Below are 136,819 nucleotides of genomic sequence, written 5' to 3' on the forward strand. Positions count from 1 at the left end.
GTATTTCTTACACCTGCAGCACGCGGTGTGTGTCTTGGCGTCCTTCTTGGGTGGGCAGAGCTGACACCTCTTCCTCTTACTCGCCTCCAGCCGGGCAGCCGGGGCTGGGTCGGAGGCGGCGGCCGGGCCGACGGCTCGCTCAAGGGCTTGCGGACGAGCCTCGGCGGATACACGCTCGCCCCGTATGACTTTGACAAGTGCTGAGGCGGCTTCGGTGCGGGGGAGACGCTGCCTTCTTTGGATCAAGGGCTTCACGAGCGCCTTTCCGAGCTGCTCCAGGAACACCCTCCTCTTGTTCCGCTTCCCGGGCATCCAGTCGGGGTTGATCTCTCGCCATATGACAAAGGCGTTGTAGGAGGACACGTCGAGGATGTTGTGGAAGATGACCAGGGGCCAGCGGGCGGTCATCCGTCTGCAGCTGTAGGTGCCGACCACCTTGTCTAGGTTGTCCACGCCGCCCTTGTTGCAGTTGTAGTCTAGGATGAGGGCCGGCTTCCGGTCTCGGCGATCGCTAACGTCGGGCTCCGCGTGCCGCGTGCTCAGAAGCAGCACGTTCTTATTTCTCTTTGCCAGGTAGGACACTAGAGTGGCGGTGGGCGTGAAGGCGAACCTGGAGGACGAGACCTGTCTGTCCTTGGACTGGAGCAGCGCGGGAGGGAGCTCGGGCTTGTTCTTTCGCACCGTGCCCACCATGGTGAGGTTCCTCTCGAGGAGCCGCTGCCCGAGTTCGTAGGAGGTGAAGAAATTGTCACACGTGACGTTGTGACCGCCCGGCAGTCCCTCGGTCAGATCGAGGACGACGCGCGCGCCCTGGTTCTTCTCGGGGCCTCCGCCGGCCGCCTTGCCGGTGTACACTTGCATCTTCCAAGCGTAGCTGGACTTGGCGTCGCAGGCCACCCACGACTTGATGCCGTATTTGGCCGGCTTGCTGGGAATGTACTGTCGGAAAGGACAGCGTCCTTGAGGCGAGGGAGAGGGGAGGGAGAGGAGAGGGAGAGGAGATTAGCAGCGTCATACACAGATACATAGACTGCCCGTGCTCTCTACGCTACACGTACAAACACAGATACCAGCGTCATCGTTACCGGCTCACCATCGGGGCGCACTGCGTTTACGTTACACGCAGCCGCCTCCGCCGCCCGTGCTACTGCCGATTGCTACTACTGCCGATTGCTACTACTGCCCGTGCTACTACTGCCCGTGCTCCACGTTGCTACTCTTGCCGATTGCTACTACTGCCCGTGCTACTACTGCCCGTGCTCTCTATGCTACACGTACATAGACAGATACATTGACTGCCCGTGCTCTACGCTACACGTACAAACACAGATACATAGACTGCCCGTGCTCTCTACGCTACACGTACAAACACAGATACATAGACTGCCCGTGCTCTCTACGCTACGCGTACGTACACAGATGCATAGACGGTACCTCTGAACGGGACCAGTTGTTCGTCCACCGTCACTTCGGGCCCCGGGTTGTAGAGGGCCTGCAGCCGCTCCTCCCACAGGTCCCACACCTCTCTCACGGCCGCCAGTCTGTCGGTGGCGAGTCTCGCGGGTCTCGACTGGCGGTCGTCGAATCGCAGCAGCCTCGAGTACTTGTGAAACGCCTTGAGCGGCATGGTGGCGCGGAACACGGTCCTGCCGCTCTCGGCGTCCCACAGGCTGGCCGCGGCCTCGCCTCGGGACCTGTAGACGCCGGCTAGGATCAGCAGCCCTACGTAGGCGCGCAGGTCGGTGGAGTCCATGGGTCGCCAGCCGTCGCCGTATTTTCTCACCCCCTGCAGATTCGTCATGTCCACGATGATCCTTTCTATCGCCGGTGTGACAAACAGACGGAAGGCGGACGCGATGTCGAGCGCTCGCGACGCGGCGTAGGCCGTGGGGCCCGGCGTCACGGCGGGGCAGGGCCGGCGGATGGCGCGGGGCCGGTCCGGGCCGCGATAGGCCACGGAGGACCATTTGATTTTGCCGTTTTTTGACAGCAACGTCTCCCTTTCTGGCTCTGGCTCTCTGGCTCTGTCTCGCTCTCGCTCTCTGTCTCTGGCTCGCTCTCTGTCTGGCTCTCTGTCTCGCTCTCGGCCAGCGGCCGCGTCTCCCTCTCGCTCTCCCTCCGGCTCTTCCTCCGAAGAGGAGCACGACCGCGAGGCCGAGTCGTCTTCGTAGTCGTCTGCGTCGCGCTCGGGGTTGTATTCCTCACCGTCTTCATCTTCCGAAACGTCCTCCTCTTCGGAATCGCAGTAGTCTTCTTCGTCTTCTTGGTCGACGCTGGAGGATATCTGTTCCAGGACCTGAGCCGCGCTGAAACCGGGACTGTGAGGCGTCGTAGGCGGAGGCAACACGCTCGGCGGGGTCGTATTCCTCGTCGTCGTCCTCGTCGTCGTCCTCATCATCGTCCTCATCTTCTTCTTCTTCTTCTTGTTCTTCTTGTTCTTCTTGTTCTTGTTCTTCTTCTTCTTCTTCTTCTTCTTGACAATATTAGTAGGCTCTCTACGCCCTGCTTACTGTCGTAGGCGGAGGGCTCACGCTCGGCGGGGTCTTATTCCTCCTCGTCGTCGTCCTCGTCCTCATCTTCTTCTTCTTCTTCTTCTTCTTCTTCTTCTTCTTCTTCTTCTTCTTCTTCTTCTTCCTGACAATATTAGTAGCCTCTCTACGCCCTGCTTACGGTGGCCACGTGAATGGGACGAGGCACGCGAATGGACGAGGCGCGTGGTCGGCCCTGCCTGCTCCTTCGGGCCCTTCGGCCCCTTCGGTCCCATCCGGGACGCTCGGCTGGCCTCCCCGTGTTATAGCACCGAGGTCGTGCACTGAGTTGTTGGGGACAACTGGTCCCTGCCGGGGTCACTCAGACCCGGCCCAGACAGAGGGGAACAACTCCTAACACAGGCCCCGGGTCACTCCGACCCAGCTCAAGACAGGGGTAGGAGGGTTACAACATACACCTTGCTAACGCTGCCGGGGTCACTCTGACCCAAGCCCCCGGGACAGAGGGGAACAACTCATAACGCAGGGCCTACAACAGGGCCCGGGTCACTGTGACCCGGCCCAGACAGGGGTAGGAGGGTTACAACATACACCTTGCTAACGCTGCCAGAGTCTCTCTAACCCACACAGACACTGGGAATCGACTCGTAACGCTGGCCGGGGGTAACTCTGACCCGCCGAGGCAAGGGGAAGGTTGTGTAACAACAGCCATACCCGAAAGGCACAATTTCCACAACCAAGGGAAAGTAGTTTGTAGGGGGGCGTTTTTAGATTCGATATCCAAACTCACACGGGGCCCAAGGGCCCGATGGTGGGGACAGAGGGCCGTATTCGACACAGGCCCTTGCCCGGAATGTTGAGCGTGTCAATTTTGGGGCAGGACCTTTTACTAGTATCCAGCAGGTGGTGGTGTTGGGTCACTGTGACCCCGGCCTGCCAGGGTCTCTCTGACCCACACAGACACGGGGGAAGCGACTGGTAACGCTGCCGAGGGTCACTCTGACCCCTCTGACGTCACTATGACCCCGCCCACACAGGGGCAGGGGCAGGAGGGTTACAACATACACCTTGCTAACGCCGCCGGGGTCACTCTGACCCCTCTGACGTCACTATGACCCCGCCCACACAGGGGCAGGAGGGTTACAACATACACCTTGCTAACGCTGCCGGGGTCACTCCGACCCACACACAGACACGGGCAATCAACTCGGAACTGCCCGGGGTCGCTCTGACCCGCCGAGACAACGGGAGGGTTATAAAAAAAAAAAAAAAAAAAAAAAAAAAAAAAAACGTTGGTCAGGATAGTGAGTGAGTGAGTGAGTGAGTGAGTGAGTGAGTGAGTGAGTGAGTGAGTCTGTCTGTCTGTCTGTCTGTCTGTCTGTCTGTCTGTCTGTCTGTCTGTGACTTTTTACCCACACACAGCCCTGGAAAAGTTGTCAGAGTGGGTTGGGTGACCACCCACCCGCGAGATCCCAGCCTAGTAGTGCACAGAGTGTGTCTCGGGCCCCGACCTCTGACTTCCATACGACTCTGGTTTCTCTTCATTACGCACAAGCCTTTCGCCTTTTACTAAAGACTTCCGTGGAGAGGAACACTTATGAGTTCAAAGTATTTTTGGAAGGGCTTTGCTTCTGGCAGAGCTCGGTATAGCTTGTTTCAAGAGAAATTGACAGAGATGATGATGCCCACCCACCCACCGCCGAGACACTTTTTGCTCATGCGTTTGACTTCAATCGGACTGACCGGTGTATTTCTCCACTCCAAGTTGTCGCTAAGGGCAATTGAGTTCAAAGAGCTAGTGACTTAAAGACGCATTGGCGACTTCAAAAAAAAAAAAACACCCGCATGTCTGTCTGTCTGTCTGTCTGTCTGTCTGTCTGTCTGTCTGTCTGTCTGTCTGTCTGTCGCCAGGGAAAGGTTGGGTGGGGGGGGGGTGGGGGGGAGAGGAGGAGGAGCCACCTTTTGCCGAACCGCCAAAGTCTGCCGAGACCCCCGGGTGCCCGGCGGGTGCAGGGTTCCATTTGTGGGTTATCGCTTCTCGGCCTTTTGGCTAAGATCAAGTGTAGTATCTGTTCTTATCAGTTTAATATCTGATACGTCCCCCATCGGGGGACTACATATTAAATGGATTTTTCGAACAGGGAGTCGGAAATGGGGCTTGCTCCGTCCGCTCCACGCATCGACCCGGTATTGCAGTACCTCCGGGAACGGTGCAACACATTCCTCCCGTTGTCAAGGAAAGAAAAAAGAAAGAAAAAACATCCAAAGTGAAAGTAGGGCGAAGCGCTCTTCGTGGGTTCCCCCGTTTCCCGCCATTTTACTTAAAAAAAAAAAAAAAAAAAAAAAAAAAAAAAAAAACGTTGGTCAGGATAGTGAGTGAGTGAGTGAGTGAGTGAGTGAGTGAGTGAGTGAGTGAGTGAGTGAGTCTGTCTGTCTGTCTGTCTGTCTGTCTGTCTGTCTGTCTGTCTGTCTGTGACTTTTTACCCACACACAGCCCTGGAAAAGTTGTCAGAGTGGGTTGGGTGACCACCCACCCGCGAGATCCCAGCCTAGTAGTGCACAGAGTGTGTCTCGGGCCCCGACCTCTGACTTCCATACGACTCTGGTTTCTCTTCATTACGCACAAGCCTTTCGCCTTTTACTAAAGACTTCCGTGGAGAGGAACACTTATGAGTTCAAAGTATTTTTGGAAGGGCTTTGCTTCTGGCAGAGCTCGGTATAGCTTGTTTCAAGAGAAATTGACAGAGATGATGATGCCCACCCACCCACCGCCGAGACACTTTTTGCTCATGCGTTTGACTTCAATCGGACTGACCGGTGTATTTCTCCACTCCAAGTTGTCGCTAAGGGCAATTGAGTTCAAAGAGCTAGTGACTTAAAGACGCATTGGCGACTTCAAAAAAAAAAAAACACCCGCATGTCTGTCTGTCTGTCTGTCTGTCTGTCTGTCTGTCTGTCTGTCTGTCTGTCTGTCGCCAGGGAAAGGTTGGGTGGGTGGGTGGGTGGGTGGGTGGGTGGGGGGTGGGGGGGAGAGAGGAGGAGGAGCCACCTTTTGCCGAACCGCCAAAGTCTGCCGAGACCCCCGGGTGCCCGGCGGGTGCAGGGTTCCATTTGTGGGTTATCGCTTCTCGGCCTTTTGGCTAAGATCAAGTGTAGTATCTGTTCTTATCAGTTTAATATCTGATACGTCCCCCATCGGGGGACTACATATTAAATGGATTTTTCGAACAGGGAGTCGGAAATGGGGCTTGCTCCGTCCGCTCCACGCATCGACCCGGTATTGCAGTACCTCCGGGAACGGTGCAACACATTCCTCCCGTTGTCAAGGAAAGAAAAAAGAAAGAAAAAACATCCAAAGTGAAAGTAGGGCGAAGCGCTCTTCGTGGGTTCCCCCGTTTCCCGCCATTTTACTTAAAAAAAAAAAAAAAAAAAAAAAAAAAAAAAACGTTGGTCAGGATAGTGAGTGAGTGAGTGAGTGAGTGAGTGAGTGAGTGAGTGAGTGAGTGAGTCTGTCTGTCTGTCTGTCTGTCTGTCTGTCTGTCTGTCTGTCTGTCTGTCTGTCTGTCTGTGACTTTTTACCCACACACAGCCCTGGAAAAGTTGTCAGAGTGGGTTGGGTGACCACCCACCCGCGAGATCCCAGCCTAGTAGTGCACAGAGTGTGTCTCGGGCCCCGACCTCTGACTTCCATACGACTCTGGTTTCTCTTCATTACGCACAAGCCTTTCGCCTTTTACTAAAGACTTCCGTGGAGAGGAACACTTATGAGTTCAAAGTATTTTTGGAAGGGCTTTGCTTCTGGCAGAGCTCGGTATAGCTTGTTTCAAGAGAAATTGACAGAGATGATGATGCCCACCCACCCACCGCCGAGACACTTTTTGCTCATGCGTTTGACTTCAATCGGACTGACCGGTGTATTTCTCCACTCCAAGTTGTCGCTAAGGGCAATTGAGTTCAAAGAGCTAGTGACTTAAAGACGCATTGGCGACTTCAAAAAAAAAAAAACACCCGCATGTCTGTCTGTCTGTCTGTCTGTCTGTCTGTCTGTCTGTCCAGGGAAAGGTCTGGTCTGTCGCCAGGGAAGGTTGGGTGGGTGGGTGGGTGGGTGGGTGGGGGGTGGGGGGGAGAGGAGGAGGAGCCACCTTTTGCCGAACCGCCAAAGTCTGCCGAGACCCCCGGGTGCCCGGCGGGTGCAGGGTTCCATTTGTGGGTTATCGCTTCTCGGCCTTTTGGCTAAGATCAAGTGTAGTATCTGTTCTTATCAGTTTAATATCTGATACGTCCCCCATCGGGGGACTACATATTAAATGGATTTTTCGAACAGGGAGTCGGAAATGGGGCTTGCTCCGTCCGCTCCACGCATCGACCCGGTATTGCAGTACCTCCGGGAACGGTGCAACACATTCCTCCCGTTGTCAAGGAAAGAAAAAAGAAAGAAAAAACATCCAAAGTGAAAGTAGGGCGAAGCGCTCTTCGTGGGTTCCCCCGTTTCCCGCCATTTTACTTAAAAAAAAAAAAAAAAAAAAAAAAAAAAAAAAAAACGTTGGTCAGGATAGTGAGTGAGTGAGTGAGTGAGTGAGTGAGTGAGTGAGTGAGTGAGTGAGTGAGTCAGTCTGTCTGTCTGTCTGTCTGTCTGTCTGTCTGTCTGTCTGTCTGTCTGTGACTTTTTACCCACACACAGCCCTGGAAAAGTTGTCAGAGTGGGTTGGGTGACCACCCACCCGCGAGATCCCAGCCTAGTAGTGCACAGAGTGTGTCTCGGGCCCCGACCTCTGACTTCCATACGACTCTGGTTTCTCTTCATTACGCACAAGCCTTTCGCCTTTTACTAAAGACTTCCGTGGAGAGGAACACTTATGAGTTCAAAGTATTTTTGGAAGGGCTTTGCTTCTGGCAGAGCTCGGTATAGCTTGTTTCAAGAGAAATTGACAGAGATGATGATGCCCACCCACCCACCGCCGAGACACTTTTTGCTCATGCGTTTGACTTCAATCGGACTGACCGGTGTATTTCTCCACTCCAAGTTGTCGCTAAGGGCAATTGAGTTCAAAGAGCTAGTGACTTAAAGACGCATTGGCGACTTCAAAAAAAAAAAAACACCCGCATGTCTGTCTGTCTGTCTGTCTGTCTGTCTGTCTGTCTGTCTGTCTGTCTGTCTGTCTGTCGCCAGGGAAAGGTTGGGTGGGTGGGTGGGTGGGTGGGTGGGTGGGGGGTGGGGGGGGGGAGAGGAGGAGGAGCCACCTTTTGCCGAACCGCCAAAGTCTGCCGAGACCCCCGGGTGCCCGGCGGGTGCAGGGTTCCATTTGTGGGTTATCGCTTCTCGGCCTTTTGGCTAAGATCAAGTGTAGTATCTGTTCTTATCAGTTTAATATCTGATACGTCCCCCATCGGGGGACTACATATTAAATGGATTTTTCGAACAGGGAGTCGGAAATGGGGCTTGCTCCGTCCGCTCCACGCATCGACCCGGTATTGCAGTACCTCCGGGAACGGTGCAACACATTCCTCCCGTTGTCAAGGAAAGAAAAAAGAAAGAAAAAACATCCAAAGTGAAAGTAGGGCGAAGCGCTCTTCGTGGGTTCCCCCGTTTCCCGCCATTTTACTTAAAAAAAAAAAAAAAAAAAAAAAAAAAAAAAACGTTGGTCAGGATAGTGAGTGAGTGAGTGAGTGAGTGAGTGAGTGAGTGAGTGAGTGAGTCAGTCTGTCTGTCTGTCTGTCTGTCTGTCTGTCTGTCTGTCTGTCTGTCTGTCTGTCTGTCTGTCTGTCTGTCTGTGACTTTTTACCCACACACAGCCCTGGAAAAGTTGTCAGAGTGGGTTGGGTGACCACCCACCCGCGAGATCCCAGCCTAGTAGTGCACAGAGTGTGTCTCGGGCCCCGACCTCTGACTTCCATACGACTCTGGTTTCTCTTCATTACGCACAAGCCTTTCGCCTTTTACTAAAGACTTCCGTGGAGAGGAACACTTATGAGTTCAAAGTATTTTTGGAAGGGCTTTGCTTCTGGCAGAGCTCGGTATAGCTTGTTTCAAGAGAAATTGACAGAGATGATGATGCCCACCCACCCACCGCCGAGACACTTTTTGCTCATGCGTTTGACTTCAATCGGACTGACCGGTGTATTTCTCCACTCCAAGTTGTCGCTAAGGGCAATTGAGTTCAAAGAGCTAGTGACTTAAAGACGCATTGGCGACTTCAAAAAAAAAAAAACACCCGCATGTCTGTCTGTCTGTCTGTCTGTCTGTCTGTCTGTCTGTCTGTCTGTCTGTCTGTCGCCAGGGAAAGGTTGGGTGGGTGGGTGGGTGGGTGGGTGGGGGGGGGGGGGGGAGAGGAGGAGGAGCCACCTTTTGCCGAACCGCCAAAGTCTGCCGAGACCCCCGGGTGCCCGGCGGGTGCAGGGTTCCATTTGTGGGTTATCGCTTCTCGGCCTTTTGGCTCAGATCAAGCTTGGTACCGAGGTGCCCCAGAGCTCGCTGAGTCAAAAGGTCGAAGTAGGAAGGCGATAGGGTTTTTTTCCCTTGAGCGGGATAATTTCTGGTGCGTGGTGACGTGGTATTTTGGTTTACTGGTGAAGAGAGAGATTTTATACGGGAAAAGGTGTTTTACTGGATAAGGCAAGCATGGCGATTCCGGGAATTGGTCTCGCAAACACGGTGCGGTTTGGTTGGAGGGATAAGGAAAGAGAGCCTTTTGGAAGAGAGGAGTTTGGGAGGACCCTGCTTATGGGAGTGCTCAAGCTGGGAGTGGAAGATGTGTTTTGTCTCCAGGAGAATCAAGCGGAGAGAGCATATGAAGTTACGCTACATACAGAAAAGAAGCATGAGGAAGTAATGCGGATGGTGAGAGCTTTAGAAAAGGAAAGACCCATGAGTCACTACGAAGTGAAAAATCTGGCAAAGAACAATTACAGAATAGTGACAGTAAGGATGTATAATCCCTTTGTGAAGGAAGAGGATATTAGGGCATACCTGGGGAGATATATGGATAATATCTCCTCAGCAAGGCTCATGAAGGACACCCTTGGATTTTGGGATGGGAGGAGAAGTTTTCAGGTTCTCCTAAGAGAAGACACAGGAGGTATGGGAGGTTACCTTCATCCCCCAGCGATGTTCTCCCTGGGGGCTGATAGGGGGACGTTGTACTATGCCCGTCAGCCTCCATTTTGCAGGCGTTGTATGGCCTACGGCCATACTCTCGCCTCGTGTAGTACTAGAAAGTGTAGGTTTTGTGGGTCTGGTGGGCACGAGGCGAGGGATTGTGCCGAGCCTAGGGCATGTCACGGGTGTGGCTTGGTAGCGCACCTGTGGCGGGACTGCCCGGCTCGGCGGAGGTCATACGCGTCTGCAGCCGGGGGGGGAGCGAGAGCGGGGGATGGGGGTAGAAGAGGAGAGGAGCAGGAAGAAGGTGGTGGCAAAGGAGGAGGAACTGCACCGAAGGAGAGAGAAGAGGAGAAAAGGGCCGGGACAGAAGGAGAGGAGGCCGGGACAGAAGGAGTGGTGGCCGGGACAGAAGGAGGAGTGGAGGCGGGGACAGAAGGAGGGGAGGCGGGGACAGAGGGAGTGGTGGCCGTGTCAGAAGAAGTGTTGGACGGGACAGATGGAGTGGGGTTTGGGAGGGAAGGAGTGGTGTTTGAGATAGAAGGAGAGGTGGTTGGGATGGAAGGAGAGGAGGCCGGGACAGAAGGAGAGGTGGTGGAAATGGAAGGAGAGGTGGGCGGGACAGAGGGGGAGGAGGGGAAGAGGGAAGAGGAAAAAGAAGAGGAGGAGGAGTTGGACATGGGACAGAAAAATGAAATTCTTGAAATGGTGAGGGAGAGGGTAGAGAAGAAAGGGCCGGTGAGGGGCTGGAAGGCAGGGGTTTATGAGAGATTGTTGAAGGATTTTGAGAAGGAGGTTAGAGAGAAGGGTTTGTCTGGGAAGCAGAAGGGTAGGGTTGGGAAAGAAGGAGAGGTGGAGGGGGAAGAAGGAGAGGTGGAGGGGGAAGAGGAGGCAGGTATGGAAGGCGTGGTAGTTGGGACAGAGGGGGAGGAGGGAAAAGGAGAGAAAAGGAAAGAGAAGGGGATAGAGGAAGATAGGGCAGCAGAGAGGAGGGATGAGGAGGAAAAAAGGTTAATATTTGGGAGAATGATGGAGATGAGAAGGGATAGCTGGGGGGAGGAGGATGTTAGTCGGAACTTGAAAATGTGTAAGATGGAGGTTAAGTTGATGGGGAATAGGGAATTTAGGAAGGAGATTGGTAGATATGATAGGGAGTTTGAGAGGGAGATGAGGAAGGAGGGGTTGTATGAGGAGAGGGATAGGGCAAGGGAAAAAAGTGGTTTTTTGGTGCCTACTCAAAAGAAAAAGAAGAAGAAGAAGGTGGAGACTGTGGACAGTGGGAGGGGGAGAGGGGGTAGGGAGGGGAGGGGGGGAGGGAGAGGTGGCAGGACCTTCGGGGATTTCCGCTTTTCGTTCTTCCTTTTCCTCTTTAGAATCCCTGGAGGATTTAGAACGCAAGGGATGGTTTTGAATTGAAGAGGGAGAGGAAGGGAGATGGGGTTTGGTAATTGTTTAGTGGGTTTAGAGAGTGATTTTGTGGGTTAATTAGAGAAATATAATTTGTAATTATGTAAGTTTGGAAGATTTTTGTTGGGTTTTGGAAGATAATAAATATATTTTATAAAAAAAAAATCTGTTCTTATCAGTTTAATATCTGATACGTCCCCCATCGGGGGACTACATATTAAATGGATTTTTCGAACAGGGAGTCGGAAATGGGGCTTGCTCCGTCCGCTCCACGCATCGACCCGGTATTGCAGTACCTCCGGGAACGGTGCAACACATTCCTCCCGTTGTCAAGGAAAGAAAAAAGAAAGAAAAAACATCCAAAGTGAAAGTAGGGCGAAGCGCTCTTCGTGGGTTCCCCCGTTTCCCGCCATTTTACTTAAAAAAAAAAAAAAAAAAAAAAAAAAAAAAAAACGTTGGTCAGGATAGTGAGTGAGTGAGTGAGTGAGTGAGTGAGTGAGTGAGTGAGTGAGTGAGTGAGTCAGTCTGTCTGTCTGTCTGTCTGTCTGTCTGTCTGTCTGTCTGTCTGTCTGTGACTTTTTACCCACACACAGCCCTGGAAAAGTTGTCAGAGTGGGTTGGGTGACCACCCACCCGCGAGATCCCAGCCTAGTAGTGCACAGAGTGTGTCTCGGGCCCCGACCTCTGACTTCCATACGACTCTGGTTTCTCTTCATTACGCACAAGCCTTTCGCCTTTTACTAAAGACTTCCGTGGAGAGGAACACTTATGAGTTCAAAGTATTTTTGGAAGGGCTTTGCTTCTGGCAGAGCTCGGTATAGCTTGTTTCAAGAGAAATTGACAGAGATGATGATGCCCACCCACCCACCGCCGAGACACTTTTTGCTCATGCGTTTGACTTCAATCGGACTGACCGGTGTATTTCTCCACTCCAAGTTGTCGCTAAGGGCAATTGAGTTCAAAGAGCTAGTGACTTAAAGACGCATTGGCGACTTCAAAAAAAAAAAAACACCCGCATGTCTGTCTGTCTGTCTGTCTGTCTGTCTGTCTGTCTGTCTGTCTGTCTGTCTGTCTGTCGCCAGGGAAAGGTTGGGTGGGTGGGTGGGTGGGTGGGTGGGGGGTGGGGGGGAGAGGAGGAGGAGCCACCTTTTGCCGAACCGCCAAAGTCTGCCGAGACCCCCGGGTGCCCGGCGGGTGCAGGGTTCCATTTGTGGGTTATCGCTTCTCGGCCTTTTGGCTAAGATCAAGTGTAGTATCTGTTCTTATCAGTTTAATATCTGATACGTCCCCCATCGGGGGACTACATATTAAATGGATTTTTCGAACAGGGAGTCGGAAATGGGGCTTGCTCCGTCCGCTCCACGCATCGACCCGGTATTGCAGTACCTCCGGGAACGGTGCAACACATTCCTCCCGTTGTCAAGGAAAGAAAAAAGAAAGAAAAAACATCCAAAGTGAAAGTAGGGCGAAGCGCTCTTCGTGGGTTCCCCCGTTTCCCGCCATTTTACTTAAAAAAAAAAAAAAAAAAAAAAAAAAAAAAAAAACGTTGGTCAGGATAGTGAGTGAGTGAGTGAGTGAGTGAGTGAGTGAGTGAGTGAGTGAGTGAGTGAGTCTGTCTGTCTGTCTGTCTGTCTGTCTGTCTGTCTGTCTGTCTGTCTGTGACTTTTTACCCACACACAGCCCTGGAAAAGTTGTCAGAGTGGGTTGGGTGACCACCCACCCGCGAGATCCCAGCCTAGTAGTGCACAGAGTGTGTCTCGGGCCCCGACCTCTGACTTCCATACGACTCTGGTTTCTCTTCATTACGCACAAGCCTTTCGCCTTTTACTAAAGACTTCCGTGGAGAGGAACACTTATGAGTTCAAAGTATTTTTGGAAGGGCTTTGCTTCTGGCAGAGCTCGGTATAGCTTGTTTCAAGAGAAATTGACAGAGATGATGATGCCCACCCACCCACCGCCGAGACACTTTTTGCTCATGCGTTTGACTTCAATCGGACTGACCGGTGTATTTCTCCACTCCAAGTTGTCGCTAAGGGCAATTGAGTTCAAAGAGCTAGTGACTTAAAGACGCATTGGCGACTTCAAAAAAAAAAAAACACCCGCATGTCTGTCTGTCTGTCTGTCTGTCTGTCTGTCTGTCTGTCTGTCTGTCTGTCTGTCGCCAGGGAAAGGTTGGGTGGGTGGGTGGGTGGGTGGGTGGGGGGTGGGGGGGAGAGAGGAGGAGGAGCCACCTTTTGCCGAACCGCCAAAGTCTGCCGAGACCCCCGGGTGCCCGGCGGGTGCAGGGTTCCATTTGTGGGTTATCGCTTCTCGGCCTTTTGGCTCAGGTCAAGCTCGGTACTGAGGTGCCCCAGAGCCCGCTGAGTTAAAAGCCGATGGCCGGAGGGCAGGATCAACAGTCAGCCAGAGGGGCTGGACTGCGCAATACTTTGCAGTTCGCTTGGAAGAACAAGGGCCAGCAAATTGGGAATAGAGAATGGTTCATCAGGACGATGATCATTAAAGGGTTAAAGGTGGACCCAGGGCACGTTTACTGCTTGCAGCGGAATATGGCGGCGGAGGGCTACGACCTGTCTCTAAACAGCGAGGCTTTGTACAGGCGGTGTTTGGATACTTGCAAAGAGAAGGCAGCCAGTGAGCCTTTCTCAAACTTTCAGGTTCTCCCCTTGTGCCGGCTGGATTTAAAGATCATCACCGTGCACATTTACAACCCCTACGTGGGGGATGACAGCATTGGGGCTTTTCTAGGCCGGTTTGGTAAAGTGAGTCCCGGGGTGCGGTACTTACGGGACGAGTATGGAATCTGGTCAGGGAGGAGACAGTTCCGTGTCGCACTGAACAGAGATCCGGAAGGAGCCGATAAGTTGGTTCACCCACCAGCCTATTTCTCCATTGGAGCGGACCGGGGGTACCTGTTTTATTCAGGCCAACCAAGTTTTTGTAGACACTGCCGTAGCTTCGGTCATTTGGCCACGGGATGCAATCTACTGAAGTGCAGAAACTGTGGGAAACCAGGTCATGGGGCAGCCAACTGCAGGGAGGCTCGAGTGTGCAATGGCTGTGGGAAGGAGGGCCATTTGTACAAAGACTGTCCAAATAGACAACGGACCTATGCGGAGGCAGCCGGCCATGGCAACGAGGAAGGTGCTGCGGGCCATCCCCTCAGGCCAATAGAAGAGGTTCTTGAGGAAATTCGAGAGGCGGCAGCGAGGGTGGCGAAAGCCCCAGGGGAAAGTGCAGAAAAGGAGATCCGTCTGAAGGGGACTGAGGAGGAGATGGAGCTGCTGACGGGAGCTTGGGAGGAGAGTCTGCTGAGTGAGATGTCAGAGGATTCGGCTTCCCGAACCCCTACGCGGAAGATGAGGTCGTCTTCGGCAGGCGGGTCAACTGGATCGGCATCTTCAGATAATGGAGAGTCCGGGAAGGTATACAAAGGGAAAAGAAAGAAAAGGAGGAGGGTAACTGAAAGGGTGGTGGTGGAAATGCGTAGGAGGCCAGAGGTGCCCACCTCCAACCGGTTTACAGTGCTGAACCCTGATACTGGGGATGAAGGGTCAGATGTGGGGGCTAAGACCCAGGATCCAGTTGTTTTGAAGGTTCCTGAGTCGGCGGCCTCTGAAGCCTCGGTGGGGGGGTCTGGGGAGCAGGTCCACGGACCCTGTTTGGTTCCTGCGCTTCCTGGGACAGGCACCTCGGAGATGGACACCAATCCTGAGGAGGCTTCATTGGACTGTGCACAGGTACTGTCCGGGGGAGACCAGTCTTCCAGTCCTGGGGAAGCATCGCAGGTCAGTGGACAGGTATCAACCTGTGTGGACTTTTCCAGCCCTGAACGCTCTTTCTTGGCGCCAGGCACGCCGAACAGTGAAAAATACCTGGAAGGGGTGAGTGACTTCGGGATGGGGGAGGTTCCTATCTGACAGACTGTATGTATGGGTGATCTCGTTTAGTTATTTCTTCTTTTTATGACTTCTTTTACAGTAGTGACAGTAAATGTAAGGGGATTAAGGGATATGGGGAAGAGAGGAGGGGTGTTTCAGTACCTTTCCTGTATCTCCTTCCAGGTTTGTTTTTTACAAGAGGTTCATTTAAGGGACATTGGGGATATTTCTGTGTTTTCAAGGGGGTGGGCGAAGGGAGAGTCCAGATGGGGGATAGGGGGGGTTCACTCCTCTGGGGTGGGGATTTTGTTTGGGGATAGGGATTTTTGTGTGGTGGGTTCTTTTTCTGTAATAGAGGGGAGGGTTTTAGTTGTTGATGCAGACTGGAGGGGAGCGAAGTTTCGTTTTATTAACATTTATGCACCTGCTGAACCTCGAGGTAGAAAAGATCTTTTTCTGGCTCTGCCAGATGTTTGCGTTACTAACCGAACTGTGGTTTTGGGTGGGGATTTCAATGTCTCTTTCGAAGGCACTGGGGATTTTAGCCTACCCTATTTGGTTTCTGTGGTTAAAGATTTTTCTTTCAGGGACTCTTTCAGAGTCTGCGACCCCAATGGGGAGGGTATGACATGGGCAAACTCAAGGGGTTCCCGTAGTCGTATAGATTTTATTTTTTTACCTGTATCTGTGCCAATATCACAAGTCACTGTGTCTCCGGTCTGGTTTTCTGACCATTGCCAAGTCAAGGTAGTGTTCTCGGTAGACGTGCCAATATTTGGCAGAGGTTTTTGGAAACTAAACTCCAAAATTTTGGAGGATCTTTCTTTTAGGGAGGCTTTTATTTCCCATTATGAGATTTGGGGGGACCTCAAGCCTTTTTTTGGTTCCCTAGTTGAATGGTGGGAGTGCGTAAAGCGCAATGTGCGCACCCTGGCCATTTCGCACTGTGTTGCTAAGGCCCGAGCAGATAGGGAGGTTTTTCAGCGGCTTCAGAGGGAGCTGACTGTCTTGGTGTCAGCTGAGAATAAGGGTGAGGGCAGGGATGTGGAGAGGATGGAGGTTTTAAAAAGTAAGTTGGGGCTGTATTTTCAGGGGAAGGCCAGGGACTTTCTCTTTAGGTGTCAAAGAGACAAGTTTGAGTTTGGTGAGGCTAGCAGCTCATATTTTTTTAAACAGATTAAAGCCGCCCGTGCCAAAGCAGTGATTGCTCAGTTGAGAACAGAAGGGGGGGGGATGGTTTCTGACCCAAAGGGGATGGTGGAAGCAGCGTCCTCTTTCTACCAAGAATCTTTCAGGGAGAAGGACATAGATGGTTCGAAAGAGCGTGTTTTTTTGGGTTTTTTGAGGAAAAAGGTTCCCCCGGAGGCAGCCTCTGATCTCGACCGCCCTTTCGAGCTTGCGGAGGTTGAGGCTGCTCTGCGGGGTCTACCAAGCAACAAGGTGCCAGGTTACGATGGGCTTCCTCGGGAGTTTTATGTTACCTTTTGGGAGATTTTGGGTAGAGATTTTCTTTCGGTAATTAAAGCGGTGTATGATTCAGGGCTCCTGGGGTCTTCAATGAGGGAGGGAGTTTTGACGCTGCTTTTCAAGAAAGGGGAAAGGGATAACCTGGGGAATTACAGGCCCATTACGCTATTGTGTGTAGATTATAAGGTGGTAGCCCGTGTCCTAGCGGGCCGCCTAAGGAAGGTTCTGCCCCATGTCATACATGAGGACCAGACCTGTGGGGTGGAGGGGAGGTCCATACATTGGAACCTGAGTCTGGTGAGAGATTGTATTGCTTGGGCCCAGGACAGAGGGGTGCACCTCATGTTGGTGGGTTTAGATATGGAAAAAGCTTTCGATAAGGTGCACCATGGGTTTCTTTTTTCAGTCTTGGAAAGGATGGGTTTTGGGGCTGGGTTCTTGAGGTGGGTGGGGATTCTATATACTGCAGTGGGAAGTAGGGTTTTAGTAAATGGGCATGTAGGAGAGGTGGTTCCTCAGCAGACTGGGGTACGTCAAGGCTGCCCTTTGTCTCCACTTCTCTTTGTGTTGTACATGGAGCCTCTAGCAGCAGCTTTCCGGGCAGACGCACGTATTATGGGCCTTCGGCCCCCTGGCAGGGGCTCTTCAGAGGTCAAGATCTCCCAGTATGCGGACGACATGACTCTGTTTCTGACATCCGAGGGGAGTGTCGCCAGGGCGGTGGAGGTCCTGGGGGATTTCGAACAGGCATCTGGGGCTAGGGTCAACCTGGGGAAATCCTCAGTTAAGTTTTTTGGACCGTGGGCTGGGAGAGAGGAAGGCCTCAGTGGCCTCCCGCTATGCTCGGGGCCTATGAGGGTCCTGGGAGTGGATTTTGAAGTGACAGGTAGTGAGGGCATCAACTGGGGAAAGAGGATCGCGAAAGTGCGCACCAGGGTGGGCCTGTGGAAAGCTCGTAGACTCTCTATGAGTGGACGGGTTCTGGTCATTAAAGCAGACATTCTTCCGTCTTTGGTTTATTTGGCCTATGTTTTTCCTTTGCCTCCTCGTTACAGGAAGGATTTAGTGCGAACCGTTTTTTCTTTTGTTTGGGGAGGCTATGAGTATGTAAAAAGGGACTGGATGGTGCAATCAGTGGAGGAGGGGGGAAGGGGAGTTCCTGACCTCCCTCTGAAGTTGGACACTATTTTCTTTTCTTCGATATGTAATAATCTGGTTAACCCTTGCAACCATGGCTTCAAGGCTTTTGGTTTGTTTTGGCTATCTTTCCCTCTGCGAAGGTTGGTAGCCTGGGACAACTCCCGACCTAAGGCGGAAACCCTCCCGGCTCATTTCCAACATGCAGTGAAGTGGAGCAGAAGGCACACTGAGTGCCAGGAGGGTCTGCTCTGCATGGACCACAGGGCTTTATATAGGACCTTGGTGGCTAAGCGGGGTCCTGTCGGTGTCTATGGGGTGGGGCCGGTAGTGTGGCGGGCGATTCAGCAGAAGGGTCTCTCTAACAGGTTAAAGGATCTAAATTGGTTATGTGTACATAGGCGTCTGCCAGTTAGGGAGGTCCTTTACAGGCACGGCCTGTCAAAGGTCAAGGTATGCCCAAGGGAGGGGTGTGAAGGCGAGGAGACGCTTCATCACACTTTTTGGGAGTGTTCCTTTGCCAGGAGGGTTTGGGGAGATTTGGGCTCTTTCTTCCAGGTACTGGGGATTCTATCTTTTGATGCAGTTATGCTGGGGCGGGGTTTGGGGATCAGGAGCGGGAGGGGATCCTTTTTAATTTGGCTACTGATTTCCTTGGGGAAGACGGCTCTGTGGGATTCAAGGGTGGTTTTGATTAAATCCAATGTGGACTGGGGAGTGGGTGGAGTGGTTAGTAGGGTTAGAGCTGATCTGAGGAAAAGGTATGATTTCGATGTGGACAGATACGGCTTCCATGCTTCTAAGGAACGCTGGAAGTACCTTTATGAGTAAAAGGCCTGTTGCAGTGGTTGGGACAAAGTGTATTTACTGTTGTTATTTCCATGTCTCGGTTTATTGTTAGCCGTGTCTTGAAATGTACAGTATGTTGGAAAATGTGGAATGTTTAAAATGAATGGTTTGGTTTAATAAAATAAAAAATAAAAAAAAATCTGTTCTTATCAGTTTAATATCTGATACGTCCCCCATCGGGGGACTACATATTAAATGGATTTTTCGAACAGGGAGTCGGAAATGGGGCTTGCTCCGTCCGCTCCACGCATCGACCCGGTATTGCAGTACCTCCGGGAACGGTGCAACACATTCCTCCCGTTGTCAAGGAAAGAAAAAAGAAAGAAAAAACATCCAAAGTGAAAGTAGGGCGAAGCGCTCTTCGTGGGTTCCCCCGTTTCCCGCCATTTTACTTAAAAAAAAAAAACGTTGGTCAGGATAGTGAGTGAGTGAGTTAGTCTGTCTGTCTGTCTGTCTGTCTGTCTGTCTGTCTGTCTGTCTCTGTGTCTGTCTGTCTGTCTGTCTGTCTGTCTGTCTGTGACTTTTTACCCACACACAGCCCTGGAAAAGTTGTCAGAGTGGGTTGGGTGACCACCCACCCGCGAGATCCCAGCCTAGTAGTGCACAGAGTGTGTCTCGGGCCCCGACCTCTGACTTCCATACGACTCTGGTTTCTCTTCATTACGCACAAGCCTTTCGCCTTTTACTAAAGACTTCCGTGGAGAGGAACACTTATGAGTTCAAAGTATTTTTGGAAGGGCTTTGCTTCTGGCAGAGCTCGGTATAGCTTGTTTCAAGAGAAATTGACAGAGATGATGACGCCCACCACCCACCGCCGAGACACTTTTTGCTCATGCGTTTGACTTCAATCGGACTGACCGACCGGTGTATTTTTCCACTCCAAGTTGTCGCTAAGGGCAATTGAGTTCAAAGAGCTAGTGACTTAAAGACGCATTGGCGACTTCAAAAAAAAAAAAACACCCGCATGTCTGTCTGTCTGTCTGTCTGTCTGTCAGGGAAAGGTCTGTCTGTCTGTCTGTCGCCAGGGAAAGGTTGGTTGGTTGGTTGGTTGGGTGGTTGGGTGGGGGGGTGGGTGGGTGGGGGGTGGGGGGGTGGGGGGGAGAGGAGGAGGAGCCACCTTTTGCCGAACCGCCAAAGTCTGCCGAGACCCCCGGGTGCCCGGCGGGTGCAGGGTTCCATTTGTGGGTTATCGCTTCTCGGCCTTTTGGCTCAGGTCAAGCTCGGTACTGAGGTGCCCCAGAGCCCGCTGAGTTAAAAGCCGATGGCCGGAGGGCAGGATCAACAGTCAGCCAGAGGGGCTGGACTGCGCAATACTTTGCAGTTCGCTTGGAAGAACAAGGGCCAGCAAATTGGGAATAGAGAATGGTTCATCAGGACGATGATCATTAAAGGGTTAAAGGTGGACCCAGGGCACGTTTACTGCTTGCAGCGGAATATGGCGGCGGAGGGCTACGACCTGTCTCTAAACAGCGAGGCTTTGTACAGGCGGTGTTTGGATACTTGCAAAGAGAAGGCAGCCAGTGAGCCTTTCTCAAACTTTCAGGTTCTCCCCTTGTGCCGGCTGGATTTAAAGATCATCACCGTGCACATTTACAACCCCTACGTGGGGGATGACAGCATTGGGGCTTTTCTAGGCCGGTTTGGTAAAGTGAGTCCCGGGGTGCGGTACTTACGGGACGAGTATGGAATCTGGTCAGGGAGGAGACAGTTCCGTGTCGCACTGAACAGAGATCCGGAAGGAGCCGATAAGTTGGTTCACCCACCAGCCTATTTCTCCATTGGAGCGGACCGGGGGTACCTGTTTTATTCAGGCCAACCAAGTTTTTGTAGACACTGCCGTAGCTTCGGTCATTTGGCCACGGGATGCAATCTACTGAAGTGCAGAAACTGTGGGAAACCAGGTCATGGGGCAGCCAACTGCAGGGAGGCTCGAGTGTGCAATGGCTGTGGGAAGGAGGGCCATTTGTACAAAGACTGTCCAAATAGACAACGGACCTATGCGGAGGCAGCCGGCCATGGCAACGAGGAAGGTGCTGCGGGCCATCCCCTCAGGCCAATAGAAGAGGTTCTTGAGGAAATTCGAGAGGCGGCAGCGAGGGTGGCGAAAGCCCCAGGGGAAAGTGCAGAAAAGGAGATCCGTCTGAAGGGGACTGAGGAGGAGATGGAGCTGCTGACGGGAGCTTGGGAGGAGAGTCTGCTGAGTGAGATGTCAGAGGATTCGGCTTCCCGAACCCCTACGCGGAAGATGAGGTCGTCTTCGGCAGGCGGGTCAACTGGATCGGCATCTTCAGATAATGGAGAGTCCGGGAAGGTATACAAAGGGAAAAGAAAGAAAAGGAGGAGGGTAACTGAAAGGGTGGTGGTGGAAATGCATAGGAGGCCAGAGGTGCCCACCTCCAACCGGTTTACAGTGCTGAACCCTGATACTGGGGATGAAGGGTCAGATGTGGGGGCTAAGACCCAGGATCCAGTTGTTTTGAAGGTTCCTGAGTCGGCGGCCTCTGAAGCCTCGGTGGGGGGGTCTGGGGAGCAGGTCCACGGACCCTGTTTGGTTCCTGCGCTTCCTGGGACAGGCACCTCGGAGATGGACACCAATCCTGAGGAGGCTTCATTGGACTGTGCACAGGTACTGTCCGGGGGAGACCAGTCTTCCAGTCCTGGGGAAGCATCGCAGGTCAGTGGACAGGTATCAACCTGTGTGGACTTTTCCAGCCCTGAACGCTCTTTCTTGGCGCCAGGCACGCCGAACAGTGAAAAATACCTGGAAGGGGTGAGTGACTTCGGGATGGGGGAGGTTCCTATCTGACAGACTGTATGTATGGGTGATCTCGTTTAGTTATTTCTTCTTTTTATGACTTCTTTTACAGTAGTGACAGTAAATGTAAGGGGATTAAGGGATATGGGGAAGAGAGGAGGGGTGTTTCAGTACCTTTCCTGTATCTCCTTCCAGGTTTGTTTTTTACAAGAGGTTCATTTAAGGGACATGGGGGATATTTCTGTGTTTTCAAGGGGGTGGGCGAAGGGAGAGTCCAGATGGGGGATAGGGGGGGTTCACTCCTCTGGGGTGGGGATTTTGTTTGGGGATAGGGATTTTTGTGTGGTGGGTTCTTTTTCTGTAATAGAGGGGAGGGTTTTAGTTGTTGATGCAGACTGGAGGGGAGCGAAGTTTCGTTTTATTAACATTTATGCACCTGCTGAACCTCGAGGTAGAAAAGATCTTTTTCTGGCTCTGCCAGATGTTTGCGTTACTAACCGAACTGTGGTTTTGGGTGGGGATTTCAATGTCTCTTTCGAAGGCACTGGGGATTTTAGCCTACCCTATTTGGTTTCTGTGGTTAAAGATTTTTCTTTCAGGGACTCTTTCAGAGTCTGCGACCCCAATGGGGAGGGTATGACATGGGCAAACTCAAGGGGTTCCCGTAGTCGTATAGATTTTATTTTTTTACCTGTATCTGTGCCAATATCACAAGTCACTGTGTCTCCGGTCTGGTTTTCTGACCATTGCCAAGTCAAGGTAGTGTTCTCGGTAGACGTGCCAATATTTGGCAGAGGTTTTTGGAAACTAAACTCCAAAATTTTGGAGGATCTTTCTTTTAGGGAGGCTTTTATTTCCCATTATGAGATTTGGGGGGACCTCAAGCCTTTTTTTGGTTCCCTAGTTGAATGGTGGGAGTGCGTAAAGCGCAATGTGCGCACCCTGGCCATTTCGCACTGTGTTGCTAAGGCCCGAGCAGATAGGGAGGTTTTTCAGCGGCTTCAGAGGGAGCTGACTGTCTTGGTGTCAGCTGAGAATAAGGGTGAGGGCAGGGATGTGGAGAGGATGGAGGTTTTAAAAAGTAAGTTGGGGCTGTATTTTCAGGGGAAGGCCAGGGACTTTCTCTTTAGGTGTCAAAGAGACAAGTTTGAGTTTGGTGAGGCTAGCAGCTCATATTTTTTTAAACAGATTAAAGCCGCCCGTGCCAAAGCAGTGATTGCTCAGTTGAGAACAGAAGGGGGGGGGATGGTTTCTGACCCAAAGGGGATGGTGGAAGCAGCGTCCTCTTTCTACCAAGAATCTTTCAGGGAGAAGGACATAGATGGTTCGAAAGAGCGTGTTTTTTTGGGTTTTTTGAGGAAAAAGGTTCCCCCGGAGGCAGCCTCTGATCTCGACCGCCCTTTCGAGCTTGCGGAGGTTGAGGCTGCTCTGCGGGGTCTACCAAGCAACAAGGTGCCAGGTTACGATGGGCTTCCTCGGGAGTTTTATGTTACCTTTTGGGAGATTTTGGGTAGAGATTTTCTTTCGGTAATTAAAGCGGTGTATGATTCAGGGCTCCTGGGGTCTTCAATGAGGGAGGGAGTTTTGACGCTGCTTTTCAAGAAAGGGGAAAGGGATAACCTGGGGAATTACAGGCCCATTACGCTATTGTGTGTAGATTATAAGGTGGTAGCCCGTGTCCTAGCGGGCCGCCTAAGGAAGGTTCTGCCCCATGTCATACATGAGGACCAGACCTGTGGGGTGGAGGGGAGGTCCATACATTGGAACCTGAGTCTGGTGAGAGATTGTATTGCTTGGGCCCAGGACAGAGGGGTGCACCTCATGTTGGTGGGTTTAGATATGGAAAAAGCTTTCGATAAGGTGCACCATGGGTTTCTTTTTTCAGTCTTGGAAAGGATGGGTTTTGGGGCTGGGTTCTTGAGGTGGGTGGGGATTCTATATACTGCAGTGGGAAGTAGGGTTTTAGTAAATGGGCATGTAGGAGAGGTGGTTCCTCAGCAGACTGGGGTACGTCAAGGCTGCCCTTTGTCTCCACTTCTCTTTGTGTTGTACATGGAGCCTCTAGCAGCAGCTTTCCGGGCAGACGCACGTATTATGGGCCTTCGGCCCCCTGGCAGGGGCTCTTCAGAGGTCAAGATCTCCCAGTATGCGGACGACATGACTCTGTTTCTGACATCCGAGGGGAGTGTCGCCAGGGCGGTGGAGGTCCTGGGGGATTTCGAACAGGCATCTGGGGCTAGGGTCAACCTGGGGAAATCCTCAGTTAAGTTTTTTGGACCGTGGGCTGGGAGAGAGGAAGGCCTCAGTGGCCTCCCGCTATGCTCGGGGCCTATGAGGGTCCTGGGAGTGGATTTTGAAGTGACAGGTAGTGAGGGCATCAACTGGGGAAAGAGGATCGCGAAAGTGCGCACCAGGGTGGGCCTGTGGAAAGCTCGTAGACTCTCTATGAGTGGACGGGTTCTGGTCATTAAAGCAGACATTCTTCCGTCTTTGGTTTATTTGGCCTATGTTTTTCCTTTGCCTCCTCGTTACAGGAAGGATTTAGTGCGAACCGTTTTTTCTTTTGTTTGGGGAGGCTATGAGTATGTAAAAAGGGACTGGATGGTGCAATCAGTGGAGGAGGGGGGAAGGGGAGTTCCTGACCTCCCTCTGAAGTTGGACACTATTTTCTTTTCTTCGATATGTAATAATCTGGTTAACCCTTGCAACCATGGCTTCAAGGCTTTTGGTTTGTTTTGGCTATCTTTCCCTCTGCGAAGGTTGGTAGCCTGGGACAACTCCCGACCTAAGGCGGAAACCCTCCCGGCTCATTTCCAACATGCAGTGAAGTGGAGCAGAAGGCACACTGAGTGCCAGGAGGGTCTGCTCTGCATGGACCACAGGGCTTTATATAGGACCTTGGTGGCTAAGCGGGGTCCTGTCGGTGTCTATGGGGTGGGGCCGGTAGTGTGGCGGGCGATTCAGCAGAAGGGTCTCTCTAACAGGTTAAAGGATCTAAATTGGTTATGTGTACATAGGCGTCTGCCAGTTAGGGAGGTCCTTTACAGGCACGGCCTGTCAAAGGTCAAGGTATGCCCAAGGGAGGGGTGTGAAGGCGAGGAGACGCTTCATCACACTTTTTGGGAGTGTTCCTTTGCCAGGAGGGTTTGGGGAGATTTGGGCTCTTTCTTCCAGGTACTGGGGATTCTATCTTTTGATGCAGTTATGCTGGGGCGGGGTTTGGGGATCAGGAGCGGGAGGGGATCCTTTTTAATTTGGCTACTGATTTCCTTGGGGAAGACGGCTCTGTGGGATTCAAGGGTGGTTTTGATTAAATCCAATGTGGACTGGGGAGTGGGTGGAGTGGTTAGTAGGGTTAGAGCTGATCTGAGGAAAAGGTATGATTTCGATGTGGACAGATACGGCTTCCATGCTTCTAAGGAACGCTGGAAGTACCTTTATGAGTAAAAGGCCTGTTGCAGTGGTTGGGACAAAGTGTATTTACTGTTGTTATTTCCATGTCTCGGTTTATTGTTAGCCGTGTCTTGAAATGTACAGTATGTTGGAAAATGTGGAATGTTTAAAATGAATGGTTTGGTTTAATAAAATAAAAAATAAAAAAAAATCTGTTCTTATCAGTTTAATATCTGATACGTCCCCCATCGGGGGACTACATATTAAATGGATTTTTCGAACAGGGAGTCGGAAATGGGGCTTGCTCCGTCCGCTCCACGCATCGACCCGGTATTGCAGTACCTCCGGGAACGGTGCAACACATTCCTCCCGTTGTCAAGGAAAGAAAAAAGAAAGAAAAAACATCCAAAGTGAAAGTAGGGCGAAGCGCTCTTCGTGGGTTCCCCCGTTTCCCGCCATTTTACTTAAAAAAAAAAAACGTTGGTCAGGATAGTGAGTGAGTGAGTTAGTCTGTCTGTCTGTCTGTCTGTCTGTCTGTCTGTCTCTGTGTCTGTCTGTTCTGTCTGTCTGTCTGTCTGTCTGTCTGTCTGTCTGTCTGTCTGTGACTTTTTACCCACACACAGCCCTGGAAAAGTTGTCAGAGTGGGTTGGGTGACCACCCACCCGCGAGATCCCAGCCTAGTAGTGCACAGAGTGTGTCTCGGGCCCCGACCTCTGACTTCCATACGACTCTGGTTTCTCTTCATTACGCACAAGCCTTTCGCCTTTTACTAAAGACTTCCGTGGAGAGGAACACTTATGAGTTCAAAGTATTTTTGGAAGGGCTTTGCTTCTGGCAGAGCTCGGTATAGCTTGTTTCAAGAGAAATTGACAGAGATGATGACGCCCACCCACCGCCGAGACACTTTTTGCTCATGCGTTTGACTTCAATCGGACTGACCGACCGGTGTATTTTTCCACTCCAAGTTGTCGCTAAGGGCAATTGAGTTCAAAGAGCTAGTGACTTAAAGACGCATTGGCGACTTCAAAAAAAAAAAAACACCCGCATGTCTGTCTGTCTGTCTGTCTGTCTGTCTGTCTGTCTGTCTGTCTGTCTGTCGCCAGGGAAAGGTTGGTTGGTTGGTTGGTTGGGTGGGTGGGTGGGGGGTGGGTGGGTGGGTGGGGGGGTGGGGGGGTGGGGGGGAGAGGAGGAGGAGCCACCTTTTGCCGAACCGCCAAAGTCTGCCGAGACCCCCGGGTGCCCGGCGGGTGCAGGGTTCCATTTGTGGGTTATCGCTTCTCGGCCTTTTGGCTCAGGTCAAGCTCGGTACTGAGGTGCCCCAGAGCCCGCTGAGTTAAAAGCCGATGGCCGGAGGGCAGGATCAACAGTCAGCCAGAGGGGCTGGACTGCGCAATACTTTGCAGTTCGCTTGGAAGAACAAGGGCCAGCAAATTGGGAATAGAGAATGGTTCATCAGGACGATGATCATTAAAGGGTTAAAGGTGGACCCAGGGCACGTTTACTGCTTGCAGCGGAATATGGCGGCGGAGGGCTACGACCTGTCTCTAAACAGCGAGGCTTTGTACAGGCGGTGTTTGGATACTTGCAAAGAGAAGGCAGCCAGTGAGCCTTTCTCAAACTTTCAGGTTCTCCCCTTGTGCCGGCTGGATTTAAAGATCATCACCGTGCACATTTACAACCCCTACGTGGGGGATGACAGCATTGGGGCTTTTCTAGGCCGGTTTGGTAAAGTGAGTCCCGGGGTGCGGTACTTACGGGACGAGTATGGAATCTGGTCAGGGAGGAGACAGTTCCGTGTCGCACTGAACAGAGATCCGGAAGGAGCCGATAAGTTGGTTCACCCACCAGCCTATTTCTCCATTGGAGCGGACCGGGGGTACCTGTTTTATTCAGGCCAACCAAGTTTTTGTAGACACTGCCGTAGCTTCGGTCATTTGGCCACGGGATGCAATCTACTGAAGTGCAGAAACTGTGGGAAACCAGGTCATGGGGCAGCCAACTGCAGGGAGGCTCGAGTGTGCAATGGCTGTGGGAAGGAGGGCCATTTGTACAAAGACTGTCCAAATAGACAACGGACCTATGCGGAGGCAGCCGGCCATGGCAACGAGGAAGGTGCTGCGGGCCATCCCCTCAGGCCAATAGAAGAGGTTCTTGAGGAAATTCGAGAGGCGGCAGCGAGGGTGGCGAAAGCCCCAGGGGAAAGTGCAGAAAAGGAGATCCGTCTGAAGGGGACTGAGGAGGAGATGGAGCTGCTGACGGGAGCTTGGGAGGAGAGTCTGCTGAGTGAGATGTCAGAGGATTCGGCTTCCCGAACCCCTACGCGGAAGATGAGGTCGTCTTCGGCAGGCGGGTCAACTGGATCGGCATCTTCAGATAATGGAGAGTCCGGGAAGGTATACAAAGGGAAAAGAAAGAAAAGGAGGAGGGTAACTGAAAGGGTGGTGGTGGAAATGCATAGGAGGCCAGAGGTGCCCACCTCCAACCGGTTTACAGTGCTGAACCCTGATACTGGGGATGAAGGGTCAGATGTGGGGGCTAAGACCCAGGATCCAGTTGTTTTGAAGGTTCCTGAGTCGGCGGCCTCTGAAGCCTCGGTGGGGGGGTCTGGGGAGCAGGTCCACGGACCCTGTTTGGTTCCTGCGCTTCCTGGGACAGGCACCTCGGAGATGGACACCAATCCTGAGGAGGCTTCATTGGACTGTGCACAGGTACTGTCCGGGGGAGACCAGTCTTCCAGTCCTGGGGAAGCATCGCAGGTCAGTGGACAGGTATCAACCTGTGTGGACTTTTCCAGCCCTGAACGCTCTTTCTTGGCGCCAGGCACGCCGAACAGTGAAAAATACCTGGAAGGGGTGAGTGACTTCGGGATGGGGGAGGTTCCTATCTGACAGACTGTATGTATGGGTGATCTCGTTTAGTTATTTCTTCTTTTTATGACTTCTTTTACAGTAGTGACAGTAAATGTAAGGGGATTAAGGGATATGGGGAAGAGAGGAGGGGTGTTTCAGTACCTTTCCTGTATCTCCTTCCAGGTTTGTTTTTTACAAGAGGTTCATTTAAGGGACATGGGGGATATTTCTGTGTTTTCAAGGGGGTGGGCGAAGGGAGAGTCCAGATGGGGGATAGGGGGGGTTCACTCCTCTGGGGTGGGGATTTTGTTTGGGGATAGGGATTTTTGTGTGGTGGGTTCTTTTTCTGTAATAGAGGGGAGGGTTTTAGTTGTTGATGCAGACTGGAGGGGAGCGAAGTTTCGTTTTATTAACATTTATGCACCTGCTGAACCTCGAGGTAGAAAAGATCTTTTTCTGGCTCTGCCAGATGTTTGCGTTACTAACCGAACTGTGGTTTTGGGTGGGGATTTCAATGTCTCTTTCGAAGGCACTGGGGATTTTAGCCTACCCTATTTGGTTTCTGTGGTTAAAGATTTTTCTTTCAGGGACTCTTTCAGAGTCTGCGACCCCAATGGGGAGGGTATGACATGGGCAAACTCAAGGGGTTCCCGTAGTCGTATAGATTTTATTTTTTTACCTGTATCTGTGCCAATATCACAAGTCACTGTGTCTCCGGTCTGGTTTTCTGACCATTGCCAAGTCAAGGTAGTGTTCTCGGTAGACGTGCCAATATTTGGCAGAGGTTTTTGGAAACTAAACTCCAAAATTTTGGAGGATCTTTCTTTTAGGGAGGCTTTTATTTCCCATTATGAGATTTGGGGGGACCTCAAGCCTTTTTTTGGTTCCCTAGTTGAATGGTGGGAGTGCGTAAAGCGCAATGTGCGCACCCTGGCCATTTCGCACTGTGTTGCTAAGGCCCGAGCAGATAGGGAGGTTTTTCAGCGGCTTCAGAGGGAGCTGACTGTCTTGGTGTCAGCTGAGAATAAGGGTGAGGGCAGGGATGTGGAGAGGATGGAGGTTTTAAAAAGTAAGTTGGGGCTGTATTTTCAGGGGAAGGCCAGGGACTTTCTCTTTAGGTGTCAAAGAGACAAGTTTGAGTTTGGTGAGGCTAGCAGCTCATATTTTTTTAAACAGATTAAAGCCGCCCGTGCCAAAGCAGTGATTGCTCAGTTGAGAACAGAAGGGGGGGGGATGGTTTCTGACCCAAAGGGGATGGTGGAAGCAGCGTCCTCTTTCTACCAAGAATCTTTCAGGGAGAAGGACATAGATGGTTCGAAAGAGCGTGTTTTTTTGGGTTTTTTGAGGAAAAAGGTTCCCCCGGAGGCAGCCTCTGATCTCGACCGCCCTTTCGAGCTTGCGGAGGTTGAGGCTGCTCTGCGGGGTCTACCAAGCAACAAGGTGCCAGGTTACGATGGGCTTCCTCGGGAGTTTTATGTTACCTTTTGGGAGATTTTGGGTAGAGATTTTCTTTCGGTAATTAAAGCGGTGTATGATTCAGGGCTCCTGGGGTCTTCAATGAGGGAGGGAGTTTTGACGCTGCTTTTCAAGAAAGGGGAAAGGGATAACCTGGGGAATTACAGGCCCATTACGCTATTGTGTGTAGATTATAAGGTGGTAGCCCGTGTCCTAGCGGGCCGCCTAAGGAAGGTTCTGCCCCATGTCATACATGAGGACCAGACCTGTGGGGTGGAGGGGAGGTCCATACATTGGAACCTGAGTCTGGTGAGAGATTGTATTGCTTGGGCCCAGGACAGAGGGGTGCACCTCATGTTGGTGGGTTTAGATATGGAAAAAGCTTTCGATAAGGTGCACCATGGGTTTCTTTTTTCAGTCTTGGAAAGGATGGGTTTTGGGGCTGGGTTCTTGAGGTGGGTGGGGATTCTATATACTGCAGTGGGAAGTAGGGTTTTAGTAAATGGGCATGTAGGAGAGGTGGTTCCTCAGCAGACTGGGGTACGTCAAGGCTGCCCTTTGTCTCCACTTCTCTTTGTGTTGTACATGGAGCCTCTAGCAGCAGCTTTCCGGGCAGACGCACGTATTATGGGCCTTCGGCCCCCTGGCAGGGGCTCTTCAGAGGTCAAGATCTCCCAGTATGCGGACGACATGACTCTGTTTCTGACATCCGAGGGGAGTGTCGCCAGGGCGGTGGAGGTCCTGGGGGATTTCGAACAGGCATCTGGGGCTAGGGTCAACCTGGGGAAATCCTCAGTTAAGTTTTTTGGACCGTGGGCTGGGAGAGAGGAAGGCCTCAGTGGCCTCCCGCTATGCTCGGGGCCTATGAGGGTCCTGGGAGTGGATTTTGAAGTGACAGGTAGTGAGGGCATCAACTGGGGAAAGAGGATCGCGAAAGTGCGCACCAGGGTGGGCCTGTGGAAAGCTCGTAGACTCTCTATGAGTGGACGGGTTCTGGTCATTAAAGCAGACATTCTTCCGTCTTTGGTTTATTTGGCCTATGTTTTTCCTTTGCCTCCTCGTTACAGGAAGGATTTAGTGCGAACCGTTTTTTCTTTTGTTTGGGGAGGCTATGAGTATGTAAAAAGGGACTGGATGGTGCAATCAGTGGAGGAGGGGGGAAGGGGAGTTCCTGACCTCCCTCTGAAGTTGGACACTATTTTCTTTTCTTCGATATGTAATAATCTGGTTAACCCTTGCAACCATGGCTTCAAGGCTTTTGGTTTGTTTTGGCTATCTTTCCCTCTGCGAAGGTTGGTAGCCTGGGACAACTCCCGACCTAAGGCGGAAACCCTCCCGGCTCATTTCCAACATGCAGTGAAGTGGAGCAGAAGGCACACTGAGTGCCAGGAGGGTCTGCTCTGCATGGACCACAGGGCTTTATATAGGACCTTGGTGGCTAAGCGGGGTCCTGTCGGTGTCTATGGGGTGGGGCCGGTAGTGTGGCGGGCGATTCAGCAGAAGGGTCTCTCTAACAGGTTAAAGGATCTAAATTGGTTATGTGTACATAGGCGTCTGCCAGTTAGGGAGGTCCTTTACAGGCACGGCCTGTCAAAGGTCAAGGTATGCCCAAGGGAGGGGTGTGAAGGCGAGGAGACGCTTCATCACACTTTTTGGGAGTGTTCCTTTGCCAGGAGGGTTTGGGGAGATTTGGGCTCTTTCTTCCAGGTACTGGGGATTCTATCTTTTGATGCAGTTATGCTGGGGCGGGGTTTGGGGATCAGGAGCGGGAGGGGATCCTTTTTAATTTGGCTACTGATTTCCTTGGGGAAGACGGCTCTGTGGGATTCAAGGGTGGTTTTGATTAAATCCAATGTGGACTGGGGAGTGGGTGGAGTGGTTAGTAGGGTTAGAGCTGATCTGAGGAAAAGGTATGATTTCGATGTGGACAGATACGGCTTCCATGCTTCTAAGGAACGCTGGAAGTACCTTTATGAGTAAAAGGCCTGTTGCAGTGGTTGGGACAAAGTGTATTTACTGTTGTTATTTCCATGTCTCGGTTTATTGTTAGCCGTGTCTTGAAATGTACAGTATGTTGGAAAATGTGGAATGTTTAAAATGAATGGTTTGGTTTAATAAAATAAAAAATAAAAAAAAATCTGTTCTTATCAGTTTAATATCTGATACGTCCCCCATCGGGGGACTACATATTAAATGGATTTTTCGAACAGGGAGTCGGAAATGGGGCTTGCTCCGTCCGCTCCACGCATCGACCCGGTATTGCAGTACCTCCGGGAACGGTGCAACACATTCCTCCCGTTGTCAAGGAAAGAAAAAAGAAAGAAAAAACATCCAAAGTGAAAGTAGGGCGAAGCGCTCTTCGTGGGTTCCCCCGTTTCCCGCCATTTTACTTAAAAAAAAAAAACGTTGGTCAGGATAGTGAGTGAGTGAGTTAGTCTGTCTGTCTGTCTGTCTGTCTCTGTGTCTGTCTGTCTGTCTGTCTGTCTGTCTGTCTGTCTGTCTGTCTGTCTGTCTGTGACTTTTTACCCACACACAGCCCTGGAAAAGTTGTCAGAGTGGGTTGGGTGACCACCCACCCGCGAGATCCCAGCCTAGTAGTGCACAGAGTGTGTCTCGGGCCCCGACCTCTGACTTCCATACGACTCTGGTTTCTCTTCATTACGCACAAGCCTTTCGCCTTTTACTAAAGACTTCCGTGGAGAGGAACACTTATGAGTTCAAAGTATTTTTGGAAGGGCTTTGCTTCTGGCAGAGCTCGGTATAGCTTGTTTCAAGAGAAATTGACAGAGATGATGACGCCCACCCACCCACCGCCGAGACACTTTTTGCTCATGCGTTTGACTTCAATCGGACTGACCGGTGTATTTTTCCACTCCAAGTTGTCGCTAAGGGCAATTGAGTTCAAAGAGCTAGTGACTTAAAGACGCATTGGCGACTTCAAAAAAAAAAAAACACCCGCATGTCTGTCTGTCTGTCTGTCTGTCGCCAGGGAAAGGTTGGTTGGTTGGTTGGTTGGTTGGTTGGTTGGTTGGTTGGTTGGTTGGGTGGGGGGGTGGGGGGGTGGGGGGGAGAGGAGGAGGAGCCACCTTTTGCCGAACCGCCAAAGTCTGCCGAGACCCCCGGGTGCCCGGCGGGTGCAGGGTTCCATTTGTGGGTTATCGCTTCTCGGCCTTTTGGCTAAATCAAGTGTGTGGCATGACCGCAGTTTGATCGGCGAAAGGAAGGAGAAGGTGATGGCGACGGGAGAATTTACGTCGGCCCCTGCGGCGCGACTATTGAATACAATCCGGTTTATCGGGAAAGAAATGGATGGAATACAGTTCGTTATTGGAAGAAGGAGTTTCGCAAAGGAAGTCATCTTTGAATTTCTGGGAGTAACGACGGAACGAATTTACTGCTACAGGGATTTTCCGGCTCGGAATGCTTTCGAGGTCACCTTCACGGGGGATTACCTGTGTCAAGAAGCTTGGAGCAAGTGCCTGGAACACAAGGACGAAACACCGATCTCCAACTTCAATGTGGAGCCTCTGTTTGCAAGTCGGGTAAGGACCATAACAGTCTGCATGCAGAACCCGTATGTAAAAGAGCAGGATATACGATCCTTCCTAGGTAAATACTGTGACGTATTGGGGGTTGGTACAAAAGAAATGGATTATGATGGTATGTGGAATGGGAAGAGAAAATATGCTGTCCGGTTTAGAACACGGGCGGGAGGAATCGAACATCCCCCAGCGTCTTTCTACATTGGCGGTGTAAAGGGGTACCTCTACTTCTATGGACAGCCCAAAACATGTAGAAGATGCGGAGAAGAGGGCCACATTGCAGCGATGTGCCCGAACACTTTTTGTAGAAACTGTTCGGAGACGGATCATCAGGCAAGGGATTGTAAAAAACCCAAATCGTGCAATCTGTGTGATTCATTGGAGCACATGTTCAAGGACTGCCCTGCCAGAGAAAAAACTTACGCGGGTGCACTGCAAAACTTTGAGGGGGTAATGGACGATATTCAGAGAGACCATGCACCCGTACCTGAGAACCTCCCGAAGCCTCTTCCGGAGGCTTCTCCGGGAACGGCCCCAAGAGAGGTGGCGGGGCCCTACGTTTTAGAGAATCCGGTGGCAGGAACTTCGGCCCAACCAGAACAGGTGGTAACAGAGGAGTCGTCACAGGGGATAATAACATCAGATACCCCGGTGGAGAGGAGAGTACAGTGGGGTGAAACAGAAGAGGATAAAGAGATGGATTGGACCGAGGGGAAGAAAACAGCAAAAAGGAAAGTATCAGGGAAGAGGCCGGACAAAGAGGCAAAAAAACAATTAATAGTGACACCCAACAGGTTCTACGTTCTGGAGCCGGGAGAGCAAGGAGCTCCAGGTTCTGAGTCGCCCTCAGCGGGAGAGCCTCCACTTTTGTCGTTGGGTATACCATCAGAGGAGGATAGCGAGGGCAGCGGGGCTCCCCAGCTGGAATTCCTGAGTGGCTATATGGGGGAAAACTTGGAGTCAACAACACTGGTTCGGACCAAGGGGCAAAGAGACGGAACATAAAAGAAAATGATGTTTAATGTCCTGTCAGTTAATGCCAGGGGATTGAGAGACACTGTCAAGAGGACATCTTTGTTTTTTTCTTTAAAGGCACTGGACTTCCAGGTGTGCTTCCTTCAGGAGTGTCACCTAAAGAACGCAGAGGACATCAAAAGGTTCAGCAAGGAATGGAAGGCAGGTGCGTCAGTATGGAGCATAGGCAACGTGCACTCAGATGGGGTAGGGATAATATTTAAGGATACTGGGTTTGTAATCGAGGAGGAAATCATTATTATTCCAGGGAGGCTCGTATACGTAGACGGCAGGCTGAACAACAACAAGCTGCGCCTAGTAAACGTGTACGCTCCTGCAGTAAAAGGGGAAAGGTTAGATTTTTTTAAGCACTTACCGAATGTTCTGTGCACAAACCGCATGGTGATAATGGGGGGGGACTTCAACACAGACTTAGAGGGGGAATATGATTTTACTGCACAATATTTAAAAAATGTTTTGTGTGATTATAACTTGGCAGACACATACAGGAGACATAATAAGAAAGGTATAGGGCATACATGGAGAAACTCAAGAGGAGCAAGCAAAAGATTAGATTACCTGTTTGTAACCAAGACCACCCAAAGCTGGAGTTTCTCCATATATCCAAATTGGTTCTCAGATCACGACACAATTGGGGTGTCTTGTGAAATTAAAGGGGAGGAGATAGGAAGAGGATTTTGGAAATTAAACACAAAGGTGCTAGAAGGTGCGGAATTTAGAGATGAGTTTACGTCCTTTTATAATTCATGGAGGGATATGAAATGGGCATTTAAAAACACAGCTGAATGGTGGGAGGCGGTAAAAACCAAAATAAAGTTGTTTTGTCAAATTTATAGTAAAAGGAAAAAACAGGAAGAAAGGCATCTTGAGAAAGAACTGCAAGACAAATTACAGGCCATACATTCTGAAATAAATGAGGGTAAGCAGGTGTGTGGGGAAGAATTCAGAAACATTCAAAAGAAAATAGAACACAACATTGAAACAAAGGTCAAGAACTTTACGTTCTTGGCCAAAATAACAGAAAAAGAACAAGATGAAAAATGTTCAACGTTCTTTTTCCAGTGTATTAAAGAAAAACAAAGAAAATCTGTAATTACCGAATTAGAAACAGGTAGGGGGAAAGTCACCAAAAAAGAAGATTTAATGACGCACGCTCAGGAGTTTTACCAAGCTTTGTTTAAGAAGAGAGAAGTGGATAAAGCAAGAATGGAGGAATTATTAAATAGTATAAGCAAAAAACTAAACAATGAAGAAAGGACACATTTAGAAAGGGAGGTATCCAAAAAGGAAATAGAGGAGGCAATGAAATCTCTGAAGGCCGATAAAACACCTGGGAGTGACGGATTACCAAAAGAATTTTATTGTTGTTTCTGGGGTATCCTGGGTGAGGATTTACTGGAGGTGTATAAAGAGATCTTGGTTTTGGGGATGATGCCAGAATCTATGAGGTCCGGGGTAATAAGTTTAATTTACAAGAAGGGAGAAAAAGAGATGTTAAAAAATTGGAGGCCCATTACCTTGCTAAATGTGGACAGTAAAATTTTTGGGAAGGTAATAACAAATAGGCTGAAAGAGGTGATGCCTAGCCTGGTTAATGAGGACCAGACATGTGGGGTTAAGAATAGGTCTGCAACAAACAACCTACAGTTAACCAGAGACGTGATCGTTTGGGCCAAGGACAGGAACCTACCGTTGTGTGTGTTGAACGTCGATCAGGAGAAGGCGTTCGATAGGGTTAGTCACGACTTCCTGTTCTCAACTCTAGAAAGAATGAATTGTGGTAAGACTCTGGTTAATTGGGTTAAGACAATGTACAATAAGGCATACAGTAGAGTACAAATCAACGGGTTTCTCAGCAAACCGGTTCTACAAGAAGGTGGGGTGAGACAGGGGTGCCCATTGTCACCACTACTGTACGTATTATTTGCTGAACCGCTAGCGAATTTGATGAGGAACGATACAGGTATAGACGGGGTGCATATCCCAGGGAGTAACGGAGAAAGGGTTAAAATTGCCCAGTACGCAGATGACACCACTCTGTTTCTAGGTTCTGACCGAGCGATAGATAGGGCGATAGTACTGTTGAAAACTTATGGAGAAGCAGTGGGGTCAAAAGTTAATTTGGGGAAGTCCTCTATGATGTACTGCGGTGCCTGGGAAGGGAGAACAGAGGGCAAGGGAGGCATAACTGTCTGTAAAGATGGGCTGAAAATATTAGGGGTGTACTTCTTTCAAGAGGACGGGATAAAGGAAAATTGGGAAGGAAAGATTGAAAAAGTAAAGGTGAAACTCAATATGTGGAAAAGCAGAAGGCTAACGATCAGTGGAAAGATTATGGTAATAAAAACAGTTATATTACCAACCTTAATCTACCTGGCGCTGGTGTTCCCAATCAATGCCAGGAGCAAAATTGTCGTGACAAGGTTGATATTTTCATTTATATGGGGCGGCTCATATGAAAGTGTAAAGAGAGAGATGATGTATGGGAAGGTGTCAAAGGGAGGGAGGGACATCCCGTGTCTGTCGGTGAAACTGGATTGTCTTTTCCTCAGTCAGATGTGTAAAACCTTGTTGAAAGGAATACAACACAAATCCTTTTTTTTTGTCAGGTTGTGGTTCGGGTCCACTTTAAGAGGGATGTTACCTTGGGACAACAGGGTTCCGAATGCAGAGGTTAAACCTAAGTATTACGTACAGGCCATATCATTTTTGAAAATACACATAAAGGAAATCGAAAGAGAGGTCTTATTGGACCACAGGAAAATGTACGAAATTATAAGGGAAAATTGGGAGCAGAGATATGAGGCTGACCTGAAAGTAGTTAATTGGGAGGGGATACAACCAAAATGGATGGATAACGAGTGTAAGGATTTGGGATGGCTGTGTGCTTTAAATAGGTTGGCTGTAAAGGAAAGGATGTATAGGCACAACTGCGCGGTGAACGCAGAGTGCCCCAGGTGCAAAAAAAGTGAAACAGTAACGCATGTATTCTGGGAGTGTGTTTTTGCAAGAGATTTCTGGGGAAAGTGTGCACCCGTTATTAACATGGTCTGTAATAAAATAATTTTGAATGGTAAGAATATAGTGTATGGAGAGGAGATCCTAACACTGCCAAAGGAAAAGTTCAGAGCCGTGTGGGGTATTATAAGTTTGGGGAAGCTGGTACTGTGGGAAAAAAGGAATGTTTGTATTAAAAAGGAGAAAGACAAAACGGTACCAGCAGATGCCTTCTATTTGTTTTTATGGAAGTTAAGAAAGGTGATTGAAATGGACAAATACGTGCACGGAGAGGACTTCTGTAAGAGAGTTTGGGGATGTGTAAAACTTGTATAGGAATGCAAAAGTGTTGATGGAAAAAAAAATGTCACTGTAAATTGTAAATTTTTGTAATAAAAAAAAAAAAAAAAAAAATCTGTTCTTATCAGTTTAATATCTGATACGTCCCCCATCGGGGGACTACATATTAAATGGATTTTTCGAACAGGGAGTCGGAAATGGGGCTTGCTCCGTCCGCTCCACGCATCGACCCGGTATTGCAGTACCTCCGGGAACGGTGCAACACATTCCTCCCGTTGTCAAGGAAAGAAAAAAGAAAGAAAAAACATCCAAAGTGAAAGTAGGGCGAAGCGCTCTTCGTGGGTTCCCCCGTTTCCCGCCATTTTACTTAAAAAAAAAAAAAAAAAAAAAAAACGTTGGTCAGGATAGTGAGTGAGTGAGTTAGTCTGTCTGTCTGTCTGTCTGTCTGTCTGTCTGTCTGTCTGTCTGTCTGTCTGTCTGTCTGTCTGTCTGTCTGTCTGTCTGTCTCTGTGTCTGTCTGTCTGTCTGTCTGTCTGTCTGTCTGTCTGTCTGTCTGTGACTTTTTACCCACACACAGCCCTGGAAAAGTTGTCAGAGTGGGTTGGGTGACCACCCACCCGCGAGATCCCAGCCTAGTAGTGCACAGAGTGTGTCTCGGGCCCCGACCTCTGACTTCCATACGACTCTGGTTTCTCTTCATTACGCACAAGCCTTTCGCCTTTTACTAAAGACTTCCGTGGAGAGGAACACTTATGAGTTCAAAGTATTTTTGGAAGGGCTTTGCTTCTGGCAGAGCTCGGTATAGCTTGTTTCAAGAGAAATTGACAGAGATGATGACGCCCACCCACCGCCGAGACACTTTTTGCTCATGCGTTTGACTTCAATCGGACTGACCGGTGTATTTTTCCACTCCAAGTTGTCGCTAAGGGCAATTGAGTTCAAAGAGCTAGTGACTTAAAGACGCATTGGCGACTTCAAAAAAAAAAAACACCCGCATGTCTGTCTGTCTGTCTGTCTGTCTGTCTGTCTGTCTGTCTGTCTGTCTGTCTGTCTGTCTGTCTGTCTGTCTGTCGCCAGGGAAAGGTTGGTTGGTTGGTTGGGTGGTTGGGTGGGTGGGGGGGAGAGGAGGAGGAGCCACCTTTTGCCGAACCGCCAAAGTCTGCCGAGACCCCCGGGTGCCCGGCGGGTGCAGGGTTCCATTTGTGGGTTATCGCTTCTCGGCCTTTTGGCTCACATCAAGCTTGGTACCGAGGTGCCCCAGAGCTCGCTGAGTCAGAAGGTCGAGGGAAGCCCGGAGGGAGGAAAATTTGTTGTTTTTGGTTTTCTTCTTAATTGAGGATTAGGTATGGAGAAAATGGAAAAAAGGGTGATCCCGGGTATTGGATTAGCTAACACTTTGCGTTTTACATGGAGGCAAAAGGAAGTTGAGCCAGTTGGGAGAGAGGCTTTTGGTAAAACCATTTTGATGGGAATCCTGAAGTTGACAGTGAAGGAGGTCCTCTGCTTTCAGGATAACCCGCTGGAGAGGGGTTTCGATGTAACGTTTTTTACAGAAGAGAAACATGACGAGATCATGAAGAGAGCAAAGGAACTGGAAAGAGAAAGGCCGTTGTGCTTTTATGCCGTTACAAGCCTGGCAAGGAATTGTTTCAGGGTAGTAACGGTTACGATGTACAACCCACATGTCAAGGACGAAGAGGTGAGGGCCTTCCTGGGGAGGTGGATGGATAGGGTATCCTCAGCCAGGCTCCTCAGGGACTCTTTAGGTTTCTGGACGGGGAGGAGAGGTTTTCAGGCTCTCCTCAGGGAGGACCCAAGGGGGGAAGGTGGTTACCTCCATCCTCCGGCGATGTTCTCCCTGGGGGCTGACAGGGGGACGTTGCATTACGCACGTCAGCCCCCGTATTGCAGGCGTTGTATGGCCTATGGTCATACCCTTGCCTCGTGCAGCGTAAGAAAGTGCAGGTACTGTGGGTCGAGTGAACATGAGGCAAGGGATTGCAGTGAGCCTAAGGCATGTCATGGGTGTGGCTCGGTGGAGCACCTGTGGCGAGACTGCCCGGCTAGGCACAGGTCATACGCGTCTGCAGCTGGGGGGGGAGCGAGAGCGGGGGATGGGGGTAGAAGAGGAGAGGAGCGCGCAGAAGGTGGTGGCAGAGAGGAAGGAACTGTACCAAAGGAGTCAGAGAGAGAAGAGGAGAAAGAGAAGAAGAGGAACGAGACAGAAGGAGTGATGGTTGGGACAGAAGGAGTGGAGGATGGGACAGAAGGAGTGGTGGCCGGGACAGAAGGAGTGGTGGCCGGGACAGAAGGAGGGGAGGCCGGGACAGAAGGAGGGGAGGCCGGGACAGAAGGGGTGGTGGACGGAATGGAAGGGGATGTGGTCGGGACAGAAGGAGTGATGGCCTGGGGAGAGGTGGCTGGGGCAGAAGAAGAGGAGGTTGAGATGGAAGGAGAAGTGGTCGGGGAAGAAGGAGTGATGGTCGGGATGGAGGGGGCCAGAGTAGAGGAGAAAGTGGAGGGGGCAGAGGGAGGGGAGGAGGAGGAGGAGGAGATGGAAGAAGAGGAGGATGAGGAGGAGGAAGAAGATAGGATAGAGGAGGAAAAAACTATGAGAAAAAGGATTGAGCAGATTAAAAGAGTAGTGTTTGGGGGACTGTTGGAGCTGGAGGAAGAGAAAGGGCCAGGGGGATGGAGGGAGGGGGAAAAAGCTCAAGAGGCTAAAAATTTACACAAAAAGGCTAGGGATATGGAGGGTATGGAGGCAGGGAAGTTTAAGAGGTGGCGTGAAAATTTAGAGAAGAAACATGAAGATATGATGAGGAAGGGGGGTTTTTTCAAGGAGGAGGATAAGGTAGGGGTGGAAGGGATAGAAGGGGAGGAGGGCGAGATGGAAGGAGAGGGGGATGGGACAAAGGGAGAGGAGAGGAAGGAAGTAGAAGTGGAGGAGTTGGACATGGGAAGGAAAGAGGAACTCCTTCGAATGATGAGGGAGAGGATAGAGAAGAAGGGGCCGGTAAAGGGTTGGAGGGAGGGGGAATTTGAGAGGGTGAAGAGAGAATTTGAGAAGGTGGTTAGGGAAAAGTTTTTGTCTAGGGATCAGGAGGGTAGGGCAGGGACAGAAGGAGAGGTGGAGGGGGAAGAGGAGGGAAAAGGAGGGAAAAGGAAGGGGAAGGGGATAGAGGAAGGTAGGGTAGAAGAGAGGAGGGTGGAGGAGCAAAAAAGGCTAGTATATGGGAAAATGTTGGAGATGGAGAAAGGGAAAAGGTCGATAGATAATTGGGGGAAGGAGGAAACTAGTCGGAATTTGGAGATGTGTAAGATGGAGGTTAGGATGATGGGGAATAGGGATTATAGGATGGAGCTTGTTAGATATGATAGGGTGTTTGGGGAGGAGATGAGGAAGCAGGGTTTGTATGTGGAGAGGGATAGGGCAAGGGAGAAAAGTGGTTTTTTGGCTCCTACTCAAAAGAAAAAGAAGAAGAAAAAGGGGGAGCCTGTGGACAGTGGGAGGGGGAGAGATGGGGGGGAGGGAGAGGTGGCAGGACCTTCGGGGGCTTCCGCTTTTCGTTCTTCCTTTTCCTCGTTAGAATCTCTGGAGGAGTTGGAACGCCAGGAGATGGGAGTGAGGGGGGGAGGGAGTCAGCTCCCCTAGATGTTTTTGGTTTTGGTATTGGTTATTGTTTAAATTGTGGATAGAGTTTTAGTGTTGATGGTTAGAGAAGTATAATTTGAAGTTATGTAAAAATGGAAGATTTTTGTTGGTTTCTGGAAAATAATAAATAAATATTTTATATTTTTTATATAAAATAATAAAAAAAAAAAATAAAAAAAAAATCTGTTCTTATCAGTTTAATATCTGATACGTCCCCCATCGGGGGACTACATATTAAATGGATTTTTCGAACAGGGAGTCGGAAATGGGGCTTGCTCCGTCCGCTCCACGCATCGACCCGGTATTGCAGTACCTCCGGGAACGGTGCAACACATTCCTCCCGTTGTCAAGGAAAGAAAAAAGAAAGAAAAAACATCCAAAGTGAAAGTAGGGCGAAGCGCTCTTCGTGGGTTCCCCCGTTTCCCGCCATTTTACTTAAAAAAAAAAAAAAAAAAAAAAAACGTTGGTCAGGATAGTGAGTGAGTGAGTGAGTGAGTGAGTGAGTGAGTCTGTCTGTCTGTCTGTCTGTCTGTCTCTGTGTCTGTCTCTGTGTCTGTCTCTGTGTCTGTCTCTGTGTCTGTCTCTGTGTCTGTCTCTGTGTCTGTCTGTCTGTCTGTCTGTCTGTCTGTCTGTCTGTCTGTCTGTCTGTCTGTCTGTCTGTCTGTCTGTGACTTTTTACCCACACACAGCCGTGGAAAAGTTGTCAGAGTGGGTTGGGTGACCACCCACCCGAGAGATCCCAGCCTAGTAGTGCACAGAGTGTGTCTCGGGCCCCGACCTCTGACTTCCATACGACTCTGGTTTCTCTTCATTACGCACAAGCCTTTCGCCTTTTACTAAAGACTTCCGTGGAGAGGAACACTTATGAGTTCAAAGTATTTTTGGAAGGGCTTTGCTTCTGGCAGAGCTCGGTATAGCTTGTTTCAAGAGAAATTGACAGAGATGATGACGCCCACCCACCGCCGAGACACTTTTTGCTCATGCGTTTGACTTCAATCGGACTGACCGGTGTATTTTTCCACTCCAAGTTGTCGCTAAGGGCAATTGAGTTCAAAGAGCTAGTGACTTAAAGACGCATTGGCGACTTCAAAAAAAACAAACACCCGCATGTCTGTCTGTCTGTCTGTCTGTCTGTCTGTCTGTCTGTCTGTCTGTCTGTCTGTCTGTCTGTCTGTCGCCAGGGAAAGGTTGGTTGGTTGGTTGGGTGGTTGGGTGGGTGGGTGGGTGGGGGGGTGGGGGGGAGAGGAGGAGGAGCCACCTTTTGCCGAACCGCCAAAGTCTGCCGAGACCCCCGGGTGCCCGGCGGGTGCAGGGTTCCATTTGTGGGTTATCGCTTCTCGGCCTTTTGGCTAAGATCAAGAAAAAGATCGCGAGAAGTACCCGCGGGATCCACAAGGAGGTGCGATGTCGACATCGGCCACATCACAGTCAGCAGCCGCTGGACTGAAGAACACGCTGCGTTTTCAATGGACCGGAAATGATAGTTTGATGGAGAGATTTCGTTTTGGGAAGGAAGTTCTTTTTGGACCGCTACGCCTGACAGCAGACGACGTGCACTGCCTGCAACAGAACACACCGGAGAAGTTTTACGACGTGTCTTTCTACACCATCACCAGGCTGGAGGAGGTGAGAGGGCTTTTCCGCGCGAACGCGACAGCACCCGCCCTCAGTGTTTTTCAAGTGGAGTCCCTGTGCAGGCATAACATGAGGGTGCTAACGGTGCACATGTTCAACCCCTGGGTCACAGAAGAAACATTAGTGTGCTACCTCAGCCGATACGTGACCATCTTGCCAGGAGTGAGAGACATTAAGGACGCCCTTGGCATCTGGACAGGGAAGAGGCAGTTTCGTGTGCTGCTAAAGGAGGACGAGAGCGGCCATGATGGCTACCGCCATCCACCCGCTTCCTTTTCCATCGGAGCAGACAGGGGCTACCTTATGTATGCTGGTCAGCCTCGTTTCTGCAGGAAGTGTAGCACGTACGGGCACCTCGCCGATGCCTGCACCCAGACGAGGTGCAGAAACTGTGGGACTCTGGGCCATATAATGAGGGATTGCACCGTGCCCAAGCGCTGTAGTCTGTGCAACTCAGAGGACCACCTGTTCCGTCACTGCCCGAAGGCAGCCCCCTCTTACGCCAGAGCGGTGAGCGGGAAAAGAGCGGAGAGCGACAAAAGACCAGAGAGCGGGAAAAGACCAGACGAGGGAGAAGGATTGGAACTACGCGCCATTGAGGAGGTGGTGGAGGAGCTGGTGATGGAGAGAGAACTGCGAGGGTCTGAGGAGAGCGGGAGTGAGACGCCATCATCATCCCACGAGGAGAGCGGAGAGACCGACGCGAGTTGGAACAAGCAAGTGGAGGGGGAGAAGAGAGAGCCCACCGCGCCCTCGGCTCAGGAGAGCTGGACAACGGTGAGAGAGAGGAGGAAGTGCTCGGGGAAGAGGAAGCAGATGAGCCCTGTTTCCCCACTCATCAGCATGGAGGCGACGGAGAAGTCCGCTCTGGGGGGAAACCGCTTCAGTTGTTTGGAAAGCGGGAGGTCTGAGGAGAAAGGCGAGGGAAACCCGGGCAGCGCAGAGGAGACTCTGCTTTCCCTGCCAGGCAGCTCCATCGACAGCAGCGGTCTGGCACCCAGCGGTGTTCCAGCACCCACACAGATGGAGGGGGAGCAGGAGGAAAGGGTTTTCCCGACCACGAGCTTTGTGGACAGTCCTCCCGCTGGAGACCACCGTTTCCCGGATAGGCCTCCTAACGAGGAGAGGTATTTAAAGTGAGTATGGAAAAATGTCATATTTTAGATAGTTGTCCGTTTCCCTCCTTATCCCATGTCGTCTTTTTTAAACCTAGCTACCATAAATGTTAGAGGGCTTAGGAACCCAGTTAAAAGGGCGACTGTTTTTTCCCATTTGTCCTCCATTTGCTTCTCTGTGTGTTTTTTACAAGAAGTACATTTAAAAGATCAAAATGACGTGGAGAGGTTTACGCGGGAATGGGTTCAGGGAGAGTCGAGGTGGAGTGTCGGCGGGGTGCATTCTACAGGGGTTGGTGTGCTATGTGGGAACAGGGATTTAAAAATAGTAGGAAGTTTTTCGGCTGTACACGGGAGGGTTTTAATAGTAGATATCGATTGGAGGGGTAAATGTTTTAGATTTATTAACGTGTATGCACCATCGACACCCAAGGAAAGGAGGGAAATGCTTAACGACCTAGACGCTATTTTTATGACAAACAGACAGGTGTTTATGGGGGAGATTTTAATGTATCATACGACCGAGGTAATCTAGGAGGGCATCTTGTAAAAAGTTTAATAGGTAAATATAATTTGGTTGATACTTATAGAGTGGAGCACGCGGATGATACAGGTTTCACTTGGGAAAACAGCAGGGGCGCGAGGAGCCGAATAGATTATCTGTTTGCTCCTCGTGGACTCGGTGTGTCCTCTGCGCGCGTCACTCCGGTATTCTATTCAGACCACAGCTGCCTGTCTGTGACAGTAGAATTAAAAACAATTGAATTTGGAAAAGGGTATTGGAAAATTAATAACGGCATTTTACATGACACAACTTTTGAGACAAGATTTAGGTCTTTTTTCCAGGGCTGTGTAACTATGAAACCGTTTTATTCTACTGTCATAGAGTGGTGGGAGAGCACAAAATTAAGAATCAAGATTTTTATTCAGAATTTCTGCAAAGACAAAGTACGTAATACCCACAAAGATTTTTATGAATTGCAGAATGAACTAAAAGATCTACACATCCAAGGTAATTTGAATGGTGGTGGATTAGATAAAGACAAATTATGTATCCTACAGAAAAAGCAGCATGCTTTTTTTGAAAAGAAAGCTCGAGACTTCATGTTTAAAAGTCAGCAGGATAAATGGGAAAATGATGAGAAGTGCTCTGCATATTTTTTCAAACAAATTAAATCACGGGGAAAGAGGAGGACTATTTCGGCTTTATTGGACCAAGATGGGGAGATGGTTGAGGATGGAGATGGCATGCTTGGTGTCGCTACACATCACTTTTCTCAGCTATTTCAAAAACAAACAATTGATTATGAGAAGGGGACTAAATTTTTAAAATGCGTGGATGTGCAGATACCATTCGATACTAGAGACCAATTAGAAGGGGAATTGAAATTAGATGAAATTTATATGGCACTGAAGAGCATGAAAGATAACAAAGTACCAGGAGTGGATGGGCTCTCTAAAGAGTTTTACATCGTTTTTTGGGATTTAATTGGATGTCATCTGTTGGAAGTGTTTAGAGATATATTTGGTTTGGAGCATATGGGAGGTTCGATGTGCGAGGGGGTAATCTCTCTACTTTACAAAAAGGGAGACCCCAAGACATTAGCAAATTGGAGACCTTTAACAATGTTGTGTGTTGACTATAAATTATTAAGCAAAGCCATAACTAATCGCCTATCATCTGCCATGGCATATGTTGTTGGTTTAGACCAAACATGCGGTGTGGTGGGGAGAAAAATAACCTGGAACTTGCAATTGCACAGAGACGTTCAAGCATATTTAGAGGAAAGGCACTTGCCAGCTATTACTGTGAATTTGGACCAGGAAAAAGCCTTTGACATGGTAAGCCATGAGTTTTTATTTAGAGTTATGGGAAAATTTGGGTTTGGAAATAATTTTATGAAATGGGTAAAAATTCTTTATAGTAATGTGGGTAGCAGGGTAAATATTAATGGGAATATTGGAACTGTTATCAAGCAATTACGAGGTGTCAGACAGGGGGACCCTCTATCTGCTCTATTGTATGTTTTATATATCGAACCTTTCGCATGCGCAATTAGGACAAATTACAACATCAAAGGCATCCGTTTACCCGGAGGGGATATTCTAAAAATTTCGCAATATGCGGACGACACAGTTTTATATTTACAGGACGACCTGAGCTTGAAAGAGTCTATCAAAGTCATTGATGAATTCTCTGTTGCCTCTGGGTCAAAGATAAACAAGAATAAAACAGAAATAAAATATATGGGACAGTGGAAATGGAGAACTGATCAGTTATGTGGTTTGACTGTGTGCACAGGACCAATGGTAGTGCTCGGCATATCATTCGGAAATGAAATTAAAGATGACATGTTTAATTGGAAAGAAAAACTAGTATCACTTAATAAAAGATTGGGACTGTGGAAAGTGAGGCGACTATCCTTTAGTGGGAAGGTGTTAGTGCTGAAGGCGGACATTCTGCCTTCATTACTTCACCTTGCCTATGTGTTTCCCATGCCGGTGTCTCTCAGAAAAACTTTCATACGGGCACTGTTTAATTTCTTTTGGGGGGGATATGAGTACATCCGTAGAGATCGGATGTACCAGCCTATAGAGGCTGGTGGAAGGGATTTCCCTCATATTCCTCTCAAACTAGATGCGTTGTTCTATTCAAACGTTTGTTGTATTTTGCCGTCTTCTGTACACAAATGTCATATTTTAATCAAATTCTGGCTGTCTGTACCGTTAAGGTTCATGGTGGAATGGGATAATAGTAAGCCAAAAGCTGAAAGTATCCCATTACATTTTAAGAAAATAGTGGAATGGGCAAAGAAAACCCCTGTCTGCAAAGTAAAAGAAAACGTAATCAACCACAGATTGCTATACAAGAAATTAATAGAAAATTGTAGTCCTAGAGACCGATTACCAATATCGCCTTCCACCTGGCTACGGACACAATTAAAAGGTTTAGACAACAGACTGAAAGATTTTAATTGGCTTGTTTTACACAGACGTCTTCCGGTCCGATCAACATTATATGATCATAATTTGACCCTGAATAAATTTTGTCCCAGGGACAATTGTTTTGCAATTGAAACAGTTCCCCATGTTTTATGGGAATGTTCTTTTGCCAAATTAGTTTGGAGAAAAATTAAACTATGTTTTGAGATTTTAAAAAACATTGATTATGAAGGGGTAGCAAAACTTGAACTAAAAAATGTGGAAAGGGTGCAATTATTAGCATTAGTGACTCTGGTGTCCCTTATCAAGACCAAACTTTGGGAGGCCAGATGTGGTGCGGTAAATGACACCCTCAAGTGGTCACCGACGGGATTAGTTGAATTTATAAAACAGGACATTTGGAAAAGAATACAATTCGAAATAGATAAGTGGGGCATTGTATCAGTGAAACAGAAATGGAAAGGGATTTACCCTTCACTGTAAATGTTTTTAGAGCCAATTGAAATGTAGGCTAAGCCTTTGTACATATTTGATATACACTGAGGTTTATTCAGAATTCACTTTGGTATATGTATATGTTTGTATTTATAGAATTCTTTGTATTGTTTTTTGGAGATTGTTAGAGGCAAGTTAAACTTGAATGTAATAATACTGGTCAGGTTCTGCAGAACTGCATTTTTTTGAGTAGTTTTGCTATTGTTATATTGTTACACTATTTTTGGATACTGTTTTTATGAATCGATGTTATGTAATGCACTGATTATGTAATTGTATTTCAATGAGAAATGTAAATAAAATTCTTTTTCCAAAAAAAAAAAAAAAAAAAAAAATCTGTTCTTATCAGTTTAATATCTGATACGTCCCCCATCGGGGGACTACATATTAAATGGATTTTTCGAACAGGGAGTCGGAAATGGGGCTTGCTCCGTCCGCTCCACGCATCGACCCGGTATTGCAGTACCTCCGGGAACGGTGCAACACATTCCTCCCGTTGTCAAGGAAAGAAAAAAGAAAGAAAAAACATCCAAAGTGAAAGTAGGGCGAAGCGCTCTTCGTGGGTTCCCCCGTTTCCCGCCATTTTACTTAAAAAAAAAAAAAAAAAAAACGTTGGTCAGGATAGTGAGTGAGTGAGTGAGTGAGTGAGTGAGTGAGTCTGTCTGTCTGTCTGTCTGTCTGTCTGTCTGTCTGTCTGTCTCTGTGTCTGTCTCTGTGTCTGTCTCTGTGTCTGTCTCTGTGTCTGTCTGTCTGTCTGTCTGTCTGTCTGTCTGTCTGTCTGTCTGTCTGTCTGTCTGTCTGTCTGTCTGTCTGTCTGTGACTTTTTACCCACACACAGCCGTGGAAAAGTTGTCAGAGTGGGTTGGGTGACCACCCACCCGAGAGATCCCAGCCTAGTAGTGCACAGAGTGTGTCTCGGGCCCCGACCTCTGACTTCCATACGACTCTGGTTTCTCTTCATTACGCACAAGCCTTTCGCCTTTTACTAAAGACTTCCGTGGAGAGGAACACTTATGAGTTCAAAGTATTTTTGGAAGGGCTTTGCTTCTGGCAGAGCTCGGTATAGCTTGTTTCAAGAGAAATTGACAGAGATGATGACGCCCACCCACCGCCGAGACACTTTTTGCTCATGCGTTTGACTTCAATCGGACTGACCGGTGTATTTTTCCACTCCAAGTTGTCGCTAAGGGCAATTGAGTTCAAAGAGCTAGTGACTTAAAGACGCATTGGCGACTTCAAAAAAAAAAAACACCCGCATGTCTGTCTGTCTGTCTGTCTGTCTGTCTGTCTGTCTGTCTGTCTGTCTGTCTGTCGCCAGGGAAAGGTTGGTTGGTTGGTTGGTTGGTTGGGGGGGGGGGGGGGAGAGGAGGAGGAGCCACCTTTTGCCGAACCGCCAAAGTCTGCCGAGACCCCCGGGTGCCCGGCGGGTGCAGGGTTCCATTTGTGGGTTATCGCTTCTCGGCCTTTTGGCTCAGATACAAGCTCGGTACCGCGGTGCCTCAAAGCTCTCTGGGTCAAGGGTCGAAGGTAGGAGGGCGTAAAGGGCAGGCGTATTTCTTTTTTGGAAAATTTTGAACCTGCTGGTTTTTCTCCGTGGGGAGATGGCAAACGCTAAAGGTGGAGCTGGGTCGGTCCCTAGGACAGGGTTTAAAAATACGATAAGATTTGCTTGGAAGGAGGATGAAGGACGGATGCCGAGGGACACTTTCGCAAGGACAGTGCTGATGGGGGCCCTGAAGCTTCGAGTACAGGAGGTGATGTGTCTCCAGGGAAATGCGATGGAGGAGGCGTACGACGTGACCTTCCACACTGAAGGTATGTGTGATGTGATGATGGATCGAGCTAAGGCTGGAGCTGGGGAGAGGCCATTGGTGTTATTCAACGTAACGTGCCTGGCGAAGACAAATTTCCGGGTAATTAATGTACATATGTACAACCCTCATGTGGCAGACATAGCCATAAGAGAATACCTGAGCCGGTATTGCGATGTAACATCGGGGGCAAGGTACATAAAGGATTCTCTGGGGTTTTGGACAGGCAGACGCCAATTTCAGGTGCTCCTTAGGCCGGATAAGGGAGGGTTTGATGGGTTCCTACATCCCCTGGCAAGTTTTGCGCTGGGTTCGGATAGAGGGGTGCTTTTCTATTCCCGCCAACCTCCGTACTGCAAAAAGTGCAGAGAATACGGGCATGTAACAGCTGCATGTAGTGCACAGAAGTGCCGGTTTTGCCAATCGGTGGACCACGAGGGCAAGGACTGCACAGCACCAAAAGAGTGTCATGGGTGTGGGAGCAAACAACACCTGTACAGGGAGTGCCCGGGGAAGCCAGGCTCATATGCGGCAGCTGTAGCCGGGGAAAGGATGAAAGGAGGGAAAGGCATGGGGGAGAAAGGGGAGCCACCAGAGGCTTTGCAAGCAACAAGAGTCGGGGGTCAGCCTGATGTGGGAGAGGGGACCTCTGTGGGTTTGGGGGTGGTCCCGGAGACACAGATGGAAGAGGGTATGTCACCCAAAAGCAAGTTTCAAGAGGGGGGAGCGACAGGTGAGATGGGCTCGTCCCTGGACACGTTTCCCATAGAGGGAGGGGGCCCTTTGGGGGCGATAAGGGAGATGGTGGAGGAGCTCAAGGTCAAGACAACAAGGAACGGGGAAGGGGGGTCCATACCGCCCTTACAGGCAACCCCAGGACAAAAAAGGGGAGCCTCCACAGCACAGAAGACCAGGGAGGAAGAAAGGGTACTTGCTGACAGAGGGGAAACACGGAGGAGGAAGAAGAAGAAGAGGAACTTGTGTGGGCCGGGAGAGGGTCAGAGCGGGAAGGAAGAAGGGGCCACTGAGGTGGTTCCCCCGAGTTTTGACAGAAGCATCAATCCCACTCACCAAGATGGAGTCCGCCACCGCAACTGGGGTAGCCGGGAGGAGATGAGAGTGGGTGGAGAGACCTCGGAGAGTGAGGAGCAGGAGCAGGAGGCTGGGGACGGGGGTGTACAAGGGTACGGGGGGATGATAGGTAATGTAGGGGGGGACCCCCTGGCAGCAATAGAATCTGCCCTCCCGGGTTACGACAGGGTGGGGATGCAATCAGGGGATGGGGAGTCTCAGGCTGTTTTTGGGATGGCGGGACTCCAGACCCCACCCCCCCTTTACACAGGGAGATTTGGGGAAGAGGGCGGTGGGAGAGGTGGGGGAGACTCCGAAGCTGTAGGAGTGGGCCCCATGGGGGAGGAGGATCTGTACCCATAAAACAGGGTAAGTGGAGGACTGCTGAACAGGGTTTCAGGTTTTTCAGTATTTAGGGGAAATGGCGAATATCCAAATAATGACGATGAATGTTCGAGGTCTGAGGGACCCGATAAAAAGAAGGGCAGTGTTTAGTTGGTTATCCAACATAGATTTTACTGTTTGTTTTTTGCAGGAGGTGCACTTGAGAGATGGGGGGGATGCGGCGAGGTTTAAAAAAGAGTGGGATAAAGGGGAGTCAGTGTGGAGTGTGGGGGGGGTCCACTCAACAGGGGTTGGGATTTTGTTTGGCACAAGAGAGGTGAAGGTAGAGGGAATACAGGTAGGAATGCAGGGGAGGGTATTGGGGGTAGACATTGGAGTAGGGGTCTTTAGGTTAAGGGTTATAGGGGTATACGGGCCACAGACGGTGCCAGAGAGAAGGGAGATGGTGGAGCTGCTGGCTCCGCTGTGTGCAACAAACAGGGTTTTAGTAGTGGGTGGGGATTTTAATGTAGATTTAGGAGGGGTGGTAGAGGGTAGTGTAGGGGCCATCACTGGACTTATGGCAAGTCATGGTCTGGTGGACGGCGGCCTTAACACTACTCCGGCGTTGGCGGGGCCCACGTGGCGTAATTCCCGGGGGGTTGTGCGGAGGCTGGACTACGTCTTTCTGCATAAATCCCTGGGGCTTTTGTCTGGGCGGTTGCTGCCTGTGTTTTTCTCGGACCACGATGGGGTCCTCTTTAGGGTAAAAGCGCCTGTCAGCCTTTTTGGTAGGGGTTTCTGGAAGCTCGACCGGGACATCCTGGAGGAGCGAGTGTTCGTCAACGATTTCTCTGATTTTTTTCGAGGGCTTGAGGGTCTCCGACCTATGTGCGGAGGGGTGTTGGAGTGGTGGGAGATAGCCAAAGTTAGAATTAGGGGTTTTATTTGTGGGTGGTGTAACAGGAAGGTAAGAGAGGAGAAAAGGGAGGTGGGGCAGCTCCAACGGTTTCTTGAGCTAGAGTACGAGGCTGGCAACCTCGGAAGCTCAATGGACATGGAGCGTGCAACCAGCCTCAAGGCTCAAATCAGGGAGGTGCATGAGAGGAAGGCCCGTGCTTTCCTGCAGCGTGCACACTCTGATTTCATAGAGAAGAATGAGACCTGCTCTGCAGTGTTTTTTAAATCAGTCAGGGAAAAGCAGGCAAGACAGGTTTTTTATGGGGTGAGGGATAGACAGGGTAGGATAGTCAGGGAGCCGGAGCAGATGGTCAGGGTGGCAACTGACCATTTCCAGGAGTTTTTCCAGGAGAGGGTAGTAGAGGAAGAGAAGGGCACCATGTTCTTAGAACATTTGTCCCGGCGTGTGCCGGAGGACATTAGAGAGGGGATGGAGGCCCAGATAACACTAGAGGAGGTGGAGAGCGCCCTCAAGAGGATGGGGAAAGGGAAGGTGCCTGGGATGGATGGGCTGCCGGCGGAGTTTTACCTCAAATTTTGGGGTATGCTTGGACCGGTGGTCCTCGAAGTCCTGACGGCGGTTCTTGAGACTGGTGTCCCGGGCAGGTCAATGGCTGTAGGTGTGCTGTCCCTCATCTACAAGAAGGGAGACGCTGCCGACCTTAGCAACTGGCGGCCTTTGACCATGCTGTGCGTAGATTATAAGATACTAGCTAAGGTCATGGCAGACCGTTTACGCAAAGCCCTTCCCTACGTTGTCCATGAGGATCAAACGTGTGGGGTGGAAGGACGTTCCATTAGGTGGAATCTCCAGTTGATCAGGGACTCCATCGCCTGGGTTGAGGATAGAAGACTACCTTTAATGGTAGCGGCGCTTGATCAGGCAAAGGCTTTTGATCGCGTCAGTAGGGTTTTTCTTTTCAGAGTACTAGGTAGGTTAGGGTTTGGCGATCGCTTTATAAAGTGGATCAAGGTGTTGTATGTGGGAGCGGGGTGCCGGGTGAGCATTAACAGCCATCTGGGTGACGTTTTCGGCCTCTCCTCAGGGGTTAGGCAGGGATGCCCGCTCTCGGCACTCCTTTTTGTGCTCTATATGGAGCCCCTAGCGGCTGCCATTAGGGCTGACGTAGGGGTGGAGGGTTTGTTGGTCCCTGGGAGCGGCGGTTTGCGTGTTAAGGTGACACAGTACGCAGATGACACTACTTTGCTTTTGTGCAAGGACTCGTGCCTGCTAAGGTCTCTGGACATAATTGGAGACTTTACCCGCGCGTCGGGAGCGGTCCTTAACCTCGCCAAGTCGTCAGTTAAGTATTTCGGCAGATGGCGGGGCAGGACGGACGTGCCCGGAGGGCTATCTCTCTGTAATGGGGCCCTGAGGATACTTGGGGTCCATTTTGAGACCTTCGGCTCTGCGACACTGAACTGGAACATGAGGGTTGCGGTGGTTCAGAGGAAGCTGGCAATGTGGAAGGCCAGATCGTTGTCCTTTATGGGCAAGGTACTGGTGCTGAAGGTGGATGTACTGCCTTCCCTCCTGTATTTGGCATACGTTTATCCATTGCCAGCGAGCATGAGGAGGGGGCTAGTAAGGCTCGTGTTTCAGTTCATGTGGGGGGGCAGGTATGAGTTTGTCGCCAGGGCCCGCATGCTCTCATCCATCGGGGAGGGTGGGAGGGGGGTTCCACACTTCCCACTCAAGCTGGACTCGATTTTTGTGTCATTCTTGTTGAATGAACTCGCTAAGCCGGTGATTCATCCCTCAGGATACTTTCTGCGGGTGTTTTTCTCGTACCAGGCGAGGAGCATAATGGTGTGGTCCAACACGGGTCCTCGGGCGGAACAGCTGCCGTGGCACTTTAGTCATGCGGCGAAGTGGCTGCGTGTGCATCCCGAGGTTGAAGTAGCCCGAGTAGGTTTGGATCACAGACACCTGTACGAGGAGGTTAGACGGAGCGTTTGTGCGGCCCCAGTGGTGGGGACACCTGCCGTGGTCTGGGAGAGCATACAGGTGCGGGGTCTAGACAATCGACTCAAGGATCTAAACTGGTTGAGCCTCCACAAGTGCTTACCAGTAAGATCAGTAATGTACCGGCATAGATTGGCACAATCCCCTCAGTGTCCGAGACCAACTTGCATTGGGGAGGAGACGATTCGGCACATGTATTGGGACTGTGCCTTCGCTGGAGTAGTGTGGGCAAGGGCACAGGGCATACTAAGTAGAGTTAAGGGGGATTTTGTGATAACATGGGCGAGGGTGGAGAGAGGAATAGGGAGAGTAGGAGGGGAGAGGAGGGAAAGGTTTTTGTTGTGGCTGATCGTCAGCCTGTTTAAACAAGGACTGTGGGAAGCCAGGCAAGTGTTGGTTAAGTCGGGGGCAAATAGTGGGGTGGAGGGAATAGTGAGGAGAGTGGAGGGAGACTTGAGAGGGAGGATAAGGAGGGAGGAGAGGAGGTGGGGGCATCATGCCGCATTAGAGAGATGGAAAGGGGGGCTAGGGCTGACCAGATAGGTGGGCCATAGAGGGTAATTAGTGTTGTTATATTGGCCGTGGTGGGTTTGTGAGGGTTTTTGTGTGGTATAGTGGGGTTTTTGGTTTGGCTGGGGTCCCATGCAAAAGAACGGGATGGGTTAAGCGCATGGTGGACCATAGAATGTCAGCCGGAGGCAAAATGGCTTTGTTTTGACGAGCGGGTTTTCAACTGTTAAAATAGACTTTGGTGGATGAAATGAAGGGGTGGGTACAAAGAATGAGGGAATGTGTCCACTGTATTGAATGTATGGAAAGAAGAATAAAACTTTGAATCATCTGTTCTTATCAGTTTAATATCTGATACGTCCCCCATCGGGGGACTACATATTAAATGGATTTTTCGAACAGGGAGTCGGAAATGGGGCTTGCTCCGTCCGCTCCACGCATCGACCCGGTATTGCAGTACCTCCGGGAACGGTGCAACACATTCCTCCCGTTGTCAAGGAAAGAAAAAAGAAAGAAAAAACATCCAAAGTGAAAGTAGGGCGAAGCGCTCTTCGTGGGTTCCCCCGTTTCCCGCCATTTTTAAAAAAAAACGTTGGTCAGGATAGTGAGTGAGTGAGTCTGTCTCTCTGTCTGTCTCTCTGTCTGTCTCTGTGTCTGTCTGTCTGTCTGTCTGTCTGTCTGTCTGTCTGTGACTTTTTACCCACACACAGCCCTGGAAAAGTTGTCAGAGTGGGTTGGGTGACCACCCACCCGCGAGATCCCAGCCTAGTAGTGCACAGAGTGTGTCTCGGGCCCCGACCTCTGACTTCCATACGACTCTGGTTTCTCTTCATTACGCACAAGCCTTTCGCCTTTTACTAAAGACTTCCGTGGAGAGGAACACTTATGAGTTCAAAGTATTTTTGGAAGGGCTTTGCTTCTGGCAGAGCTCGGTATAGCTTGTTTCAAGAGAAATTGACAGAGATGATGACGCCCACCCACCCACCGCCGAGACACTTTTTGCTCATGCGTTTGACTTCAATCGGACTGACCGGTGTATTTTTCCACTCCAAGTTGTCGCTAAGGGCAATTGAGTTCAAAGAGCTAGTGACTTAAAGACGCATTGGCGACTTCAAAAAAAAAAAAAACACCCGCATGTCTGTCTGTCTGTCGCCAGGGAAAGGTTGGTTGGTTGGTTGGTTGGTTGGTTGGTTGGGTGGTTGGGTGGGGGGGAGAGGAGGAGGAGCCACCTTTTGCCGAACCGCCAAAGTCTGCCGAGACCCCCGGGTGCCCGGCGGGTGCAGGGTTCCATTTGTGGGTTATCGCTTCTCGGCCTTTTGGCTAAATCAAGTGTGTGGCATGACCGCAGTTTGATCGGCGAAAGGAAGGAGAAGGTGATGGCGACGGGAGAATTTACGTCGGCCCCTGCGGCGCGACTATTGAATACAATCCGGTTTATCGGGAAAGAAATGGATGGAATACAGTTCGTTATTGGAAGAAGGAGTTTCGCAAAGGAAGTCATCTTTGAATTTCTGGGAGTAACGACGGAACGAATTTACTGCTACAGGGATTTTCCGGCTCGGAATGCTTTCGAGGTCACCTTCACGGGGGATTACCTGTGTCAAGAAGCTTGGAGCAAGTGCCTGGAACACAAGGACGAAACACCGATCTCCAACTTCAATGTGGAGCCTCTGTTTGCAAGTCGGGTAAGGACCATAACAGTCTGCATGCAGAACCCGTATGTAAAAGAGCAGGATATACGATCCTTCCTAGGTAAATACTGTGACGTATTGGGGGTTGGTACAAAAGAAATGGATTATGATGGTATGTGGAATGGGAAGAGAAAATATGCTGTCCGGTTTAGAACACGGGCGGGAGGAATCGAACATCCCCCAGCGTCTTTCTACATTGGCGGTGTAAAGGGGTACCTCTACTTCTATGGACAGCCCAAAACATGTAGAAGATGCGGAGAAGAGGGCCACATTGCAGCGATGTGCCCGAACACTTTTTGTAGAAACTGTTCGGAGACGGATCATCAGGCAAGGGATTGTAAAAAAACCAAATCGTGCAATCTGTGTGATTCATTGGAGCACATGTTCAAGGACTGCCCTGCCAGAGAAAAAACTTACGTGGGTGCACTGCAAAACTTTGAGGGGGTAATGGACGATATTCAGAGAGACCATGCACCCGTACCTGAGAACCTCCCGAAGCCTCTTCCGGAGGCTTCTCCGGGAACGGCCCCAAGAGAGGTGGCGGGGCCCTACGTTTTAGAGAATCCGGTGGCAGGAACTTCGGCCCAACCAGAACAGGTGGTAACAGAGGAGTCGTCACAGGGGATAATAACATCAGATACCCCGGTGGAGAGGAGAGTACAGTGGGGTGAAACAGAAGAGGATAAAGAGATGGATTGGACCGAGGGGAAGAAAACAGCAAAAAGGAAAGTATCAGGGAAGAGGCCGGACAAAGAGGCAAAAAAACAATTAATAGTGACACCCAACAGGTTCTACGTTCTGGAGCCGGGAGAGCAAGGAGCTCCAGGTTCTGAGTCGCCCTCAGCGGGAGAGCCTCCACTTTTGTCGTTGGGTATACCATCAGAGGAGGATAGCGAGGGCAGCGGGGCTCCCCAGCTGGAATTCCTGAGTGGCTATATGGGGGAAAACTTGGAGTCAACAACACTGGTTCGGACCAAGGGGCAAAGAGACGGAACATAAAAGAAAATGATGTTTAATGTCCTGTCAGTTAATGCCAGGGGATTGAGAGACACTGTCAAGAGGACATCTTTGTTTTTTTCTTTAAAGGCACTGGACTTCCAGGTGTGCTTCCTTCAGGAGTGTCACCTAAAGAACGCAGAGGACATCAAAAGGTTCAGCAAGGAATGGAAGGCAGGTGCGTCAGTATGGAGCATAGGCAACGTGCACTCAGATGGGGTAGGGATAATATTTAAGGATACTGGGTTTGTAATCGAGGAGGAAATCATTATTATTCCAGGGAGGCTCGTATACGTAGACGGCAGGCTGAACAACAACAAGCTGCGCCTAGTAAACGTGTACGCTCCTGCAGTAAAAGGGGAAAGGTTAGATTTTTTTAAGCACTTACCGAATGTTCTGTGCACAAACCGCATGGTGATAATGGGGGGGGACTTCAACACAGACTTAGAGGGGGAATATGATTTTACTGCACAATATTTAAAAAATGTTTTGTGTGATTATAACTTGGCAGACACATACAGGAGACATAATAAGAAAGGTATAGGGCATACATGGAGAAACTCAAGAGGAGCAAGCAAAAGATTAGATTACCTGTTTGTAACCAAGACCACCCAAAGCTGGAGTTTCTCCATATATCCAAATTGGTTCTCAGATCACGACACAATTGGGGTGTCTTGTGAAATTAAAGGGGAGGAGATAGGAAGAGGATTTTGGAAATTAAACACAAAGGTGCTAGAAGGTGCGGAATTTAGAGATGAGTTTACGTCCTTTTATAATTCATGGAGGGATATGAAATGGGCATTTAAAAACACAGCTGAATGGTGGGAGGCGGTAAAAACCAAAATAAAGTTGTTTTGTCAAATTTATAGTAAAAGGAAAAAACAGGAAGAAAGGCATCTTGAGAAAGAACTGCAAGATGAATTACAGGCCATACATGCTGAAATAAATGAGGGTAAGCAGGTGTGTGGGGAAGAATTCAGAAACATTCAAAAGAAAATAGAACACAACATTGAAACAAAGGTCAAGAACTTTACGTTCTTGGCCAAAATAACAGAAAAAGAACAAGATGAAAAATGTTCAAAGTTCTTTTTCCAGTGTATTAAAGAAAAACAAAGAAAATCTGTAATTACCGAATTAGAAACAGGTAGGGGGAAAGTCACCAAAAAAGAAGATTTAATGACGCACGCTCAGGAGTTTTACCAAGCTTTGTTTAAGAAGAGAGAAGTGGATAAAGCAAGAATGGAGGAATTATTAAATAGTATAAGCAAAAAACTAAACAATGAAGAAAGGACACATTTAGAAAGGGAGGTATCCAAAAAGGAAATAGAGGAGGCAATGAAATCTCTGAAGGCCGATAAAACACCTGGGAGTGACGGATTACCAAAAGAATTTTATTGTTGTTTCTGGGGTATCCTGGGTGAGGATTTACTGGAGGTGTATAAAGAGATCCTGGTTTTGGGGATGATGCCAGAATCTATGAGGTCCGGGGTAATAAGTTTAATTTACAAGAAGGGAGAAAAAGAGATGTTAAAAAATTGGAGGCCCATTACCTTGCTAAATGTGGACAGTAAAATTTTTGGGAAGGTAATAACAAATAGGCTGAAAGAGGTGATGCCTAGCCTGGTTAATGAGGACCAGACATGTGGGGTTAAGAATAGGTCTGCAACAAACAACCTACAGTTAACCAGAGACGTGATCGTTTGGGCCAAGGACAGGAACCTACCGTTGTGTGTGTTGAACGTCGATCAGGAGAAGGCGTTCGATAGGGTTAGTCACGACTTCCTGTTCTCAACTCTAGAAAGAATGAATTGTGGTAAGACTCTGGTTAATTGGGTTAAGACAATGTACAATAAGGCATACAGTAGAGTACAAATCAACGGGTTTCTCAGCAAACCGGTTCTACAAGAAGGTGGGGTGAGACAGGGGTGCCCATTGTCACCACTACTGTACGTATTATTTGCTGAACCGCTAGCGAATTTGATGAGGAACGATACAGGTATAGACGGGGTGCATATCCCAGGGAGTAACGGAGAAAGGGTTAAAATTGCCCAGTACGCAGATGACACCACTCTGTTTCTAGGTTCTGACCGAGCGATAGATAGGGCGATAGTACTGTTGAAAACTTATGGAGAAGCAGTGGGGTCAAAAGTTAATTTGGGGAAGTCCTCTATGATGTACTGCGGTGCCTGGGAAGGGAGAACAGAGGGCAAGGGAGGCATAACTGTCTGTAAAGATGGGCTGAAAATATTAGGGGTGTACTTCTTTCAAGAGGACGGGATAAAGGAAAATTGGGAAGGAAAGATTGAAAAAGTAAAGGTGAAACTCAATATGTGGAAAAGCAGAAGGCTAACGATCAGTGGAAAGATTATGGTAATAAAAACAGTTATATTACTAACCTTAATCTACCTGGCGCTGGTGTTCCCAATCAATGCCAGGAGCAAAATTGTCGTGACAAGGTTGATATTTTCATTTATATGGGGCGGCTCATATGAAAGTGTAAAGAGAGAGATGATGTATGGGAAGGTGTCAAAGGGAGGGAGGGACATCCCGTGTCTGTCGGTGAAACTGGATTGTCTTTTCCTCAGTCAGATGTGTAAAACCTTGTTGAAAGGAATACAACACAAATCCTTTTTTTTTGTCAGGTTGTGGTTCGGGTCCACTTTAAGAGGGATGTTACCTTGGGACAACAGGGTTCCGAATGCAGAGGTTAAACCTAAGTATTACGTACAGGCCATATCATTTCTGAAAATACACATAAAGGAAATCGAAAGAGAGGTCTTATTGGACCACAGGAAAATGTACGAAATTATAAGGGAAAATTGGGAGCAGAGATATGAGGCTGACCTGAAAGTAGTTAATTGGGAGGGGATACAACCAAAATGGATGGATAACGAGTGTAAGGATTTGGGATGGCTGTGTGCTTTAAATAGGTTGGCTGTAAAGGAAAGGATGTATAGGCACAACTGCGCGGTGAACGCAGAGTGCCCCAGGTGCAAAAAAAGTGAAACAGTAACGCATGTATTCTGGGAGTGTGTTTTTGCAAGAGATTTCTGGGGAAAGTGTGCACCCGTTATTAACATGGTCTGTAATAAAATAATTTTGAATGGTAAGAATATAGTGTATGGAGAGGAGATCCTAACACTGCCAAAGGAAAAGTTCAGAGCCGTGTGGGGTATTATAAGTTTGGGGAAGCTGGTACTGTGGGAAAAAAGGAATGTTTGTATTAAAAAGGAGAAAGACAAAACGGTACCAGCAGATGCCTTCTATTTGTTTTTATGGAAGTTAAGAAATGTGATTGAAATGGACAAATACGTGCACGGAGAGGACTTCTGTAAGAGAGTTTGGGGATGTGTAAAACTTGTATAGAAATGCAAAAGTGTTGATGGAAAAAAAAAAATGTCACTGTAAATTGTAAATTTTTGTAATAAAAAAAAAAAAAAAAAATCTGTTCTTATCAGTTTAATATCTGATACGTCCCCCATCGGGGGACTACATATTAAATGGATTTTTCGAACAGGGAGTCGGAAATGGGGCTTGCTCCGTCCGCTCCACGCATCGACCCGGTATTGCAGTACCTCCGGGAACGGTGCAACACATTCCTCCCGTTGTCAAGGAAAGAAAAAAGAAAGAAAAAACATCCAAAGTGAAAGTAGGGCGAAGCGCTCTTCGTGGGTTCCCCCGTTTCCCGCCATTTTTAAAAAAAAACGTTGGTCAGGATAGTGAGTGAGTGAGTGAGTGAGTCTGTCTCTCTGTCTGTCTCTCTGTCTGTCTCTGTGTCTGTCTGTCTGTCTGTCTGTCTGTCTGTCTGTCTGTCTGTCTGTCTGTGACTTTTTACCCACACACAGCCCTGGAAAAGTTGTCAGAGTGGGTTGGGTGACCACCCACCCGCGAGATCCCAGCCTAGTAGTGCACAGAGTGTGTCTCGGGCCCCGACCTCTGACTTCCATACGACTCTGGTTTCTCTTCATTACGCACAAGCCTTTCGCCTTTTACTAAAGACTTCCGTGGAGAGGAACACTTATGAGTTCAAAGTATTTTTGGAAGGGCTTTGCTTCTGGCAGAGCTCGGTATAGCTTGTTTCAAGAGAAATTGACAGAGATGATGACGCCCACCCACCGCCGAGACACTTTTTGCTCATGCGTTTGACTTCAATCGGACTGACCGGTGTATTTTTCCACTCCAAGTTGTCGCTAAGGGCAATTGAGTTCAAAGAGCTAGTGACTTAAAGACGCATTGGCGACTTCAAAAAAAACAAAACACCCGCATGTCTGTCTGTCTGTCTGTCTGTCGCCAGGGAAAGGTTGGTTGGTTGGTTGGGTGGGTGGGTGGGGGGGTGGGGGGGAGAGGAGGAGGAGCCACCTTTTGCCGAACCGCCAAAGTCTGCCGAGACCCCCGGGTGCCCGGCGGGTGCAGGGTTCCATTTGTGGGTTATCGCTTCTCGGCCTTTTGGCTCAGTTCAGGCTTGGTACCGAGGTGCCCCAAAGCCCGCTGAGTCAGGAGGTCGAAGGAAGCCCGGAGTGAGGAAAATTATTGTTTTTTGTTTTTTTGGTGGGAATCGGATTTTGCGTTTCTGGTTTTCATTTTTCTTTTGGCTTCTTTGTGAAGAGAGTCTCTTTTATTTATAGTGGTTTTTTGAGAAGCGTGTCATTGTCCAGGGCGGAAATGGCACGCAACTCTTACAGCAAGATGATACCAGGAATTGGGATGGCCAACACAGTGCGGTTTGCTTGGAGGGATAAAGAGATGGAGCAGTTTGGAAGAGAGATTTTCGGGAGAACAATTCTTATGGGGATCCTGAAGCTGGAAGTGAAGGACGTGCTATGCCTCCAAGCGAATCCAATGGAGGGAGCTTTCGATGTGACGCTGCACAAGGAGGAGAAGCACGACGAGATATTGAGGAAGGTGAGAGAGGATGGAAGAAAGAAAGCCCCTGTGCCATTACGAGGTGACCAGCCTGGCAAGGAAGAACTACAGGTTGGTCACCGTAAACATGTATAATCCACATGTTAGAGAGGAAGATGTGAGGGCCTTTTTAGGGAGGTATGCGGACAAAGTATCCTCAGCGAGGTACCTAAGGGACTCCCTGGGATTCTGGAACGGGAGGAGAGGGTTCCAGGTTCTTCTCAGGGAGGACCCGAAAGGATTGGATGGATGCCTTCATCCTCCGGCGATGTTCTCCTTGGGGGCTGACAGGGGGACATTGTTTTATGACCGTCAGCCTCCGTTCTGCAGGCGGTGTATGGCCTATGGCCATGTAATGGCCTCGTGTGACATGAGAAAGTGCAGGTTCTGTGGGTCAGGAGAGCACGAGGCCAAGGATTGTGACGAGCCCAAGGCTTGCCACGGGTGTGGATTGACAACACACCTGTGGCGTGATTGCCCGGCTCGTCAAAGGTCGTACGCGTCTGCAGCTGGAGGGGGAACGGGGGATGGGGGGAGAAGAGAAGGAAAGGGTGCGGATGACATGAATGGCACAGGGGAAAAGACGGCACAGGAAGAGGATGGAAGGAAGAAGGCAAAGAAAGGAGAGAAGAGAAGAGAAGAGAAGGCAAAGGAGGTGGAAGGTGAGGAGGAGGAAGGAGGTGACGGAGCAAAGAAGAAGGAGGCGGGGACAGTGGAGGAGGTGGAGGACGGAACGCTGAAGGAGTGGGGGAGCACCCAGGCGGAAGAGATGATGAAAGAGAGGAGGGAGAGGACGGAGGGGATGGTGGGGATAAGGGAAGAAGTCACCCTTTTGCCGTCATCTCTGAAGAGGGCAGAGAAGAGGAGAGTGAGCCTGAAGGATGATGAGGGGAGGGAGAGGGAGGCTAAGCGAGGGATGGGGGTGGGAAGAAGACATTCGATAGGCACGCTGTTTGCCGAAGCCCCAAATACATGGGGGGAGGGTTTGGGTTGTCGAGCTGGGGGGGGACATGGACTCATGTCTGGGGAGATGGAGTCCCCTAGTCTCAGCCCAGAGGCCTACAGGGAGGGAGGGTTGGAGGATGATGGGGGAGAACTCAGGATGCAGGTCACTCCAGTGCCAAACACCATGCCTGCATCCTGGAATAAAGTGACGGAGGACGGGGGGACGTCAGGGGATGAGAGGACGTCCCTGCCGGATGAAATGGGGCAGGGGAGCATCGGGTGAGTCTCCTGTTTTTTTGTGTGTTGGTTTGGGTTTAATTGTTCAGGGTATGGGTTTTAACTATTAATGAATATTTCTGTAAAATTGTTTAGTTTAAATGTAAGGGGTTTGAGGGATTATGTTAAAAGGAGGGCGGTTTTTTGTTTTTTGGAGGGAGTGGGCTTTGATGTTGGTTTTTTACAGGAGGTTCACCTGAGGGATGGTGGGGATGTGTGTAGATTTAGGAGGGAGTGGGACAAGGGGGAGTCAGTTTGGGGTATAGGTGGGGTTCATTCAACGGGGGTGGGGATTTTGTTTGGGAATAGGGAAGTGAAATTAGAGGGCACTTTTGTTGTGATGCAGGGGAGGGTTTTGGGGGTAGATATCACGTTTAGGGCTAGTAGGTATAGGTTAATGGTGGTGTATGGGCCACAGGTGGCGTCAGAAAGGAGGGAGATGGTGGACTGTCTGGCGCCCCTGTGTGTTACAAATAGGCACTTGGTGATAGGGGGAGATTTTAATATAGATTTAGGGATAGGAGGGGATAGTAGTGCAGGGGCCATCACCGGGCTAATGGCTTGCCATGGTCTGGTTGATGGTGGCCTGCACACGACTCCGACAATGGTCGGTCCTACATGGCGCAACTCCAGGGGGGTTGCGAGGAGGCTCGACTATATTTTTGTATCCAGGTTTTTGGGTCAGTTGTCTGGGCGGCTGGTGCCTGTTTTCTTTTCGGATCACGACGGGGTGCTTTTGCAGGTGGGGTCGCCAGTCTGCCTCTTCGGTAGGGGGTACTGGAAATTAGATCGTGATCTACTGGATGAGCAAGCTTTTGTCGATGCCGTTACAGGGGTGTTTCGGGGGCTTGAAGGCCTCCGGTCCATGTGCGAGGGGGTGTTAGAGTGGTGGGATATAGTAAAGGTAAGGATTAGGGCCTTTATTATAGGATATAATAAGAGGAAAAAAAGGGAGGAAAGGAGGGAGGTGGATCGTATCCAAAGATTAATCGAACTCGAGTATGAGGCAGGCAACCTCGGCGGGTCGATTGACTGGGAGAGATACACAGCCCTGAAGGCGCAGCTCAGGGAGCTGCAGGAGCAGAAGGCTCGAGCTTTCCTGGAGCGTGCACATAGTGGCTTTCTAGAACATAATGAGACTTGTTCCGCTATGTTCTTTAAGTCAGTTAGGGCCAGACAGAGTAGGAAGGTAATGCACGGTGTTAGGGAAGAGAATGGGAGTATAGTTAGAAAACCGGAGGAAATGGTCAGGGTGACAACTGACCATTTTCAAGGTTTATTTAAGGAAAAGGAAATAGATGTAGAGCAGGGAAATGTGTTTTTAGAACACTTGTCCCGGCGATTGCCGGAGGACATTAGAGACGTGATGGAGGATCAGATCTCCCTAGAAGAGGTTGAGAGCGCCCTTAGGAGGATGGGAAAAGGGAAGGTGCCTGGGATGGATGGGCTGCCGGCTGAGTTTTACCTCAAGTTTTGGGGTATTCTGGGACCGGTGGTCCTCGAAGTCTTGAAGGCCATCCTTGAGACGGGGGTCCCGGGGGGATCAATGGCGGTTGGTGTGCTGTCACTTCTTTATAAGAAGGGGGAAGCAACTGACCTCGGCAACTGGCGGCCGTTGACCATGCTGTGTGTGGATTATAAACTGCTAGCAAAGGTCTTAGCGGATCGTTTGCGCACAGCCCTTCCCTACGTTGTCCATGAGGATCAGACGTGCGGGGTAGAGGGACGCTCTATTAGATGGAACCTACAGTTGATTAGGGACTCCATCGCTTGGGTAGAAGATAGAGGTCTGCCTTTAATGGTAGCAGCGCTTGATCAGGCGAAAGCCTTTGATCGCGTGAATAGATCCTTTCTTTTCAGAGTGTTAGGTAGATTAGGTTTTGGGGAGAAGTTTATAGGATGGATCCGTACATTATATATCGGAGCGGGGTGCCGGGTAAGCGTAAACAGTCACATGGGTGATGTTTTTGACCTCTCTACAGGGGTCAGGCAGGGGTGCCCGCTCTCGGCTCTCCTCTTCGTTCTGTACATGGAGCCTCTGGGGGCTGCCATTAGGGCAGACACAGGGGTGGAGGGCTTGTTGATCCCTGGAAGTGGCGGGTTGCGTGTTAAGATGACGCAGTACGCCGACGACACTTCCTTGCTGCTTTGCAAGGACTCGTGCCTGACAAGGTCCCTTGCCATAATTGGGGATTTCACCCGAGCGTCGGGAGCGGTTCTGAATCATGCAAAGTCTTCTGTTAAGTATTTCGGAAGATGGCGCGGTAGGACGGATGTGCCCGGGGGGTTATCTCTCTGTAACGGGGCCCTGAGGATTCTCGGGGTCCATTTTGAGACCTCAGGCTCAGCGACGCTGAACTGGAACATGGGTATCGCAGTGGTACAGAGGAAGCTAGCGATGTGGAGGGCTAGGTCCTTGTCTTTTATAGGCAAGGTCCTGGTTCTCAAGGTGGATGTATTGCCGTCTCTTTTGTATTTGGCGTACATCTACCCATTGCCGGCTTGTCTGAGGAGGCCTCTAGTGAGGCTTGTGTTTCAGTTCATGTGGGGTGGCAGGTACGAGTGGGTCGCCAGGGCACGCATGCTCTGTCCCATCGGGGAGGGAGGTAGGGGGGTACCGCATCTCCCCCTCAAGCTGGACGCAATTTTTGTTTCTTTTTTGTTGACAGAGCTTGCTCATCCAGTGATACACCCGTCCGGTTACCTCCTGCGGGTGTTCTTCTCGTATCAGGCGAGAAGCGTAATGGTGTGGTCTAACACGGGTCCTCGGGCGGAACAGCTGCCGTGGCACTTTGGCCATGCGGCCAAGTGGTTGCGTGCGCACCCCGAGGTTGAAGTCGCCCGAGTAGGTTTAGACCACAGGCACCTGTACGAGGAGGTCAGACGGGCAGGGAGTCCGGCGCCTGTAGTGGGTATCTCGGAAGTGGTCTGGGAGGGAGTGCAGGCGCGGGGCCTGGACAACAGGCTCAAGGACCTGAATTGGTTGAGCCTCCACAAGTGCTTGCCGGTGCGTTCAATTATGTACCGGCATAGTTTGGCGCGATCCCCCACCTGTCCAAGATCTGCTTGTGGCAGGGAGGAGACTGTGCGTCATGTCTTTTGGGACTGTGCCTTTGCCGGAGTAGTATGGGCTAGGGCACGGGTGTTGTTAGGAATGGTAAGAGGGGATTTTGTGTTGACTTGGGCTAGGTTAGAGAGAGGTGTAGGGAGAGCGAGGGGTACAGTTAGGGACGGGTTTCTGCTCTGGCTTCTCATGAGTCTCTTTAAGCGGGGGCTGTGGGAAGCCAGGCAGAACTTGGTCAAGACAGGGAGAGATTGGGGGGTGGAAGGGATAGTAAGGAGGGTGGAAGGAGATTTGAGGGGGAGGATGAAGAGGGAGGAGTTGAAGTGGGGGCAGCATGCTGCTCGGGAGAGGTGGAAAGGGGGTTTAGGGCTGGGATTAATTTAGAGATGTAAGGGTATAGATTAGGGACAGGGAGATAGGGAAAGGTATTGGTTAGGTATGACGGGGAGGGATGATGCTCCCCTGAGGGTTTTTGTTTGTTGATTAATTTTGTAAATAGATTTAAAATAATGAAATATTGATTTTGATTGCTAAAATATGATTTTGTAAAAATGAAGGGTATTGAACGTAATAAATTATTTTTTCTAAAAAAAAAAATCTGTTCTTATCAGTTTAATATCTGATACGTCCCCCATCGGGGGACTACATATTAAATGGATTTTTCGAACAGGGAGTCGGAAATGGGGCTTGCTCCGTCCGCTCCACGCATCGACCCGGTATTGCAGTACCTCCGGGAACGGTGCAACACATTCCTCCCGTTGTCAAGGAAAGAAAAAAGAAAGAAAAAACATCCAAAGTGAAAGTAGGGCGAAGCGCTCTTCGTGGGTTCCCCCGTTTCCCGCCATTTAAAAAAAAAAACGTTGGTCAGGATAGTGAGTGAGTGAGTGAGTGAGTCTGTCTGTGTCTGTCTGTCTGTCTGTCTGTCTGTCTGTCTGTCGCCAGGGAAAGGTTGGTTGGTTGGTTGGGTGGGTGGGGGGGGGGGGGGGGGGGGGGGGGGGGGGGGGGGGAGAGGAGGAGGAGCCACCTTTTGCCGAACCGCCAAAGTCTGCCGAGACCCCCGGGTGCCCGGCGGGTGCAGGGTTCCATTTGTGGGTTATCGCTTCTCGGCCTTTTGGCTCAGTTCAAGCTTGGTACCGAGGTGCCCCAAAGCCCGCTGAGTCAGGAGGTCGAAGGAAGCCCGGAGGGAGGAAAATTATTGTTTTTTGTTTTTTTGGTGGGAATCGGATTTTGCGTTTCTGGTTTTCATTTTTCTTTTGGCTTCTTTGTGAAGAGAGTCTCTTTTATTTATAGTGGTTTTTTGAGAAGCGTGTCATTGTCCAGGGCGGAAATGGCACGCAACTCTTACAGCAAGATGATACCAGGAATTGGGATGGCCAACACAGTGCGGTTTGCTTGGAGGGATAAAGAGATGGAGCAGTTTGGAAGAGAGATTTTCGGGAGAACAATTCTTATGGGGATCCTGAAGCTGGAAGTGAAGGACGTGCTATGCCTCCAAGCGAATCCAATGGAGGGAGCTTTCGATGTGACGCTGCACAAGGAGGAGAAGCACGACGAGATATTGAGGAAGGTGAGAGAGGATGGAAAAGAAAAACCCCTGTGCCATTACGAGGTGACCAGCCTGGCAAAGAACAATTTCAGGGTGGTCACAGTCAATATGTATAATCCGCATGTGAAGGATGAGGAGGTGAGGGCCTTTCTGGGGAGGTATGCGGACAAAGTATCCTCAGCGAGGTACCTAAGGGACTCCCTGGGATTCTGGAACGGGAGGAGAGGGTTCCAGGTTCTTCTCAGGGAGGACCCGAAAGGATTGGATGGATGCCTTCATCCTCCGGCGATGTTCTCCTTGGGGGCTGACAGGGGGACATTGTTTTATGACCGTCAGCCTCCGTTCTGCAGGCGGTGTATGGCCTATGGCCATGTAATGGCCTCGTGTGACATGAGAAAGTGCAGGTTTTGTGGGTCAGGAAAGCACGAGGCTAGTGAGTGTGACGAGCCCAAGGCTTGTCACGGGTGTGGATTGACAACACACCTGTGGCGTGATTGCCCGGCTCGTCAAAGGTCGTACGCGTCTGCAGCTGGAGGGGGAACGGGGGATGGGGGGAGAAGAGAAGGAAAGGGTGCGGATGACATGAATGGCACAGGGGAAAAGACGGCACAGGAAGAGGATGGAAGGAAGAAGGCAAAGAAAGGAGAGAAGAGAAGAGAAGAGAAGGCAAAGGAGGTGGAAGGTGAGGAGGAGGAAGGAGGTGACGGAGCAAAGAAGAAGGAGGCGGGGACAGTGGAGGAGGTGGAGGACGGAACGCTGAAGGAGTGGGGGAGCACCCAGGCGGAAGAGATGATGAAAGAGAGGAGGGAGAGGACGGAGGGGATGGTGGGGATAAGGGAAGAAGTCACCCTTTTGCCGTCATCTCTGAAGAGGGCAGAGAAGAGGAGAGTGAGCCTGAAGGATGATGAGGGGAGGGAGAGGGAGGCTAAGCGAGGGATGGGGGTGGGAAGAAGACATTCGATAGGCACGCTGTTTGCCGAAGCCCCAAATACATGGGGGGAGGGTTTGGGTTGTCGAGCTGGGGGGGGACATGGACTCATGTCTGGGGAGATGGAGTCCCCTAGTCTCAGCCCAGAGGCCTACAGGGAGGGAGGGTTGGAGGATGATGGGGGAGAACTCAGGATGCAGGTCACTCCAGTGCCAAACACCATGCCTGCATCCTGGAATAAAGTGACGGAGGACGGGGGGACGTCAGGGGATGAGAGGACGTCCCTGCCGGATGAAATGGGGCAGGGGAGCATCGGGTGAGTCTCCTGTTTTTTTGTGTGTTGGTTTGGGTTTAATTGTTCAGGGTATGGGTTTTAACTATTAATGAATATTTCTGTAAAATTGTTTAGTTTAAATGTAAGGGGTTTGAGGGATTATGTTAAAAGGAGGGCGGTTTTTTGTTTTTTGGAGGGAGTGGGCTTTGATGTTGGTTTTTTACAGGAGGTTCACCTGAGGGATGGTGGGGATGTGTGTAGATTTAGGAGGGAGTGGGACAAGGGGGAGTCAGTTTGGGGTATAGGTGGGGTTCATTCAACGGGGGTGGGGATTTTGTTTGGGAATAGGGAAGTGAAATTAGAGGGCACTTTTGTTGTGATGCAGGGGAGGGTTTTGGGGGTAGATATCACGTTTAGGGCTAGTAGGTATAGGTTAATGGTGGTGTATGGGCCACAGGTGGCGTCAGAAAGGAGGGAGATGGTGGACTGTCTGGCGCCCCTGTGTGTTACAAATAGGCACTTGGTGATAGGGGGAGATTTTAATATAGATTTAGGGATAGGAGGGGATAGTAGTGCAGGGGCCATCACCGGGCTAATGGCTTGCCATGGTCTGGTTGATGGTGGCCTGCACACGACTCCGACAATGGTCGGTCCTACATGGCGCAACTCCAGGGGGGTTGCGAGGAGGCTCGACTATATTTTTGTATCCAGGTTTTTGGGTCAGTTGTCTGGGCGGCTGGTGCCTGTTTTCTTTTCGGATCACGACGGGGTGCTTTTGCAGGTGGGGTCGCCAGTCTGCCTCTTCGGTAGCGGGTACTGGAAATTAGATCGGGATCTACTGGATGAGCAAGCTTCTGTCAATGCCGTTACAGAGGTGTTGCGGGGGCTTGAAGGCCTCCGGTCCATGTGCGAGGGGGTGTTAGAGTGGTGGGATATAGTAAAGGTAAGGATTAGGGCCTTTATTATAGGATATAATAAGAGGAAAAAAAGGGAGGAAAGGAGGGAGGTGGATCGTATCCAAAGATTAATCGAACTCGAGTATGAGGCAGGCAACCTCGGCGGGTCGATTGACTGGGAGAGATACACAACCCTGAAGGCGCAGCTCAGGGAGCTGCAGGAGCAGAAGGCTCGAGCTTTCCTGGAGCGTGCACATAGTGGCTTTCTAGAACATAATGAGACTTGTTCCGCTATGTTCTTTAAGTCAGTTAGGGCCAGACAGAGTAGGAAGGTAATGCACGGTGTTAGGGAAGAGAATGGGAGTATAGTTAGAAAACCGGAGGAAATGGTCAGGGTGACAACTGACCATTTTCAAGGTTTATTTAAGGAAAAGGAAATAGATGTAGAGCAGGGAAATGTGTTTTTAGAACACTTGTCCCGGCGATTGCCGGAGGACATTAGAGACGTGATGGAGGATCAGATCTCCCTAGAAGAGGTTGAGAGCGCCCTTAGGAGGATGGGAAAAGGGAAGGTGCCTGGGATGGATGGGCTGCCGGCTGAGTTTTACCTCAAGTTTTGGGGTATTCTGGGACCGGTGGTCCTCGAAGTCTTGAAGGCCATCCTTGAGACGGGGGTCCCGGGGGGATCAATGGCGGTTGGTGTGCTGTCACTTCTTTATAAGAAGGGGGAAGCAACTGACCTCGGCAACTGGCGGCCGTTGACCATGCTGTGTGTGGATTATAAACTGCTAGCAAAGGTCTTAGCGGATCGTTTGCGCACAGCCCTTCCCTACGTTGTCCATGAGGATCAGACGTGCGGGGTAGAGGGACGCTCTATTAGATGGAACCTACAGTTGATTAGGGACTCCATCGCTTGGGTAGAAGATAGAGGTCTGCCTTTAATGGTAGCAGCGCTTGATCAGGCGAAAGCCTTTGATCGCGTGAATAGATCCTTTCTTTTCAGAGTGTTAGGTAGATTAGGTTTTGGGGAGAAGTTTATAGGATGGATCCGTACATTATATATCGGAGCGGGGTGCCGGGTAAGCGTAAACAGTCACATGGGTGATGTTTTTGACCTCTCTACAGGGGTCAGGCAGGGGTGCCCGCTCTCGGCTCTCCTCTTCGTTCTGTACATGGAGCCTCTGGGGGCTGCCATTAGGGCAGACACAGGGGTGGAGGGCTTGTTGATCCCTGGAAGTGGCGGGTTGCGTGTTAAGATGACGCAGTACGCCGACGACACTTCCTTGCTGCTTTGCAAGGACTCGTGCCTGACAAGGTCCCTTGCCATAATTGGGGATTTCACCCGAGCGTCGGGAGCGGTTCTGAATCATGCAAAGTCTTCTGTTAAGTATTTCGGAAGATGGCGCGGTAGGACGGATGTGCCCGGGGGGTTATCTCTCTGTAACGGGGCCCTGAGGATTCTCGGGGTCCATTTTGAGACCTCAGGCTCAGCGACGCTGAACTGGAACATGGGTATCGCAGTGGTACAGAGGAAGCTAGCGATGTGGAGGGCTAGGTCCTTGTCTTTTATAGGCAAGGTCCTGGTTCTCAAGGTGGATGTATTGCCGTCTCTTTTGTATTTGGCGTACATCTACCCATTGCCGGCTTGTCTGAGGAGGCCTCTAGTGAGGCTTGTGTTTCAGTTCATGTGGGGTGGCAGGTACGAGTGGGTCGCCAGGGCACGCATGCTCTGTCCCATCGGGGAGGGAGGTAGGGGGGTACCGCATCTCCCCCTCAAGCTGGACGCAATTTTTGTTTCTTTTTTGTTGACAGAGCTTGCTCATCCAGTGATACACCCGTCCGGTTACCTCCTGCGGGTGTTCTTCTCGTATCAGGCGAGAAGCGTAATGGTGTGGTCTAACACGGGTCCTCGGGCGGAACAGCTGCCGTGGCACTTTGGCCATGCGGCCAAGTGGTTGCGTGCGCACCCCGAGGTTGAAGTCGCCCGAGTAGGTTTAGACCACAGGCACCTGTACGAGGAGGTCAGACGGGCAGGGAGTCCGGCGCCTGTAGTGGGTATCTCGGAAGTGGTCTGGGAGGGAGTGCAGGCGCGGGGCCTGGACAACAGGCTCAAGGACCTGAATTGGTTGAGCCTCCACAAGTGCTTGCCGGTGCGTTCAATTATGTACCGGCATAGTTTGGCGCGATCCCCCACCTGTCCAAGATCTGCTTGTGGCAGGGAGGAGACTGTGCGTCATGTCTTTTGGGACTGTGCCTTTGCCGGAGTAGTATGGGCTAGGGCACGGGTGTTGTTAGGAATGGTAAGAGGGGATTTTGTGTTGACTTGGGCTAGGTTAGAGAGAGGTGTAGGGAGAGCGAGGGGTACAGTTAGGGACGGGTTTCTGCTCTGGCTTCTCATGAGTCTCTTTAAGCGGGGGCTGTGGGAAGCCAGGCAGAACTTGGTCAAGACAGGGAGAGATTGGGGGGTGGAAGGGATAGTAAGGAGGGTGGAAGGAGATTTGAGGGGGAGGATGAAGAGGGAGGAGTTGAAGTGGGGGCAGCATGCTGCTCGGGAGAGGTGGAAAGGGGGTTTAGGGCTGGGATTAATTTAGAGATGTAAGGGTATAGATTAGGGACAGGGAGATAGGGAAAGGTATTGGTTAGGTATGACGGGGAGGGATGATGCTCCCCTGAGGGTTTTTGTTTGTTGATTAATTTTGTAAATAGATTTAAAATAATGAAATATTGATTTTGATTGCTAAAATATGATTTTGTAAAAATGAAGGGTATTGAACGTAATAAATTATTTTTTCTAAAAAAAAAAATCTGTTCTTATCAGTTTAATATCTGATACGTCCCCCATCGGGGGACTACATATTAAATGGATTTTTCGAACAGGGAGTCGGAAATGGGGCTTGCTCCGTCCGCTCCACGCATCGACCCGGTATTGCAGTACCTCCGGGAACGGTGCAACACATTCCTCCCGTTGTCAAGGAAAGAAAAAAGAAAGAAAAAACATCCAAAGTGAAAGTAGGGCGAAGCGCTCTTCGTGGGTTCCCCCGTTTCCCGCCATTTAAAAAAAAAAACGTTGGTCAGGATAGTGAGTGAGTGAGTGAGTGAGTGAGTGAGTGAGTGAGTGAGTGAGTGAGTGAGTGAGTGAGTGAGTGAGTGAGTGAGTGAGTGAGTGAGTGAGTGAGTGAGTGAGTGAGTGAGTGAGTGAGTGAGTGAGTGAGTGAGTGAGTGAGTGAGTGAGTGAGTGAGTCTGTCTGTCTGTCTGTCTGTCTGTCTGTCTGTCTGTCTGTCTGTCTGTCTGTCTGTCTGTCTGTCTGTCTGTCTGTCTGTCTGTCTGTCTGTCTGTCTGTCTGTCTGTCTGTCTGTCTGTCTGTGACTTTTCACCCACACACAGCCCTGGAAAAGTTGTCAGAGTGGGTTGGGTGACCACCCACCCGCGAGATCCCAGCCTAGTAGTGCACAGAGTGTGTCTCGGGCCCCGACCTCTGACTTCCATACGACTCTGGTTTCTCTTCATTACGCACAAGCCTTTCGCCTTTTACTAAAGACTTCCGTGGAGAGGAACACTTATGAGTTCAAAGTATTTTTGGAAGGGCTTTGCTTCTGGCAGAGCTCGGTATAGCTTGTTTCAAGAGAAATTGACAGAGATGATGACGCCCACCCACCCACCGCCGAGACACTTTTTGCTCATGCGTTTGACTTCAATCGGACTGACCGGTGTATTTTTCCACTCCAAGTTGTCGCTAAGGGCAATTGAGTTCAAAGAGCTAGTGACTTAAAGACGCATTGGCGACTTCAAAAAAAAAAAAACACCCGCATGTCTGTCTGTCTGTCTGTCTGTCTGTCTGTCTGTCGCCAGGGAAAGGTTGGGTGGGTGGGGGGTGGGGGGGAGAGGAGGAGGAGCCACCTTTTGCCGAACCGCCAAAGTCTGCCGAGACCCCCGGGTGCCCGGCGGGTGCAGGGTTCCATTTGTGGGTTATCGCTTCTCGGCCTTTTGGCTCAGATCAAGCTTGGTACCGAGGTGCCCCAGAGCTCGCTGAGTCAGAAGGTCGAAGTAGGAAAGCGATAGGGGTTTTTCCCTGGAGTGGAATATTGTGGGAAAAGAATGGCGGTCCCAGGGATTGGACTCGCAAACACGGTGCGGTTTACATGGGAGGAAAAGGATTTGCAGCCGTTTGGAAGAGAGGTTTTTGGGAGGACCCTGCTGATGGGGGTGCTAAAGCTGGAGGTAAAAGATGTTTTTTGCCTCCAGGAAAATCCAGCGGAGAGAGCATTAGAGGTCACGGTATATACAGAGGAGAAGCATGAGGAAATAATGCGGACAGTAAGAGTGTTGGAGAAAGAAAGACCAATGTGCCACTATGGAGTGAAAAGTTTGGCAAAAAACAATTATAGAATAGTGACGGTGAGAATGTACAATCCCCACGTGAAAGAAGAAGAGGTGAGGACTTTCTTGGGGAGGTACATGGACAATGTATCCTCGGGAAGGCTCCTCAAGGACTCTCTAGGTTTTTGGACTGGGAGGAGAGGATACCAGGCCTTTCTTAGAGAGGAGCCGGGAGGCCTCGGAGGTTACCTCCATCCTCCAACAATGTTCTCCCTGGGGGCTGACAGGGGGACATTATACTATGCCCGTCAGCCTCAATTTTGCAGGCGGTGTATGGCCTACGGCCATAGTGTCGCCTCATGTGGTGCTAAGAGGTGCAGGGTCTGTGGGTCTGGTGAGCACGAGGCGAGGGACTGTACTGAGCCTAAAACATGTCATGGGTGTGGCTCGAAGGCACACCTGTGGCGAGACTGCCCGGCTAAGAAGAGGTCATACGCGTCTGCAGCTGGGGGGGGAGCGAGAGCGGGGGATGGGGGTAGAAGAGGAGAGGAGAAGGAAGAAGGAGGTGGCAAAGGCAGGAAGACTGCACCGAAGGAAGGAGAGAGAGAAGAGGAGAAAGAAGAGGAGAGAGCCGGGACAGAAGGAGTGGTGTTTGGGACAGAAGGAGAGGCTGGGAAAGAAGGGAAGGTGGCCGGGACAGAAGGAGGGGGGACCGGGGCAGAAGGAGAGGAGGTAGAGATGGAAGGAGAGGGGGCTGGGATAGAGAGGGAGGAGGGAAAGGAGGCAAAAGGAGAGAAAAGGAAGGAGAAGGAGAGAGGAGAGGGGGGGGGGAATGGAGGCAAGGGAGGAAAGAGACCCCGGGGGGCCGGGGTATGAGAAGAAGAAGAAGAGGGAGGTTAAGGTCAGGGGGAGGGAAAGAAAGAGAGGGGGAGGGCTGTTTGGAGCCTAAAGATTGGAGTGCTCATCCCCTTCCTGATGTTTCTCCTTCAGAAACGCAGGGGGAGATGGACAAGGGTAGGGAAATGGAGGGGGAAAGGAAGATATACTTATATAGCAGTGTGGGGTCACCGGTCAGTAGTCTGGGGGAAGGAGACGGGGGGGCGACAGGAGAGGAGGGGACGTCCCTGTCAGATGAGAAGGGGCAGGGGGGCATTCGGGTGAGTCTCCTGTTTTTGGTTTGGTTTGGGTTTGGTTGAGGAGTATTTATTAATGAATAATTCGGTTAAAGTGATTAGTTTAAATGTAAGGGGTTTGAGGGACTTTGTTAAGAGGAGGGCGGTTTTTAGTTTTTTGGAAGGGGTGGGTTTTGACATTGGGTTTTTACAGGAGGTTCACCTGAGGGATGGAGGGGATGTTGATAGGTTTAGGAGAGAGTGGGATAAGGGGGAGTCAGTTTGGGGTATAGGTGGGGTTCATTCAACGGGGGTGGGGATTTTGTTTGGGAATAGGGAAGTGAAATTAGAGGGCACGTTTGTTGTGATGCAGGGGAGGGTTTTGGGGGTAGATATCACGTTTAGGGCTAGTAGGTATAGGTTAGTGGTGGTGTATGGGCCACAGGGGGCGGCAGAAAGGAGGGAGATGGTGGACTGTCTGACGCCCCTGTGTGTTACAAATAGGCACTTGGTGATAGGGGGAGATTTTAATATAGATTTAGGGGTAGGAGGGGATAGTAGTGCAGGGGCCATTACCGGGCTAATGGCTTGCCATGGGCTGGTGGATGGTGGCCTGCACACGACTCCGACAATGGCCGGTCCTACATGGCGCAACTCCAGGGGGGTTGCGCGGAGGCTCGACTATATTTTTGTATCCAGGTCTTTGGGTCAATTGTCTGGGCGGCTGGTGCCTGTTTTCTTTTCGGATCACGACGGGGTGCTCCTGCAGGTGGGGTCGCCAGTCTGCCTCTTCGGTAGGGGGTACTGGAAGTTAGATCGGGATGTGCTGGAGGAGCAAGTTTTCGTTGACGCTGTTATTGGTTTCTTTCGGGGGCTTGAAGGCCTCCGGTCCATGTGCGAGGGGGTGTTAGAGTGGTGGGATTTAGTTAAGGTAAGGATTAGGGCCTTTATAATAAAGTATTGTAGGAGGAAAAAAAGGGAGGAAAGGAGGGAGGTGGATCGTATCCAAAGGTTAATCGAACTCGAGTACGAGGCAGGCAACCTCGGCGGGTCTTTTGACTGGGAGAGATCCGCAGCCCTGAAGGCGCAACTCAGGGAGATGCAGGAGCGGAAGGCTCGAGCTTACCTGGAGCGGGCGCATAATGGCTTTTTAGAACATAATGAGACTTGTTCCGCAATGTTCTTTAAGTCGGTTAGGGCTAGACAGAGTAGGAAGGTAATGCATGGGGTTAGGGAAGAAAATGGAAGTATAGTTAGAAAGCCGGAGGAAATGGTCAGGGTGACAACTGACCATTTCCGAGGGTTTTTTAAGGAGAGGGAAATAGATGTAGAGCAGGGAAATGTGTTTTTAGAACACTTGTCCCGGCGATTGCCGGAGGGCATTAGAGACGTGATGGAGGCTCAGATCTCCCTAGAAGAGGTTGAGAGCGCCCTTAGAAGGATGGGAAAAGGGAAGGTGCCTGGGATGGATGGGCTGCCGGCTGAGTTTTACCTCAAGTTTTGGGGTATTCTTGGACCGGTGGTCCTCGAAGTCTTGAAGGCCATCCTTGAGACGGGGGTCCCGGGGGGATCAATGGCGGTTGGTGTGCTGTCACTTCTTTATAAGAAGGGGGAAGCAACTGACCTCGGCAACTGGCGGCCGTTGACCATGCTGTGTGTGGATTATAAACTGCTAGCAAAGGTCTTAGCGGACCGTTTGCGCACAGCCCTTCCCTACGTCGTCCATGAGGATCAGACGTGCGGGGTAGATGGACGCTCTATTAGATGGAACCTACAGTTGATCAGGGACTCCATCGCTTGGGTAGAAGATAGAGGTCTGCCTTTAATGGTAGCAGCGCTTGATCAGGCGAAAGCCTTTGATCGCGTGAATAGATCTTTTCTTTTCAGAGTGTTAGGTAGATTAGGTTTTGGGGAGAAGTTTATAGGATGGATCCGTACATTATATATCGGAGCGGGGTGCCGGGTAAGCGTAAACAGTCACATGGGTGATGTTTTTGACCTCTCTTCAGGGGTCAGGCAGGGGTGCCCGCTCTCGGCTCTCCTCTTCGTTCTGTACATGGAGCCTCTGGGGGCTGCCATAAGGGCAGACACAGGGGTGGAGGGCTTGTTGATCCCTGGAAGTGGCGGGCTGCGTGTTAAGATGACGCAGTACGCCGACGACACTTCCTTGCTGGTCTGCAAGGATTCGTGCCTGACAAGGTCCCTTGCCATAATTGGGGACTTCACCCGAGCGTCGGGAGCGGTTCTGAATCATGCAAAGTCTTCTGTTAAGTATTTCGGAAGATGGCGCGGTAGGACGGATGTGCCCGGGGGGTTATCTCTCTGTAACGGGGCCCTGAAGATTCTCGGGGTCCATTTTGAGACCTCAGGCTCAGCGACGCTGAACTGGAACATGGGTATCGCAGTGGTACAGAGGAAGCTAGCGATGTGGAGGGCTAGGTCCTTGTCTTTTATAGGCAAGGTCCTGGTTCTCAAGGTGGATGTATTGCCGTCTCTTTTGTATTTGGCGTACGTCTACCCATTGCCGGCTTGTCTGAGGAGGCCTCTAGTGAGGCTAGTGTTTCAGTTCATGTGGGGTGGCAGGTACGAGTGGGTCGCCAGGGCACGCATGCTCTGTCCCATCGGGGAGGGAGGTAGGGGAGTACTGCATCTCCCCCTCAAGCTGGACGCAATTTTTGTTTCTTTTTTGTTGACAGAGCTTGCTCATCCAGTGATACACCCGTCCGGTTACCTCCTGCGGGTGTTCTTCTCGTATCAGGCGAGAAGCGTAATGGTGTGGTCTAACACGGGTCCTCGGGCGGAACAGCTGCCGTGGCACTTTGGCCATGCGGCCAAGTGGTTGCGTGCGCACCCCGAGGTTGAAGTCGCCCGAGTAGGTTTAGACCACAGGCACCTGTACGAGGAGGTCAGACGGGCAGGGAGTCCGGCACCTGTAGTGGGTATCTCGGAAGTGGTCTGGGAGGGAGTGCAGGCGCGGGGCCTGGACAACAGGCTCAAGGACCTGAATTGGTTGAGCCTCCACAAGTGCTTGCCGGTACGTTCTATTATGTACCGGCATAGTTTGGCGCAATCCCCCACCTGTCCAAGATCCTCTTGTGGCAGGGAGGAGACTGTGCGCCATGCCTTTTGGGACTGTGCCTTTGCCGGAGTAGTGTGGGCTAGAGCACGGGTGTTGTTAGGAATGGTAAGAGGGGATTTTGTGTTGACTTGGGCTAGGTTAGAGAGAGGTGTAGGGAGAGCAATGGGGACAGTTAGGGACAGGTTTCTGCTCTGGCTTCTCATGAGTCTCTTTAAGCGGGGGCTGTGGGAAGCCAGGCAGAACATGGTTAAGACAGGGAGAGATTGGGGGGTGGAAGGGATAGTGAGGAGGGTGGAAGGAGATTTGAGGGGGAGGATGAAGAGGGAGGAGATGAAGTGGGGGCAGCATGCTGCTCGGGAGAGGTGGAAAGGGGGTTAGGGCTGGGATTAATTTAGATTTGTAAGGGTATAGATTAGGGACGGGGAGATAGGGAAAGGTACTTTGTAGGATGAAGGGGAGGGAAGATGCTCCCCGGAGTTTTTGATTTGGGGAATATAATTTGTTTAAAAATTAAAATGCCGATATATGATTTTTTGATGGAAAATGATGGTAACTGTATTGAACGGTATTGAAGGTAATAAATAATTTTTTTCAAAAAAAAAAAAAATCTGTTCTTATCAGTTTAATATCTGATACGTCCCCCATCGGGGGACTACATATTAAATGGATTTTTCGAACAGGGAGTCGGAAATGGGGCTTGCTCCGTCCGCTCCACGCATCGACCCGGTATTGCAGTACCTCCGGGAACGGTGCAACACATTTCTCCCGTTGTCAAGGAAAGAAAAAAGAAAGAAAAAACATCCAAAGTGAAAGTAGGGCGAAGCGCTCTTCGTGGGTTCCCCCGTTTCCCGCCATTTTACTTAAAAAAAAAAAAAAAAAAAAACGTTGGTCAGGATAGTGAGTGAGTGAGTGAGTGAGTGAGTGAGTTAGTCTGTCGGTCTGTCTGTGACTTTTTACCCACACACAGCCGTGGAAAAGTTGGCAGAGTGGGTTGGGTGACTACCCACCCGCGAGATCCCAGCCTAGTAGTGCACAGAGTGTGTCTCGGGGCCTCGACCTCTGACTTCCATACGACTCTGGTTTCTCTTCATTACGCACAAGCCTTTCGCCTTTTACTAAAGACTTCCGTGGAGAGGAACACTTATGAGTTCAAAGTATTTTTGGAAGGGCTTTGCTTCTGGCAGAGCTCGGTATAGCTTGTTTCAAGAGAAATTGACAGAGATGATGACGCCCACCCACCGCCGAGACACTTTTTGCTCATGCGTTTGACTTCAATCGGACTGACCGACCGGTGTATTTTTCCACTCCAAGTTGTCGCTAAGGGCAATTGAGTTCAAAGAGCTAGTGACTTAAAGACGCATTGGCGACTTAAAAAAAAAAAAAAACACCCGCATGTCTGTCTGTCTGTCTGTCTGTCTGTCGCCAGGGAAAGGTTGGTTGGGTGGGTGGGTGGGTGGGTGGGAGGAGCCACCTTTTGCCAAACCGCCAAAGTCTGCCGAGACCCCCGGGTGCCCGGCGGGTGCAGGGGTCCATTTGTGGGTTATCGCTTCTCGGCCTTTTGGCTCAGATCAAGCTTGGTACCGAGGTGCCCCAAAGCCCGCTGAGTCAGAAGGTCGAGGGAAGCCCGCAGGGAGGAAATTTTTCAATTTTGGATTTTGCTTTTTATTAATTTGTTTTTGTCTGGAGAGCGGGAGGAGAGGAGAGGAATTTTTTGAGCGCGTCTTTCTCCTTGCGGAGATGGCGCAAAGTTCTACCAATCGGTCGGTCCCGGGGACTGGACTAGCGAACACTCTTAGGTTTTCATGGAGGGAGAAAGAAGTGGATCCTTTAGGACGGGAGCTATTTGGGAGGGCAATCCTCATGGGAATACTAAAACTGACTGTAAAAGACGTGTTTTGCCTACAGGGAAACTCTATGGAGGGAGTTTTTGACGTTGCATTTTATACAGAAAACAAACATGATGAAATATTAAAGTAGGTGAGAGCGGCGGGTGACACGAAGCCAATGTGCTACTATGAAGTAAAGAGTCTGGCAAGAAGCAACTTTAGGGTTGTAACAGTAAATATTTACAACCCCTACGTAAAGGATGAAGAGGTGAGGGCCTTTCTGGGGAGATATATGGACGGAGTCTCCTCAGCAAGGCACCTAAAGGATTCCCTGGGTTTCTGGAATGGGAGGAGAGGGTTTCAGGCCCTCCTCAGAAAGGACCCCAAGGGATTGGGTGGGTACCTTCATCCCCCAGCTATGTTCTCCCTGGGGGCTGACAGGGGGACATTGTACTATGCACGTCAGCCCCCATTTTGCAGGCGCTGTATGGCCTATGGACACATACTGGCCTCGTGCAGTACTAGAAGATGTAGATTTTGTGGATCTGGCGAGCACGAGGCCAAGGACTGTGACGAGCCGAAGGTTTGCCACGGGTGTGGATCTAAAGAGCACCTGTGGCGGGATTGCCCGGCTCGTCAACGGTCATACGCGTCTGCAGTTGGAGGGTGAGCAAGAGCAGGGGGTGGGGGTAGAAGAGGAGAGGAGAAGGAAGAAGGAGGTGGCAAAGGCGGGAAGACTGCACCGAAGGAAGGAGAGAGAGAAGAGGAGAAAGAAGAGGAGAGGGCCGGGACAGAAGGAGTGGTGGTCGGGACAGAAGGAGTGGTGGTCGGGACAGAAGGAGTGGTGGTTGGGACAGAAGGAGAGGTGGCCGGGACAGAAGGAGAGGTGGTCGAAATGGAAGGAGAGGTGGTCGGGACAGAGAGGGAAGAGGTGAAGGAAGCAGAAGAGGAGAAGGAGGGAAAGGAGGCAAAAGGAGAGAAAAGGAAGGAGAAGGGGATAGGGGAGGGGGGGGGGTGGAGGCAGGGGAGGAAAGAGACCCCTTGGGGCCGGGGTATGAGAAGAAGAAGAAGAAGAGGGAGACTAAGGTCAGTGGGAGGGAGAGAAGTGGGGGGGTGGGGGGGAGAGAGAGGGGGCGGGTTTTCCGGTGTCTCAAGATGGTCCCTTTCTTCCCACACTTTTTCTGGACCTTAAGGTTAGGGCACAGGATCAGGCAAGGGAGGGAGGGACGGTAGACTTATATGGGGACGTGGGGTCACCGATCAGTAGTCTGGGGGAAGGAGACGGGGGGGCGACAGGAGAGGAGAGGACGTCCCAGTCAGATGAGAGGGGGAGCATCGGGTGAGTCTCCTGTTTTTGTTTGGTTTGGGTTTGGTTGAGGAGTACTTTATTAATGAATAATTCGGTTATTTTGTTTAGTTTAAATGTAAGGGGTTTGAGGGACTTTGTTAAGAGGAGGGCGGTTTTTAGTTTTTTGGAAGGGGTGGGTTTTGACGTTGGTTTTTTACAGGAGGTTCACCTGAGGGATGGAGGGGATGTTGATAGGTTTAGGAGGGAGTGGGATAAGGGGGAGTCAGTTTGGGGTATAGGTGGGGTTCATTCAACGGGGGTGGGGATTTTGTTTGGGAATAGGGAAGTGGAATTAGAGGGCATTTTTGTTGTGATGCAGGGGAGGGTTTTGGGGGTAGATATCAAGTTTAGGGCTAGTAGGTATAGGTTAGTGGTGGTGTATGGGCCACAGGGGGCGGCAGAAAGGAGGGAGATGGTGGACTGTCTGACGCCCCTGTGTGTTACAAATAGGCACTTGGTGATAGGGGGAGATTTTAATATAGATTTAGGGGTAGGAGGGGATAGTAGTGCAGGGGCCATCACCGGGCTAATGGCTTGCCATGGTCTGGTTGATGGTGGCCTGCACACTACTCCGACAATGGCCGGTCCTACATGGCGCAACTCCAGGGGGGTTGCGCGGAGGCTCGACTATATTTTTGTATCCAGGTCTTTGGGTCAATTGTCTGGGCGGCTGGTGCCTGTTTTCTTTTCAGATCACGAAGGGGTGCTCCTGCAGGTGGGGTCGCCAGTCTGCCTCTTCGGTAGGGGGTACTGGAAGTTAGATCGGGATGTGCTGGAGGAGCAAGCTTTCGTTGACGCCTTTTTTGGTTTCTTTCGGGGGCTTGAGGGCCTCCGGTCCATGTGCAAGGGGGTGTTGGAGTGGTGGGATTTAGTCAAGGTGAGGATTAGGATTTTTATAATAGGATATTGTAGGAGGAAAAAAAGGGAGGAAAGGAGGGAGGTGGATGGTATCCAAAGGTTGCTCGAACTCGAGTACGAGGCAGGCAACCTCGGCGGGTCGATTGACTGGGAGAGATTCACAGCCCTGAAGGCGCAGCTCAGGGAGCTGCAGGAGCGGAAAGCTCGAGTTTTCCTCGAGCGGGCGCATAATGGCTTTCTAGAACATAATGAGACTTGTTCCGCTATGTTCTTTAAGTCAGTTAGGGCCAGACAGAGTAGGAAGTTAATGCACGGTGTTAGGGAAGAGAATGGGAGTATAGTTAGAAAACCGGAGGAAATGGTCAGGGTGACAACTGACCATTTTCGAGGTTTATTTAAGGAAAAGGAAATAGATGTAGAGCAGGGAAATGTGTTTTTAGAACACTTGTCCCGGCGATTGCCGGAGGACATTAGAGACGTGACATTAGAGACGTGAAAATTCCTGTTGAATTTTGCAGACGTGTTGCTGTGCGTTTTGTTGCTGTGCGTTTTGCTGCCAACTTTACGTTTTTTTTTTTTTTTTTCTTTTTAATTACCGTTTATACTTTTAGTTTTTCCATCGCAACTTTTTTCCCTCATTCAACTTTTTCACTCCGGACGCTTTATCTGGACATGGTTCGTCAGCACCTTCAACAGCCGAAGCTAAGTAGTAACATTAACTTTTTATGGCTGCAGGGGCAGTATTGAGTAGCTCTGTTTAAGGTGCCCATTTCAAACGGCCTCGTACTCAATTCTTGCTCGTACAATATGCATATTATTGTTATTATTGGATAGAAAACACTCTAGTTTCTATAGCCGTTTGAATTATGTCTCTGAGTGGAACAGAACTCATTCTACAGCACTTTTCCTGATATGGAGTGAGATTTCAGAAATCTTGGACTCTGGTCCCAGGTCAGTTTTAAAGTCCCTGTAAATGCTATGAGGATACAAACACTGCCCACGCCTTCCTCTAGATGTCAGTAAGAGGTGACAATTTGAATGGAGTCGATTGCGCAATCAGGGCCTGTATAAAAGGCCAAAGACCGGATGTACCGTTCTTTTCCTGCTGCGCCTGACGCACGATGGACGTCGGACCTGCTCTCTTTCCAAGCTTGGGTTTAGCCAGTAATATATCGCCGGTCATGTTTTTACTCGTTATAGGTGTTAAAAACATCATAAGGTAGTTAATTTAAACCGTTTTATAGCAATTTATATCCGTTTAGTGCGATTTTGAGGCATTGCTTTGTGTTGCACTTTGAAGCGCCGGGCACGTTTCGGGGTCCCGGTCGAACGTTAGTGGGCATTTCGACGGACAAGAGGACATCTTTCGACCAAAAGAAGATTAGACCCAAGAAAGGATACATTGCCCAAGATTCTGATGGAAGATCACCTCATAGTAAGAAATATTTAAGATGATAAATCGTTGTTCTGTCGAAAAATTTTAAACGCATATTCCGCCATTTTTTTTGGTATAGCTTCGCTTGGCGAACCCTGTATTGCACAGTAAGGATAATTTTAGAAATGTAATTCAGCGATTGCATTAAGAACTAATTTGTCTTTCGATAGCTGTCCAACTTATATTTTTTTAGTCAAGTTTATGAATAGTTATGCATGAGACAAGATCACTGTCAAATATGGCGCCCGACATTTTCAGGCTAGTTTTGCTAGTATTGTCATTGTATAACCACGGTTTTTTGTGGCTAAATATGCACATTTTCGAACAAACTCTATATGTATGTTGTAATATGATGTTACAGGAGTGTCATCGGAAGAATTCTGAGAAGGTTAGTGAAAAAATTAATATATTTTGGCGATGATTACGTTATCGCTCTCTTTGGCTTGAATCAATGCTCGGGTAACGTTTGCACATGTGGTATGCTAATATAACGATTTATTGTGTTTTCGCTGTAAAACACTTAGAAAATCTGAAATATTGTCTGAATTCACAAGATCTGTGTCTTTCCATTGCTGTGAGCTGTGTATTTTTAAGAAATGTTTTATGATTAGTAATTAGGTAATACACGTTGCTCTGTGTATTTATTCTAGTCGAGTTGTGATGGTGGGTGCAATTGTAAACTATGATTTCTACCTGAAATATGCAAATTTTTCTAACAAAACCTATCCTATACAATAAATATGTTATCAGACTAGACTGTCATCTGATGAGGTTTTTTCTTGGTTAGTGGCTATCAATATCTTTATTTGGCCGAATTGGTGATAGCACCTGATGGAGTAAGAAACTGATGGAGTTAGAAAAGTGGTGTCTTTTGCTAACGTGGTTAGCTAATAGATTTACATATTTTGTCTTCCCTGTAAAACATTTTAAAAATCGGACATGTTGGCTTGATTCACAAGATGTGTACCTTTCATATGCTGTATTGGACTTGTTAATGTGTGAAAGTTAAATATTTAAAAAAAATATTTTTTTGAATTTCGCGCCCTGCACTTTGAGCTGGATGTTGTCATAGGTGTACCGACCTCGGGCTTGCAGCCATAAGAGGTTTTAACATGATGTCTTCTAATTGCAGTCGCTGTACTCATAATATACAGGAGAACGATCGCCTTACGGCGAGGATAGCTGTGCTGCAAGCCCAGCTTCAGACGCAATCGTTAGGCAAGGGTAATTTCAGTGTAGGAAAGGAAGAAACAGCGTCTGTGCCACCAGTAAGTACAGATAGTAACGTTAGTATAAACCCCCCGCACAGTCCCCGCAGCCGGACAACTTTCTCATGGCTTCTGGAGGGAAATGCTGTTGGAATGCTCAACTGGTGTCGCTCATTCAGCCGACAGAAACTTTCAACCGGTTCTCCCCATTATGTAGCGAGTCGGAGTTTGAGGCTGAGTCTTCTCTTGTCTCTACTCCTCCCGCTACGGGGTCTGAGACGCCGAAGGCTCCCACCATTAGCTCTGACAAATTGAAAACCCTAGTCATTGGCGACTCCATTACCCGCAGTATTAGACTTAAAACGAATCACCCAGCGATCATACACTGTTTACCAGGGGGCAGGGCTACCGACGTTAAGGCTAATCTAAAGATGGTGCTGGCAAAAGCTGAATCTGGCGAGTGTAGAGAGTATAGAGATATTGTTATCCACGTCGGCACCAACGATGTTAGGATGAAACAGTCAGAGGTCACCAAGTGCAACATAGCTTCAGCGTGTAAATCAGCTAGAAAGATGTGTCGGCATCGAGTAATTGTCTCTGGCCCCCTCCCAGTTAGGGGGAGTGACGAGCTCTACAGCAGAGTCTCAGCACTCAATCGCTGGTTGAAAACTGTTTTCTGCCCCTCCCAAAAGATAGAATTTGTAGATAATTGGCCCTCTTTCTGGGACTCACCCACAAACAGGACCAAGCCTGACCTGCTGAGGAGTGACGGACTCCATCCTAGCTGGAGGGGTGCTCTCATCTTATCTACCAACATAGATAGGGCTCTAACTCCTCTAGCCCCACAATGAAATAGGGTGCAGGCCAGGCAGCAGGCTGTTAGCCAACCTGCCAGTTTAGTGGAGTCTGCCAATAGCACAGTCAGTGTAGTCAGCTCAGCCATACCCATTGAGACTGTGTCTGTGCCTCGACCTAGGTTGGGCAAAACTAAACATGGCGGTGTTCGCCTTAGCAATCTTATTAGGATAAAGACCTCCTCCATTCCTGCCATTATTGAAAGAGATCGTGATACCTCACATCTCAAAATAGGGTTACTTAATGTTAGATCCCTCACTTCAAAGGCAGTCATAGTCAATGAACTAATCACTGATCATAATCTTGATGTGATTGGCCTGACTGAAACATGGCTTAAGCCTGATGAATTTACTGTGTTAAATGAGGCCTCACCTCCTGGTTACACTAGTGACCATATCCCCCGTGCATCCCGCAAAGGCGGAGGTGTTGCTAACATTTACGATAGCAAATTTCAATTTACAAAAAAAAACTACGTTTTCGTCTTTAGAGCTTCTAGTCATGAAATCTATGCAGCCTACTCAATCACTTTTTATAGCTACTGTTTACAGGCCTCCTGGGCCATATACAGCGTTCCTCTCTGAGTTCCCTGAATTCCTATCAGACCTTGTAGTCATAGCAGATCATATTCTAATTTTTGGTGATTTTAATATTCATATGGAGAAGTCCACAGACCCACTCCAAAAGTCTTTCGGAGCCATCATCGACTCAGTGGGTTTTGTCCAACATGTCTCTGGACCTACTCACTGCCACAGTCATACTCTGGACCTAGTTTTGTCCCATGGAATAAATGTTGTAGATCTCAATGTTTTTCCACATAATCCTGGACTATCGGACCACCATTTTATTACGTTTGCAATCGCAACAAATAATCTGCTCAGACCCCAACCAAGGAGCATCAAAAGTCGTGCTATAAATTCTCAGACAACACAAAAATTCCTTGATGCCCTTCCAGACTCCTTCTGCCTACCCAAGGATGTCAGAGGACAAAAATCAGTTAACCACTTAACTGAGGAACTCAATTTAACCTTGCGCAATACCCTAGATGCAGTTGCACCCCTAAAAACGAAAAACATTTGTCATAAGAAACTAGCTCCCTGGTATACAGAAAATACCCGAGCTTTGAAGCAAGCTTCCAGGAAATTGGAACGGAAATGGCGCCACACCAAACTGGAAGTCTTCCGACTAGCTTGGAAAGACAGTACCGTGCAGTACCGAAGAGCCCTCACTGCTGCTCGATCATCCTACTTTTCCAACTTAATCGAGGAAAATAAGAACAATCCAAAATTTATTTTTGATACTGTTGCAAAGCTAACTAAAAAGCAGCATTCCCCAAGAGAGGATGGCTTTCACTTCAGCAGTAATAAATTCATGAACTTATTTGAGGAAAAGATCATGACCATTAGAAAGCAAATTACGGACTCCTCTTTGAATCTGCGTATTCCTCCAGGGCTTAGCTGTCCTGGATCTGCACAGCTCTGCCAGGGCCTGGGATCGGGAGAGACACTTAAGTGTTTTAGTACTATATCTCTTGACACAATGATGAAAATGATCATGGCCTCTAAACCTTCAAGCTGCATACTGGATCCTATTTCTACTAAACTACTGAAAGAGCTGCTTCCTGTGCTTGGCCCTCCTATGTTGAACATAATAAACAGCTCTCTATCCACCGGATGTGTACCAAACTCACTAAAAGTGGCAGTAATAAAGCCTCTCTTGAAAAAGCCAAACCTTGACCCGGAAAATATAAAAAACTATCGGCCTATATCGAATCTTCCATTCCTCTCAAAAATTTTAGAAAAAGCTGTTGCGCAGCAACTCACTGCCTTCCTGAAGACAAACAATGTATACGAAATGCTTCAGTTTGGTTTTAGACCCCATCATAGCACTGAGACTGCACTTGTGAAGGTGGTAAATGACCTTTTAATGGCGTCAGACCGAGGCTCTGCATCTGTCCTCGTGCTACTAGACCTTAGTGCTGCCTTTGACACCATCGATCACCACATTCTTTTGGAGAGACTGGAAACCCAAATTGGTCTACACGGACAAGTTCTGGCCTGGTTTAGATCTTACCTGTCGGAAAGATATCAGTTTGTCTCTGTGAATGGTTTGTCCTCTGACAAATCAACTGTACATTTCGGTGTTCCTCAAGGTTCCGTTTTAGGACCACTATTGTTTTCACTATATATTTTACCTCTTGGGGATGTTATTCGAAAACATAATGTTAACTTTCACTGCTATGCGGATGACACACAGCTGTACATTTCAATGAAACATGGTGAAGCCACAAAATTGCCCTCGCTAGAAGCCTGTGTTTCAGACATAAGGAAGTGGATGGCTGAAAACTTTCTACTTTTAAACTCGGACAAAACAGAGATGCTTGTTCTAGGTCCCAAGAAACAAAGAGATCTTCTGTTAAATCTGACAATTCATCTTGATGGTTGTAAAGTCGTCTCAAATAAAACTGTGAAGGACCTCGGCGTTACTCTTGACCCTGATCTCTCTTTTGACGAACATATCAAGACTGTTTCAAGGACAGCTTTTTTCCATCTACGTAACATTGCAAAAATCAGAAATTTTCTGTCCAAAAATGATGCAGAAAAATTAATCCATGCATTTGTTACTTCTAGGTTAGACTACTGCAATGCTCTACTTTCCGGCTACCCGGATAAAGCACTAAATAAACTTCAGTTAGTGCTAAATACGGCTGCTAGAATCCTGACTAGAACCAAGAAATTTGATCATATTACTCCAGTGCTAGCTTCCCTACACTGGCTTCCTGTGCTGGCAAGGGCTGATTTCAAGGTTTTACTGTTAACCTATAAAGCGTTACATGGGCTTGCTCCTACCTATCTTTCCGAGTTGGTCCTGCCGTACATACCTATACGTACGCTACGGTCACAAGACGCAGGCCTCCTAATTGTCCCTAGAATTTCTAAGCAAACAGCGGGAGGCAGGGCTTTCTCCTATAGATCTCCATTTTTATGGAACAGTCTGCCTACCCATGTGAGAGACGCAGACTCGGTCTCAACCTTTAAGTCTTTACTGAAGACTTATCTCTTCAGTAGGTCATATGATTGAGTGTAGTCTGGCCCAGGAGTGTGAAGGTGAACGGAAAGGCTCTGGAGCAACGAACCGCCCTTGCTGTCTCTGCCTGGCCGGTTCCCCTCTCTCCACTGGGATTCTCTGCCTCTAACCCTATTACAGGGGCTGAGTCACTGGCTTACTGGTGCTCTTTCATGCCGTCCCTAGGAGGGGTGCGTCACTTGAGTGGGTTGAGTTACTGACGTGATCTTCCTGTCTGGGTTGGCGCCCCCCCTTGGTTTGTGCTGTGGTGGAGATCTTTGTGGGCTATACTCGGCCTTGTCTCAGGATTGTAAGTTGGTGGTTGAAGATTTCCCTCTAGTGGTGCGGGGGCTGTGCTTTGGCAAAGTGGGTGGGGTTATATCCTTCCTGTTTGGCCCTGTCCGGGGGTATCTTCGGATGGGGCCACAGTGTCTCCTGACCGCTCCTGTCTCAGCCTCCAGTATTTATGCTGCAGTAGTTTATGTGTCGGGGGGCTAGGGTCAGTTGGTTATACCTGGAGTACTTCTCCTGTCTTATCCAGTGTCCTGTGTGAATTTAAGTATGCTCTCTCTAATTCTCTCGTTCTCTCTTTCTTTCTCTCTCTCTGAGAACCTGAGCCCTAGGACCATACGTCAGGACTACCGGGCATGATGACTCCTTGCTGTCCCCAGTCCGCCTGGCCTTGCTGCTATTCCAGTTTCAACTGTTCTGCCTGCGGTTACGGAACCCCTACCTGTCCCAGACCTGCTGTTTTCAACTCTTAATGATCGGCTATGAAAAGCCAACTGACATTTATTCCTGATTATTATTTGACCATGCTTGTCATTTATGAACATTTTGACAATCTTGGCTCTCTCTAATTTTCTCCTTCTCTCTTTCTTTCTCTCGGAGGACCTGAGCCCTAGGACCATACGTCGGGACTACCGGGCGTGGTGACTCCTTGCTGTCCCCAGTCCGCCTGGCCTTGCTGCTATTCCAGTTTCAGCTGTTCTGCCTGCGGTTATGGAACCGCCACCTGTCCCAGACCTGTTGTTTTTCAACTCTTAATGATCGGCTATGAAAAGCCAACTGAAAATTATTCATGATTATTATTTGACCATGCTTGTCACTTATGAACATTTTTGAACATCTTGGCATAGTTCTGTTATAATCTCCACCCGGCACAGCCAGAAGAGGACTGGCCACCCCTCATAGCCTGGTTCCTCTCTAGGTTTCGGCCTTTCTAGGGAGTTTTTCCTAGCCACCGTGCTTCTACAACTGCATTACTAGCTGCTGGGTTTCTGTACAGCACTTCGAGATATTAGCTGATGTACGAAGGGCTATATAAAATAAACTTGATTGATGGAGGATCAGATCTCCCTAGAAGAGGTTGAGAGAGCCCTCAGGAGGATGGGAAAAGGGAAAGTGCCTGGGATGGATGGGCTGCCAGCTGAGTTTTACCTCAAGTTTTGGGGTATACTTGGACCGGTGGTCCTCGAAGTCTTGAAGGCCATCCTTGAGACGGGGGTCCCGGGGGGATCAATGGCGGTTGGTGTGCTGTCACTTCTTTATAAGAAGGGGGAAGCAACTGACCTCGGCAACTGGCGGCCGTTGACCATGCTGTGTGTAGATTATAAGCTGCTAGCAAAGGTCTTTTGCGCACAGCCCTTCCCTACGTCGTCCATGAGGATCAGACGTGCGGGGTAGAGGGACGCTCTATTAGATGGAACCTACAGTTGATCAGGGACTCCATCGCTTGGGTAGAAGATAGAGGTCTGCCTTTAATGGTAGCAGCGCTTGATCAGGCGAAAGCCTTTGATCGCGTGAATAGATATTTTCTATTCAGAGTGTTAGGTAGATTAGGATTTGGGGAGAAGTTTATAGGATGGATCCGTACATTATATGTCGGAGCGGGGTGCCGGGTAAGCGTAAACAGTCACATGGGTGATGTTTTTGACCTCTCTTCAGGGGTCAGGCAGGGGTGCCCGCTCTCGGCTCTCCTCTTCTTTCTGTACATGGAGCCTCTGGGGGCTGCCATTAGGGCAGACACAGGGGTGGAGGGCTTGTTGATCCCTGGAAGTGGCGGGCTGCGTGTTAAGATGACGCAGTACGCCGACGACACTTCCTTGCTGCTTTGCAAGGACTCGTGCCTGACAAGGTCCCTTGCCATAATTGGGGACTTCACCCGAGCGTCGGGAGCGGTTCTGAATCACGCAAAGTCTTCCGTCAAGTTTTTCGGAAGATGGCGCGGTAGGACGGATGTGCCCGGGGGGTTATCTCTCTGTAACGGGGCTCTGAGGATTCTCGGGGTCCATTTTGAGACCTCCGGCTCAGCGACGCTGAACTGGAACATGGGCATCACAGTGGTACAGAGGAAGCTAGCGATGTGGAGGGCTAGGTCTTTGTCCTTTATAGGCAAGGTCCTGGTTCTCAAGGTGGATGTATTGCCGTCTCTTTTGTATTTGGCATACATCTACCCATTGCCGGCTTGTCTGAGGAGGCCTCTAGTGAGGCTTGTGTTTCAGTTCATGTGGGGTGGCAGGTAAGAGTGGGTTGCCAGGACACGCATGCTCTGTCCCATCGGGGAGGGAGGTAGGGGGGTACCGCATCTCCCCCTCAAGCTGGACGCAATTTTTGTTTCCTTTTTTTGACAGAGCTTGCTCATCCAGTGATACACCCGTCCGGTTACCTCCTGCGGGTGTTCTTCTCGTATCAGGCGAGAAGCGTAATGGTGTGGTCTAACACGGGTCCTCGGGCGCAACAGCTGCCGTGGCACTTTGGCCATGCGGCCAAGTGGTTGCGTGCGCACCCCGAGGTTGAAGTCGCCCGAGTAGGTTTAGACCACAGGCACCTGTACGAGGAGGTCAGACGGGCAGGGAGTCCGGCGCCCGTAGTGGGTATCTCGGAAGTGGTCTGGGAGGGAGTGCAGGCGCGGGGCCTGGACAACAGGCTCAAGGACCTGAATTGGTTGAGCCTCCACAAGTGCTTGCCGGTGCGTTCTGTTATGTACAGGCATAGTTTGGCGCGATCCCCCACCTGTCCAAGATCCTCTTGTGGCAGGGAGGAGACTGTGCGTCATGCCTTTTGGGACTGTGCCTTTGCCGGAGTAGTATGGGCTAGGGCACGGGTTTTGTTAGGGATGGTTAGAGGGGATTTTGTATTGACGTGGGCAAGGTTAGAGAGAGGTGTAGGGAGAGCTAGAGGAACGGATAGGGACAGGTTTCTGCTCTGGCTTCTCATGAGTCTCTTTAAGCGGGGGCTGTGGGAAGCCAGGCAGAACATGGTTAAGACAGGGAGAGATTGGGGGGTGGAAGGGATAGTGAGGAGGGTGGAGGGAGATTTGAGGGGGAGGATGAAGAGGGAGGAGATGAAGTGGGGGCAGCATGCTGCTCGGGAGAGGTGGAAAGGGGGTTTAGGGCTGGGTTTAAATTAGAATTGTAAGAGGATAGATTAGGGACGAGGAGATAGGGAAAGGTAGTTTGTAGGATGACGGGGAGGGAGGATGCTCCCCTGAGTTTTTGTTTTGGGGATTATATTTGTGTTTAAAATTAAAATGCCGATATATGATTTTGATTGGAGATTATGGTTTTGTATTGAACGGGTTTGAATGTAATAAATTATTTTTTCTAAAAAAAAAATCTGTTCTTATCAGTTTAATATCTGATACGTCCCCCATCGGGGGACTACATATTAAATGGATTTTTCGAACAGGGAGTCGGAAATGGGGCTTGCTCCGTCCGCTCCACGCATCGACCCGGTATTGCAGTACCTCCGGGAACGGTGCAACACATTTCTCCCATTGTCAAGGAAAGAAAATACACAAAGCTATGTACACAGCTGGCAGCAGAAGAAGAAGAAGAAGAAGAAGAAAAGGAAAGAAAAAAGAAAAAACATCCAAAGTGAAAGTAGGGCGAAGCGCTCTTCGTGGGTTCCCCCGTTTCCCGCCATTTTACTTAAAAAAAAAAAAAAAAAACGTTGGTCAGGATATTGAGTGAGTGAGTGATTAGTCTGTCGGTCTGTCTGTGACTTTTTACCAACACACAGCCGTGGAAAAGTTGGCAGAGTGGGTTGGGTGACCACCCACCCGCGAGATCCCAGCCTAGTAGTGCACAGTGTGTCTCGGGCCCCGACCTCTGACTTCCATACGACTCTGGTTTCTCTTCATTACGCACAAGCCTTTCGCCTTTTACTAAAGACTTCCGTGGAGAGGAACACTTATGAGTTCAAAGTATTTTTGGAAGGGCTTTGCTTCTGGCAGAGCCCGCTATATCTTGTTTCAAGAGAAATTGACAGAGATGATGACACCCACCGCCGAGACTTTTTGCTCATGCGTTTGACTTCAATCGGACTGACCGGTGTATTTTCCCACTCCAAGTTGTCGCTAAGGGCAATTGAGTTCAAAGAGCTAGTGACTTAAAGACGCATTGGCGACTTGAAAAAAAAACAAAAAACACCCGCATGTCTGTCTGTGGGGGAGGAGGAGGAGGAGCCACCTTTTGCCAAACCGCCAAAGTCTGCCGAGACCCCCGGGTGCCCGGCGGGTGCAGGGGTCCATTTGTAGGTTATCGCTTCTCGGCCTTTTGGCTCAGATCAAGCTTGGTACCGAGGTGCCCCAAAGCCCGCTGAGTCAGAAGGTCGAAGGAAGTCCGGAGGGAGGAAAGTTTATTGTTTTTTTGGTTATTCTCCTTTTTGAAGGATTTGGCAGCGAGAAAACATGGAGAAAAGGGTGATCCTGGGGATTGGATTGGCCAACACGGCGAGATTTGCGTGGAAGGATAAGAAAGTGGAGCAGTTTGAGAGGGAAAAATTTGGGAGGACTATCCTGATGGGAATACTCAAGCTTGGGGTAAAGGATGTTTTCTGTCTCCAGGGAAATCCTTTAGAGGCAGCGTATGATGTGACTTTTTATACGGAGAAGCAACTTGAGGAAACGATGAAGAAGGCAAAGGAGTTGGAGAAGGAAATACCGATGTGTCACTATGAAGTGACAAGTTTGGCAAAGACCAATTTTAGATTGGTGACGGTCACGATGTACAACCCACACGTCAAGGAGGAAGAGGTGAGGACCTTCCTGGGGAGGTATATGGATAGTGTCTCCTCAGGAAGGCTCCTAAAGGACACGCTTGGGTTTTGGACTGGGAAGAGAGGATACCAGGCTCTTCTCAGGGAGGACTCAAAGGGGGAAGGTGGTTACCTCCATCCTCCGGCTATGTTCTCCCTGGGGGCTGACAGGGGGACGTTGTACTATGCACGTCAGCCCCCGTATTGCAGGCGTTGTATGGCCTATGGACATACCTTAGCCTCGTGCAGCACAGGGAAATGTAGGTACTGTGGTTCTGGTGAGCACGAGGCGAGGGACTGTGTTGAGCCGAAGGCATGTCATGGGTGTGGGTCAGTAGCACACCTGTGGCGGGATTGCCCCGCTAGGCAGAGGTCATACGCGTCTGCAGCTGGGGGGAGAGCGAGAGCGGAGGATGGGGGAAGAAGAGGAGAGGAGCAGGAAGAAGGTGGTGGCAGAGGGGGAAGAACTGCACCAAAGGAGCCTGAGAGAGAAGAGGGCCGGGACAGAAGGAGTGGTGGCCGGGACAGAAGGAGTGGTGGCCGGGACAGAAGGAGAGGTGGCCGGGAAAGAAGGAGAGGTGGTCGAGATGGAAGGAGAGGTGGTCGGAACAGAGGGAGAGGAGAGGAAGGAAGCAGAAGTGGAGGATTTGGACATGGGACAAAAAAAAGAACTCCTTGGGATGTTGAGGGAGAGGATAGAGAAGAAGGGGCCGGTGAAGTGCTGGAGGGCAGGGGAATTTGAGAGGGAGAAGATGGAGTTTGAGAAGGAGATTAGGGAGAAGGCTTTGTCTGGGGAGCAAGAGGGTAGGGCCGGGACAGAAGGAGAGGTGGCGGGGACAGAAGGAGAGGTGGCGGGGGCAGAAGGAGAGGTGGCGGGGGCAGAGGAGGTAGATATGGAAGGAGAGAAGAGGAGAGAAAAGGAAGGAGAAGGGGATAGAGGAGGGGGGGGAGGAAAGAGAAGAGATATGACATTAGAGAGGAGGGTTGAGGAGAACAAAAGACTAATCTATGGGAAAATGTTGGAGATGGAGAAGGAGAATGGCCCGATAGAGGGATGGGGGAAGGAGGAATGTGGCCGGGTTTTGGAAATGATTAGGACAGAGGTTGGGGGGATGAGGGAAAGGGATTTTAGGAGGGAGCTTGGAAAGTATGAGAGGGAGTATGGGAAGAAGATGAGGGAGGCGGGTTTTTTTGTGGAGGAGGATAAGGCAGGGGAGAGAAGTGGTCCCTTGGTGCCTGTGCCAAAGAAGATGAGGAAGAAAAAGGTGGAACCTATAGACAGCGGGAGGAGGAGAGGTGGTGGGGAGGGGGGGGGGGGGGAGGGAGAAGTGGCAGGACCTTCGGGCGCTCCCTCTCTTTCTTCTCCTTTCACACCTCTGGAGGAGCTGGATCTCCCGGTGATGGCACTGGGTTGGGAGATGGAGGGAGGGACGGGCTACCTATATGGGGAAGTGAGGTCCCCGGCCAGGGGTCAGGATGAGGAAGGGGTGATGGAATTGAGTGTGGGGCAGGAGTGGGGAGATAGCCCTGAGTGAAATTTTATGGGGGTTTTGTGTGTTTTTGGGCAGTTTAAAGGTGAGAGGGGGAGGGATGCTCCCCTGATTATTAGGTATGGGTTTGGTTTAGGAGGTTTTGAGAAGAGAACCTTTTTGTTGATGGTTAGAATGATATAATTTGAAATTATGTAAGTATGGAAGAGTTGTCGGTATTGAAAGTAATATAGATGATTTGATGTTATTGATGATATCAGCATTGTTGATGGTGTTGTTTATTATGCTTATGTTTTTGAAAAATAATAAAATCTTTTAATAATCTGTTCTTATCAGTTTAATATCTGATACGTCCCCCATCGGGGGACTACATATTAAATGGATTTTTCGAACAGGGAGTCGGAAATGGGGCTTGCTCCGTCCGCTCCACGCATCGACCCGGTATTGCAGTACCTCCGGGAACGGTGCAACACATTTCTCCCGTTGTCAAGGAAAGAAAATACACAAAGCTATGTACACAGCTGGCAGCAGAAGAAGAAGAAGAAGAAGAAAAGGAAAGAAAAAAGAAAAAACATCCAAAGTGAAAGTAGGGCGAAGCGCTCTTCGTGGGTTCCCCCGTTTCCCGCCATTTTACTTTAAAAAAAAAACATTGGTCAGGATAGTGAGTGAGTGAGTGAGTGAGTCTGTGACTTTTTACCCACACACAGCCGTGGAAAAGTTGTCAGAGTGGGTTGGGTGACCACCCACCCGCGAGATCCCAGCCTAGTAGTGCACAGAGTGTGTCTCGGGCCCCGACCTCTGACTTCCATACGACTCTGGTTTCTCTTCATTACGCACAAGCCTTTCGCCTTTTACTAAAGACTTCCGTGGAGAGGAACACTTATGAGTTCAAAGTATTTTTGGAAGGGCTTTGCTTCTGGCAGAGCCCGCTATATCTTGTTTCAAGAGAAATTGACAGAGATGATGACGCCCACCGCCGAGACTTTTTGCTCATGCGTTTGACTTCAATCGGACTGACCGGTGTATTTTTCCACTCCAAGTTGTCGCTAAGGGCAATTGAGTTCAAAGAGCTAGTGACTTAAAGACGCATTGGCGACTTCAAAATAAATAAAAAACACCCGCATCTGTCTGTCTGTCTGTCTGTCGCCAGGGAAAGGTTGGTTGGTTGGTTGGTTGGTTGGGTGGGGGGGGGAGGAGGAGGAGCCACCTTTTGCCAAACCGCCAAAGTCTGCCGAGACCCCCGGGTGCCCGGCGGGTGCAGGGGTCCATTTGTAGGTTATCGCTTCTCGGCCTTTTGGCTCAGATCAAGCTCGGTACTGAGGTGCCCCAGAGCCCGCTGAGTCAAAAGCCGAAGGCCGGAGGGAGTAAGAGGGCGTAAAAGAGATAACCAGTTCTTTTCCCCAGGAATAACGTGGACTACGGGTTTTTTCCTTGAGGAGATGGCCAACAACAGCAGCGCAGGGTCGGTCCCCCGGACTGGACTAAAGAATACTATTCGGTTTGCCTGGAAGAAGGAGGAAGAGGTTCAGATGCCAAGAGATACGTTTGGAAGGACCGTGCTGATGGGGGCCCTGAAACTACGAATCCCAGAGGTGATGTGTCTCCAGGGCAACTCTATTGAGGAGGCATACGACGTGACTCTTCACACAGAAGGTATGTGTGATATGGTGATGGACAGAGCAAAAGCAGCGGCTGGGGAGAGGCCTTTGTCATTCTTTGACATAACGTGCCTGGCAAAGACTAACTTTAGGACGATAAATGTACATATGTACAATCCGCATGTGGCGGACGCAGCGATAGGAGCTTTCCTGGGCCGGTATTGTGATGTAACGTCGGGAGCAAGATATGTGAAGGACTCTTTGGGGTTCTGGAATGGACGCCGTCAGTTCCAGGTACTCCTTAGGCCAGATCAGGGAGGGTTTGACGGTTTTCTCCAACCCCCGGCGTTTTTTTCACTGGGCTCAGACAGGGGGATGCTTTTCTACACCCGTCAACCCCCTTTTTGTAAAAAGTGTAGGGAGTATGGGCACGTCACGGCTGCTTGCAGTACGGGGAGGTGCCGTTTTTGCAAAAAGGCGGAGCATGAGGCAAAGGACTGTAGAGAGCCGAAGGAGTGCCACGGGTGTGGTAGTAAGCTGCATCTGTTCCGGGACTGCCCATCCCGTCAGCAGTCATATGCCGAGGCAGCGGCAGGAAGGAAGGAAGGAGGAGTTTCTGTGGGGGAACAACGGGAGAGAAAAGACCCTGGTTCTAGGGAGAAAGAACCAGAGAGGAAGGAGCAGGAGAGACCATCCTCACCAAAGCCCACTACAAGTGCCATGACCGGGAAGGAGGTGGAATCGGGGCCGTCGGTGAAAGGAGGTGAGGGGTCAGATGTCCAGCAACCGGAGAAGACGCCAGGTGGCGGTTTGGAGGAGATGGGCTCAGCGGTTGGGGCCCTGGAAGAGATGGTGCATAAACTCCCAGGGGTGGTTTTAAGGGCAGAGGAGTGGGCCTTGGACTCCGATGCGCAGCTCATGCCCGGGTTGGAGGGAATGGAACTGTCAGTCGGGGGGGATATACCGGAGCCGGAGCAGCAACCCAAAGTCGGCAAGAAAAAGAGGAATAAGAGGAAGGATGAGGGGCAGAGGGCGGGTAAGCGTCTGATGGGGGAAAAAGACATTGCCGCTGAAGTGGCTCTTCAGTCCTCGCAGGGCTCTTCCCTCCCTTTTCCCCTAGTGGAAATGGACATGTCGCTTTCCCCTCTATCTCTGCCTTTTGGGGATGGAGGGCCGCAGGACTGTTCAGGGAAACCAGAAACATCCATCCCCAACCCTAACCCGGCGTCATGGGAAGATGACAAAGGGGACATAGAGGAAAAGGGAAAAGAGGTATCTCTATTTGGGTACGGGAAGGGGGCCTCATCTGGCGAGGGGAGATTTTTTATTGAATCCCTGTCGGAGGAAATGGAGAAGGGGAGCATCGGGTGAGCCTCCTGTTTTTGTTATTGTTATTAGTAGTTTTGTTTTGATGTATTCATTATGGATAAAATTACTTTTGTTAGTTTAAATGTAAGGGGATTGAGGGATAGGATTAAAAGAAGGGCGGTGTTTAGTTATTTAGAGGGTGTGGGTTTTGATTTCTGTTTTTTACAGGAGGTTCACCTAAGGGATGGAGGGGATGTTGTTAGGTTTAAGAGGGAGTGGGAAAAGGGGGAATCAGTTTGGGGTATAGGGGGGGTTCACTCTTCAGGGGTAGGGATATTATTTGGGAATAGGGAGGTTAAGGTTGAGGATACTTTTGCTGTTATGCAGGGGAGGGTTTTGGGGGTGGATGTCACATTAAGGGATTGTAGATATAGATTAGTTGGGGTGTACAGGCCACAGGTGGCGGCAGACAGGAGGGAGATGGTGGACTGTCTGACGCCCCTGTGTGTCACAAATAGGCAGTTGGTGATAGGGGGAGATTTTAATATAGATTTAGGACTGGGGGGGGATAGCAGTGCAGGTGCCATCACCGGGCTAATGGCTTGCCATGGTCTGGTGGATGGAGGCCTGCACACTACTCCGACACTGGCTGGTCCCACTTGGCGCAGCTCCCGGGGGGTTGAGCGGAGGCTTGATTATATTTTTTTATCCAGGTCTTTGGGTCAGTTGTCTGGTCGGCTGTTGCCTGTGTTCTTTTCAGATCACGACGGGGTGCTCCTGCAGGTGAGTTCTCCAGTCTGCCTCTTCGGTGTCCGGTTACCGAACGCGACAGCACCCGCCCTCAGTGCATTTCAAGTGGAGTCCCTGTGCAGGCACAATATGAGGGTGCTAACGGTGCACATGTTCAACCCATGGGTCACGGAAGAAACATTAGTGTGCTACCTCAGCCGATACGTGACCATCTTGCCAGGAGTGAGTGACATTAAGGACGCCCTTGGCATCTGGACAGGGAAGAGGCAGTTTCGTGTGCTGCTAAAGGAGGACGAGAGCGGCCATGATGGCTACCGCCATCCACCCGCTTCCTTTTCCATCGGAGCAGACAGGGGCTACCTTATGTATGCTGGACAGCCTCGTTTCTGCAGGAAGTGTAGCACCTACGGGCACCTCGCCGATGCCTGCACCCAGACAAGGTGCAGAAACTGTGGGACTCTAGGCCATATAATGAGGGATTGCACCGTGCCCAAGCGCTGTAGTCTGTGCAACTCAGAGGACCACCTGTTCCGTCACTGCCCGAAGGCAGCCCCCTCTTACGCCAGAGCGGGGAGCGGGAAAAGAGCGGAGAGCGAGAAAAGACCAGAGAGTGGGAAAAGACCAGATGAGGGAGAAGCATTGGAACTACGCGCCATTGAGGAGGTGGTGGAGGAGCTGGTGATGGAGAGAGAACTGCGAGGGTCTGAGGAGAGCGGGAGTGAGACGCCATCATCATCCCACGAGGAGAGCGGAGAGACCGACGGGAGTTGGAACAAGCAAGTGGAGGGGGAGAAGAGAGAGCCCACCGCGCCCTCGGCTCCGGAGAGCTGGACAACGGTGAGAGAGAGGAGGAAGTGCTCGGGGAAGAGGAAGCAGATGAGCCCTGTTTCCCCACTCATCAGCATGGAGGCGACGGAGAAGTCCGCTCTGGGGGGAAACCGCTTCAGTTGTTTTGAAAGCGGGAGGTCTGAGGAGAAAGGCGAGGGAAACCCGGGCAGCGCAGAGGAGACTCTGCTTTCCCTGGCAGGCAGCTCCATCGACAGCAGCGGTCTGGCACCCAGCAGTGTTCCAGCACCCACAGAGATGGAGGGGGAGCAGGAGGAAAGGGTTTTCCCGACCACGATCTTTGTGGACAGTCCTCCCGCTGGGGACCACCGTTTCCCGGATAGGCCTCCTAACGAGGAGATGTATTTAAAGTGAGTATGGAAAAATGTCATATTTTAGATAGTTGTCCGTTTCCCTCCTTATCCCATGTCGTCTTTTTTAAACCTAGCTAGCATAAATGTTAGAGGGCTTAGGAACCCAGTTAAAAGGGCGACTGTTTTTTCCCATTTGTCCTCCATTTGCTTCTCTGTGTGTTTTTTACAAGAAGTACATTTAAAAGATCAAAATGACGTGGAGAGGTTTACGCGGGAATGGGTTCAGGGAGAGTCGAGGTGGCGTGTCGGCGGGGTGCATTCAACAGGGGTTGGTGTGCTATGTGGGAATAGGGATTTAGAAATAGTAGGACGTTTTTCGGCTGTACACGGGAGGGTTTTAATAGTAGATATCGATTGGAGGGGTAAATGTTTTAGATTTAATAACGTGTATGCACCATCGACACCCAAGGAAAGGAGGGAAATGCTTAACGACCTAGACGCTATTTTTATGACAAACAGACAGGTGTTTATGGGGGGAGATTTTAATGTATCATACGACCGAGGTAATCTAGGAGGGCATCTTGTAAAAAGTTTAATAGGTAAATATAATTTGGTTGATACTTATAGAGTGGAGCATGCGGATGATACAGGTTTCACTTGGGAAAACAGCAGGGGCGCGAGGAGCCGAATAGATTATCTGTTTGCTCCACGTGGACTCGGTGTGTCCTCTGCGCGCGTCACTCCGGTATTCTATTCAGACCACAGCTGCCTGTCTGTGACAGTAGAATTAAAAACAATTGAATTTGGAAAAGGGTATTGGAAAATTAATAACGGCATTTTACATGACACAACTTTTGAGACAAGATTTAGGTCTTTTTTCCAGGGCTGTGTAAGAATGAAACCGTTTTATTCTACTGTCATAGAGTGGTGGGAGAGCACAAAATTAAGAATCAAGATTTTTATTCAGAATTTTTGCAAAGACAAGTACGTAATACCCACAAAGAATTTTATAAATTGCAGAATGAACTAAAAGATCTACAATCCAAGGTAATTTGAATGGTGGTGGATTAGATAAAGACAAATTGTGTATCCTGCACAAAAAGCAGCATGCCTTTTTTGAAAAGAAAGCTCGAGATTTCATTTTTAAAAGTCAGCAGGATAAATGGGAAAATGATGAGAAGTGCTCTGCATATTTTTTCAAACAAATTAAATCACGGGGAAAGAGGAGGACTATTTCTGCTTTATTGGACCAAGATGGGGAGATGGTTGAGGATGGAGATGGCATGCTTGGTGTCGCTACACATCACTTTTCTCAGCTATTTCAAAAACAAACAATCGATTATGAGAAGGGGACTAAATTTTTAAAATGCGTGGATGTGCAGATACCTTTTGATATTAGAGACCAATTAGAAGGGGAATTGAAATTAGATGAAATTTATATGGCACTGAAGAGCATGAAAGATAACAAAGTACCAGGAGTGGATGGGCTCTCTAAAGAGTTTTACATAGTTTTTTGGGATTTAATTGGATGTCATCTGTTGGAAGTGTTTAGAGATATATTTGGTTTGGAGCATATGGGAGGTTCGATGTGCGAGGGGGTAATCTCTCTACTTTACAAAAAGGGAGACCAAGACATTAGCAAATTGGAGACCTTTAACAATGTTGTGTGTTGACTATAAATTATTAAGCAAAGCCATAACTAATCGCCTATCTTCTGCCATGGCATATGTTGTTGGTTTAGACCAAACATGCGGTGTGGTGGGGAGAAAATTAACCTGGAACTTGCAATTGCACAGAGACGTTCAAGCATATTTAGAGGAAAGGCACCTGCCAGCTATTACTGTGAATTTGGACCAGGAAAAAGCCTTTGACATGGTAAGCCATGAGTTTTTATTTAGAGTTATGGGAAAATTTGGTTTTGGAAATAATTTTATGAAATGGGTAAAAATTCTTTATAGTAATGTGGGTAGCAGGGTAAATATTAATGGGAATATTGGAACTGTTATCAAGCAATTACGAGGTGTCAGACAGGGGGACCCTCTATCTGCTCTATTGTATGTTTTATATATTGAACCTTTCGCATGCGCAATTAGGACAAATTACAACATCAAAGGCATCCGTTTACCCGGAGGGGATATTCTAAAAATGTCGCAATATGCGGACGACACAGTTTTATATTTACAGGACGACCTGAGCTTGAAAGAGTCTATCAAAGTCATTGATGAATTCTCTGTTGCCTCTGGGTCAAAGATAAACAAGAATAAAACAGAAATAAAATATATGGGACAGTGGAAATGGAGAACTGATCAGTTATGTGGTTTGACTGTGTGCACAGGACCAATGGTAGTGCTCGGCATATCATTCGGAAATGAAATTAAAGATGACATGTTTAATTGGAAAGAAAAACTAGTATCGCTTAATAAAAGATTGGGACTGTGGAAAGTGAGGCGACTATCTTTTAGTGGGAAGGTGTTAGTGCTGAAGGCGTACATTCTGCCTTCATAACTTCACCTTGCCTATGTGTTTCCCATGCCGGTGTCTCTCAGAAAAACTTTCATACGGGCACTGTTTAATTTCTTTTGGGGGGGATATGAGTACATCCGTAGAGATCGGATGTACCAGCCTATAGAGGCTGGTGGAAGGGATTTCCCTCATATTCCTCTCAAGCTAGATGCGTTGTTCTATTCAAACGTTTGTTGTCTTTTGCCGTCTTCTGTACACAAATGTCACATTTTAATCAAATTCTGGCTGTCTGTACCGTTAAGGTTCATGGTGGAATGGGATAATAGTAAGCCAAAAGCTGAAAGTATCCCATTACATTTTAAGAAAATAGTGGAATGGGCAAAGAAAACCCCTGTCTGCAAAGTAAAAGAAAACGTAATCAACCACAGATTGCTATACGAGAAATTAATAGAAAATTGTCGTCCTAGAGACCGATTACCAATATCGCCTTCCACCTGGCTACGAACACAATTAAAAGGTTTAGACAACAGACTGAAAGATTTTAATTGGCTTGTTTTACACAGACGTCTTCCGGTCCGATCAACATTATATGATCATAATTTGACCCTGAATAAATTTTGTCCCAGGGACAATTGTTTTGCAATTGAAACAATTCCCCATGTTTTATGGGAATGTTCCTTTGCCAAATTGGTTTGGAGAAAAATTAAACTATTTTTTGAGATTTTAAAAAACATTGATTATGAAGGGGTAGCCAAACTTGAACTAAAAAATGTGGAAAGGGTGCAATTATTAGCATTAGTGACTCTGGTGTCCCTTATCAAGACCAAACTTTGGGAGGCCAGATGTGGTGCGGTCAATGACACCCTCAAGTGGTCACCGACGGGATTAGTTGAATTTATAAAACAGGACATTTGGAAAAGAATACAATTCGAAATAGATAAGTGGGGCATTGTATCAGTGAAACAGAAATGGAAAGGGATTTACCCTTCACTGTAAATGTTTTTAGAGCCATTTGAAATGTAGGCTAAGCCTTTGTACATATTTGATATACACTGAGGTTTATTCAGAATTCACTTTGGTATATGTATATGTTTGTATTTATAGAATTCTTTGTATTGTTTTTTGGAGATTGTTAGAGGCAAGTTAAACTTGAATGTAATAATACTGGTCAGGTTCTGCAGAACAGCACTTTTTTGAGTAGTTTTGCTATTGTTACACTACTTTTGGATACTGTTTTTATGAATCGATGTTATGTAATGCACTGATTTTGTAATTGTATTTCAATGAGAAATGTAAATAAAAATTATTTTCCCCCCCCCCCCAAAAAAAAAAATCTGTTCTTATCAGTTTTTTTATCTGATACGTTAAATGGATTTTTCGAACAGGGAGTCGGAAATGGGGCTTGCTCCGTCCGCTCCACGCATCGACCCGGTATTGCAGTACCTCCGGGAACGGTGCAACACATTTCTCCCGTTGTCAAGGAAAGAAAAAACATCCAAAGTGAAAGTAGGGCGAAGCGCTCTTCGTGGGTTACCCCGTTTCCCGCCATTTTACTTAAAAAAATAAATAAAAAAATAAAACGTTGGTCAGGATAGTGAGTGAGTGAGTGAGTTACTGAGTTAGTCTGTCGGTCTGTCTGTCTGTGACTTTTTACCCACACACAGCCCTGGAAAAGTTGGCAGAGTGGGTTGGGTGACCACCCACCCGCGAGATCCCAGCCTAGTAGTGCACAGAGTGTGTCTCGGGCCCCGACCTCTGACTTCCATACGACTCTGGTTTCTCTTCATTACGCACAAGCCTTTCGCCTTTTACTAAAGACTTCCGTGGAGAGGAACACTTATGAGTTCAAAGTATTTTTGGAAGGGCTTTGCTTCTGGCAGAGCCCGCTATATCTTGTTTCAAGAGAAATTGACAGAGATGATGACGCCCACCGCCGAGACTTATTGCTCATGCGTTTGACTTCAATCGGACTGACCGACCGGTGTATTTTCCCACTCCAAGTTGTCACTAAGGGCAATTGAGTTCAAAGAGCTAGTGACTTAAAGACGCATTGGCGACTTAAAAAAAAACAAAAAAAACACCCGCATGTCTGTCTGTCTGTCTGTCTGTCGCCAGGGAAAGGTTGGTTGCGTGGGGAGGAGGAGGAGCCACCTTTTGCCAAACCGCCAAAGTCTGCCGAGACCCCCGGGTGCCCGGCGGGTGCAGGGGTCCATTTGTGGGTTATCGCTTCTCGGCCTTTTGGCTCAGATCAAGTGTAGTTACTTTGTCAGTGCTGCACTTGATCGGAGAAGCGATCGCAGGCCGGAGGGTGCCCGGGAAATTGTGCTATTTAATTTTGTTAAAATCATTATTTTTTGTTGTTTTGTCTCACCCTTGTCTGTTCTTTTGTCCTGGGTTAGGTGGTGGTTTTGGTGGTGGACTACAGGTGCACCAGCACCTGTAGGGTGAGTTTAAAGGCCCTCTGGTCCTTTTCTTTCTTATTTAATTAAATTTCATTTTCCCCCTTGTTTGTCCTGTTTTGCATCTCTCCACCCCCTTGTATCCTACCCTCCCCCCCCTTCAACTCTTCCTATTGTTTTGAGTTTTGTGCTGTCTGCTAGCCGGAGTGGCTTTCGGGCTTGTGGGCCTGCTAGCTTTAGCTTGGCGTGGCCTGCTAGCCCCCTGGCCCTTTTAGGCGTTGCAGGCTTTGTTTGTTTGACTGTAGTTTTCTTGTTCCTCTTGTATCTTTAGTTTATCCCCCAAACTGCCTTTTGTTTCAATTCCTTGTTGTTTTGTGTTGTCAACTGGGGGACTTTTTGCTGGCTGGCCTGCTAGCTGGTTAGCCTAGCCTGGCCTGCTGGTGAGGCCTGCCAGCCTGCTCGTTCCTCAAGTTTGGCAGGTGTTGTTAGTCAGTGTGCCCCTGTTTGTTTCTCCCCCTTTTCCCTTACCACAATAATTTGTCTCCCCCCCCCTTTTTGGTTTGTGTGCCTGTTTGGTTTTGTTGTAAGGCCTCTTGGCTTGTGGGCCTGCTAGCTGGTAGGCTTAGCCTGGCCTGCTGGTAAGACCTGCAAGCTTCCTAGCCTTTGTTTGGTGTGTGTGGTTTAATTTTTGTCTTTCCCTTTTGTGTCCTTCCCCTTTGTGGAAAAATTATTATTTCAAAAAAAAATCCCCCCCCCTAGTGTTCCTTCCCTTTGTTGATAAGATTAGTTTGGTGCTGTGCTAGATAGGTTGTTGTGTGTCCCGTGGTGCTGGTAGGCCCTGGTTAGCTTAGCCTAGCTGAGCCTGCTAGCATCCTCGGTTGTCTTACACCCCTTCCTCCTAACCCTCTCCCTTCCCCCGCCCCCTGTTCCTTCCCCCTCCCCTTTTTCTCTTTTCACTGGTGTTGGGTTTTAAAGGGAGTGGGCCTCCATCATGTCAGCAGCACAGGCTGGCATGAGGAGGCACCATGCAGTGCGCCTCCTTTTAAAGGAGAAGGGAGGAAAAATAATGGAGTTATCCCGATTAGATTTCTCCACAAAATTCCTCCAAAAGGAACTCGGTTTCCATCCCGCGCAGGTAAACTGCATCTTAGCCCTCCCCTATGGGAAAGGCTTCGATGTCTGTTTTGCCAGCGGCAGCTTCCTGAGGGAGTTCTGGGGGAAACTCCAGAATGCCCTGAACACCCAGGGGTCCCTCACAGCAATGTTTGAGGTGACCAAGCTGACGGATAATAGCATTAAAACCGTTATTATCCGTATGTACAATGAAACCGTACAGCCGGAGGATGTTGCAGTATGGCTGGGCAGGTACTGCAATGTGAAGGGGCCCTGGTCCAGGTGAAAGATCCCGATGGGATCTGGACAGGGGCCTGGAGGGTCACTGTCCAGCAGAGGGAGGACCCTGGGGGCTATGGTGGGTTGAAAGCCATCCCATCCACCATAGTCCTCGGAGAGAACAGGGGCCATGTTCACTACCAGGACCAGCCCAAGCTGTGCCGTAAGTGTGGTGAACATGGCCACCTTGCAGACGCCTGTAAAAAGGTTGTCTGCATGAAGTGCCGGGAGGTGGTTGTGGAGCAGGTGGTGGTGGTGGAGGAGACAGTGGTGGAGGCGGTGGCTGTAGTAGAGGGCGCGGAAGGTGCAGTGGTGGAAGAAGTGGGAGGAGAGGACAAAACCCTCCCCACCCCAATCCCCCTGCCCCAGACTAAGGTGACCCCTGAAGGAGAAAGGGCCGAGAAAGACGGCCCCGGAGAGGTCTTGAGTGAGAGCTCCCCAAGTGGGTCAGACAGTATGGAGACGGTGTCAGAAGGCACGGGAGAGGGAGGGGAGATTCTGGAGGAACACCTCCCCCCACGAAAAAGAAATGCAGAGGAGCTCTCTGACCCCGAACAGGGTGAGGAAAAAAAAGGAAAGGTGGAGTGGGAGAGCTCCCAGGGGGAGGAAGAACCCAGGACCTTCCCCTCCAACTCCCCCAATCAAATCTCCTTTTTAAGTCCTGTTTTAACCTCCTCTCCCTGCCACCCCCCCTTACCCCGGAGGGAGAGAGAGAATTCCCTGGAAAAGTAGCCCCCTTTTAACTGTTCAATGCCTTCTTTTCTTTTAGCACTGTTTTAACTCACCCCTTTTATGGCTTTTAAAATCACCACTATAAACGTGAGGAGCGTAAAAACAGTAACAAGAGCACAGTCGGTTTTATCCTTTTTAGAAAGGTTTAACTCTGACGTGTTTTTATTACAGGAGTGTGGTCTACCCTTTTTATCCTCTTACAGGAAATGGGAGGACAAGTGGCAGCACGGGCCCTCCATTTGGAGTGGTTCCAATTTTAACAAGAACGACGGTGTTGCCATTTTAATCAAGACCCCACAGGTGGTGGTGAAGGGGAGCACGGTGGTGGTAGGCGGGCGTGCTCTTTTAGCCAATTGTACTTTTATGGGGAGGGATTTTAAAGTGCTAAATGTGTATGGTTTTAACGACAAACATGACCGGTGCGCACTTTTAGAAGACCTGCACTCCCACATGCTAGGGAGGGATCCTCTAGTGGTGGGTGGGGATTTTAATTGTGTTTTAAGTAGAGCAGACAGGAGAGGGGCAGGAGAGGATTTTAAGGTAGACAGGTCAAGTGTTTTATTGCAAGGGCTGTGCAGGGATTTCAAACTGACTGACTGTTTTAAAACCCTGCATCCAAGAGAGGAGGGCTTCACCTGGACCAGTGGTGATGGCACCAGAGCCTCTCGCATTGATTATCTGTTTATCCGGGACTGTCCCCCAACTGATGCTAGAATAACCCCTGCTTTCTTCTCAGATCACGTAATGCTGACGTGCACCCTTTTACTAACTTCGGGTGTGACTGTGGGAAGAGGGCCCTGGAAATTGAACTGTTCCCTTTTAGAAGATGATAGAGTAGTTAGTCAGTACCGGGAGCAGTTCAGCCAGTGGCAGACGCTACAGGACTTCTTTGACACACGAGCACAGTGGTGGGAAATGGTGAAGGGAAGGACGAGGACCTTCTTTAGAGAGATAGGAAAGAAAAAAAGCAGAGAAAAAGACAGACGCATGGTGGGACTGCAAAAGCGACTGGAAAGGTATTTTAATTTATGCCAACAGGGCCTTGATTTTAACCAAGAAATCCAAGAAGTAAAGAAGGAAATGGCATTTTTAGCAGAACAGAAAAGCAAGGGGGTTATTTTAAGAAGTAAAGAAAGGGAATTAGAAGAGGGGGAGAAGTGCACCAGGTACTTTTTTAAGAAAATAGTTAGTAAGGGTAGGACAATAACAGGGTTAAAAAACAAGGATGGGGTTTTAAAAACAGACACAGAAGGAATAAAGGAAGTGGTCGAGGATTTTTACGGGGAACTGTTTGGGGTAAAAGAAGTATGTGACGAAACAATGGGGGACCTTTTAACATACATTGACAAGACCTTACCCAACACAGACGACCTGACAAAAGACCTGACGAGGACAGAAATTGATCAAGGACTGAAACGTTTTAAAAGGGGTAAATCACCGGGGGAGGACGGCCTCCCTTTGGAGTTTTATCTGACCTTTTGGGATGTTTTAGCCGACGAACTTCTGACTGTTTTTACTGACTTTGAACATCTGGACAGACTACATGACAGTTTTAGAGTGGGGATCGTGACTCTTTTATATAAGAAAAACGACAGGACTGACCTGAAGAACTGGAGACCGATTACCCTTTTAAACTTTGATTGTAAACTTTTTACTAAGGTTTTAACACTCAGAATGTCTTCTGTTTTAGGGGAGGTGATCCACCCGGACCAAACCTGTGCCGTTCCCGGAAGGAAGATCACGGACAGCCTGATACTGATCCGAGATGCCATCTGTTATGCGAGAGACAGAAACATGCGGCTTGTAGTCCTAAATTTAGATTTTGAAAAAGCCTTTGATCGGGTCTCGCACCAGTACCTCTTTAAGGTACTGCAAAAAATGGGTTTTCCGGACAGGTTTTTAGCTTGGGTGGGACTGCTGTACGGGGACATCACCAGCAAAATCCTTGTAAATGGGCATCTGTCAAAAGCAGTGGGAGTACACTGCGGCGTCCGTCAGGGCTGTCCATTATCTCCTCTTCTGTTCGTGGCCTGCATTGAACCACTGGCACAGGTCTTGAGAAGGGACCAACGGATCAGTGGGGTGGGTATCCCGGGGAGTGGGGGGATGACCGCCAAGTGCGTTTTTTACATGGACGACGTCAACATTTTATGTACCGACCTTTTATCCGTCGACAGGACCCTGGACAGGACCGACTGGTACGGACGAGCCTCTGGGGCGAGACTGAACAGAGACAAGACAGACAAGACCCAGACTTGACCAGACTACCACTGACGGTCAAAACGACGGACATAAGGGTACTGGGGGTAAAGTTTGACCGGGAGGGAGGAGGGAGCGGCAACTGGAGTGGGATCCTGGGGACAGTAAGACAGAGACTGGGTTTTTGGGGACTACGACAGCTGACTTTTGAGGGCAAGGTTTTAATCATTAAAGCTGTGATTTTACCTGTGCTTTTATTAACTTCTTGCGAATATATTGGGGTGCTGTTTCGACTTAGCATATATTCGTCTCCAAATTAAACTTTCTAGTACTCAATTCTTGCTCGTACAATATGCATATTATTGTTATTATTGGATAGAAAACATTCTCTAGTTTCTATAACCGTTGGAATTATGTCTCTGAGTGGAACAGAACTCATTCTACAGCACTTTTCCTGACAGGGAGTGAGATTTCAGAAATCTTGGCCTCTGGTCCCAGGTCAGTTTTAATGTCCCTGTGAATCCTATGGGGCTACAAACACTGCCTACGCCTTCCTCTAGATGTCAGTAAGTGGTGACAATTTGAATGGAGTCGATTGCGCAATCAGGGACTTTATAAAAGACAGAAAGGCGGAAGGAGCTTTCTTTTCTTCAATGCGCTCGACGCACGATGGACGTCGGACTGGCCTCTTTCCAAGCTTTGGTTTAGCCAGTAATATATCGCCGGTCATGTTTTTACTCGTTATAGGTGTTAAAAACATCATAAGGTAGTTAATTTAAACCGTTTTATAGCAATTTATATCCGTTTAGTGCGATTTTGAGGCATTTCTTTGTGACGCACTTTGAAGAGTTGGACACTTTTCCTGTAGATGCCGAACGTTAGTGGCCATTTCGACGGGACAAGAGGACATCTTTCGACCAAAAGACGATTAGACCGGAGAAAGGATACATTGCCCAAGATTCTGATGGAAGATCAGCTCATAGTAAGAACTATTTATGATGATAAATCGTTGTTCTGTAGAAAAATGTTAAACGCATATTCCGCCATTTTCTTTGGGGTAGCTTCGCTTTGGCGCACCCGGTATTGCACAGTAAGGATAATTTAAAAAATGTAATTCAGCGATTGCATTAAGAACTAAATTGTCTTTCAATAGCTGTCCACCCTGTATTTTTTTGTCAAGTTTATGAATATTTATTCATTAGACTAGATCACTGTCCAATATGGCGCCCGACATTTTCAGGCCAGTTTTGCTACTATTCTCATTGTATAACCACGGTTTTTTGTGGCTAAATATGCACATTTTCGAACAAACTCTATATGTATGTTGTAATATGATGTTACAGGAGTGTCATCGGAAGAATTCTGAGAAGGTTAGTGAAAAAATTAATACATTTTGGTGGTGATAATGCAATCGCTCTTTTTGCCTTGAATCAATGCTCGGGTAACGTTTGCACATGTGGTATGCTAATATAACGATTTATTGTGTTTTCGCTGTAAAACACTTAGAAAATCTGAAATATTGTCTGAATTCACAAGATCTGTGTCTTTCCATTGCTGTGAGCTGTGTATTTTTAAGAAATGTTTTATGATTAGTAATTAGGTAATACACGTTGCTCTCTGTAGTAATTCTAGTCGCTTTGGGGAGATTTGTGATGGTGGCTGCAATGGCAAACTATGATTTATACCTGAAATATGCACATTTTTCTAACAAAACCTATGCTATACAATAAATATGTTATCAGACTGTCATCTGATGAAGTTTTTTCTTGGTTAGTGGCTATTTATATCTTTATTTGGTCAAATTGGTGATAGCTGGTGATGGAGTGAAAAAATAGTGGAGTAAGAAAAATGGTGTCTTTTGCTAACGTGGTTAGCTAATAGATTTACATATTGTGTCTTCCCTGTAAAACATTTTAAAAATCAGAAATGATGGCTTTATTCACAAGATCTGTATCTTTCATTTGGTGTCTTGGACTTGTGATTTAATGATATTTAGATGCTACTATTTACTTGTGACGCTATGCTAGCTATGCTAGTCAGTGGGGGGTGGTGGGGGGTGCTCCCGGATCCGGGTTTGGGAGGTGTTAGAGGTTAATCAGTTCTGTTTTTATCCCCCCACGGAGTATTTTAGCCCTGGTGCGGATGCTCTTTTACTTTCTGTGGGGAAGCAAGTGGGAGAGGCTGAGGGAGGTGGTCAAGAGGCCCAGGTCCAAGGGGGGGAAAGGCTTGCCTGACCTCTACTTGTTCCTGGGCAGCCGCTATACAGCGTTACATCTCACTCTTGCCACCTCCCCGGTCAACAACAAGACCCAGGCCCTCGCACGGTTCTGGCTAGGATCTTACCTCAGGACCCTGAGGCTGATCCCAGTAGACCTGCGAGCCCCAGTCTCTTTCCTGCTACCCACACACTACATCCAGCTCCAGAAGTTTTTAAGACATTTTAAACTGGAAAAAGAAGCAGTCACGGTTTTAACTAAACACCGCTCTCTTCTCTCTCTTGTGCAGGATCGGGAACCAGTGTGTCCAGTACGCGGGCTTGCTATAGGCGAGCCTACAACGGTTTGGCGTAACGTGGCCCATCCTGCTCTCCTGAATCGGCACCGGGACCTGTCCTGGATGGTCGCCCACGAGATCCTCCCGGTCAGGGCCGTTATGCACTCACGGGGCATGGCAAGGACATCCGCGTGCCCCCGACCAGGCTGCGGCCAAGAGGAGTCGGTGAGGCACCTGCTCTATGAGTACAGAGCCGCCAGGGACCTGTGGAAGGAAGCAGGCCCCCTGATCACCCCGTGTCTGCCAGCAGGGGAGGATCTAACGCCTCAGCTCGTGCTGTATGGGGTGGGCCAAAGGCCTATTCCATCGAAGGCCTTCACCAAGCTCTGGCCCACCCTCACGTGCCTGAAGGACGCCCTGTGGTCCTCCCGTAACCTGCTGGTAGCAAAAAGCGTAGAGACCACCCCCCAGGCAGTGGCCATGATAGCCACGGAAGCCCTGGGGTGGTACGGAAGGAAGGGGGCCTCGACCCGAGACGAAGGGTCCCCCACAACACCCTAGGTCCCAGCGGCCACGGCCTGACAGCGCTGCGGCGCCTAGGGGAGGGATCTCCTCTGGGCCCCGAAGGACGGGACGGTAGTTTATCCAGAGGAGCAGGATGAGGCGAGTTTGATAAGGACTCACCCCGCTCCTGTACAAAGGACCGAAGACAGCTTTTTAACAAAGTGACTTTTTAACATGTTTTTCATGTCTTAAAAACGTTTTACCTTGTTTAAATCATTAGTACACATTTTAAATGGCTTTTACAGATTTGATGTTTTTACAAGGAAAGTACTTTTATTCATGGTTGTTTTCATTGCTTTTAACAACATGTACTTTTTACCCAATTTAAATGTAACTTTCAAATGCTGTGTTTTTACGCCTTATTGCCGTTTTTATGTGTATAAATGATGTAAAAAATGTATGAGCTGTTTTTAAAAGGAAATGTGTCAATAAAACTTTTTCCAAAAGAAAAAATCTGTTCTTATCAGTTTAATATCTGATACGTCCCCCATCGGGGGACTACATATTAAATGGATTTTTCGAACAGGGAGTCGGAAATGGGGCTTGCTCCGTCCGCTCCACGCATCGACCCGGTATTGCAGTACCTCCGGGAACGGTGCAACACATTTCTCCCGTTGTCAAGGACAAAAAAAAGACACAAAGCTATCTAAACAGCTAGCTAGCTAGCAGCAGAAGGAAAGGAAGAAACATCCAAAGTGAAAGTAGGGCGAAGCGCTCTTCGTGGGTTCCCCCGTTTCCCGCCATTTTACTTAAAAAAAATAAATAAAAAAAAAGAATGTTGGTCAGGATAGTGAGTGAGTGTCTGTCTGTCTGTCTGTGTCTGTGTCTGTCTGTGACTTTTTACCCACTGGCAGAGTGGGTTGGGTGACCACCCGCGAGGTCCCGGCCTAGAGTGCACAGAGTGTGTCTCGGGCCCCGACCTCTGACTTCCATACGACTCTGGTTTCTCTTCATTACGCACAAGCCTCTCACCTTTTACTAAAGACTTCCGTGGAGAGGAACACTCACGTAATTTTGGAAGGGCTTTGCTTCTGGCAGAGCCCGCTATATCTTGTTTCAAGAGAAAGTGACAGAGATGATGACGCCTCCGCCGCAGAGACTTTTTGCTCATGCGTTTGACTTAGAATCGGACCGGTGTATTTTTCCACTCAAAGTAGTCGCTAAGGGCAATTGAGTTCAAGCCCGACGACTGGCGTATTTGCCGGGCTTTGAACAAATAGTCGTCGCACTAGGCGTAAACAGCTAGTGACTTCAAGACACATTGGCGACTTAAAAAAAACACCCGCCTGTCTGTCGCCAGGGAAGGGGTGGGGGGGGGAGGAGGAGGAGCCACCTTTTGCCAAATCGCCAAAGTCTGCCGAGACCCCCGGGTGCCCGGCAGGTGCAGGGGTCCATTTGTGGGTTATCGCTTCTCGGCCTTTTGGCTCAGATCAAGCTCGGTACCGAGGTGCCCCAAAGCCCGCTGAGTCAGAAGGTCGAAGGAAGCCCGGAGGGAGGAAAGTTTATTGTTTTTTGGTGTTCTGCATTTTGGAAGATAGTTGGTATGGAAAATATGGAGAAAAGGGGGATTCCGGGGATTGGATTGGCCAACACGGTGCGTTTTGCATGGAGGCATAAGGAGGTTGAGCAAGTCGGGAGAGATACTTTTGCAAGAACAATACTGATGGGAGCCCTGAAGTTGACGGTGGGGGATGTCCTCTGTTTTCAGGATAACCCGATAGAGAGCGCATGACGTAACATTTTATACTGAAAAGAAGCATGATGAAATCATGAAGAGGGTGAAGGAACTGAAAGAAGAGAGGCCGATGTGCATGTATGAATTTACGAGCTTGGCGAAGAACAGTTTCAGGCTGGTGACGGTGACAATGTACAATCCTCATGTAAAGGACGAGGAGGTGAGGGCATTTCTGGGGAGGTTTATGGACAGGGTATCCTCAGCTAGGCTCCTCAGAGACTCCTTGGATTTCTGGACAGGGAAGAGAGGATTTCAGGCCCTCCTCAGGGAGGACCCAAATGGACAGGGTGGTTACCTCCATCCTCCGGCAATGTTCTCCCTGGGGGCTGACAGGGGGACGTTGTTTTATGCACGTCAGCCCCCGTTTTGCAGGCGATGTATGGCCTATGGCCACATCTTCGCCTCGTGTAGCACAAGGAGGTGCAGATTTTGTGGGTCTGTAGAGCACGAGGCGAAGGATTGTAGTGAGCCTAAGGCGTGCCACGGGTGTGGCTCGGTGGCACACCTGTGGCGAGACTGCCCGGCTAGGCAGAGGTCATACGCGTCTGCAGCTGGGGGGGGGAGCGAGAGCGGGGGATGGCGGTAGAAGAGGAGAGGAGCAGGAAGAAGGAGGTGGCACAGGCGGGAAGACTGCACCGAAGGAAGGAGAGAGAGAAGAAAAAGAAGAGGAGAGGGCCGGGACAGAAGGAGAGGTGGCCGGGACAGAAGGAGAGGTGGTCGAGACAGAGGGAGAGGAGGGGAAGGAAGCAGAAGTGGAGGAGTTGGACATGGGACAGAATCAGATACTCCTCGGGATGTTGAAGGAGAGGATAAGGGTGAAGGGGCCGGTGAAGTGCTGGAGGGCAGGGGAATTTGAGAGGGTATTGATGGTGTTTGAGAAGGAGATTAGGGAGAAGGGTTTGTCTGGGGAGAAGGATGGAAGGGCCGGGACAGAAGGAAAGGTGGCCGGGACAGAAGTAGAGGTGGTTGAGATGGAAGGCGAGGTGGTCGGGACGGAGGGAGAGGTGGTCGGGACAGAGGGGGAGGAGGGGAAGGAGGCAAAAGGAGAGGAAAGGAAGGAGAAGGGGATAGAGGAGGAGGGGGGAGTGGAGAAACTAGATAGGACAGTAGAGAGGAAGGTGGAGGAGGGAAAAATAATAATCTTTGGGAAAATGTTAGAAATGGCGAAGGAAAGAGGGCCGCTGAAGGGATGGGGGGAAGGGGAATGTGACCGGGTGTTTTTAGAGTTCCAGAAGGAGGTTTGGGAGATGGGGGAAGGGAAATTTAAGAGGGAGCAGGAAAAATATGAGAAAGAATTTGGAGAGAAGATGAGGGAGAAGGGGTTGTACGAGGAGGAGGATAGGGCAGGGGAGAAGAAAAACCCCGTGGTGACGTTGCAAAAGAAAAAGAAGAAGAAAAAGGTGGAACCTTTAGAAAGCGGGAGGAAGAGAGGTGGTGAGAGAGGGGGGGAGGTGGCGGGGCCTTCGTGGGCTCCCGCTCCTTCATCTTCTTTCGCACCCCTGGAGGAGCTGGACCTCCCGGTGTTGGCACTGGGGTGGGAGATGGAGGGAGGGACAGGCTACCTGTATGGGGACGTGGGGTCCCCGGTCAGTAGTCTGGGTGATGAGATGGATGTGAGGGTGAGGCAGGGGTCGGGAGAAGGACCTGAGTGAATTTTTTGATTGGGAGTGGGGTGTTTAGGGGTATTTTGTAGGTGAGAGGGGGAGGGAAGATGCTTCCCTGATTGTTAGTTTTGGTTTTGGATATTGTTTAGTAGGTTTTTGAGTATAAATTTTTGTTGATGGTTAGAGAGATATATCATTTTATAATTATTTTTAAGATTGGAATATTTTTGTTGGTTTTGAAGGTAATAATAAAAAAAAAAATCTGTTCTTATCAGTATCTGTTCTTATCAGGAGGACGTTGCAGTATGGCTGGGCAGGTACTGCAATGTGAAGGGGCCCCTGGTCCAGGTGAAAGATCCCGATGGGATCTGGACAGGGGCCTGGAGGGTCACTGTCCAGCAGAGGGAGGACCCTGGGGGCTATGGTGGGTTGAAAGCCATCCCATCCACCATAGTCCTCGGAGAGAACAGGGGCCATGTTCACTACCAGGACCAGCCCAAGCTGTGCCGTAAGTGTGGTGAACATGGCCACCTTGCAGACGCCTGTAAAAAGGTCATCTGCATGAAGTGCCGGGAGGTGGGCCACCGCTACGAGGAATGCACGAACGGAAGGTCGTGCAACCTCTGTGGCGAGCGGTCCCACCTCATCCGCGGCTGCCCCTCCTCCTGGGCCAATAAGGTCAGGGCCGAAAGGAGGGAGGTGGCGGCCGTGGACCGGGCTTCCGAGCGCCAGAGGGCTGGAACGGCAGTTGCCGAGGTAGTGGTGGAGGAGACAGTGGTGGAGCCGGTGGTGGTGATGGAGGAGACAGTTGAGGAGGCGGCGGTGGTTGTGGAGCCGGTGGTGGTGGTGGAGGAGACAGTTGTGGAGGTGGTGGCTGTAGTGGAGGGCGCGGAAGGTACAGTGGTGGATGAAGTGGGAGGAGAGGACAAAACCCTCCCCACCCCAACCCCCCTGCCCCAGACTAATGTGACCCCTGAAGGGGAAAGGGCCGAGAGAGACGGCTCTGGAGAGATTTTTAGTAAAAGCTCCCCAAGTGGGTCAGACATAGGGACGGTGTCAGAAAGCACCATGGAGACTGAGTCAGGAGACATGGGAGAAGGGGGATAGATTCTGGAGGAACACCTCCCCCCACGTAAAAGAAACGCTGAGGTGCTCTCCGATCCCGAACAGGGTGATGAGAAAAAGGGAAAGTTGGAATGGGAGAGCTCCCAGGGGGAGGAAGAACCCAGAACCTTCCCCTCCAACTCCCCCAATCAAGTCTCCTTTTTAAGTCCTGTTTTAACCTCCTCTCCCTTCCAACCCCCTTTACCCCGGAAGGAGAGAGAGAAATCACAAGAAAAGTAACCCCCTTTTAACTGTTTCAATGCCTTCTTTTCTTTTAGCACTGTTTTTACTCACCCCTTTTATGGCTTTTAAAATCACCACAATAAATGTTAGGAGTGTAAAAACAGCAACAAGAGCACAGTCGGTTTTATCCTTTTTAGAAAGGTTTAACTCTGATGTGTTTTTATTACAGGAGTGTGGTCAACCCTTTTTATCTTCTTACAGGAAATGGGAGGATAAGTGGCAGCACGGGCCCTCCATTTGGAGTGGTTCCAATTTTAACAAAAACGACGGTGTTGCCATTTTAATCAAGACCCCACAGGTGGTGGTGAGGGGGAACACGGTGGTGGTAGGCGGGCGTGCTCTTTTAGCCAATTGTACTTTTATGGGGAGGGATTTTAATATGCTAAATGTGTATGGTTTTAATGACAAACATGACCGGTGCGCACTTTTAGAAGACCTGCAGTCCCACATGCTAGGGAGGGACCCTCTAGTGGTGGGTGGGGATTTTAATTGTGTTTTAAGTAGAGCAGACAGGAGAGGGGCAGGAGAGGATTTTAAGGTAGACAGGTCAAGTGTTTTATTGCAAGGGCTGTGCATGGATTTTAAACTGACTGACTGTTTTAAAACCCTGCACCCTTCACCTGGACCAGTGGTGACGGCACCAGAGCCTCTCGCATTGATTATCTGTTTACCCGGGACTGTCCCCCAACTGATGCTAGAATAACCCCTGCTTTCTTCTCAGATCACGTAATGCTGACGTGCACCCTTTCACTAACTTCGGGTGTGACTGTGGGAAGAGGGCCCTGGAAATTGAACTGCTCCCCTTTAGAAGATGATAGAGTAGTTAGTCAGTACCGGGAGCAGTTCAGCCAGTGGCAGACGCTACAGGACTTCTTTGACACACGAGCACAGTGGTGGGAAATGGTGAAGGGAAGGACGAGGACCTTCTTTGGAAAGATAGGAAAGGAAAAAAGCAGAGAAAAAGATAGACGCATGGTGGGACTGCAAAAGCGACTGGAAAGGTATTTTAATTTATGCCAACAGGGCCTTGATTTTAACCAAGAAATTAAAGAAGTAAAGAAGGAAATGGCATTTTTAGCAGAACAGAAAAGTAAGGGGGTTATTTTAAGAAGTAAAGAAAGGGAATTAGAAGAGGGGGAGAAGTGCACCAGGTACTTTTTTAAGAAAATAGTTAGTAAGGGTAGGACAATAACAGGGTTAAAAAACAAGGATGGGGTTTTAAAAACAGACACAGAAGGAATAAAGGAAGTGGTCGAGGTTTTTTACGGGGAACTGTTTGGGGAAAAAGAAGTATGTGAAGAAATGATGGGGGACCTTTTAACATACATTGACAAGACCTTACCCAACACAGACGACCTGACAAAAGACATGACGAGGACAGAAATTGACCAAGGACTGAAACATTTTAAGAGGGGTAAATCACCGGGGGAGGACGGCCTCCCTTTGGAGTTTTATCTGACCTTTTGGGATGTTTTAGCCGACGAACTTCTGACTGTTTTTACTGACTTTGAACATCTGGACAGACTACATGACAGTTTTAGAGTGGGGATCGTGACTCTTTTATATAAGAAAAACGACAGGACTGACCTGAAGAACTGGAGACCGATTACCCTTTTAAACTTTGATTGTAAACTTTTTACTAAGGTTTTAACACTCAGAATGTCTTCTGTTTTAGGGGAGGTGATCCACCCGGACCAAACCTGTGCCGTTCCCGGAAGGAAGATCACGGACAGCCTGATACTGATCCGAGATGCCATCTGTTATGCGAGAGACAGAAACATGCGGCTTGTAGTCCTAAATTTAGATTTTGAAAAAGCCTTTGATCGGGTCTCGCACCAGTACCTCTAAGGTACTGCAAAAAATGGGTTTCCCGGACAGGTTTTTAGCTTGGGTGGGACTGCTGTACGGGGACATCACCAGCAAAATCCTCGTAAATGGGCATCTGTCAAAAACAGTGGGAGTACACTGCGGCGTCCGTCAGGGCTGTCCATTATCTCCTCTTCTGTTCGTGGCCTGCATTGAACCACTGGCACAGGTCTTGAGAAGAGACCAACGGATCAGTGGGGTGGGTATCCCGGGGAGTGGGGGGGATGACCGCCAAGTGCGTTTTTTACATGGACGACGTCAACATTTTATGTACCGACCTTTTATCCGTCGACAGGACCCTGGACAGGACTGACTGGTACGGACGAGCCTCTGGGGCGAGACTGAATAGATGTCACGGCTCCTCCTCTGCAGTGCAGGGGCGGTTCCTCCTGCAGGCAGAGGAGGGTCGTTAGTGATTGGAGCCACCTGGGCTCAGGGTATAAAACTACTTCACTAATCACCTCTCTCTCTCTCTCTGCTCCTCCAGGTATGCTCATGATTTGTTTGTTCCTTTGTAGTTTTGCATAGTTTTCACTCAGTCATGTTCTCACACACATATTCACGCATCCATGCACTTTACATAGACCTTACATCATGATACTTCCACACCTCATTCCTTTTTCTTAGTTTAAGTTAATAGTTTGTTTATAATAAAGAACACTTTTAAATTGGCCTATACCTGTTGTTCGTGTCCCCTCATTTTTGTCACAGGCTATGAGCCGGCTTGTGACAATAGAGACAAGACAGAGGCCAAATTTTTCGGACCGTGGGCAGACCCAGACTTGACCAGACTACCTCTGACAGTCAAAACGACGGACATAAGGGTACTGGGGGTAAAGTTTGACCGGGAGGGAGGAGGGAGCGGTAACTGGAGTGGGATCCTGGGGACAGTAAGACAGAGACTGGGTTTTTGGGGACTACGACAGCTGACTTTTGAGGGCAAGGTTTTAATCATTAAAGCTGTGATTTTACCTGTGCTTTTATTAATCAGTTCTGTTTTTATCCCCCCACGAAGGAGTATTTTAGCCCTGGAGCGGATGCTCTTTTACTTCCTGTGGGGAAGCAAGTGGGAGAGGCTGAGGAGGGAGGTGGTCAAGAGGCCCAGGTCCAAGGGGGGGAAAGGCTTGCCTGACCTCTACTTGTTCCTGCGCAGCCGCTACACAGCGTTACATCTGACTCTTGCCACCTCCCCGGTCAACAACAAGACCCAGGCCCTCGCACGGTTCTGGCTGGGATCTTACCTCAGGACTCTGGGGCTGATCCCAGTCGACCTGCGAGCCCCAGTCTCTTTCCTGCTCCCCACTCACTACGCCCAGCTCCAGAAATTTTTAAGACATTTTAAACTGGAAAAAGAAGCAGTCACGGTTTTAACTAAACACCGCTCTCTTCTCTCTCTTGTGCAGGATCGGGAACCAGTGTGTCCAGCACGCGGGCTTGCTATAGGCGAGCCCACAACAGTTTGGCGTAACGTGGCCCATCCTGCTCTCATGAATCGGCATCGGGACCTGCCCACGAGATCCTCCCGGTCAGGGCCGTTATGCACTCACGGGGCATGGCGAGGACATCCGCGTGCCCCCGACCAGGCTGCGGCCAAGAGGAGTCGGTGAGGCACCTGCTCTGGGAGTGCAGAGCCGCCAGGGACCTGTGGAAGGAAGCAGGCCCCCTGATCACCCCGTGTCTGCCAGCAGGGGAGGACCTAATGCCTCAGCTCGTGCTGTATGGGGTGGGCCGAAGGCCTATTCCATCGAAGGCCTTCACCAAGCTCTGGCCCACCCTCACGTGCCTGAAGGACACCCTGTGGTCCTCCCTTAACCTGCTGGTAGCTAAAAGTGTAGAGACCACGCCCCAGGCAGTGGCCGTGGTAGCCACGGAAGCCCTGGGGTGGTACGGAAGGAAGGGGGCCTCGACCCCAGACGAAGGGTCCCCCACAACACCCTAGGTCCCGGCGGCCACGGCCTGACAGCGCTGCGGCGCCTAGGGCGATGCGCCTAGGGGAGGGATCTCCTCTGGGCCCCGAAGGATGGGACGGTAGTTTATCCAGAGGAGCAGGATGAGGCGAGTTTGATAAGGACTCACCCCGCTCCTGTACAAAGGACCGAAGACAGCTTTTTAACATGTTTTTCATGTCTTAAAAACGTTTTACCTTTGTTAAATCATTAGAACACATTTTAAATGGCTTTTACAGATTTGATGTTTTTACAAGAAAAGTACTTTTATTCAAGGATGTTTTCATTGTTTTTAACATGTACTTTTTAACAAATTTAAATGTAACTTTCAAATGCTGTGTTTTATGCCTTATTGCCGTTTTTATGTGTATGAAATGATGTAAAAAATGTATGAGCTGTTTTTTAAAGGAAATGTGTCAATAAAACTTTTCCAAAAGAAAAAAAATCTGTTCTTATCAGTTTAATATCTGATACGTCCCCCGTCGGGGGACTACATATTAAATGGATTTTTCGAACAGGGAGTCGGAAATGGGGCTTGCTCCGTCCGCTCCACGCATCGACCCGGTATTGCAGTACCTCCGGGAACGGTGCAACACATTTCTCCCGTTGTCAAGGAAAAAAAGACACAAAGCTATCTAAACAGCTAGCTAGCTAGCAGCAGAAGGAAAGGAAGAAAAAGAAACATCCAAAGTGAAAGTAGGGCGAAGCACTCGTCGTGGGTTCTCCCGTTTCCCACCATTTTAGTGGTGGGAAAAAAACGTTGGTCAGGATAGTGAGTGAGTGAGTGAGTTAGTCTGTCGGTCTGTCTGTGACTTTTTACCCACACACAGCCCTGGAAAAGTTGGCAGAGTGGGTTGGGTGACCACCCGCGAGTTCTCGGCCTAGAGTGCACAGAGTGTGTCTCGGGCCCCGACCTCTGACTTCCATACGACTCTGGTTTCTCTTCATTACGCACAAGCCTTTCGCCTTTTACTAAAGACTTCCGTGGAGAGGAACACTTATGAGTTCAAAGTATTTTTGGAAGGGCTTTGCTCCTGGCAGAGCTCGGTATAGCTTGTTTCAAGAGAAAGTGACAGAGATGATGATGCCGCCGCCGCCGCAGAGACTTTTTGCTCATGCGTTTGACTTAGAATCGGACCGGTGTATTTTTCCACTCAAAGTAGTCGCTAAGGGCAATTGAGTTCAAGCCCGACGACTGGCGTATTTGCCGGGCTTTGAACAAATAGTCGTCGCACTAGGCGTAAAGAGCTAGTGACTTAAAGACGCATTGGCGACTTAAAAAAAAAAACACCCGCCTGTCTGTCGTCAGGGAAAGGTTGGGTGGGGGGTTGGGTGGGTGGGGGGGTGGGGGGGAGAGGAGGAGGAGCCACCTTTTGCCAAACCGCCAAAGTCTGCCGAGACCCCCGGGTGCCCGGCGGGTGCAGGGGTCCATTTGTGGGTTATCGCTTCTCGGCCTTTTGGCTCAGATCAAGCTTGGTACCGAGGTGCCCCAGAGCTCGCTGAGTCAGAAGGTCGAAGTAGGAGGGCGGTAAAAAGTTTTTTGGTTTACATTAATCAAATCTAGAAAGTTTTTGGTTTTTCTTTTTGTCTGGAGGAGAACGTCGTTCTCCTTGCGGAGATGGCGAGGAGTTCATCGAGTGGTTCGGTCCCAGGGATCGGGCTGGCCAATACCATACGGTTTTCATGGAATGAGAAGGATGAAGAACCATTTGGACGAGAGGTATTTGGGAGAACAATCCTGATTGGGGTGCTTAAACTGACTGTAAAGGATGTATTTTGCCTTCAAGGTAATTCTTTGGATGGAACTTTTGATGTAGCGTTCTACACAGAGAGTAAGCATGAGGAGATACTTAAAAAAGTGAGAGCGTTGAGTGATACGAGGCCGATGTGCCATTATTTGGTGAAGAGCTTGGCTAGAAACAATTTCCGGGTTGTGACGGTGAATATGTATAACCCCTACGTCAAGGACGAGGAGGTGAGGGCCTTTCTGGGGAGATAAATGGATAATGTCTCCTCAGTAAGGCACCTCAAGGATTCTTTGGGATTCTGGAATGGCAGGAAAGGCTTTCAGGCCCTCCTCAGAGAGGACCCTAAAGGACTGGGTGGGTACCTTCATCCCCCAGCTATGTTCTCCCTGGGGGCTGACAGGGGGACATTGTACTATGTACGTCAGCCCCCATTTTGCAGGCGCTGTATGGCCTATGGACACATCCTGGCCTCGTGCAGCACTAGAAGGTGCAGATTTTCTGGATCCGGCGAGCACGAGGCCAAGGACTGTGACGAGCCGAAGGCTTGCCACGGGTGTGGATCTAAAGAGCACCTGTGGCGGGATTGCCCGGCTCGTCAGCGGTCATACGCGTCGGCGGTTGGAGGGGGAGCAAGAGCAGGGGATGGGGGAAGAAGAGGAGGGGAAGGAAGGCCATCTCAGGCCCAGAGCGCGGGCCCAGAGGGAAAGGAGAAAGGAGTGACAGCTGGAGGAGAGAGGGAAAGCGAAGACCCGGGAGCAGAAGAAGGAAAGGAGGCGAAAGGAAGAAAGGGAGTGGAAGAACAAAAGAGAGCAACAGTGGAGGGAGAGGTGGTGGAGGAGTTGCCGGTGGCGGGGCCTGTGGAGGGCGGAGGAGGGGGAGAGGGGGAGGAGGGGGGAGAGGGGGTGCAGGGGTGGGGGATAGCCTGTCGAGCTTCCTGGAAGCAATGGTGGAGGAGCTAGCGGGGAAGGGGGGTGGTGTCTCCCAGTTACCTCGTACATCATAGAAGAAAGGGAAGAGGAGGGGGAGCTCGACAGGAAGTGAGAAGGAGGGGGGTTGGGAAGGGGAGGTGGGGGCTAAGCGAGTGATGGGGAGAAGAGTACTTTGGTCACGCTGTTTTCCTCAGCCCCTCATCCTATGGCGGAGGGTGAAACCAGTTTTGGGGCTCAGGGCTGTTTGTCTGGGGGGGGGATCTCAAATCCTGTTTGGGGAGATGGGATCCCCTACTCTCAGCCCAGCAGCCTACAGGGAGGGAGGGTTGGAGGGTGATGGTGGGGAACCCAGGATGCAGGGCACTCCAATGCCTAACACACTGCCTGCATCCTGGGTTAGAGAGATGGAGGAGGACGGGGGGGCGTCAGTAGAGGAGAGGACGTCCCTGCAGGATGAGATGGAGCAGGGGAGCGTCGGGTGAGTCTGTTTTTTGTTGGTTTGGTTTTTTGGTTGAGGTGTTGTTTTATTAATGAATATTTCTGTTAATTTGTTTAGTTTAAATGTAAGGGGTTTGAGGGACTTTGTTAAGAGGAGGGCGGTTTTTAGTTTTTTGGAAGGGGTGGGTTTTGATGTTTGTTTTTTACAGGAGGTTCACCTAAGGGATGGAGGGGATGTTGATAGGTTTAGGAGGGAGTGGGATAAGGGGGAGTCAGTTTGGGGTATAGGTGGGGTTCATTCAACGGGGGTGGGGATTTTGTTTGGGAATAGGGAAGTGAAATTAGAGGGCACGTTTGTTGTGATGCAGGGGAGGGTTTTGGGGGTAGATATCACGTTTAGGGCTAGTAGGTATAGGTTAGTGGTGGTGTATGGGCCACAGGTGGCGGCAGACAGGAGGGAGATGGTGGACTGTCTGACGCCCCTGTGTGTTACAAATAGGCACTTGGTGATAGGGGGAGATCTTAATATAGATTTAGGGGTAGGAGGGGATAGTAGTGCAGGGGCCATCACCGGGCTAATGGCTTGCCATGGTCTGGTTGTTGGTGGCCTGCACACTACTCCGACAATGGCCAGTCCTACATGGCGCAACTCCAGGGGGGTTGCGCGGAGGCTCGACTATATTTTTGTATCCAGGTCTTTGGGTCAGTTGTCTGGGCGGTTGGTGCCTGTTTTCTTTACAGATCACGACGGGGTGCTCCTGCAGGTGGGGTCGCCAGTCTGCCTCTTCGGTAGGGGGTACTGGAAATTAGATCGGGATCTACTGGATGAGCAAGCTTTTGTCAATGCCGTTACAGGGGTGTTTCGGAGGCTTGAAGGTCTCCGGTCCATGTGCGAGGGGGTGTTAGAGTGGTGGGATATAGTAAAGGTAAGGATTAGGGCCTTTATTATAGGATATAATAAGAGGAAAAAAAGGGAGGAAAGGAGGGAGGTGGATCGTATCCAAAGGTTAATCGAACTCGAGTACGAGGCAGGCAACCTCGGCGGGTCTTTTGACTGGGAGAGATCCACAGCCCTGAAGGCGCAGCTCAGGGAGCTGCAGGAGCAGAAGGCTCGAGCTTTCCTGGAGCGTGCACATAGTGGCTTTTTAGAACACAACGAGACTTGTTCCGCCATGTTCTTTAAGTCAGTTAAGAACAGACAGAGTAGGAAGATAATGTATGGGGTTAGGGAAGAAAATGGGAGTGTAGTGAGTAAACCAAAGAAAATGGTCAGGGTGACAACTGACCATTTCCGAGGGTTTTTAAAAGAAAGGGATGTAGATGTAGAGCAGGGAAATGTGTTTTTAGAACACTTGTCCCGGCGATTGCCGGAGGACGTTAGAGAAGCGATGGAGGCTCAGATCTCCCTCGAAGAGGTTGAGAGCGCCCTCAGGAGGATGGGAAAAGGGAAGGTGCCTGGGATGGATGGGCTACCGGCCGAGTTTTACCTCAAGTTTTGGGGTATACTTGGACCGGTGGTACTAGAAGTCTTGAAGGCCATCCTCGAGACGGGTGTCCCGGGGGGATCAATGGTAGTCGGTGTGCTGTCACTTCTTTACAAGAAGGGGGACGCAACAGACCTTGGCAACTGGCGGCCATTGACCATGCTGTGTGTAGATTATAAGCTGCTTGCAAAGGTCTTAGCGGACCGTTTGCGCACAGCCCTTCCCTACGTCGTCCACGAGGATCAGACGTGCGGGGTAGAGGGACGGTCTATTAGATGGAACCTACAGTTGATCAGGGACTCCATCGCTTGGGTTGAAGATAGAGGTCTGCCTTTAATGGTAGCAGCGCTAGATCAGGCGAAAGCCTTTGATCGCGTGAATAGATCATTTCTATTCAGGGTATTAGGTAGATAAGATTAGGGGGGAAGTTTATAGGATGGATCCGTACTTTATATGTCGGAGCGGGGTGCCGAGTAAGCGTAAACAGTCACTTGGGTGACGTTTTTGACATCTCGTCTGGGGTCAGGCAGGGGTGCCCGCTCTCGGCTCTCCTCTTCGTTCTGTACATGGAGCCTCTGGGGGCTGCCATAAGGGCAGACACAGGGGTGGAGGGCTTGTTGATCCCTGGAAGTGGCGGGCTGCGTGTTAAGATGACGCAGTACGCCGACGACACTTCCTTGCTGCTTTGCAAGGACTCGTGCCTGACAAGGTCCCTTGCCATAATTGGGGACTTCACCCGAGCGTCGGGAGCTGTTCTGAATCACGAAAAGTCTTCCGTCAAGTTTTTCGGAAGATGGCGCGGTAGGACGGATGTGCCCGGAGGTTATCTCTCTGTAACGGGGCTCTGAGGATTCTCGGGGTCCATTTTGAGACCTCCGGCACAGCGACGCTGAACTGGAACATGGGTATCAGTGGTACAGAGGAAGCTAGCGATGTGGAGGGCTAGGTCTTTGTCCTTTATAGGCAAAGTCCTGGTTCTCAAGGTGGATGTATTGCCGTCTCTTTTGTATTTGGCGTACATCTACCCATTGCCGGCTTGTCTGAGGAGGCCTCTAGTGAGGCTTGTGTTTCAGTTCATGTGGGGTGGCAGATACGAGTGTGTCGCCAGGACACGCATGCTCTGTCCCATCGGGGAGGGAGGTAGGGGGGTACCGCATCTCCCCCTCAAGCTGGATGCAATTTTTGTTTCTTTTTTGTTGACAGAGCTTGCTCATCCAGTGATACACCCGTCCGGTTACCTCCTGCGGGTGTTCTTCTCGTATCAGGCGAGAAGCGTAATGGTGTGGTCTAACACGGGTCCTCGGGCGGAACAGCTGCCGTGGCACTTTGGTCATGCGGCCAAGTGGGTGTGTGCGCACCCCGAGGTTGAAGTTGCCCGAGTAGGTTTAGACCACAGGCACCTGTACGAGGAGGTCAGACGGGCAGGGAGTCCGGCGCCTGTAGTGGGTATCTCGGAAGTGGTCTGGGAGGGAGTGCAGGCGCGGGGCCTGGACAACAGGCTCAAGGACCTGAATTGGTTGAGCCTCCACAAGTGCTTGCCGGTGCGTTCTATTATGTACCGGCATAGTTTGGCGCGATCCCCCACCTGTCCAAGATCCTCTTGTGGCAGGGAGGAGACTGTGCGTCATGCCTTTTGGGACTGTGCCTTTGCCGGAGTAGTATGGGCTAGGGCACGGGTTTTGTTAGGGATGGTTAGAGGGGATTTTGTATTGACGTGGGCAAGGTTAGAGAGAGGTGTAGGGAGAGCTAGAGGAACGGATAGGGACAGGTTTCTGCTCTTGCTTCTCATGAGTCTCTTTAAGCGGGGGCTGTGGGAAGCCAGGCAGAACATGGTTAAGACAGGGAGAGATTGGGTGGTGGACGGGATAGTGAGGAGGGTGGGAGGAGATTTGAGGGGGAGGATGAAGAGGGAGGAGATGAAGTGGGGGCAGAATGCTGCTCGGGAGAGGTGGAAAGGGGGTTTAGGGCTGGGATTAAATTAGATTTGTAAGAGGATAGATTAGGGACGAGGAGATAGGGAAAGGTAGTTTGTAGGATGACGGGAGGGAAGATGCTCCCCCGAGTTTTTGTTTTGGGGATTATAGTTTTGTTTAAAATTAAAATGCCGATTTTTGATTTTGATTGAAAATTATGGTTTTTGTATTGAACGGTATTGAATGTAATAAATTATTTTTTCTAAAAAAAATCTGTTCTCATCAGTTTAATATCTGATACGTCCCCCATCGGGGGACTACATATTAAATGGATTTTTCGAACAGGGAGTCGGAAATGGGGCTTGCTCCGTCCGCTCCACGCATCGACCCGGTATTGCAGTACCTCCGGGAACGGTGCAACACATTTCTCCGGTTGTCAAGGACAAAAAAAGACACAAAGCTATCTAAACAGCTAGCTAGCTAGCAGCAGAAGGAAAGGAAGAAAAAGAAACATCCAAAGTGAAAGTAGGGCGAAGTACTCTTCGTGGGTTCCCCCGTTTCCCGCCATTTTACTTAAAATAAACGTTGGTCAGGATAGTGAGTGAGTGAGTCTGACTTTTTACCCACACACAGCCCTCGAAAAGTTGGCAGAGTGGGTTGGGTGACCACCCACCCGCGAGATCCCGGCCTAGAGTGCACAGAGTGTGTCTCGGGCCCCTACCTCTGGTTTCTCTTCATTACGCACAAGCCTTTCGCCTTTTACTAAAGACTTCCGTGGAGAGGAACATTCGAGTTCAACGTATTTTTGGAAGGGCTTTGCTTCTGGCAGAGCCCGGTATATCTTGTTTCAAGAGAAATTGACAGAGATGATGACGCCCACCGCCGAGACTTTTTGCTCATGCGTTTGACTTCAATCGGACTGACCGGTGTATTTTTCCACTCCAAGTAGTCGCTAAGGGCAATTGAGTTCAAAGAGCTAGTGACTTAAAGACGCATTGGCGACTTAAAAAAAAAAAACACCCGCATGTCTGTCTGTCTGTCGCCAGGGAAAGGTTGGGTGGGGAGGAGGAGCCACCTTTTGCCAAACCGCCAAAGTCTGCCGAGACCCCCGGGTGCCCGGTGGGTGCAGGGGTCCATTTGTGGGTTATCGCTTCTCGGCCTTTTGGCTAAAATCAAGTGTGTGGCATGACCGCAGTTTGATCAGCGAAAGGAAAGAGAAGGTGATGGCGACGGGAGACTTTACGTCGGCCCCTGCGGCGCGACTTTTGAACACAATCCGGTTTGTCGGGAAAGAAATGGACGGAATGCAGTTCGTTATGGGAAGAAGGAGTTTTGTGTGATTACAATTTGGCAGACACATATAGGAGACATAATAAGAATGGTATAGGGCATACATGGAGAAACTCAAGAGGAGCAAGCAAAATATTAGACTATCTGTTTGTATCCAAGACCACCCAAAGCTTGAGTTTCTCCATATATCCAAATTGGTTTTCAGATCATGACACAATTGGGGTTTCTTGTGAAATTAAAGGGGTGGAGATAGGAAGAGGATTTTGGAAGTTAAACACGAAGGTGCGGAATTTAGAGCCGAGTTTGCGTCTTTTTATAATTCATGGAGGGATATGAAATCGTCATTTAAAAACAGCTGAATGGTGGGAGGCGGTAAAAATCAAAATAAAGTATTTTTGTCAAATTTATAGCAAAAGGAAAAAACAGGAAGAAAGGCATCTTGAGAAAGAACTGCAAGATGAATTACAGGCCATACATGCTGAAATAAATGAGGGTAAGCAGGTGTGTGGGGAGGAATACAGAAAACAACATTGAAACAAAGGTCAAGAACTTTACGTTTTTGGCCAAAATAACAGAAAAAGAACAAGATGAAAAATGTTCAAAGTTTTTTTTCTTCCAGAGTATTAAAGAAAAACAAAGAAAGTCTGTAATTACCAAATTAGAAACAGGTAGGGGGAAAGTTACAAAAAAAGAAGATTTAATGACGCACGCTCAGGAGTTTTACCAAGCTTTGTTTAAGAAGAGAGAAGTGGATAAAGCAAGAATGGAGGAATTATTAAATAGTATAAGCAAAAAACTAAACAATGAAGAAAGGACACATTTAGAAAGGGAGGTATCCAAAAAGGAAATAGAGGAGGCAATGAAATCTCTGAAGGCCGATAAAACACCTGGGAGTGACGGATTACCAAAAGAATTTTATTGTTGTTTCTGGGGTATCCTGGGTGAGGATTTACTGGAGGTGTACAAAGAGATCTTGGTCGAGGGGATGATGCCGGAATCTATGAGGTCCGGCGTAATAAGCTTAATTTACAAGGGAGAAAAAGAGCTTTTAAAAAATTGGAGGCCCATTACCTTGCTAAATGTGGACAATAACATTTTTGGGAAAGTAATAAATAATAGGCTGAAAGAGGTGATGCCTAGCTTGGTTAATGAGGACCAGACATGCGGGATTATGAATAGGTCTGCAACATACAACCTACAGTTAACCAGAGATGTGATCGTTCGGGCCAAGGACAGAAACCTACCGTTGTGTGTGTTGAATGTCGATCAGGAGAAGGCGTTCGACAGGGTCAGTCATGGCTTCCTGTTCTCAATTCTAGAAAGAATGAATTGTGGTACAACTTTGGTTAATTGGGTTAAGACAATGTACAATAAGGCATACAGTAGAGTACAAATCAACGGGTTTCTCAGCAAACCGGTACTACAAGAAGGTGGGGTGAGACAGGGGTGCCCATTGTCACCACTACTGTACGTGTTATTTGCTGAACCGCTAGCGAATTTGATGAGGAATGATACAGGTATAGACGGGGTGCATATCCCAGGGAGTAACGGAGAAAGGGTTAAAATTGCCCAGTATGCAGACGACACCACTTTGTTTCTATGTTCTGACCGAGCGATAGATAGGGCGATCGTACTGTTGAAAACTTATGGAGAAGCAGTGGGGTCAAAAGTTAATTTGGGGAAGTACTGCGATGCCTGGGAAGGGAGAACAGAGGGCAAGGGAGGCATAATTGTCTGTAAAGATGGGCTAAAAATATTAGGGGTGTATTTCTTTCAAGAGGACGGGATAAAGGAGAATTGGGAAGGAAAGATTGAAAAAGTAAAGGTAAAACTCAATATGTGGAAAAGCAGAAGGTTAACGATCAGCGGAAAGATTATGGTAATATAAACAGATATATTACCAACCTTAATCTTAATGGTGTTTCCAATCAATGCCAGGAGCAAAATCGTTGTGACAAGGTTGATATTTTCATTTATATGGGGCGGCTCATACGAAAGTGTAAAGAGAGAGATGATGTATGGGAAAGTATCAAAGGGAGGGAGGGACATCCCATGTCTGTCGGTGAAACTGGATTGTCTTTTCCTCAATCAGATGTGTAAAACCTTGTTGAAAGGAATACAACATAAATCATTTTTTTTTTGTCAGGTTGTGGTTCGGGTCCACTTTAAGAGGGATGTTACCTTGGGACAACAGGGTTCCGAATGCAGAGGTTAAACCTAAGTATTACGCACAGGCCATATCATTTCTGAAAATACACAAAGGAAATTGAAAGAGAGGTCTTATTGGACCACAGGAAAATGTATGAAATTATAAGGAAAAACTGGGAGCAGAGATATGAGGCTGATCTGAAAGTAGTTAATTGGGAGGGGATACAACCAAAATGGATGGATAACGAGTGCAAGGATTTGGGATGGCTGTGTGCTTTAAATAGGTTGGCCGTAAAGGAGAGGATGTATAGGCACAACTGCGCAGTGAACGCAGAGTGCCCCAGGTGCAAAAAAAGTGAAACTGTAATGCATGTATTCTGGGAGTGTGGTTTTGCAAGAGATTTCTGGGGAAAGTGCGCACCCGTTATTAACATGGTCTGTAACAAGATCGTTTTGAATGGTAAGAATATAGTGTATGGAGAGGAGATCCTAACACTGCCAAAGGAACAGTTCAGAGCCGTGTGGGGTATTATTAGTTTGGGGAAGCTGGTACTGTGGGAAAAAGGGAATGTTTGTATTAAAAAGGAGAAAGACAAAACGGTACCAGCAGATGCCTTCTATTTGTTTTTATGGAAGTTAAGAAATGTGATTGAAATGGACAAATACGTGCACGGGGAAGACTTTTGTAAGGGAATTTGGGGAAGTGTAAAACTTGTATAAAAATGGAAAAGTGTTGATGGAAAAAGAATGTCACAGTAAATTGTAAATTTTTGTAATAAAAAAAAAAAAAAAAAAAAAATGTTCTTATCAGTTTAATATCTGATACGTCCCCCATCGGGGGACTACATATTAAATGGATTTTTCGAACAGGGATTCGGAGATGGGGCTTGCTCCGTCCGCTCCACGCATCGGAACGGTGCAACACATTTCTCCCGTTGTCAAGGAAAGAAAATACACAAAGCTATGTAAACAGCTGGCAGAAGAAGAGAAGGAAAGGAAAAAAACATCCAAAGTGAAAGTAGGGCGAAGCGCTCTTCATGGGTTCCCCCGTTTCCCGCCATTTTACTTAAAAAAAAAAAAAACGTTGGTCAGGATAGAGTGAGTGAGTGAGTGTGTCTGTCTGTGTGTCTTTTTACCCACAGCCCTGGAAAAGTTGGTAGAGTGGGTTGGGTGACCACCCACCCGCGAGATCCCAGCCTAGTAGTGCACAGTGTGTCTCGGGCCCCGACCTCTGACTTCCATACGACTCTGGTTTCTCTTCATTACGCACAAGCCTTTCGCCTTTTACTAAAGACTTCCGTGGAGAGGAACACTTACGAGTTCAAAGTATTTTTGGAAGGGCTTTGCTTCTGGCAGAGCCCGGTATATCTTGTTTCAAGAGAAATCGACAGATGACACCGCCGACACTTTTTGCTCAGGCATTTGACTTCAAATCGGGCCGACCGATCGACCGGTGTATTTTTCCACTCAAAGTAGTTGCTCGGGCAATTGAGTTCAAGCCCGACGACTGGCGTATTTGCAGGGCTTTGAACAAATAGTCGCACCAGGCGTAAAGAGCTAGTGACTTAACCTTTTGTCAATATGGGGGCGCTGTTTTCACTTTGTAAAAAATCGTTCCCAAATTAAACTGCCTCGTACTCAATTCTTGCTCGTACAATATGCATATTATTATTACTATTGGATAGAAAACACTCTAGTTTCTAAAACCGTTTGAATTATATCTGTGAGTAAAACAGAACTCATTTTGCAGCAAACTTCCTGTTAGGAAGTGAGAAATCTGAAATCGAGGGCTCTGTTCCAGGGTCAGTTTATTAATTTCTATGGGTCTACATGCACTGCATACGCCTTCCACTAGATGTCAGTAGGCAGTGAGAGTTGGAATGGGGTGTCTAGCTAGATCTGAGGCCGAACAAGACGTCTTGGAACTGAAGGTCTGGTCTTTTCACCGTTCGTCTTGGCGCGAGACAGACCTCAGGATTGCGTTCTGAAAAGCTGTCGTTATAGGCGTTAGATATATCCGGCTCTGATTTTATTCGATATGTGTTAAAAACATCATAAACTAGTTATATTAAACCGACTTATAGCAGTTTATATCAGTTGATTGCGATTTTCTGGAATTTCTTTGTCTTGCGTTATTGTGCGTTGGACACTGCTGCGCCACATGGCTAGCGTTGGCTGCTAATTCTACAGATGAAGAGGGCATTCTACAACCAAACAACGATTATTCTGGACAAAGGACAACTTGTACAAGATTCTGATGGAAGCTCATCAAATAGTAGGAACCATTTATGATATTATTTCGTATTTCTGTCGAAAAATGTTTAGACTATATTCCGCCCAGATTTTGGGCGCTGTTTCGCTATAACGTAAGCTGTATGTCGTAATAAGGTTATTTTTAAAAATCTAACACAGCGGTTGCATTAAGAACTAGTGTATCTTTCATTTGCTGTCCAACCTGTATTTTTTAGTAAAGTATATGATTAGTTATTTGATTAGATGATGTGAGTGTCAGAAATATATCCGGATTATTTTGGGCAGTTTGGCTAGTATTCACATTGTTCAACCACGAATTGTACCGCTAAATATGCACATTTTCGAACAAACCATATATGTATTGTGTAATATGATGTTATAGGACTGTCATCTGATGAAGTTGTTTCTTGGTTAGTGACTATTTATATCTTTATTTGGTCGAATTTGTGATAGCTACCTATGCAGTAAAAAAATGGTGGAAATATGCGGTTGGGTCTTTTGCTATCGTGGTTAGCTAATAGAAATACATAGTGTTTTCCCTGTAAAACATTTTAAAAATCGGAAATGATGGCTGGATTCACAAGATGTGTATCTTTCATCTGGTGTCTTGGACTTGTGATTTAATGATATTTAGATGCTAGTATTTACTTGTGGCGCTATGTTAAGCTATGCTAGTCAGCTTTTTTACTGATGAGGGTGCTCCCGGATCCGGGATGGTGACTCGTGAGAAGTTAAAGCCGCATTGGCGACTTTTTAAACAAAACACCTGCCTGTCTGTCACCAGGGAAACGTTGGGTGGGGAGGAGCCAACTTTTGCCAAACCGCTGAGGTCTGCCGAGACCCCCGGGTGCCCGGCGGGCGCAGGGGTCAATTTGTGGGTTATCGCTTCTCGGCCTTTTGGCTCAGATCAAGCTCGGTGCTGAGGTGCCCCACAGCCCGCTGAGTCAAAAGCCGGAGGCCGGAGGGCGTAAGAGAGATATCCAGTTCTTTTTTCCAGTAAGATCGTGGATTACGTTTTTTTTCCGTGAGGAGATGGCCAACAACAGCAGCGCAGGGTTGGTCCCCAGGACTGGACTAAAGAATACAATTCGTTTCGCTTGGAAGAAGGAAGAAGATACACGATTGCCAAGAGATACCTTTGGAAGAACTGTTTTGATGGGGGCCCTGAAAGTCAAAGTCCCGGAGGTGATGTGTCTGCAGGGAAATGCTATGTATGAAGCATATGACGTGACTTTTCATACAGAAGGTATGTGCGATCTTATAATGGACAGAGCCAAGTCGGCTGCTGGAGAGAGGCCCTTGTCTTTTTTCAATGTTACGTGTCTGTCTAAGACTAATTTCAGAACCATTAATGTACATTTGTACAATCCTCACGTATCGGATATCGCCATAAGGGCATTCCTTGACCGTTTTTGTGATGTAACGTCGTGGGCAAGATATGTGAGGGACTCTTTGGGGTTCTGGAATGGCCGCCATCAGTTCCAGGTGCTCCTTAGGCCAGATAAAGGAGGTTTTGACGGTTTCCTCCATCCCCCGGCAGTCTTTTCACTGGGCTAAGACAGGGGGATGCTCTTCTACACCCGTCAACTCCCTTTTTGCAAGAAGTGTAGGGAGTAGGGGCACGTCACGGCTGCCTGCAGTACGGGGAGGTGCCGTTTTTGCAAATCGGGGGAGCATGAGGCAAAGGACTGTAGGGAGCCGAAGGAGTGCCACGGGTGTGGTAGTAGGCTGCACCTGTTCCGGGACTGCCCGGCCCGTCGGCAGGCATATGCCGAGGCAGCGGCAGGAAGGAAGGAAGGAGGAGTGTCTGTGGGGGAGCAACTGGAGAGAAAGGACCCAGGTTCTAGTGAGAAGGAGCAGGAGAGACCATCCTCACCGACGCCCACTCCAAGTGCCGGGAAGGAGGTGGAATCGGGGCCATCAGTGAAAGGAGGTGAGGGGTCAGCCATCAGTGAAAGGAGGTGAGGGGTCAGCTCTCCAGCAGCCGGAGGTGGAGGAGGCGGGTGGCGGAATGGGCTCATCACTTGATGGGGTGGAGGGGGTTGGGGCCCTGGTAGAAATGGTGGAAAACCTTCCAGTGTTGGGGTCAAGGGCAGGGGAGTGGGCCTCGGGCTCCGATGCGCTGCTCATGCCCGGGCAGGATGAAAAGGAACCGTCAGTCGGGAGGGTGATACCGGAGCAGCAACCCAAAGTCGGCAAGAAGAAGAGGAATAAGCGGAAGGATGAGGGGCAGAATGAGGTGGGAGGCTTGGGGGAGAGGGCGGGCAAGCGTCCGATGGGGGAAAAAGACATTGCCGCTGAAGTGGCTCCCCAGTCCTCGCAGGACTCATCCCTCCCTTTCCCCCTAGTGGAAATGGACATGACGCTTTCCACTCTCTCTGCCTCCTGGGGATGGAGGGTCGCAGGGCTGTTCAGGGAAGCCGGAAACCTCCATCCCCAACCCTTTCCCGGCATCATGGGCAGATGACATGGGGGACATAGAGGAAGGGGAAACAGGGTGTCTCTAGTTGGGTGCGAGCAGAGGGCCCTAACTGAGGAAGACCTGTATTCATCGGACGAGGGGAGCATTTTTGCATCCCTGTCGGAGGACATGGAGCGGGTGAGCCTCCTGTTTTTGTTATTAGTCGTTTTATTTGATGTTTTCATTATGGATAAAATAACTTTTGTTAGTTTAAATGTAAGGGGGTTGAGGGATAGGGTTAAAAGGCTGGTTTTTAGTTATTTAGAGGGTGTGGGGTTTGATTTCTGTTTTTTTACAGGAGGTTCACCTAAGGGATGGGGGGGATGTTGTTAGGTTTAAGAGGGAGTGGGATAAGGGGGAATCAGTTTGGGGTATAGGGGGGTTCACTCTTCGGGGGTAGGGATATTATTTGGGAACAGGGAGGTTAAGGTTGAGGATACTTTTGTTGTTATGCAAGGGAGGGTTTTGGGGGTGGATGTCACATTAAGGGATTGTAGATATAGATTAGTTGGGGTGTACGGGCCACAGGTGGCGGCAGACAGGAGGGAGATGGTGGACTGTCTGACGCCCCTGTGTGTCACAAATAGGCAGTTGGTGATAGGGGGAGATTTTAATATAGATTTAGGGTTGGGGGGGGAGAGCAGTGCAGGCGCCATCACCGGGCTAATGGCTTGCCATGGTCTGGTTGATGGAGGCCTGCACACTACTCCAACACTGGATGGTCCCACTTGGCGCAACTCCCGGGGGGTTGCGCGGAGGCTTGATTATATTTTTCTATCCAGGTCTTTGGGTCAGTTGTCTGGTCAGCTGTTGCCTGTTTTCTTTTCAGATCACGACGGGGTGTTCCTGCAGGTGAGTTCTCCAGTCTGTCTCTTCGGTAGGGGGTACTGGAAATTAGATCGGGATGTGCTGGATGAGCAAGCTTTCGTTAATGCCTTTATTGGTGTGTTTCGGGGGCTGGAAGGCCTCCGGTCCATGTGCGAGGGGGTGTTAGAGTGGTGGGATTTAGTCAAGGTAAGGATTAGGGTCTTTATTATAGGATATTGTAAGAGGAGAAAAAGGGAGGAAGATCATATCCAAAGGTTGCTCGAGTACGAGGCAGGCAACCTCGGCGGGTCGGTCGACTGGGAGAGATCCACTGCCCTGAAGGCGCAACTCAGGGAGCTGCAAGAGCGGAAGGCTCGAGCTTTCCTGGAGCGTGCGCATAGTGGCTTTTTAGAACATAACGAGACTTGTTCCGCTATGTTCTTTAAGTCGGTTAGGGCCAGACAGAGTAGGAAAGTAATGTACGGGGTTAGGGAAGAAAATGGTAATGTAGCTAGAGAGCCGGAGGAGATGGTCAGAGTGACCACTAACCATTTCCGAGGGTTCTTTAAGGAGGGAAGTAGATGTAGAGCAGGGATGTGTGTTTTTAGAACACTTGTCCCGGCAATTGCCGGAGGACATTAGAGAAGCGATGGAGGCTTAGATCTCCCTAGAAGAGGTTGAGAGCGCTCTCAGGAGGATGGGAAAATGGAAGGTGCCTGGGATGGATGGGCTGCCGGCCGAGTTTTACCTCAAGTTTGGGGATACTCGGACCTTTGGTCCCCGAAGTCTTGAAGGCCATCCTCGAGACGGGGGTCCCAGGGGGATCAATGGCCGTTGGTGTGCTGTCACTTCTTTACAAGAAGGGGGACGCCACAGACTTTGGCAACTGGGGGCCATTGACCATGCTGTGTGTAGACTACAAGCTGCTTGCAAAGGTTCTAGCGGATCGGTTGCGCACAGCCCTTCCCTACGTCGTCCATGAGCATCAGACGTGCGGGGTAGAGGGCCGCTCTATCAGGTGAAACCTACAGTTGGTCAGGGACTCCATCGCTTGGGGAGAAGATAGAGGTCTGCCTTTAATGGTAGCAGCGCTAGATCAGGCGAAAGCCTTTGAATAGATCTTTTCTTTACAGGGTGTTAGGTAAGTTAGGATTTGGGGAAAAGTTTGTAGGATGGATCCGTACATTATATGTCGGAGCGGAGTGCCGGGTTAGCGTAAACGGTTACTTGGGTGACGTTTTCGACCTCTCGTCTGGGGTCAGGCAGGGATGCCCGCTCTCAGCCCTCCTCTTCGTTCTGTACATTTATCCCCTGGGGGCTGCTTTAGGGCAGACACAGGGGTGGAGGGCTTGTTGATCCCTGGAAGTGGCGGACTGCACGTTAAGTTGACGCAGTACGCCGACGACACTTCCTTGCTTCTTTGCAAGGACTCGTGCCTGACAAGGTCCCTTGCCATTATTGGAGACTTCACCCGAGCGTCGGAAGCGGTTCTTAACCACGCAAAGTCTACCGTCAAGTTTTTCGG

At 49.4% G+C, this 136,819-nt stretch overlaps 36 non-coding genes and 12 pseudogenes across 36 annotated transcripts; all 48 read left to right on the forward strand.

Moving 5' to 3' along the window:
* The first annotated feature begins 4,014 nt into the window (after window positions 1–4,014).
* LOC120066816 lies at window positions 4,015–4,131 on the forward strand. Its single transcript, XR_005478799.1, has one exon. It is a non-coding gene; the product is annotated as a U5 spliceosomal RNA (small nuclear RNA).
* A 388-nt stretch (window positions 4,132–4,519) lies between these two features.
* LOC120066878 lies at window positions 4,520–4,710 on the forward strand. The gene has a single exon (XR_005478857.1). It is a non-coding gene; the product is annotated as a U2 spliceosomal RNA (small nuclear RNA).
* Window positions 4,711–5,086: 376 nt separating this feature from the next.
* LOC120066817 lies at window positions 5,087–5,203 on the forward strand. The gene has a single exon (XR_005478800.1). It is a non-coding gene; the product is annotated as a U5 spliceosomal RNA (small nuclear RNA).
* A 406-nt stretch (window positions 5,204–5,609) lies between these two features.
* On the forward strand, window positions 5,610–5,800 carry LOC120066884. The gene has a single exon (XR_005478862.1). It is a non-coding gene; the product is annotated as a U2 spliceosomal RNA (small nuclear RNA).
* A 381-nt stretch (window positions 5,801–6,181) lies between these two features.
* Window positions 6,182–6,298, forward strand: LOC120066818. The gene has a single exon (XR_005478801.1). It is a non-coding gene; the product is annotated as a U5 spliceosomal RNA (small nuclear RNA).
* A 404-nt stretch (window positions 6,299–6,702) lies between these two features.
* LOC120066885 lies at window positions 6,703–6,893 on the forward strand. Its single transcript, XR_005478863.1, has one exon. It is a non-coding gene; the product is annotated as a U2 spliceosomal RNA (small nuclear RNA).
* A 380-nt stretch (window positions 6,894–7,273) lies between these two features.
* On the forward strand, window positions 7,274–7,390 carry LOC120066819. Its single transcript, XR_005478802.1, has one exon. It is a non-coding gene; the product is annotated as a U5 spliceosomal RNA (small nuclear RNA).
* Window positions 7,391–7,801: 411 nt separating this feature from the next.
* On the forward strand, window positions 7,802–7,992 carry LOC120066886. The gene has a single exon (XR_005478864.1). It is a non-coding gene; the product is annotated as a U2 spliceosomal RNA (small nuclear RNA).
* A 393-nt stretch (window positions 7,993–8,385) lies between these two features.
* On the forward strand, window positions 8,386–8,502 carry LOC120066820. The gene has a single exon (XR_005478803.1). It is a non-coding gene; the product is annotated as a U5 spliceosomal RNA (small nuclear RNA).
* Window positions 8,503–11,136: 2,634 nt separating this feature from the next.
* Window positions 11,137–11,310, forward strand: LOC120066910 (annotated as a pseudogene).
* A 378-nt stretch (window positions 11,311–11,688) lies between these two features.
* Window positions 11,689–11,805, forward strand: LOC120066823. The gene has a single exon (XR_005478805.1). It is a non-coding gene; the product is annotated as a U5 spliceosomal RNA (small nuclear RNA).
* Window positions 11,806–12,209: 404 nt separating this feature from the next.
* Window positions 12,210–12,400, forward strand: LOC120066887. Its single transcript, XR_005478865.1, has one exon. It is a non-coding gene; the product is annotated as a U2 spliceosomal RNA (small nuclear RNA).
* A 375-nt stretch (window positions 12,401–12,775) lies between these two features.
* LOC120066824 lies at window positions 12,776–12,892 on the forward strand. The gene has a single exon (XR_005478806.1). It is a non-coding gene; the product is annotated as a U5 spliceosomal RNA (small nuclear RNA).
* A 5,533-nt stretch (window positions 12,893–18,425) lies between these two features.
* LOC120066921 lies at window positions 18,426–18,618 on the forward strand. Its single transcript, XR_005478887.1, has one exon. It is a non-coding gene; the product is annotated as a U2 spliceosomal RNA (small nuclear RNA).
* Window positions 18,619–18,967: 349 nt separating this feature from the next.
* Window positions 18,968–19,084, forward strand: LOC120066825. The gene has a single exon (XR_005478807.1). It is a non-coding gene; the product is annotated as a U5 spliceosomal RNA (small nuclear RNA).
* Window positions 19,085–24,645: 5,561 nt separating this feature from the next.
* LOC120066922 lies at window positions 24,646–24,838 on the forward strand. Its single transcript, XR_005478888.1, has one exon. It is a non-coding gene; the product is annotated as a U2 spliceosomal RNA (small nuclear RNA).
* A 362-nt stretch (window positions 24,839–25,200) lies between these two features.
* LOC120066826 lies at window positions 25,201–25,317 on the forward strand. Its single transcript, XR_005478808.1, has one exon. It is a non-coding gene; the product is annotated as a U5 spliceosomal RNA (small nuclear RNA).
* Window positions 25,318–30,876: 5,559 nt separating this feature from the next.
* On the forward strand, window positions 30,877–31,069 carry LOC120066923. The gene has a single exon (XR_005478889.1). It is a non-coding gene; the product is annotated as a U2 spliceosomal RNA (small nuclear RNA).
* A 349-nt stretch (window positions 31,070–31,418) lies between these two features.
* Window positions 31,419–31,535, forward strand: LOC120066827. The gene has a single exon (XR_005478809.1). It is a non-coding gene; the product is annotated as a U5 spliceosomal RNA (small nuclear RNA).
* A 5,197-nt stretch (window positions 31,536–36,732) lies between these two features.
* Window positions 36,733–36,920, forward strand: LOC120066917. The gene has a single exon (XR_005478885.1). It is a non-coding gene; the product is annotated as a U2 spliceosomal RNA (small nuclear RNA).
* A 413-nt stretch (window positions 36,921–37,333) lies between these two features.
* On the forward strand, window positions 37,334–37,450 carry LOC120066828. The gene has a single exon (XR_005478810.1). It is a non-coding gene; the product is annotated as a U5 spliceosomal RNA (small nuclear RNA).
* A 2,996-nt stretch (window positions 37,451–40,446) lies between these two features.
* LOC120066912 lies at window positions 40,447–40,643 on the forward strand. Its single transcript, XR_005478883.1, has one exon. It is a non-coding gene; the product is annotated as a U2 spliceosomal RNA (small nuclear RNA).
* Window positions 40,644–41,100: 457 nt separating this feature from the next.
* Window positions 41,101–41,217, forward strand: LOC120066829. Its single transcript, XR_005478811.1, has one exon. It is a non-coding gene; the product is annotated as a U5 spliceosomal RNA (small nuclear RNA).
* A 5,580-nt stretch (window positions 41,218–46,797) lies between these two features.
* LOC120066909 lies at window positions 46,798–46,984 on the forward strand. Its single transcript, XR_005478881.1, has one exon. It is a non-coding gene; the product is annotated as a U2 spliceosomal RNA (small nuclear RNA).
* Window positions 46,985–47,437: 453 nt separating this feature from the next.
* Window positions 47,438–47,554, forward strand: LOC120066830. The gene has a single exon (XR_005478812.1). It is a non-coding gene; the product is annotated as a U5 spliceosomal RNA (small nuclear RNA).
* A 5,899-nt stretch (window positions 47,555–53,453) lies between these two features.
* On the forward strand, window positions 53,454–53,620 carry LOC120066918 (annotated as a pseudogene).
* A 331-nt stretch (window positions 53,621–53,951) lies between these two features.
* LOC120066831 lies at window positions 53,952–54,068 on the forward strand. The gene has a single exon (XR_005478813.1). It is a non-coding gene; the product is annotated as a U5 spliceosomal RNA (small nuclear RNA).
* A 5,168-nt stretch (window positions 54,069–59,236) lies between these two features.
* Window positions 59,237–59,422, forward strand: LOC120066916. The gene has a single exon (XR_005478884.1). It is a non-coding gene; the product is annotated as a U2 spliceosomal RNA (small nuclear RNA).
* A 351-nt stretch (window positions 59,423–59,773) lies between these two features.
* LOC120066832 lies at window positions 59,774–59,890 on the forward strand. Its single transcript, XR_005478814.1, has one exon. It is a non-coding gene; the product is annotated as a U5 spliceosomal RNA (small nuclear RNA).
* Window positions 59,891–65,586: 5,696 nt separating this feature from the next.
* Window positions 65,587–65,762, forward strand: LOC120066906 (annotated as a pseudogene).
* Window positions 65,763–71,437: 5,675 nt separating this feature from the next.
* On the forward strand, window positions 71,438–71,613 carry LOC120066907 (annotated as a pseudogene).
* Window positions 71,614–72,144: 531 nt separating this feature from the next.
* Window positions 72,145–72,261, forward strand: LOC120066834. Its single transcript, XR_005478816.1, has one exon. It is a non-coding gene; the product is annotated as a U5 spliceosomal RNA (small nuclear RNA).
* Window positions 72,262–77,746: 5,485 nt separating this feature from the next.
* LOC120066905 lies at window positions 77,747–77,925 on the forward strand (annotated as a pseudogene).
* Window positions 77,926–78,236: 311 nt separating this feature from the next.
* On the forward strand, window positions 78,237–78,353 carry LOC120066835. Its single transcript, XR_005478817.1, has one exon. It is a non-coding gene; the product is annotated as a U5 spliceosomal RNA (small nuclear RNA).
* Window positions 78,354–91,353: 13,000 nt separating this feature from the next.
* LOC120066908 lies at window positions 91,354–91,528 on the forward strand (annotated as a pseudogene).
* A 354-nt stretch (window positions 91,529–91,882) lies between these two features.
* LOC120066841 lies at window positions 91,883–91,999 on the forward strand. The gene has a single exon (XR_005478823.1). It is a non-coding gene; the product is annotated as a U5 spliceosomal RNA (small nuclear RNA).
* A 2,576-nt stretch (window positions 92,000–94,575) lies between these two features.
* On the forward strand, window positions 94,576–94,763 carry LOC120066911. Its single transcript, XR_005478882.1, has one exon. It is a non-coding gene; the product is annotated as a U2 spliceosomal RNA (small nuclear RNA).
* Window positions 94,764–95,098: 335 nt separating this feature from the next.
* LOC120066842 lies at window positions 95,099–95,215 on the forward strand. Its single transcript, XR_005478824.1, has one exon. It is a non-coding gene; the product is annotated as a U5 spliceosomal RNA (small nuclear RNA).
* A 7,633-nt stretch (window positions 95,216–102,848) lies between these two features.
* On the forward strand, window positions 102,849–103,011 carry LOC120066807 (annotated as a pseudogene).
* A 302-nt stretch (window positions 103,012–103,313) lies between these two features.
* On the forward strand, window positions 103,314–103,430 carry LOC120066843. The gene has a single exon (XR_005478825.1). It is a non-coding gene; the product is annotated as a U5 spliceosomal RNA (small nuclear RNA).
* Window positions 103,431–111,755: 8,325 nt separating this feature from the next.
* LOC120066913 lies at window positions 111,756–111,931 on the forward strand (annotated as a pseudogene).
* A 328-nt stretch (window positions 111,932–112,259) lies between these two features.
* LOC120066856 lies at window positions 112,260–112,367 on the forward strand (annotated as a pseudogene).
* Window positions 112,368–120,244: 7,877 nt separating this feature from the next.
* On the forward strand, window positions 120,245–120,421 carry LOC120066920 (annotated as a pseudogene).
* Window positions 120,422–120,751: 330 nt separating this feature from the next.
* Window positions 120,752–120,868, forward strand: LOC120066840. The gene has a single exon (XR_005478822.1). It is a non-coding gene; the product is annotated as a U5 spliceosomal RNA (small nuclear RNA).
* Window positions 120,869–126,587: 5,719 nt separating this feature from the next.
* Window positions 126,588–126,760, forward strand: LOC120066924 (annotated as a pseudogene).
* A 293-nt stretch (window positions 126,761–127,053) lies between these two features.
* Window positions 127,054–127,168, forward strand: LOC120066849. The gene has a single exon (XR_005478831.1). It is a non-coding gene; the product is annotated as a U5 spliceosomal RNA (small nuclear RNA).
* Window positions 127,169–130,535: 3,367 nt separating this feature from the next.
* LOC120066806 lies at window positions 130,536–130,700 on the forward strand (annotated as a pseudogene).
* Window positions 130,701–131,016: 316 nt separating this feature from the next.
* LOC120066846 lies at window positions 131,017–131,133 on the forward strand. Its single transcript, XR_005478828.1, has one exon. It is a non-coding gene; the product is annotated as a U5 spliceosomal RNA (small nuclear RNA).
* Window positions 131,134–136,819: the final 5,686 nt, after the last annotated feature.

Source organism: Salvelinus namaycush, chromosome 21 (assembly GCF_016432855.1).
Source record: "Salvelinus namaycush isolate Seneca chromosome 21, SaNama_1.0, whole genome shotgun sequence".
NCBI classification, from domain to species: Eukaryota; Metazoa; Chordata; class Actinopteri; order Salmoniformes; family Salmonidae; genus Salvelinus; species Salvelinus namaycush.